The sequence below is a fragment of the Scyliorhinus torazame genome, chromosome 3 (genome assembly GCF_047496885.1).
Source record: "Scyliorhinus torazame isolate Kashiwa2021f chromosome 3, sScyTor2.1, whole genome shotgun sequence".
NCBI lineage: Eukaryota > Metazoa > Chordata > Chondrichthyes > Carcharhiniformes > Scyliorhinidae > Scyliorhinus > Scyliorhinus torazame.
In genome coordinates, this window is record NC_092709.1 from 199,245,800 (window position 1) to 199,389,978 (window position 144,179).

Here is a 144,179-nt window from a genome sequence, read left to right on the forward strand (position 1 = left end):
GTACTGGCACTGGAGGGTGTGCAGAGGAGATTCACTAGATTAATCCCAGAGCTGAAGGGGTTGGATTTCGAGGAGAGGTTGAGTAGACTGGGACTGTACTCGTTGGAATTTAGAAGGATGAGGGGGGATCATATAGAAACATATAAAATTATGAAGGGAATAGATAGGATAGATGCGGGCAGGTTGTTTCCACTGGCGGGTGAAAGCAGAACTAGGGGGCATAGCCTCAAAATAAAGGGAAGTAGATTTAGGACTGAGTTTAGGAGGAACTTCTTCACCCAAAGGGTTGTGAATCTATAGAATTCCTTGCCCAGTGAAGCAGTAGAGGCTCAAAGAACAACAAAGAACAAAGAAATGTACAGCACAGGAACAGGCCCTTCGGCCCTCCAAGCCCGTGCCGACCATACTGCCCGACTAAACTACAATCTTCTACACTTCCTGGGTCCGTATCCTTCTATTCCCATCCTATTCATATATTTGTCAAGATGCCCCTTAAATGTCCCTATCGTCCCTGCTTCCACTACCTCCTCCGGTAGTGAGTTCCAGGCACCCACTACCCTCTGCGTAAAAAACTTGCCTCGTACATCTACTCTAAACTTTGCCCCTCTCACCTTAAACCTATGCCCCCTAGTAATTGACCCCTCTACCCTGGGGAAAAGCCTCTGACTATCCACTCTGTCTATGCCCCTCATAATTTTGTATACCTCTATCAGGTCGCCCCTCAACCTCCTTCGTTCCAGTGAGAACAAACCGAGTTTATTCAATCGCTCCTTCATTAAATGTTTTTAAGATAAAGATAGATAGCTTTTTGAAGAATAAAGGGATTAAGGGTTATGGTGTTCGGTCCGGAAAGTGGAGCTGAGTCCACAAAAGATCAGCCGTGATCTCATTGAATGGTGGAGCAGGCTCGAGGGGCCAGATGGCCTACTCCTGCTCCTAATTCTTATGTTCTTATGTTCTTATCTCTCTCCTATAAGGGCGACGCATAATTTTAAAACAGCTCGCCCTAGTTCTGGACTCACTCATAAGAAACACACTTTCAATGTCCACTTTGTCAATACTACACAGGACCTTATAGATTTCAATCAAGTCACCCCTCACTCTTCTAAACTCTAATGAAAACAAGCTCAGCCTTTCCAACCCAACCTCATACGATAACCCACTATTCCAGATATTAATTTAGTGAACTTCCTCTGAACTGCCTCCAACGCATTTACATTCTTCCTTAAATAAGGACTCCTTTTCAGACATGCAGAAAATTTAGAAAAATGTAAGACACAAAAGGAGGCCCACCTGCCTATTGTTTCTGTGCCATCTGCAAAACGAGCCCCACAGTCTAATTCCATTTTCCAGCACTTGGCCGTGGAGGTTATGGGACTTCAGGTGCATTTCCAGACATGTTTTAGATGTGTTAAGGCATTCTGCCTCCATTGCACTTTCCATTGCAGTGAGCTCCAGACCCCCACAACCCTCTGACTGCAAAGAAAAATCCTCATCTTCCCTCTAGTCTTTCTACCAATCACTTTAAATTCATGCCCCGTTATCACTGACTACCTTGCCATGGTAAATCAGTCCTTTCCACCCCCTCTATCGAGGCCCTTCACAACCTTGGACAATCACATTCTCCTCAGCCTCCTCTGTTCAAAGGAAAGCATCCACAGCTATCCAATCTTTTCTCACAGCTGTAATTTTACAATCCTTTTGTTTTAGCAGGAAAGGTTGATAATGTAGTTAAGAAGGCGCATGGAATATTTTTTTTTTTAGCCAAGGCTTACAATATAAGAGAAAGGTTGTTATATTAGAGCTATATAAACCAGCACTTAGTCCACAACTTAAGAACTGCGTGCATATGAACATACAAGTTAGGAGCAGGAGTAGTCAACTCGGCCATTCAAACCTGCTCTGTCATTCAATGAGATTATGGATGATCTGATTGTAACCACAGCTCCATATTCCTGCTTACCTACAATAACCTTTCATCCACTTACTTATCAAGAACTTATCTAGTTCTTCTTTAAAAATATTCAGAGACTCTGCTTCCACCGCCTTCTGAGGAAGAGAGTTCCAAAGAATCAGAACCCTCTGGGAGAAAAAAAGTTCTCGTCATCTCTGGCCTAACTGGGCAACCCTTTATTTTTAAACAATGACCCCAGGTACTAGATTCTCCCATGGGTGGAAACATCCTTTCCACATTGAACTTGTCAAGACAAAATACTCCATATGTGGTCTCACCAATGCCCTGTGTGACTGAAGCATAACCTCATTACTTTAGTAATCAATTCCCTTCACAATAAATGATATTAGAATCCCTACAGGGCATAAGGAGCCATTCAGCCCATCGAGTCTGCACTGACCCTCTGAAAGAGTACTCCACGCATGCTCACTCCCCCACCTTATCCCAATAACCCCTTAACCTAACTGACATATGTTTTTTGGCCACTAAGGAACAATTTAGCATAGCCAATCCACAAAACCTGCACATCTTTTACTTTCGGCAGAAGCCAGCACCTGGAAAAAACCCATGCAGACACGGGGAGAAAGTAAAAACCCCACACAGACAGTGACCCAAGGCTGGAATTGAACCCGGGTCCTTGGCGCTGTGAGGCAGCAATGCTAAACACTGTGCCACCTAGCTTTCCTAATTACTTATTGTACCCGTTTACTAGCTTTTTGTGATTTATACATCAGGAACCCTAGATCCTTTGGTATTTCAGAGCTCTGTGATCTCTCACCATTCAGCTAATATTCTTCTTTTTTTATTTTTCTTGCCAAAATGGACAATTTCCGAACAGGCGCCGGAATGTGGCGACTGGGGGCTTTTCACAGTAACTTCATTTGAAGCCTACTTGTGACAATAAGCGATTTTCATTTCATTTCATTTCAATTTCACCCTTCCCACATTATACTCCATTTGCCAGGTCTTTGTCCACTTATTTAATCTTTCTATATCCCAACGTAGCCTGCTTGTGCTCTTTTCACATATAACATTCCTATCTGCCTTTGTGTCATCAGCAAATTTAGCAACCATGAGTGAGATTTTCCGGCTGCTCCTACTGGTGGGATCCTCCGGTCCCGCTGACGGCACATCCCCGATGAGGATTTTCCAGCAGCGTGGGGTGGATTCAATGGAAAATTGAATTGAAAGCATCGGGAAAAGAAGATCCCACCACTGCCGATGGTGGGCCACCTCCCGCTGCCACCAAACACGGCGCGGGGAGACCAGAGAACCTCGCCCCATACTATTGGTCCCTTCATCCAAACCATTTAAATAATTTGTAAAAGGATGAGACCCCAGCACTGATCCCTGTGATACATCATGCAAACATGAAAAAAAACATTTATGCCCACCCTCTGTTGCTGTTATCTAGCCACTCTTCTAACCACACCAATATGCCACCCCCTCTCTAAGAGCTTTTATTTTTCGTAATAATCTTTGATATGGCACTGTAGCAAATGTTTTCTGGAAATCTAAATGTAGTACTTACACCAGTTACCCTTTATCCATAGCATATATTACTTGCTCAAAGAACTCCAGTAAATAGGTTAAACAAGATCTCCCTTTCACAAAACCATGTTGACTCAACCTTGATTACTTTGATTTATACCAAGTGCCCTGCTATAACATCTTTAATAATAGCTTTTAATGCGTTCCTGTCAACAGATGTTTAGCAAACTGGTCTGTAGTTTCCAAGTTTCTCCCTCCCTTTTTGAATAAAGGAGTTACATTTGCTATTTTCCAATTTAATTGATTCTTCTTGAATATAGTGAATTTTGGAAAATTAAATCCAATGCATCAACTATTTCACTGGCCGCTTCTTTTAAGACCCCAGGACGAAATCTATCAGAACTTGTCTCCCTGCAGCTCCAACACTTTACTCAATACCACTTCCCTGGTGATTGTAATTTTCCCCAGTTCCTCCATCCCCCCATTTCCTGATTTACAGCTATTTCTGGGATGTTACCTGTATCCTCTGCACTAAAGATCGATGCAAAACATTGGTTCAGTTCATCTGCTATCTCCTTATTTTCCATTATTAATTCCCCAGACTCACTTTCTATTGGACCAATGGTCATTTTGTTAACTTTTATTTTTTAACTACATATTAAAACTCTGTCTTTATATTTCTAGTTATTTTTCTCTCATGGTGTAACTTTCCTTCCCTGTCAATATTTTGGTCATTCTTCGCTTTTTAAAATATTCTGTCCAGTTTTCTGACCTGTCACCAATCTATGTGCAATTATATACTTTTTCTTTAAGTTTGATACTATCTTTATTTTTTTCAGTTAATCATGGGGACTGATGGGTCCGCCCCTTGGAATTTGTATTCTCATGAATGTATCTATTCTGTTTATTTCTCAAATATTTCCTTAAATGTTTGCCGCTGCATCTCTGTTTACCGATCCCTTAACATAATTTGCCAGTTCACTTTAGCTAGCTGTCTTTTCATACCCTCACAACTGCCCTTATTTAGGTTTAAAATACTAGCCTTGGCTCCACTCTTCATTCCCTCAAACTGAAGTACAGTTCTGGTCATTTTGTTACAGGAAGGATTTCTTCTACATCAGTTCAATCAAATATGACATTAACATAATTTCAAATCCAGTATAATGGAATTAACACTCTTAAGTTGTATTGTACAGCATATCTAAAATTTAGCTTATATATGTACAATGTATTATTCCATATAAATGTATTATTCCGTATATTGGGCCAGATCCTCCGTTTCTGACCCCAATGGAGAATCCATGGACTTTCAGAAAAATCGGGGCCACACCTGCACCGATTCTGCTATCAGTGAGGGGCTAGCACCAGCGCCGCGTGGAGCACCGGCGCCACGTGGAGCACCATCGAAACTTATGAAAAACGAAGTGGGAATCGCCGGGTCCGATGTGGACACTCGCAGGGCTGGCAAGCTGCAGCCGCGCTTAAATTATACACCCCCCACACACACACTGGTCGCGGCCAAAAAAATGGGATAGATTGTGCTGGAGCGCCCACACAGCTGATGGGTCAGCTGGGGCCAGAAGGTACCCAGGGAGTACCCCGGGAGGGGGGGGGTAACCTATATATCCCAGGGCACCTGGTTTAAGTGGGCTGTCAGCGGCATGTGCAGCTAAATGGCTGCCCTGCCAGCTGCGGTAATGGTGTTGCGTACCCTTCCATCTCAACCCCACAGCTCACCTCCTGGTCAAACCCCACTACTCCCCCAACCCTGGCAGAAGCCACCCCGGTCAGCGGATGACCATCGGCGAAATATGGCGGTGCTGGACACTGTCCGAATGCCCCCTCTCTCTCAGCAGCCACCAGGCCAGGCTCATGATTTGTGAGGACCGTCGGGAACTCGGCCCATCGGAGGCAGAGAATCGCGGGTGGGCCCACTAATAATATGCGAATGGTGTTTCAACTACACGCGGCATGCGTCGCATTGACGCCGTTTTCAGGGAGGCGGAGTATCGCGATTCGGCATCAAACCGGCGCTCTGCTGCAAATTCAGCATCAGGCGCTATTCTCTGCCCAATCGCACGCCCTGATTTTGGCGTCGGCCAATGGACAATTCCGCCCACGATGTTTTCTAGGTTCAAATAGTATATATTCACCTTGTCACATCAGTCTAAATGTTAAAATAAATGGACTCTGCCTTCTCAGTCAAGTCTCCCTAGTTCGTATTTTAAATTTGTTGGTCAGAGGTAGTCAAAGAATATATACTTTGTGAAAAATCACTCTGCTCCCGCACTCTCCAGTGACCTATTTAATGCATGCCAAAAATCTGCATTTCCCATTAGAGTAGAACCAAGATATAACTGAAGCTAAGAATTCCCACAATGTTTCTATTTCCAGATTGTAACTTATCCAGTTGTAAAGAGAAATATTGATTATTACTCGTGCCTTTTAGTTGTATTTGCATTTTATGTCCATATAACATTTTAGAATGTGTGGTAATTGAGACGTACAGTTTTCATTTAAAACATGTTGTTTCACAATTAACAATTTGTTACTGACTCATAGACCCTGAAACCTGTAGGGGTCTACCATTGTCCTGCTGTAACTGTAGCATGAGAAGAACAAATCTCCAGGGAAATGACAGAGAGACCCAGTTACGCTGACCTCCCATTTCAAGAAGTTCTGTTTACTCGTTATAAAATGAATGGCAGGTTGGGCATTGATTCAGTGGCAATAACTCCCTTAGTTCCCAATCCTGTTTCTGAGCAAGTGTTCCAAATTGCAATATTCCCAAACTTATGTGTGGGGGGAGCCTGTGTAATCCTCACAAAAGTCACAAGATTGTGAGGCTGATAAATATCAGAGATGCACTTGACGCGGCCCCTTGTAAATGAGATGCACTCTTGCCCCATTCCGATCTAGTGTCTCTGCAAACTCCATCTGATTTAAAACTGTTGAGTGTGAACCTGACTGTGATATCAGGGTAATAACCCAAGAAATTGCACAGCTATAGCTACAAAAACAAATACTTTTTCATAATGCATATTTTTTAACACAGTTATTTACAACACAACATAATGCCCGCATAACAATAGTGATTGCTCTTTGACAATAATCCATTTTGGAACATCCCAGGGACATGTTAAAATGCTATGTAAATATAATTTTTTTCTTTCTTCTTACTATGAGTTTAAGCAAAGAGCATTGCTGACATTTTTACTTAACACTGTAGTTTTAATTTTGAGCACTGGAAAAACCGTTCTACCCTGACAGCAAAGACTTGCTAATAATTGTAATTAAATTCCCAAGTCAGTTTTCAGTTATATTTCTTCAATATTTGTAAATTCCATGTGTAAAACATACTTTGAAAACTATGATTTAACTGTAATTATAACAGTTTGCCAATGTTTAAAGGGATTTTCTTCCTGAGATATGACTCTTCAGTGTGTCCAGTAAGGTAAAAAACGATTAGTGTTGCAATATTAATGTGCATGTTTATTATTTTTTACTTTCTTCAGCTACAGCTGCTGCTTCAATATCTGTCAGTTCTGAATATTCAAACTGTATCCCTGATCGTTTAATTTTGTTCTCAATCCTTGTCACTCTTTCTTTTAGTTTCTGTTGTGTAGAATTGTACTCTGCCAGAAGTCGAGCAAATTTAGTCTGTAAAAGGTCAATTGCCATGTCCAGTCTCGTTATTTTCTCTTCCATGTCCTTTGGGTCAGCCCCAAGCTGGGAAATCTCTAGATCCAGAAGGCCATCCTTCATTAGAATTTGTTTTCCCTTTTCTTCCAGCATTGCTTTTGCATCTGGGTACTCGGTGAGGGCTTCCATTAGATCATCTTTGGAGAGGCAGAACAAATCTGAGTAGCCTATGCTCTTAATGTTTGCCGTTCTTCGATTCCCAGCTTTACTACCTTTGATATTCAGAATACTAATTTCACCAAAGTAGCTGCCATCACTTAGAACCACAAACTGAGTGATTCCATCATCAGCAACAACAGCAAGTTTCCCTTCTTTGATTATGTACATTTCTCTACCAATGTCTCCTTTGCGGCAGATATAATCTCCAGGGCTGTACACCTGGGGCCTTAGTTTCAACACCAACTCAACTAGCAGGCCAGCTTCACAATCTGCAAAGATACGAACTTTCTTCAGCGTATCGAGATGGACATTGATGGCAATCTCTGCTCTTAGCTTATCTGGAAGATACTTCAAGACCTCTCTTTCATCTACAGCCTTTTTGTTTGTCCACAAGTAGTCAAACCATTTGATAACTCTTTTCTCCAATTCTTTGCTCACTTTTCGGAAGTGCATGTACTGTTTGATGGCATCGATCCTTGACTGAAACTCTGCACGAGCTGCATTCATGTTAGAAATCATGGAACCGACGTTACCAACAATGGTGGCAAAAATCAACACTCCAACCAGGAAATCGGCTACGACAAAGAAGTATTCCGGATCTGTGACTGGAGGAGGCGTTTCCCCAATGGTGGTGAGTGTCAGTGTTGACCAGTAGAGACTGTACACATACTTCCGGGAAAGCTGGGAAAATTCTGGAATATTTACATCTGGATATACCCATGTGTCTGCCCCAAACCCTATAGCTTTGGAAATTGAAAAGTACATACATGCATTCCAATGGATAATGATCACGATGTACATGACAAGGTTGGAAATCCTGAAGATGTTTGGATAGTTTGTCCGAGTTTCGGTTCTTGAAAAGAACTCAAACATTCGACTAATCCTAGTCAAACGATTTAATCTAATTTCTGGGTATTCTAGTCCCACGAGAAAGAAAAGAAAGTCAGTTGGTATGAGCGACACGACATCCAATTTGAATTGGACCGTGCAAAAGTATCTTTCTCTGAGTTTCTTCATGTCACTGACCAACAGACCTTGTTCCAGATAACCTGTGGGGAAAGAAAAAAACAACAATAATTAATTATAGGACAATTCTGAAAGGGTCTTTGGAATCGGATGTGGCACTGGATTTATTATTTTTTTCATCTTTTTATTCTCCTAATTTTCAACATTTTCATCAAATAAACAACAAAACAAAAAACAAACAAAAAACAAATACAATAACAAACAGAACATTACCCCCTCAATATACAGACCAGAACATCCGCCCGTGCGTTCCAGGTAAACAAATTAACAGTCAACCAGTAAACAGTGTAATCCAAAACCTCAACCATCCCACCGCATCCCCCTGCCCAATGTTCAATGGAAACCAATTCTCGAAAGTGCATAATAAACAGTCCCCATGAATTGTAGAACCTTCCTTCATCCCCCTCAACTCAAACTTCACCTTCTCAAGAGTCAGAAATTCCAGCAAATCCCCCCCACCAGGGTGGAGAAGCACAGGGTGGAGAAGCTGACCTCCACCCCAACAGGATCTGCGAGGTGAAGGCTAATCATCTGCCATTGCACCCGTCAGCAGCCCTAGCCGGTCCGACACCCCAAAAATGGCTTCTAGGGTCTCTGGTTCCAAGTTCATGTGCACTGCCCCCGAGATGACACTGAAAACCTCCCTCCAATACTCCTCCAGCTTCAGACAGGACCGCAATGTAGATGATTTACGGGACACCTCCCAACTTGCTCACATACGTCCTCCATTCCCTCAAAAAGTCGGCTCATCCTTGCCCTCGTGAGGTGCGCCCTATACACTACCTTCAGCTGTATCAGCCCCAACCTCATGCATGAGGTTGAGGCGTTCGCCCTCCAGAGGACCTCACACCACAAACTGTCTTCCATTACCTCCCCCCCAACTCTTCCTCCCAATTGGCTTTGATCCCCTCCATAGACACCCCATTCTCCCCCAAAATCCTCCCATAGATCGCCGACATCACCCCCTTCCCCCTTCCATTGATACCTCTTCCAATAATGAGGGTTTAGCGCTATCGGAGAGCTCTGAACCTCCTTCCTAACAAAGTCTCGGAGCTGCAGGTATCTAAACCCTTCCCCTTGCCCCAGTCCATATTTCTCCTCCAACTCTTCCAACCTCACAAAACATTCCCCCAGGGACAGGTCTTTTAATACCCTGATCCCCTTCTCCTCCCATTTACGAAAACGTCCGTCCAGCTTCCCTGGCTCAAATCTATGGTTCCCCCTAATCGGCATCTCCCCGGGGCCATCGGGAGCGATGCCATTGCCAGCACCCCCAACCCTGACCAGACTAGCCTCCATTCTAACCCACGGGACCCCCCCCCCCCCCCCCCCCCCCCCCTCCCACCCAACCCATCTCCTCACCTTTACGGTATTCGCCAATAGTAATACAATAAATTTGGGAGGCCCAACCATCCCCCCCCCCGCCTGCCATCCTCTTTGCAGGACCATTTTCCTGACCCTGGCTACCTTCTCCCCCAGATGAACAAAGTGACCAACTTATCCGCTTCCTTAAAAAATGCCTTTGGCAAAAAGACCGGCAGGCACTGAAATAGAAACATATATCGCGGCAACACATTGATTTTAATCGCCTGCACCCGGCCTGCCAGTGACAGAGGGAAGCTATCTCATCTTGCTGTCATAATATACATCAGTACATTATGGTGCAATCACATACATACACTGATGGACATGCACTAGGACCAACCAGCATACATAACACCGCAGCCAATCACCAGTGAGAGCACAAGCACTATAAAGACAGGGGACAAGTGAGTTCCCGCCCATTCTAGCAGCAGCCAGCTCAGAGCACAGAGCTCACAGCCTGCATCACAGACATTCACCATGTGCTGAGTGCCTCACCATAGCCAGTGATAGGAAAGGGTCCACAGTTAAGCTGGTATTGCTTATACCCACGTTTACAGCATGTTAGCATAGTTGAACAGTTAATAAAATAGCGTAACACCACTTCCAGCATGGTTGGCTTGTTTGTGAACCAGAACACCCAACACGACATGGTACAAGGAGTGGCCACAATCTAGCACTTGTGAGACCTACCTGCAACTTCTCAGCATTCCGGCATCCTACAGCATGGAGAACATCAACCCGCCGCCGCCGCTCCGCATCGCTGGCAATCTCGGGGTAAATTGGAAGATATTTAAACAGCGCTTCCAGCTCTTCCTCGAGGCCACGGACAGGGAGAATGCATCGGACACCAGGAAGATAGCCCTTCTTCTCTCCCAGCTGGGCAACATGCCATCCACATTTTTAACTCGCTGACATTCGCAGACGACGGGGACAAGACCAAGTACAAGACGGTGCTCCTCAAATTCGACACACACTTCAGTGTTGAAGTCAATGAAAGCTTCGAAGGGTACCTGTTCCAGCAGCGCTTTCAGAGTAAGGACGAGCCTTTCCAATCCTATTTAACACACCTCCGCATCCTCGCGCTATCCTGCGGCTACGGGCCCACCTCCGACTCCATGATACGCGACCAGATTGTTTTTGGGGTCATGTCGGACACCCTGCGTCAGCAGCTCCTTAAAGTTAAGCAACTAACCCTAGCGACTGCCATCGAGACCCGTGTCCTGCATGAGAATGCCACCAGCCGGTACTCCTACATACAGGCAGCTGAAAAGGCGTGGCAAGGGCCCCATGAGGCGGAACAGGTCCAAACGATCGAACACCTCCTGGGCCGCAGTCTGGAGGAGGGCGGCCATTTTGCATTCTTTCAGAGGCCTCCTGCGCTTGTACGCGCCAAACGAGGGGACGGTGACGTGGAGGAACGCGATGCGCAGGCCCACACCACGCAAGACCGTACCACGCATGCACTGTGGTGCAACGAACGCACTGACGTCATGACGTGCGGCAACTGTGGCTCCGCCCACATAAAGCGGCAATGTCCTGCAAAATCGCGACAGTGCCTATGCTGTGGCAGGCTTGGCCACTATGCTGCCTGCTGTCGAGCAGCCCAGCCTGCCAACTCGCAATGATTTAACCAGCCTCACAGGAATGTTCGGGCAATCCAACCCACCTTCATTGAGTCCGATCCTGACTTCATGCAGACCAGTGACACTGAGGACAGGGAGACTTTTCGAGTCGTTGTCACAACCAAGAACAGGCTGACCCCGAATCGAAAGCATCAGCCGCTGTTGGTGCACAGCATTGATCTGGACGACGAGTGGTGTGCCACCCTGACGGTCAACCGATCCCAGATCAGATTCCGTCTGGACACTGGTGCTTCCGCCAATCTCCTCGCATGGTCAGCATTTCAAACCCGGGGGGGGTCAAACCAATAATTCTTCCATCCAATTGCCAACTGGTCGATTATAATGGTAACGTCATCCCCGCCACCGGGTCATGCCAACTCGAGATGACACACAACTCGCGAAAAGTTACCCTACCCTTCGAGATCGTGGGCTCCTCAAAGGACTCCCTGCTAGGCGCACAGGCGTGCAAGCTCCTCAACCTCGTGCAGCGCGTACATTCCCTCTCTCCAGAGGACACGTCTGACTTCCAAGATGCGGACTTCAGGGCGCAACTAAGTGCCATCATCAGTCAACACCGAGATGTCTTCGAAGGCATGGGCACACTTCCCTACACATACAAAATCCTGCTCAAACAGGACGCCACGCCTGTGGTTCATGCACCTCGCAGAGTCCCAGCACCCCTCAAGGACTGCCTCAAGCAGCAGCTGCAGGGCCTCCAGGACCAAGGAGTGCTTTCCAGAGTGACGGAACCAACCGATTGGGTCAGTTCCATGGTGTGCGTCAAGAAGCCTTCCGGCGAGCTCCGGATCTGTATCGACCCGAAGGATTTAAATCGTAACATCATGCGGGAGCATTACCCAATCCCCAAGCGTGAGGAGATCACGTGCGAGATGGCTCGAGCCAACATATTCACCAAGCTGGATGCATCAAAGGGCTTCTGGCAGATTCAATTGGACAAGTCCAGCAGAAAGCTGTGTACTTTCAACACCCCATTTGGCAGGTACTGCTACAATAGAATGTCATTTGGAATCATATCAGCATCTGAAGTGTTCCACCGCATCATGGAGCAGATGATGGAGGGCATCGAGGGTGTGCGCGTGTATGTGGACGACATCATCATCTGGTCCACCACCCCACAGGAGCATATCAGTCACCTCCAACGCGTTTTTAAGTGAATACGGGACCAAGGCCTGCGCCTCAACAGAGCCAAATGTTCTTTCGGCCAGACCGAACTCAAGTTTTTAGGAGACCACATCTCCCGGTTGGGTGTGCGGCCGGATGCGGACAAGGTGGCAGCCATCACGGCCATGCAGAAGCCGCCGGATAAGAAGGCGGTGCTCCGGTTCTTAGGAATGGTCAACTTCCTAGGAAAGTTCATCCCTAACCTCGCTTCCCACACCATGGCTCTCCACAACCTAGTTAGGAAGACGACGGACTTCCAGTGGCTTCCCGCCCACCAGCGTGAATGGGAGGAGCTCAAGGTCAAGCTGACCACCGCCCCGGTATTGGCGTTTTTCGATCCTGCAAGGGAGGTGAAAATATCAACGGACGCTAGCCGATCTGGCATAGGGGCGGTGCTCCTGCAATGGGATGACGCCTTGTCATGGGCCCCTGTTGCCTTTGCGTCACGGGCCATGACTCCCACAGAGCAGCGCTATGCGCAAATCGAGAAGGAGTGCCTAGGCCTGTTGACCGGTGTCGACAAGTTCCATGACTACGTGTATGGCCTTCCCCAGTTCACTGTGGAGACCGACCATCGCCCGCTGGTCGGCATCATCCAAAAAGACCCTCGCCTACACCGCACTCTGCTCAAGCTCTGGAGATACGATTTCCAGCTCGTGTACGCACCGGGTAAGGACCTGATCATAGCCGACGCTCTGTCCAGGGCAGTCACCACTCCGTCCGACCCAGAGGGGTTAGTTTGCCAAGTCGACGCCCATGTGGCCTTCACGGCCGCCAATCTGCCGGCCACGGATGAACGCCTAACCCACATTTGCCTTGAGACTGCGGCTGACCCCCTGCTACAACGTGTGATGTGCCACATGACTGACGGATGGCTCAAGGGACAATGCCCGCAGTTCTATAATATTCAAGACGACCTGGCAGTCGTTGATGGCTTCCTCCTGAAGCTGGACCGCATCGTGATCCCACACAGCATGCATCACCTGGTTTTAGAGCAGCTGCATGAGGGCCATCTCGGCATAGAGAAGTGCCAACGGAGGGCCCGAGAGGCTGTGCCAACACTGTGCTCAATTGCCCCACCTGTCAGCGGTTCCAGCCGGTCCAACCACGGGAGACCCTTCAGCCCCATGAGTTGGTCACGTCCCCTTGGTCTAAGATAGGCGTGGACCTGTTCCATAGTTTTCATAGTTGATTATTTTTCCAGCTATCCCGAGGTTGTACACCTGCACGACATCACGTCATCGGCTGTTATCCATGCCTGCAAAGAGACCAATGCTCGTCACGGCATCCCACTCACTGTGATGTCGGACAATGGCCATGCAGCTGAAGGTGGTGACAAGGAGGCCCTCATACTGGCTCAATTCATCTAGGACATGGCCTGGTGTATCATCGCATTCTTACCCACCCGCCACCCCTATTTCCGACCCTCCCAGGGTATGTGTCACATCACTCTAGGGTGCCGGGACTGTGTCGGCACTGTCCGCTGGTCACTGTTGTGGTGATGTGCATCACTGTAAATACATGTAAGCTAGGTAGACACTAGAGGGAGCACCAGAAACATCACACACACACACGCTCAACCAATAGATAAGTTAGATAGGAGGCGACCAATGGACATTCACGATACACAAGGAGGTGACACGACCACAGGGGGGCATTACACCGACCCATACATAAAGGACACCACACACATGATCTGCCCCTTCAGCCAGTGGAGACAGTCAGTGAGGAGAGGCACAGGGTTGATTCATTATCACACCCACCACGTGGAAGACAGCAGCTGGTCAGTCAGTTAGGTAGCTATAATAGGATTAGCAGTAGTTCGAACTCAAGTTATAAACGTGTACATAGTGTAAATAAATGAGTTGAAGTTATTTACACATCTCGACCTTCCTTGACAAATGCAACACAAGGAAGCCGCTTATGTTACAAAGGAAACATAACAAAACAACTGTCAAGGACAGGGAGGTGATCATAACCTGCAGAGAGCTTGGCGCTGGAGCTCCTCAATCTATGCCATAGTCTGGCCCCTGCCTGTCTGCTGAGTGCTTGCTCACACCCATCACCTGCACACGGCAATGCATTGTGGAGGAAAGTGACAAGAGATTGTGTACAAGGATGTTTATTGTTCAATATATTCCCCCACTCTCCCGATGATGCATCTCCACCCATCTTCCACCCCCTCACCCCCCACCAACCTCTCACCCCCTATCTACCCCATCCCACCCCTGGTGCCCTCAGTGATCCTCAATGTGCTTTATCCTCCTAGCTGTACCGTTACATCTAGATGTGTCCCCAGGATGCACATTAGAGACGGAGGCAGCCAGCTGGCTACCTCGTCCCAGGCAGCACTGGCTGCCTTGTGGCTCACCCTCTGGGACCCTCGGAGGAACAAGACATCCCTCCTGGCCTCCCCAGGTCAGCATTCCTAAATCTTGGGGCTGGTCTCCTGGGCACCATTGTTGCGAGCTGGAAGGGGTTGGCTGAACAAGTGCAGCCTAAGTGCTGTTCGACGTTGTTAGCGGGGGGGGGGGGCTGGCGAGCGCAGTCCCGGCAAATCAGCTGGCGAGCCGGCATTTGGGATGGGAAGCCCGTGAGGCCTCATTAAGAGGACCAATTAATATTGAATAGTAGGGAGGCATGCGGTGCACTGGTAAGCACTGGGACTGAGGCGCTGAGGACCCGGGTTCGAATCCCAGCCCTGGATCACTGTCCGTGTGGAGTTTGCACATTCTCCCCATGTCTGCGTGGGTTTCACCTCCACAACCCAAAGATGTTCAGGTTAGGTGGATTGCTCATGCTAAATTACCCCTTAATTGGAAAAGAAAAAAATGATTGGCTCCTCTAAATTTAAACAAAAAAAAATATTGAATAGTGTTGCCGGCATCGTTGGGCCAAGCGGCGGGAAACTCACTGCAATTCCCGCTCGCTGCAGCACTTGGAAAATATTTCCGGAGAATCGCGCCCATGTCCCATAGCGAGCGTGTTCAGCCAAGTGTTTTCCGGCGCTCACAGCGGCTAGAAACCCAACGCAATCCAACGCGGCTCTGGCTAGATACGTGGCCACAATTAGTCCCGTGTCCAATTTTCAATTTTTACAGAGTAACAACTTAACAAATAGTGCACCTGATATTTACATGTTGTACAGTTTCTTATTTACATTCTTTTTAAGATACTTTCTCCCCGTCCATCCTTGCCCCCTCCCTGCCCCCTTCCCCCATTCCCCCGGTTGGTAGTCCCCTCTTGCTCACTGGGTGTCATACTACTGAGTTCCGCTCCTCTCTTCTGCGGCTTTTGTTGTCCTTGGGGTTTGGGGTCTTTCTGCCCCCTCCTTTTCCTCCCTTTTCCCCCATGTTTCTCTCTGTGACTCCCTTGGATTCCCTCCTTATCTCCTCCCTCCTTCCCCCTTTGCTCCTCCTCGTTGCATGCATTCTTGTCTGCTGTCCCCCATCTCCCCTCTCTCCCTAGTCACTGTTTGCCTCAAACAAGTCTTGAAACAGGCTGATGATGGGCTCCCATGCTTTGTGGAAGCCCCCGTCCGACCTTCAGATGGTGTACTTGATCTTCTCCAGCTGGAGAAATTCTGACAGGTCTGCCAGCCAGTCTGCAGCTGTGGGTGGTGTTGCTGATCACCAGCCGAGCAGGATTCTCTCCAGCGTGCTATTAAGGAAGCAAAAGCCAGGGCGTCGGTCCTCTTTCCCATATGTAGTTCTGGCTGGTCTGATACCCTGAAGTTGGGTATTGCAGGTGTGGGGGGGGGGGGGGGGGGGGGGGAGCAGGGACCTATCCATAGTGTGTTCAGGCTTGGGGGGGGCGGGTGGAGGGGAGGGAGTCGAGGATCGCTTCAGGGGCCTTGGAGGTCGGGCTCCATTTACAATTGGCGTTCCGATCTCTTGCTACACTGGGGAGTTCTGGCGAGCAGAGCTCCCAGTGTACAAAATGGGGCTATATGTGTCCTCGACCGCGCGTTCCTCACTGAGGCCCTTATGCAACGCATGTCGTGTTATATAGCCATGTGTGAGCACCGGGAAACGCGCGGCTAAATGTGCTCGCTATAGATCATTGCTCCCATTCAGTTGAATCAAGCTCATTGAAACTTTTCCCATAGTGAACTCTATTCATTTTCAAAACTTCACCTTTATAAATGAAGCGTTCATATTCCTTAGGGCCTCGAAACAATGAATGAATGAAAATGCTTTTTCGAAGCAAGCCCTCCTAGTTGAGCTGTTCAACATCTGGTACCAGTGGATGGAGTGTGTATGATGCATCCACTTAAACATATATTATTGGTACTTCCTGTGTATGTCATAGGACCTCAACCTCAATTAACCTAGTGGAAGGAGGCTATTGCCTGAAGCATGCAGGTTCCTGGATCAAGCATGCCAAGACATGGCAATGGTGGAGGAAAGAAGTGGGAATGGGAAAATTAGAAAAGCACTAAGATTTTTGGGCTGCCGATTCACTGTTGCAGCCGAGCAGAACAAATAAAAGTGGACACAGATGGAAAATAACCCCAAAACCCCTTGGGCAAAGTGACAAAAAGTGCACTTACCTGTTTTTGTCCTTAAATACATGTCAAGTATGTAAATAAAATCTGATACATAATCAAGGATGAACCATGTGTTCAAATAATCTGACTGAAGTTCCTCAAAACATGCTCTAAAAGGGGAAGCAAATGAAAAAAATCAATTCAGCATCAATTCAATTAATCGTGTCTATAGGGATCAGCAATGATTTTCTTGCAGCTATGAGGTTCCATTCTGAGATTACAGTAACTTCCTAGGTCCCCTTTGCAATCCTAGCACAGGCAGAATTATATAGCCCTGTATCCCAGCTATGCTTTCAGAGCGAGTCAATTAAAGCACAGGAGGATGACATTCGGCCTATCGAATCCATGCTTGCTCCTTATGGAACAAACTAGTCAGTCCCACTCTGCCACTCGACCCCTGTAGCCCTGCAAGTTTATTTTCTTTAAGTGCCCATCCAATTTCCTTATGGCATAATTGATCATTTCCAGCATCCTCCATCCTCGTGGGCAGTAGGTTCACTGTGTAAAAAAGGTTGTCCATGCATCTCTTGCCCATTTGTGCCCCCTATCCCTTGTACCATTAGCTAATGAGAAAAGATTTTCTTACTTAAGCCTATCATAATCTTGTACACTTCTATCAAATCTCTCCTCAATCTCCTTTGCTCCAAGAAGTACAATGCTAGCCTTTCCAATTTAATCTTGTATAACCCCCCCCCCCTTCCATTTTTACATTGTGATATGTTTTGTATTTTGTCAATCACTTACTCCTTCTATTTGGTCTGATTGTTCGCAGTAATAAAGTAACTCCGAGGTCACTCATTTTTCTCCACAGCGAGATTTCTGAAAGCTCTTCCTAATCCATACCTTTATCACCTTGAGGTTGGAGTGCTCAAATGTTCCGCTAGCCAGCCACTGTGCTTGCACCAACAAAACGCCTACACCCCCACCAAGCTCTGAAATCACATCAATTCTCTTGTGGTCAAAATCCACTAGTTATCGTGATTTTTATTTAAGATCCTCGCTCTCCTTTTCAAATCTCTCTGTGACCTTCAACACCAATTTCAATAATCACCTCCAGCTATATTTCCTTGTATATACCCAGCACTCAACTGAAGTTAGTTTACCCCTCAATGCTTCCTCCCTCTGCTCAATCATCATACTGTGCCCTTCAGAAGTCTCTAAATGCCTTCCCCTCTCTGCAGCTAGGTGTCTCCTTTGACTGCATTTTAAGCCCCCAGTTCTTGACTGCCTTTTCAGATTTCACTTTTCCCTTTGCTCTGTAAAGTGTGATGAATGTTTTTCTGCATGCAAGGAATTGTGAAAAATGTAACCTGTAGTTGATACTGTTCTGTACATTTTTTCAATATTGTTCTCTTATTCCACTGTTGATATTTTTTTCTTATCTAATGCATTATCCTCATTTGACAAAGTAATCCATTGACCTAAGGCACGACCTAACGGTAAAGTATCTGAGCGATATTTATCGGCCGTGTGTGGCCGAGAAGCAGCGCGGCCAGCAGATGCCAGGACATTCCACTTCCGGGCTCGTCTCGCCTCGCGAGATCTAACCCGATTTTTCGAGACATTGCAATGCAAATCCCGACCATTGTGGGTGGGATCACTTTCTGGCAGATCAGCATATTAGAGTGAGACAGCTAGTCTCATTCTAATACATGGTCCTGAGATCTAACCAAGGCCTGCGATCTAATCCCCTCGCTTTCGAGACCTTGGGAGAGTGCTGTTCAGCACAAACAGGTGGAATGGCACACATGGGTGTCTCCCAGGAGATTAGAGGTCCCTGGTTGCTTGCCCTCTGGGCAGGGTGACACTCTGGCACTGCTGATGTCACCTTGGCACCCAGCACGGCCAGTCTGGCACTGCCAAGGTGCCCAGATGGCACTGCCAGCTGGCAGGGGCACTGCCAGGATGCCAAGCTGGCATTTTTCACACATTAAGGATCGGGCCTGGGGTGCTGTGAGGAGGAGTGCGGGGAGGGGGCAAGGACCCCCTTATAGGTGAGTTGGGGCTCGGGGGCGGTTTGGGGATCAAGAAATCGTGGCGTCCCGATCTCTCCCTGCACTGAGGAGTTCTGATGGGCGGAGCTCCTCAGTGCAGAAAACAGGACTAAGTGCAGCCTAGGCTGCACGCTCCCCGCTGAGGTCTCTGATCTACCCGAATGGCTGTTTGATAGCGTGGTGTTTCTTGATGTTCCGAGTGCTGGGAAATACCCTGCTAATTGTGTGCGCTATGGATCTCTGTTCCCTTTCGGGTAGATCATGCCCTCTAAGTCCCGGGCTTTATTAGGAGTTTACCGCCGGCGCTGTCGGCAAGTTCCACACCTCTATCTAATCACACTTAGTCACATTCTTGCGCCCTAAGGAGTTTCTCCCTGGTCAAGATCACATTTAGAATTGTTTTCATCACTGGGGAACTGAACTCGCTGGCTAGACTGGCTCCTCAGAGATCAGACCACCATTCTGAAATGGTGCCCCGATTTCTAAGATGATTTGTGGATCCCCATGCCCTCCACCCATGGGCAATGTATCCCCCCCCCCCCACACACACACGCATGGCCAATACCCCACACCATGAGGCAGCAATGCTAACCACTGCACTGCCCCAGCAGTGTCACCCTGGCATCAGGATACCCTGACACTGCCACCCTGGCACCTTGGCAGTGCTGATGCCTGCAGTGCCAGGGTGGCAGTGCCAAGGTGTCAGCCTGGCAGTGCCAAGGTGCCCACATTCCACTCACCTGATGAAAGAACTGCGCTCCAAAAGCTAGTGACTCCATATAAACCTGTTGGACTTTAGCCTGGAATTGTAAAACTTCTTACTGTGCCCACCCCAATCCAAAGCTGGCATCTCCACATCATGCACCATCGAAATGTATACAGACAGCCACTGGAGGGAGCTAGTCCTCCAAGTATATAAGAGATGACGCTAAGCCTGGTGGGGCAGATGACAGAGAAGATGGTAGCAGAAGTAGTGAGGAGTTAGCTAGAGACAGACTGAAGGAAGATAGTGAGAGTGAGCAGGTAGTAGCTTAAACTGGTAGTGAGTTTAGATATAGATGAGAGTAGTTTATGTGTTATTTATCAACTGTATGTTTCTGTGGGATAAGTGTCGTATCCAGTTAGTAGTGTTAAATAAAGTAGTTTTGTTTGTCAACAAAGTTTGTCGTTCTTTGATCAACACTACGCATCAAAGCCACCCGGGTAAAGTAAAGCGGAGAACAACACACTCACCTCCCAGCATCTCACTGTATCCCCAAGGATAAGGCGGCCCATAATAGGTGCAAGCACTGGAAGGCAAGGAGGGGGTCATCTCTCTCCCACAGAGCAGTCATTCCCAGGGTCACACCCCGTGCCTTTTATCTTGCAGAATATCCATCAGATGAGGCAGGGCCGTCTGGGGTCGCTGTCCCTTAGCCAGATCCCCAGCATACCCCAGAGCACCTCTCGAGGGAGCCACCAACATTTTGACACTGCTTCACCTGCACCATCCACCATCACAGAAAGCATCACCTCGGTGGAAAATATTAGTGATCAGGCTCCTGGGTCACTTCTGGTGCGCACGTCACACTTGCTGCAGCACATCAGGTGGAGGTAGGGACGCCTGAGATAGCGGATGGTCGAAGAGCTGTCCCATCCCAGGGAACAGCTGTCATCCAGACAGGTGTTGAGCTTCTGAAAAGCATGATAGCATCACTGGTGCGTATGCAGACGCAGAGCCGGAATGTACAGGGGAAGAGGGGTGTCAGCAATTTTCGTTCGGTAAAGCTGGAGGAGTCCAACCGCCTTCAGGCGCAGGAGATGTTGCCGACAATGCGTGGTACCCAGGCCAACACCGAAAAGGTTGTGTCCATGGTGGAAGTCCTGGGGCAAGACATTAGAGCCAAGTGTCCTGACCTCCAGCGGGACACACTGTGCTGCTGATGGCTGAGGTGCAGTACAAGAGAGCCCAGTCACAGGGAATGTCCTGGCATAGATGGACATTGCAGTGACGCCCTAGAGCTTGACCCAGTCTCAAAGGGTCATAGGGTCATGGCTGATGACATCATGAGCATTGACTGACCGTAGCATATCACAGAGGGACATGGCCGAGGTAGTGAGGGGCATGTCTCACTCACTGAGGAATATGTCCCAGTCTCAGTGCACCATGGCTGAGGTCATCAACAGCATGGTTCAGACGAGGGTAGGACTCCAGGACTGGCAGTGCCAGGTGACGGTGGCACCTCTGGGGCTCACTCCTGCCTCCCTTCTACCTCATGGAGTAACCCCGAGCCCAGCAAGCCGAGGGAGGAGGAGGTGACGGTGCCCATGTCAGTGCCTGTTGCAGGGGAGGTGCTGGAACACCACAGCCCTTCCGAATTCCCCCCACCTGACACTGCCGCATCTCATGAGCAGGGGACAGAACAGACTGACACATCGTCACGTGTGACACCTGACAGTCGGCTGAGCCTATCCAGGGCCTGGGCCTCCAGAGGATGGTCACCAAGGGCTTCACAGGGGAGAGGGCGCGCCATGCAGCGGCTGCCTCCAGTTCTGATGTGCTGTCTGGAGAAACACTTAGAATGAGTGGTAGGCCATGCAAGTTAAGGAAGATAGATGACACTTAAGTTAGCGTGGATGCAGCACATAGAAGATAGTTAGGGGACAGGGCACACAATTGTACACCGTCACCATTAAACATGTTAGCACACCAGTCCGACCTGCCTCTAAACTCTGTCTGACAGGTGCGAAAGATGGGGTGGGGGTGGATATTGTGCATCTGCTGGGTGGGAAGGGGGTGTAGTGTAGACATTGGGTCAGGGCAGGGTTCCCTTGACACATGAGCGTCCCACATGGTTACGCCCTCACCGAGAGGTGGCAGGGCATGTGGGCAGCATTGTGAGCCCGCCTCGTTTGACAGCATCCCCAGCGAGTGAGTCATAACTGTTCACCATGTCCTGCAACCCCACACCCCTTCTCATGGATTCATGAGAAGGATTTGCCAGCACGTATGCAGGCACCACCCGGCCTGACAATGTTATCCTGAAGGCTGGCGTCAGAGTTTGTCAAACGATGAGGAGCACCAGAGCTAATCTCACAGCGAGTCACCATCATCCTCCATCCCGTGGACAAGACCCGCTGAAACTGCCAACCCAGGGCCCACATCCTGTGGTGATGCTGGCATGACCTTTGGAGAGGGGAGGGGGTGCTGAGGTATTGGGAAAGAGTGGAAGGCTGGGGGGAAGGTGGAGTGAAGGACCGAGGGAGATGGAAAGGCATGGAAGGACCAAGAGAGAGGGAAGGGGTGGAAGGACTGAGGGACATGGAAGGACTGAGGGAGAAGGAAGGGGTAAGAGGTTTCGGGAAAGGGGATTCTGTGTGGGGGGGGGGTGAATGAAGTTGGGGGGTGGGTTGAGGGGGGATGGGACAGGGCAGCTGAGTGGGTAAATTGGGAGGTGATGAGGTTGTGATGAGGTTATCCCATGTGCGGCAGCCCTGTCACTTCCGGCTCCTGGCCCAGATCCTCCTGGACACCATCCTCATCCTTCCCATTTTTGATTCTCCATCAGCATGTTGCATGATGTTATGAAGCATGCAGCAGGCCATCACAATGCTGGAGACACCAGACAGGCATCATCAGCCAAGACCTCAGCGAGTAACCCTTGTTGCCCAATAGCCAAGCCCTCACCTGAGAGAGCGCTGCAAATGCGCTGGGAACATCTGAGTGTGCCAGGATGTATGCATCGTGTGCGCTGCCAGGGTATCGGGTGCAGTCGTGCATGATGTACAGCTGTGGTCGCACAACAACTGCACATTCAGTGAGTGGAAGTCCTTCCTATTGATGAAGGGCACCCCCTGTCGAATTCGTGTTGGACACCATGCGTGCCATCGATCACACTTTGTACCTGGGGCATGCCAGCGAAGGTGGCAAATCCCACTGCCTGGGCATCTTGTTGGGCCTGTTCCAGGTTGACGGTGGCGTACGTAGATACGCTGCACACCTGCCCTGATGCGGTTCCTCCTTCGCACATCCTCCTAGGCCTGTTGGACAGCCGGCACTTGAGCCTCACCAGCTGGCCCTGCTCTGCTGGGGCAGGCTCCTCTTGTGTAGGTTCTAGCCTGGGCTGGCCTCTGTGCACCCACAACGGCATCAGCGGACAGGTAGATAGCTGGCAGCAGTCCAATATCCATGTGTCTGCAGTGCGGGGAGAGATGAATTCACGACTGAAAATGGTGGCAAGATCAGGATTCCCTTGATCACCTAAAGCCCCCATGGTCACCTTGTGTTGTATTGCTGCCCCACCCTCAGTATGTCACAGCCCCCCCCCCCCATCCCATGCCAGCCACTTCGGTATGTTGTCACCCGCATTGCACCCCTGTCCTCATCAGTGCCCGCCACCTGGCCTGTGGTGTAGGTAACTTCTATCCTCACCACCCATCCCTGTTAACAGGGATACCAGTGGCTACCACAACTGGTTCGGTGGCACCTATCCTGTTTCTCCTAGTGGGGTCTACTGTGGGTTTCCTCACTGGTGGGCCATGTGTTATCCCAGCAGCAAGGTGGCAAATGGTTGTTTGGGGAGATGGTCAAACTGTGCTGCCAGTCGCCTCCTTGATAAGAGGCTTGTGTGTGGGCAGGTCCTACAGATGGGGGTGAGTGAGGGATGTGTGCATTTGCCGGGAGCTTAGCTGCAGTGTGATATGGAGCCGGGGTATGACTCACGGGTTGTGACAGAGAGCTGGTCAGATTTCTTTTCCAGAGGCGGGATAGCTGATAGTAGGGACATGCAATGCTTGGAGACAGCTTGTGGTTTTGAGGAGTGGGCTATCTGATAGTGTCACTGGTGAGGCTTTTACTCTGTGAGGGGCTGTGTGCCAGGGAGAGTTGTAACGGCAATGGTGCATGTGTCCTTTGTTTGGCATAAGTTTTGCTCCCTCTGGTGTGGGGGTGTGCTTCTGAGGAGTGCACTGAGGAGTGCCAACACCTGATGGGTCAATGACTGAGCATGGCCACACACATCCCGTTGCTGGGGTCTGTGGATTTCTGAGGGGGCGGTCTGGATGACCAGAGGCTCTCTGAGCATATACAGGATACAATGAGCAGTCAGCAGTCTATAAGTGAACAGCCAGGAGTCTGTAAGTTGCAGCAGAGGGGGTGGTTTTCAGTGACACACTGCAGCACCTGGGGTGTGAGCCAGGCCACCCCGATCCCAAGGAGGTACCTCAAATGCATGGACTTACCTGAGAAAGGACATATGGGCACTGGAGGGAGTGCAGAGGAGATTCACTAGGTTGATTCCAGAGTTGAGGGGATTAGATTATGATGAGAGGTTGAGTAGACTGGGACTGTACTCATTGGAGTTTAGAAGGATGCGGGGGGATCTTATTGAAACATATAAAATTATGAAGGGAATAGATAGGATAGATGCGGGCAGGTTGTTTCCACTGGTCGGGGAAAGCAGAACTAGGGGGCATAGCCTCAAAATAAGGGGAAGTAGATTTAGGACCGAGTTTAGGAGGAACTTCTTCACCCAAAGGGTTGTGAATCTCTGGAATTCCTTGCCCAGTGAAGCAGTTGAGGCTCCTTCTTTAAACGTTTTTAAGAAAAAGATAGATACCTTTCTAAAGAATAAAGGGATTCGGGGATATGGTGTACGGGCCGGAGAGTGGACCTGAGTCCACAAAGATCAGCCATGATCTCATTGAATGGCGGAGCAGGCTCGAGGGGCCTGATGGCCTACTCCTGTTCCTAGTTCTTATGTTCTTATGCAGCAAGTTGTTCCCTGCCATTCCCTGTGGTCCAGGCAGACACCCCCCACCAAGCCTGTTGCTCTTTTTAACCTTAGTCTATTTGCTCTGTTTAGGTCACCTTTGCTCATGAGTCGCCAGGTATCTTTATGATACCGCCACGTGGTTCAAGTTCAGGTTATGATTAATAACACAGCACACCGCTTAGTAAGGATTAAAACAATGGTCATTTATTATATACAACACGCAATATTAACACCCTAATACTACTTTCTATATAATAAACCTATCACTACTGGCCAATACTTAACTTAGGAAGAGCCCACCAGGTCAGGGAAACGAATGGCTTGTCCAATCAAATCTGGCCCGCGGGATTCAAAAGGCTGCTACAGGTCAGTGGCTAGGTGTCTCTACCGGATAGCGATCGTTGGATCCAAACTTACACTGGCCGGTGGCTGGTCTTGCGAAGGTCTCGAGCAGGCGAAGATGAGAGAGAGAGATCTGAACTTGGACCTTCACTTTTATAGGGCCCAGGGGCTTCCCGCCTCCCGGGGCGGCCCTTGACCCTGAGTCCCAAGTGATTGGATTCTGTCCCCAATCTCTGGGGTCGATGTGCCCAATGGTGAGGCGATTCCTCGATCGGGGGGTGGTCGCTCACCTGCCTTTGTTTCGGCCACTGCAGGCACCGACAGGTCTGGCCCGGTATTCAATTGCTAATATGTTGCAATTGTTCCCGGGGATAGCCGATTTAGCTGTGGATGTCTGAGTAGATTAGGTGTAAACAGTCCTGAATGCAACTGCGGATACCTGGGTTGATGGGCTGTTGATAGCCCTGAGTATCGATCTGGGCTACGTTCCCCGAGCTGTAGCTGAAAACCTGTCTGCAGCTGCCTGCTTGTGCCTTCTTGGCTGCTTTTCCCAGCAGTCTTTCGGGTTAGCCATTTTAAACTGGGTTTTGGCCAGATTAATCGGAACGCAGCCATTTTACATGGCTACAAGCCCAACAAGTGTTAAGGATTTCCTTACCTTCTTGCTCACTTTCAAAAGCCTAGAATTTACAGTGCAGAAGGAGGCCATTCGGCCCATCGAGTCTGCACCGGCTCTTGGAAAGAGCACCCTACCCAAGGTCAACACCTCCACCCTATCCCCATAACCCAGTAACCCCACCCAACACTAAGGGCAATTTTGGACACTAAGGGCAATTTATCATGTCCAATCCACCTAACCCGCACATCTTTGGACTGTGGGAGGAAACCGGAGCACCCGGAGAAAACCCACGCACACACGGGGAGGATGTGCAGACTCACACAGACAGTGACCCAAGCCGGAATCGAACCAGAGACCCTGGAGCTGTGAAGCAATTGTGCTATCCACAATGCTACCGTGCTGCCCTTGGCACCCGTGCCCCGCTCGTAAATGTTTGCACCAATTCACTCCTGGGTGCCTCCCACCTGAGAGGGGTGGAACATCGTGGCGGGGTGGAGAATCCGGTGTCCAACCTGTTAATCATAGGCAGATCCATGCAAATGCCGGTGCCGCCGGTGCTGTGCGAAGCTCAGTGCCACTGCTAGCGGGTACTGGGGCATTGCATCAGAATCGATGCTGGGCGCCAATCCCGTTTTTTGTTCCACACAACATTCTCCGCCCGATCGCGAATCTCGCTGCTGGCATCGGGCAGCGGAGAATCCCCCCTATCATAGAATCAAAGTTTCCCTCACGGTCTGAACAATAATATAACTTGCTCCAAAGGAATTATTAAAGGTAACTTGTTTATTTAAAGCTAATTTGTAAAACTAATTAGCTTATTAAAGCTAATTTGTTTATTTATATATGTGTTACTCAGTTCGAGGTTAGAAACCCTTTTTGTTTTCTCCCGAATTTTAAAATCCACACACTAACATGAAGTTATGACAACCCTTTTTACGATCCTTGTGCATGAAACATAAACCAAATTTACCAATGCCCGGCAAATGAAGAAATTACCAACAAGGTACCACTTTTTGTCATTTTTATTGTAATGCAAATCAGAGCTAACACAAATTAACCATGAATTAACAGATAAATGATACTTCAGAAATAGTTGATACAAGAAAAATACGTCTTGTACAAACCCCGCATCACGCCCCACAGACATGTAGCACTGTGTAGATACACAGTTCCACAGTATGCTGGCCTTCATTCATGCAAGATAGGCCAGGAGTCCCATCAGACAGCAACTTTCACCTCCAAGTTTCAACGGTACCATTATCATCACTTCTATGAACGCTTTCTTCCTCTGGTCACGACATCCTAATCTTTCCAGATTTTCCTTTCAACTGACCAAACAGTAATACCCCAGTTCATGGTTTGACCAGTTCTGGGATACACCCAACTTTTCAGCATCTGAGCTATTCAACACAGCTTTCCAGGCTTTAGGCCTTTGAAGCCAGCCTGCACATTGCCCTCAAAAGCTCTTTTCTCTTAATCTGTCAAACAGAAAATCCTCTTTCTGTCTCTGTCCATTTTCTCTTTGAGCTTACAACTGTGCACTAATCACCTTCTCCATTTTGCTCTCATATATATTTATAGTGGTAGCTTCTTTATCTTTTTCTTTGTGTGACAGCCACATAGTGTCCATATCTTAACTTCCTTCCTGTTGGCAATGCTTTCAGTTCAAGGGATGCAAGGTCACATGGACCAGAATTTCTTCTTATCCAAGAAATCTAAAATTCATCCTTTACCATTGATGGAAGCTCTTAAAGGTCCTTTTCAAATATTCGTAAAAACAAATACAGATTCCACTGATTATTTAAGGAAATAAAAATTACTGTACTGCTTCCCACCCCTTGGATAAAACAAACAACGGTGTTTGACATACATCATGGGCTGGATTCTCCATCAGCGGGATCCTCTGTTTCACCGGCAGCGCACACACACCCGGGGTGCCCACAATGGGAAACCCCAATGACTGGCTGCCAGGACGGAGAATCCCGCTGCTGGCCGGGGTGCGCCGCACCAGAAAACAGGTGTAGTGGGACGGAAAATCCCACCCCATATTCTTACCAACATAAGCACTCTGAACAGGTGAGAACAACAATGCATTGCATTTACAAGACAAGCTTGGTTACATACATACAGTATTCTTTTACAATCCCATAAATCCTATAATCTGGCTTTAATGTGATTTGGATTTATTGCCACGTGTACCAAGGTACAGTAAAGTATTGTTCTGCGCATAGTTAAAATCGTTTCATACATGAAAACATAGGGCAGACGTAAATACACAATGTAAACACATAGTCACAGACATCAGAAGAAGCATACGGAGTGTAGTACCACCCATTAGAGAAGATGTGTGGAGAGATCAGTTCAGCCCATAAGAGGGTCATTCAGAACTCTGGTAATAGCGGGGAAGAAGCTGTTTTTGAAACTGTTAGTCAGTGTTCTCTGACTATTATATCTCCTGCCCGATGGAAGAGGTTGGAAGAGAGAATAACCTGGGAGTGGTCTTTGGTTATGCTGCCTACTTTCCCGAGGCAACGTGAGGTGTAGACAGAAACAATGGATGGGAGGCAGATTCGCATAATGGACTGGGCTCTGTTCATGACTCTCTGTAGTTTCTTATGGTCTTGGGCCGAACAGTTGCCATACCAGGCTGTGACGCAACCAGATAGGAAGCTTTCTATGGTGCATCTCTAAAAATTGGCAAGAGTCAATGTGGACATGCCAAATTTCCTTAGTTTCCTGAGGACGTATCGGCACTGTTGTGCTTTCTTGGTCGTTGGATTGACATGGATGGACCAGGACAGATTGTTGGTGTAGGAATTTGAAGCTGCCAACCATCTCCACCTCGGCACCATTGATGCAGACAGGGGCATGGATGACACTTCACTTCCTGAAGTCAATGACCAGCTCCTTAGCTTTGCTGACGTTGAGGGAGAGATTGTTGTTGTTACACCACGCCACTAGGTTCTCTAACTCCCTCCTGTATTCTGGCTCATCGGTGTTCGAGATTCGACCCACTATGGTTGTGTCATCAGCAAACCTGTAGTTGGAGTTGGAGCCAAATTTTGCCACGCAGTCGTGTGTGCATAGGGAGTATAGTAGGGGGCTAAGAACGCAGCCTTGCGGGGCCCCTGTATTGAGGACTATCATGGAGGAGGTGTTGTTGTTTATCCTCACTGATTGTGGTCCAAGGGTCAGGAAGTCAAGGATCCAGTTGCAGAAGTTCTAGGTTTTGGAGCTTGAAGATGTTACAGCCCCTTGTTCTTAAACTCTCAACAGAACGTCTACAATCAAATTATTTTGATGACCATTATGAACAATTTTCAGTGTAATTGCTGCAGCATCAGACTCCATGACAACAGCCTTTGAGTCTTGGTTTCACATTTTTCTCGGAACACCAGGCTTATGGTTTGTATAATCTAGCACCTGGGTTTTGCACTCTTCACGTTGCTTTTAAAACTTGTCTTGGACTTTTTCAGTCAGAACCCTGGATTAGCATTCATGAGGGATCCAAAGGTTTTACCATTTGTTTGGTCAGATGGCAAACTTTGTCAAGAACAACATTGCTGGTTGTCGGAAGACCATATGACTTCTGGATACTGGTGGCTGTTAATTGGGATTCGAGGAGAAATCCCATGACATATTGCTTCTTGCCTTCTGCATTCAGCAATTTCCTTTGTTCTTCCTGAAAGCCAGACAATAAATTGTCTTCAGGATTTTCACTTTTTACAACAAACTCGGAACCACTATGTTCAGTTTTTAACTCCTGATCTCCATTTTCTTCCCTGCATGTCTTTTAATGTCCAAGTCTTTGAAAAATATTACAATCAGCCAAACACTGAATCATCCTTCATGACAATAGAATTCACCTGTTCATGTTTAATTTCAGGATACTTTTCAACTTTAATTTCTTTGCATGATTTCACCCTTTAGTTTTCTTTTACAGGCAATGCAGATTTAACACAGCTTCAATTTGTGTAGGCAGTTCATTCTTCTGCCGAGTAAAATCCTCTTTGGATGCATTAAAAATTTAATTCAGGTTATACCAATGTTCGGCTTAGAAAGCTTCATACTCCTTTTTATTTAATTGACAAATTGTGGTAAACCACTGTTGCCCCTATATTAGATGATGTATGGTAGGACCTGTACTACAGGCACGATGGTAGTCCCTGCCTGCTGGCTCCGCCCAGTAGGTGGAGTATAAATATGTGTGTCCTCCGTGCAGCAGCCATTTTGCCAGCTGCTGTGGGAGGCCACACATCTTAGAGCAATAAAGCCTCAGTTGTATTCAACTCTCATCTTTGTGCAATTGATCGTGCATCAATTTATTGCTCTAAGATTTTCAGAAGATGGACCTCTGTATCAAGCCAGATCGCCTGCAGCTGGATCCGCAATCAAGCGACGCCAAAACGGACTTTCAGCACTGGCTAGCTTGTTTCGAGGCGTACATCAACTCGGTGCCAAGCCCTGTTCCGGAGCCTCAGAAAATACAGATACTGTACTTGAGGTTGACCTCCAATGTCTTTCCGCTAATCCAGGACGTGTCAAACTACGCCGAAGCTATGACGCTACTCAAAGAAAATTACGCCAAGAAAACGAACACGCTCTTCGCCAGGCACGTACTCGCCACTCGCTCTCAACTCCCTGGTGAGTCCATAGAAGACTTCTGTCGGGCCCTAATCCCACTAGTCCGGGACTGTGACTGTCAGGCCATTACGGCCATGGAACATTCAAACCTCCTTATGCGGGACGCTTTTGTTACGGGGATTGGGTCGGACCTCATACGCCAGCGACTTCTAGAGGGGGCCATGCTCGATCTCACAGAGACAAAGAAGCTAGCGCTCTCTATAATGGTTGCCTCGCGCAATAGCCAGGCCTACACCCCAGCCGCGCGGCCCACCCTTCCTACGCATCGTGGACCTCACAGACGGCCGCCACAGCGGGGCCTTACCAAGCCAATACACCTGCGCCACGCACCAGCCAGTGAACCCTGATGTTACTTTTGCGGCCAGCAGCAACACCCCCGCCAACGCAGCTCGGCCAGCACTGCCCTTTGTAAGGCTTGCGGTAAGAAGGGGCACTTCGCCGCGGTTTGCCAGGCTTGCGCAGTCGCTGCTATTGCCCCCACCCCCTCGTTTACGGACAATGGGCACCAAAATCTTCACCTCCCCGGACCACGTGTAGCCAGTGGGCACCGCCATCTACTCCTCCTCAAACCACGCGCGGCCAGTGGGCACCGCCATCTTCCCCTCCGTGCAACACATGCGGCCCATGGGCGCTGCCATCTTTTTCAACCCCCGCCACGTGCGGCCCATGGTCGCCGCCATTTTGTCCTCCCCAAGATCTTTAGGTGCCGCCATCTTGTCTCCCTCATGGGCACATGGGCACCACCAGCGTTCCAGGACCCGTGCCCCCCGGGCACCCCATCATCCGACACCAGCGACGACCAACCACGACTCGCCTCAGTGACCATTGACCAGTCTTGTCCGCACAACCTGGCAACCGCATCGACCAGTGTTAAAATCGACTGACACGTGACCTCTTGCCTGCTGGACTTCGGGAGCACCGGGATACGGTAAGGCGCTGCTCCCTTGCGGTACACCCCGCCAATCAAAGAATTTCCCTGACCTCCGGATCCCATTCCGTGGTGATCCGGGGGTACTGTACGGTCACACTCACTGTCCAGGGTGTAGAATTCAGCGGCTTCCTCCTCTACGCCCTCCCTAATCTCTGCGCTGCCCTACTACTCGGCCTGGACTTCCAGTGTAACCTTCAGAGCCTAACCCTGAAATTCGGCGGACCCCCTACCACCCCTTACTGTGTGCGGCCTCGCGACCCTAAAGATCGATCCACCTTCCCTATTCGCAAATCGAATTGCAAACCCGTCGCCACCAGGAGCAGACGGTACAGCACCCAGGACAGGACCTTCATCAGGTCCGAGGTCCAGCGGCTGCATCAGGAAGGCATCAGCGAGGCCAGCAACAGCCCCTGGAGAGCCCAAGTGGTAGTAGTTAAAACTGGGGAGAAACACAGAATAGTCGTGGACTACAGCCAGACCATCAATCGGTACACACAGCTCGAGGCGTACCCCCTCCCACGCATATCTGATTTGGTCAATCAGATTGCACAATACCGGGTCTTCTCAACAGTAGACCTCAAATCCGCCTACCACCAGCTCCCCATCCGTAAAGCGGACCGTCCATACACTGCCTTTGAGGCAGACGGTCACCTCTACCACTTCCTCAGGGTTCCCTTCGGCGTCACCAACGGGGTCTCGGTCTTCCAAAGGGAGATGGACTGAATGGTCGACCGGTACGGTTTTCGGGCCACCTTTCCGTGCCTATCACCATCAACATCACCATCTGCGGCCATGATCAGCAGGACCACGATGCCAACCTTGCCAAATTTCTCCACACCGCCACTCTCCTAAACCTCACCTACAACAAGGAGAAGTGCGTGTTCAGCATGAACCGCTTAGCCATCCTCGGTTATGTGGTCCAGAACGGAGTTCTGGGGCCCGATCCCGACCGCATGTGCCCCCTTATGGAGCTCCCCCTCCCCCACTGCCGCAAGGCCCTCAAACGCTGCCTGGGGTTCTTTTCATACTACGTCCAGCGGGTCCCAAACTATGCGGACAAGGCCCGCCCACTCATATAGTCCACCCATTGGAGGCTACACATCTTAGAGCAATAAAGCCTCAGTTGTATTCAACTCTCGTCTTTGTGCAATTGATTGTGCATCACAAATGTTCTGAATTTGTTTCTTGTACTCCCAATGCAGTAGAGCTGTGTTTAACTCCACTATATCAAAAGCGATTACTTTTTCATTTTGAGGTCTTAAAGAACATGTATGCTTCCTCACAATGCTATATTGTCCGCTGGATTCAGATTTTCCACTCTCTTTGCAATCATGTTTTCCCTCGGTTTCATCATTAATTTTGAATACTGTTGCCAGTTGCTTTGTCTCACCTTGTTCACGCTTTTCCTGCTTGTAAAATTCAGGCAGCTTTAATTTGTCTCTTACTTCCATTGACATTTACTTTTCAGCCTTATGTTCCAAGGTCAATTTTGAATTAGCAAGCTTAGTTTCTGACTCCTTGAACACAGTTTTATTAAAAATCTTGGGCGACATTCTCTGTTAGCCGAAATCGAGGCGTGCAATCGGACGGAGAATAGGTCCTGATGCCAAAATGGCGGAAGGCGGCAGTTGGATGTTGAATTGCGATGCTCCGTCACCTCGCAAACACCGTCAATGCGATGCATGCCTCGCGTACTCTGATCACCGTTTGCATATCATTAGTGGGCCCACCCGCGATTCTCCACCTCCAATGAGCCGAGTTCCTGACGGCGTGGTCCACATCGGCTCTCAACAATCGTGAACCTGACGTGGTGACTGCTGAGAGAGAGGGGGGGGCATACGGTCAGTGTCCAGCACCGCCATACTTTGCCGATAGTCATGCCGCTGGCCGGTGGGCTTCTGTCAAGGAAGGGGAGAGTAGTGGGGGGTAGCCATGAGGTGGGCTGTGGGCCGCATGCCGCTGACAGCCTGCTTTAAACCTAGTGCCCCCTGGATGCCCTCTGGCCCCAGCCGACCCATCAGTTGTATGGGCGCTCCAACACTTTTCAGCTTTGATAAATATGTGTCTGGGGAGTGTATGTTTATGCGCGGCTGAAGCTTGTCAACCCTGCAAGTGTCCATCACGGACCCGGTGAATCCTGCACCGTTTGTCATGGGATTCGATGGTGTTCCACGTGGTGCAGGTGCTGGCCGCTCACCAGTAGCGGAAACGGTGCAGGTGCCGATTTTCCTGTCGTAGAATTCCACGGATTCTCTGCTGCCGTCAACATTTAGTCGCAGAAACGGACAATCCGGCCCATTATTTCTAACTGCAGGTTTACAGAACGTCGGGTGCTCTTTCATGTCACCCAGCTTTCCCTGTACAGTTTCAATTTCAACACCCTCAATGGGCTTTCCCCAAACCACTGGAGATAGCAATATCTTATCCCCAGAGAAGTTATTTCCTAATAAGAAACCTACGCTGTCAATCGGCAAATTAGAAATAACACCGACAATTACAGGACCGCCACCTAAGACACATATTAAAATAACTTTATATAGAGGCAGGGTAAATAGCTCCATCAATCCCTAGGACTAATAACTTAGTTTGGGGGGAAGGTCAAGTAATTGGCTATCATCCATGACTGTGTCACCCCTGTATCCCTAAGGATAACAATTGAGTTGTCTGCCTCAGTGAACAAAAGCCGGATCATTTTGTCCTCAAATAGAAAACACCTATAATTTCCTGCACTCTCATTCACTGTATCAGAAAGCCCGACTTGGTGATGCGACAAGGCCATTGAAATTCGTGAGAGGCCTCTCGCAATATTTACAACACTCGAAACTCGTGAGATTCCGTTGAATCCCAGGCCATGCCTGGGAGACATCGCAGGGCGCTGTTTAGTACTGGTCTACAGAAACGTGGACCAGGTATAACAGCACCTAGGGGGTGGTCACCCAAACCACTGGAGACCCCCGGTATCGGGCTCTGGGCAGGCTGGTACCCTGGTGCCAGGCTGGGAGGGTCATTGTCAGGGTGTCAGGCTGGCAGTGCCATGGTGCCTGGCTGTCAGGTTGCCCATGCCAGGGGCCAGGCCCAGGGTGCCTTGCTCATAAGAGGTAGGATGAGGGGGGCTGAGGAGATAAGTTGGATGTAGTGATGGGGGAGGTGGGGGAATTCCATAATGCATTATTCTTTATTAATGCAGAGTAGGTCAGGAGTCCTATCTAACACCACGTTTCCTCTCAGAGTTTTACAAGTGCGATTATCATTCGTAAGGCACACTTCTACAAATTCTAACTCCCTTGTGTCATAGCGTCCTAATGGTGTAGCTTTATAGAGTTTCTTTTCAACTGATCAACCGTTAAAATGGTTCATGGTTTGGCTATTTCCAGTTCTTTCACATCTCTAAGCTATTTCTTGGATTTGCAGGTTTTTGACCATTTTAGCCAGCTCACACATTACCTCCAACAACTCCTGTGCCCTTTTCTGCCAAACAGAAACTCTGGCCTGTTCCTGAAAGTTACATCTCACAAGATTTAACGTGTTCTTTCTGTCTCTGACCACTTTCTCTTTGTGTCTGCATCTGTGTGCTGATCATCATCTCCTTCAAGTTCTTTAATCTTTACAGCAGCAGCTTCTTTGTCTGTCTTCTGTGTCTACCAGTGACATGGAACCTGTATCTTATCTTCATCCTTTCAGTACTGCTCCCAGTTCACGGTGTCGCAGATCACATGGGCCCGTATTTCTTATTCCCCAAGAAAATTATAATTGATCCCTTTACCATTGATACAAATGGTTAAAAATCAAATTCAAACATTCATAAAAACAATTACAGATTCCACAAACATTTTAAAGAATTAACATTTTTTTCTCACTGTATTGTTTCCAGGTCAAAGGTCATCACAGGTTATAGACAACTGTGCCCTGAGTCAGATCCTAAAAGATGCCTTGAAGCATTCTAGAAATAATTAATACTCCATTCCACCTTGTTCCCCAGGCCAACATATGTCACCTCCCATAGTGATGCGACTTAGATGGGAGGATTACATAAAGTCAGAATCGGGACGGGAATCTCCATCACCGGGCGAACCCGGCCGAAGATTCCCGCCCGAGGTCAATGGATTTTTCCATTGTCGGCGTCTCGCCCAAGATCTTCTTATGGTGGGTAAGTCGGGAGAATTCAGCCCACAATCACCATTAAATACTCCACCATGTCACCATAACATTTATACTATGCCATTTGACAATTTATTTTGATCATCCTACCTAGCTATGACCATTGTCCAGTTGTACATTACAGGCATTGTAATTATCAGGAGCCAGTTGTAGTATATGTTCCCTGCTGGGTCAAGAATGGGAACCATCTTCTCGAACCTGAACACAAAATGTACAGAACAGAAATAAAGACAATCTCATTAGCATAATATGCATGAACATACATGACCATATAAAAATGATGTGATTTGAAAGAGGAAAGCTACATTGAACTTAGTATTTCCTAAAAAAAAATACATTTTCGTGGCAGCACTCTCAAGTGACAACTGTCCAACAATTCCAATGTTTGTATTTGTCAACCATATGCATCAAAATGAACGGACAGTTCATACTTCAGATTGCTTTAATATCTTCTGTTTGCAATGGAAGTGAGAATCTTAATTATCTGAAAATCTCCAAAATTACTATTTCAGTGAAAATATATTCATGGACAGATCAAATCCGTGGGCCTGAAATGTTAAAATGGCAGGACTTGGCCAACTCTAGTTGACGCTCTAATATTTTACGCTCAAATGAGCATTGATTGGCAGTAGGAGGGACTTCTCCCTCTTACTCATGCGGGGGCCCCACCTTGGAGAGCTACCGGTCAACCTGATTGGCCAGCAGTTATCCAGTCGCTGCAGCAACAGTACTGTGCTGGCCGGACAAAGAACTTCACCAGAAGGCCTGAGACCAAGTCCAGAATGCAAGGAAAACTTAAGTGTCAGGGTCCCAGGGCAGGTCGCGTAGGGAGGACCTGGGGATGTGTGAGGGGGGGATGGGTGTTCCGTGTGGGAGGGAGGTCTGGAGGTCACTTGGTGTTCAGGTGGGGGCACCCCCAGTCAGAAAGGGACTTCTGATGGAGGCAGACCTTACCGCCCAGGATTTAACCTGGATTATTTCTGGCCTTGCTCCATGGATCTTCAATTCGCTCGCTAGTCTCAAAATTGAGGCTGGGTGGGAAATGGTCCTTAATTGACCATTAATTGGACACTCTTAAGGGTCTCAATAGGGGCAAGTGTAACTTCCCATCTGAGGGCTAGCCTGCCTCAGCATAAAAATCACTGCGAGGGCTAGGAGGGTGGGCTTGCCCCTGCAATTTCACGCTCTGTCTAAAACCCGCCAGGTGTTGGGGTGGGGAGGAGCGTGAAATTCTGGCCATGGTTTTCTTTTACGGGGTTTGGTAAAAGTTGTCAGTAAATTATGCTTCACTGTTACTATAACAATCAGTAAAACAATTATTAGAAATATGTGAGTAAGGGCAGCACGGTGGTGCAGTGGTTAGCCCTGCAGCCTCACGGTGCCGAGGTCCCAGGTTTGATCCCGGCTCTGGGTCACTGTCCGTGTGGAGTTTGAACATTCTCCCCGTGTTTGCATGGGTTTCACCCCCATAACCCAAAGATGTGAAGGGTAGGTGCATTGGCCACGCTAAATTGTCCCTTAATTGGAAAAAATGAATTGGGTACCCTAAATTTATTTTTAAAATAGAAATATATGAGTAGTTATGATAACCCTTAACAAGCCATAATATAGATTACATTTTTCCTCGTTCATGCGTTGATCCTAAAAGAATAACAGAAAAGGCACAGAAGAAACATAATAAGAAAAGGGGCGTAATTCTCCGGTATCGGCGCGATGTCCGCCGACTGGCGCCCAAAACGGCGCAAATGCATCGCGCCGCCCCAAAGGCGCGGAATGCTCCGCATTGTGGGGGGCCGAGCCCCAACCTTAAGGGGCTAGGCCCGCGCCGGATGAATTTCCGCCCCGCCAGCTGGCGGAAAAGGCCTTTGGTGCCCCGCCAGCTGGCGCGGAAATGACATCTCCGGGCGGCGCATGCGCGGGAGCGTTAGCGGCCGCTGACGGCATTCCCGCGCATGCACAGTGGAGGAAGTCTCTTCCGCCTCGGCCATGGTGGAGACCGTGGCGAAGGCGGAAGGAAAAGAGTGCCCCCACGGCACAGGCCCGCCCGCGGATCGGTGGGCCCCAATCGGGGGCCAGGCCACCGTGAGGGCACCCCCCCCCGGGGTGCGATTCCCGCCCCCGCCGAATATCCGGTGCCGGAGAATTCGGCAACTGGCGGGGACGGGATTCACGCCAGCCCCCGGCGATTCTCCGACCCGGCGGGGGGGTCGGAGAATCTCGCCCAAGGTCAGAAAATCTAAAAATATAACAGCAAGGAGAAGCATGGGAAATTCATGCTAAATTATAAATGTACACGGGGAACTTAATTTGTTTGAAAAAATCCTGCAGGCACAAGTGGAAAATGCAAAGTTTAATCATTCCAATACAACAGAATTGCAGGCAAAACGGTGAAGCGATTGTTAGAAACCTCTGACGCAGTTCCTGCCAAATTAGGTTGGCCAATGAGAAAGGTTGCCAAATTAGGTTGGCCATTAGAGGCCCGAGGCAGGAGCAGGCAAGATAGGAGACTGGATTTTCACTATCACGGTGGGAAGCTCAAGCTGGGAACTGTTCTGATTGGCAAACCCACCAAATGGCCCGTCACATGTAATTTTCACTTCAGAAAGGCAGTGGCCAGGTCCAGTCAGGCCCAGCAATCCCAGAAGCAGATTGATGGTGGCCAGCGTGGGTGGGCGAGTGTTTATTTGGGCTAGTTAGAAAGCCCTCATTGTCCCCATTGTTCTAAATACTGTTAGGTCCTCTAGACTACAGTCTTCACACCCCCTCATTCTCCCACCAATCTACATTCCCCATCCCTGCAATCCAACCACATTGACAGTGGGGGATTTAGAGATGGTAATGCTATTGAGGGCAGGATTTACCAGCTGTTTATGCCGGTGGGAAATTACGCTACCACACCGGCATACGGGTTTCCTGGCGGCGAGGGGTGCTGTAAACTGGAAATCGCGTTGACAGCAGCGAGACCGGTAGATCCCGCTGGCGCGCCGCCGCCCCCGCCAAAAAACATGAGGTGGACTGGGCGGTGAATCCTGTCCTGAATGTCAGGAGGAGATGGTTAACTTTTCTCTTGCCGCAGATGGGTCATTTTATAAATGTTACTTGCCAATTCTCAGCAATTGGAGTCTTTTTTCATGTTTAAATGGTTAGGGATTTAATTAACTTCGGATCCTGGCACTTAAACTGACACCCTTCAAGAGCATTTACTTCATAAATGTGTGACTCTGCAGTCACAAACAGTACAGGTTAAGGCATTTGGAACTGCAAAAATTGAGTCATTTGAATTCAGCACTAGTTTCAAATGGTCCTGCTGAGTTTGAGTTTCCCACCTGTGTGATTCATGCCCACCTCCTTTCCCTGCTGCTAGAAACTGGATCTGTTGGAAATGGAGTCAAGTTTCCGCATCTGGGTCCCATCTGCCATCTTTAAAGAACTCTGACATTGCCCCAACGCCACCTAAATCTGGCCCCGAGCCTCTGATGTTGAGATTTCTGCCTCATCAAGCCATTTGCTGCCGAGGAGCTCAGTCAGTATTTGGAAACCTGAAAGGTCCACCACTAGCCAAAGCTGTGGTGCTGTGAACCAGGTTGGTTCACAGGTGTCTCCCTGTGCACCCTGCCCCCAGACTCTCTGGGAGCAGCAGGAGATTCTCCTCCAGTGAGATGGCAAGAGACAAGCTCCCCAATTTGCCAAGAAGGCCTAGATGGAAATGGTGGTCATGGTCAGCAGCTGTGCGGTCGAAAGTTCTGACTACATAAGCAGACGAGATTGAATGATTTTTTACATTCTGTAAGAGTGAGTAAGGAAGACACCTGGTAATTGGAGCAACATCTATGGCAGGCTATACATTAGATAGTGCTGGAAGGTGTCTGTCTGGTGTGTCAAAGTTTGGTACACTAATGGCTGTAGTGCCAAATGCAGTCCTGACACACAGCTGGGGTGTGTAAAATGGTAAGGGTAGATAGAGGGGAACCAATGGTGCCATGCGCATTTCATAAATACTATTCGTAAGTGTCAAAGGTTATTGGGTACAGGAAGAATGTGGATTTGAAGCCACAATCAGATCAGCCATGATCCTATTGAATGGCGAAGCAGACCAAAGGGCCTGAATGGCCTTCTCCGGCTCCTAATTCATCTGGTGCTATGTATGTATGTGACTGCGTCTTCTCCACCCCTCTGTCAGTTCCACTAGTGCCTCAGCATTCTGCAGCGATGGAGGAGGCTCCTGTCACTGTGCAGGAGTCTGGACCCTCATGCCCTCGGGTAATCAGAGGTCGACCGACAGAGGCATCCACACCAATGGGGTATCAGAGCCAGCAGCCTGCTTTCAGCACAACTGGCAGCAATAGGGGACTACCAAGGCGCAGCAGTCAGGAATAAAATGAGAAAATATTCATTAGCACTAAAAGGCCACCACAGGTGATATATATTTGTGTAACATGAGTGTGCTGTTGAATAAATACACTTTTTTGAATTGTTGCTTCCCACTAGATGTTGGTGTCATGCCGGCCTGCAACTGACTGAAATTCTCTCCCTGAATCTTTGAATGATTATGATGGGAAAGCGGTAGGGCACCAGAGGATGCAATGAGGTGTTGGTTAATGCTCTTGCTTGCCTCTGTAGGGATTTTCCATGAGGCCTGTGGCACCCTACTGGAAATTTCTCTGGATCAGTGCTTCCCTGGTACCCATTGCTCCAAGAAACCTTTGCCTTGCCAGCTCCTCCAAATGGGCCTGTGGCTCTTCAGGTTCATCATCAGAATTGGTATTGGACTCCTCCTTTGACGTTTCACAGTGTTCTTCCAAGTTATCTTCCTTCAAATTCTCACCCCGAGGAAGAGCAAGAAAACAACAACAATTATGGGACACTCAAACTGGTGAATACTGCAGAGAACCTGCAGACCAGTCCAGATACCAAAGCTCGTCTTTAATCATCCTTTTGATGGTAGCCCTTGCAGAGGCATGGTTGGCTTTCCTCAGCAGGGGTTTGGTTTGAGGATGTCTAATTGGCGTCATCAGTCACATTTTAAATGGATATTGTATATCCTCCACTGCCATCCAGTCTTGCGGAGGCTGGGGTGGAGGTGGTGGTGTGGGGTAAAATGCCTTGGCACCTGGGAATTCTAGAATATGTAGGAACCTTGACAACTTTCAGAATTCCGTCACAAATCTTGAAAGCCTGTTTCTGATAATTCACATAAGCTGTACATTAAATAGGTGATAGCTCTTCCGTTTCACAAAAGCCCCGAGATGCCCCACAGGTGCCTTTATTGCCACATATACAATCAATAGTACCATATTTGGAAAGCCAGGGATTACCCCAAAGCTTCTTGCTCACTTGCTTGGCTCTCCTAGTAAACTTGATGAAGGTCTCATCCCTCCGAATAATTCATCGGTCACAAGTTTTATGCATTGGCAGGCAACAGATTATAACACTCCATAGAGATTCGCCGTACGACCCTGGAATGACCCAGAAGTGTAAAGGTTCAGGATTAGCGGTCACTTTTAAAGCGACATGTATCAGGTGTCCCCCACAGCATTTTGAGGCAATATCTGCGCCAACCATTTTGCGAAAGAAAACGTCTGGCACCCTTGAAAGGTGAAGCCTTCTTCTAAATTGTGCCTCAGTCATGTGCAGGCAATTGGAGCACTCTCTGTAGATTCTGCCAGCAGGGGAGTGACACCTACACTGTCCTATTCTTCCATGCAACCTTCAATGCCATTCAACCCTTTCATCAGTTGCTGCTCTTTCTTGGTGGCTAAATATGTTGCTGCTGCTACGACTAACTGGCCTCCTCTCCCTCCACCACAATCCCCATTTACGTGAGTGAGGATGTCAGAGGTGCAATCATACTGTTTTAAAGCACACTCTGTCGGAGATTTCATGAAGCGATAAACCTCTGGAGATGTGCGGATCATGTGACAATGGACAACACTACTCTTGATAACAGCCACCGAAGAACAAAATCCAAGTTGGATCATCTGATCACATGGTGTTTGATCACATGACATCTGATCATGTACTATCTGGTCACATGATACTTTCTCACAGGTTTGCAAACATTATTACATTTACCTTATAAAGGTTGGGATCCTAACTTGCTTGCAGCTTCGTGTGAGAAGTTCTGGGAACCAGAAAGCTGCTTGTGAGTGGGCAAAGGAAGTGCTGAGACATAAGCCAGAGACTAAAATCTCAACTTTTCCCTATTGCTAGCAGCATTGCTCAGGAGATAAGTCTACTCATTCTTGTTTCTCTGATGCTTTTCTGCTTTAAATGAGTTGATGTTTCAACTTACAGTAGTTCCTAAGCTTGCTTACTGATTTTGTGATTGTGAGATTTAAAGGGATGCCTTATTGAAAAAAACTGCACTATTAAGTATTTTGGTAATTAATCACCATTGTTTTTCTTGCAGTGTCTGTCTTAAGTTTTATGACAAACAGGTGGTTGCTATGAATTATGTTTCCATATCCATACAAATACTGCCAAACTCTAATGAGCTAAAAGTTAAACACACTTACTTTTCCAAAATATCCTTTACATCATCTTTCTTGTCATCTTTCTTTTCATCTTTCTTCTCGTCTTTCTTCTCATCTTTCTTCTCATCCTTATCTTTTTCCCCTGCCTTTGCCTTACTCTTGTCTTTATCTTTTTTCTTTTCTTTATCCTTTTTCTTTTCTCCTTTTTTGCCATCAGATTTACTGTAAAACAGATTGAAATTAAGCACTTGTATAGGAAGGAGGGAAATAAAGGTTGTTTAAATAAATAAAAAGGAAATGAGTTATTTTCCACTTACCCCTTTTTTTCTTTTTTGCTCTTTTTGGATTCTTTATTTTTTTCTTTCTCGCTAAGAAAGAAGATGTTTTTATCATTCATCCTGTCATAATCTCATGTAAAATTATATCAAGAGTTTATCTGTGCCCAAATTCACAAAGCTGCAATGTTTCTCATTTTTCTTTAAATGTTAATATTGTCTGAAGTTTATAAGAAAAACTTACATTTATAAAGGCTCTTTCCTGATTTCAAGACATTTCTAAGCATTTTACAGCCAATTATGTATTTCTGGACTGTAGTCACCATTGAAATGTCAATTTGTGTACAGCTAGCTCCCACAGTAAGTAATGAAAATTACCAGATCGTTTGTTAGAGGTGTTGGTTGAGGGATAATTATTGGCCATAGCACCAGAAGAAACTTTCCTACTCTTCTGCAAATAGTGCCGTAGAATCGGAGGCACGGTGGTTAGCACTGCTGCCTCACAGGGCATTATCAACCACATTGCTGTGGGTCTGGAGTCACTTGTAGGCCTAAAGGATATTAGTGAACCAGATGGGTTTTTATGACTATTGACAATGGTTTCATGGTCATCATTAGACGTTTAATTCCAGATTCTTATTGAATTTAAATTCCACCAACTGCCCTGGCGGGATTCGAACCCAGGTCCCCAGAGCATTACCCTGAATCTCTGGATCAATAGTTAAGGGACAGTACCACTACACCAACAACTCCCCAGGGGTAGGAAGTGGGCCTAGGTAGTATGCTCTTTCAGAGGGTCGGTGCAGACTCGATGGGCCAAAAGGCCTCCTTCTTCACTGTAGGAATTCTATGTCAAGTTACCATGTACATCGATGATAAGTTACTTCTATGATCTTGCATGTATGTGAGAGGGCAGACAGGGTTAATATATTATCCAAAAGACCTCTGATAATGCAGCCCTCGCTAAGTACTGAACCAAAGTTTTGGTATAGGTTACATACTGAAGTATCTGAAATGGAGTTTGGGATCAAAACCTTTTATCTCAGAGACAAGAGAGCCAAATCTGACATTCATGTATTTTCGTAAACTGTATTAAATGCACAATGGCAAAACTGTTATCCTGATTTAGAAATCCAACTTTATACTTACTCATCATTGTTATTGCTGTTGTTAATGTTAGACATCTGCATGTCATCAGCAAGGGTCTGGTTCCTAAGCAACAGCATAATGGTTAGAAATAAAGTTAATTTAAAACAAACTTTACAATTCGGTAATGGAGAACATTCTCTTGAGTATGTTGATCTGAAACAACCTAATCTGTATGTATGAATATTGGGTAGCCCACAACAAGATAATTTGAAGCGAGTGATTATGTTAGGAATGTAAATTAAGTTTTGTATGGCAGAGATCATAATTTGGTAAGGTTGACTGTGACCTTTAGCTTTCTGTGCTGTTGCTCAATGAAATTCAGGACAAATTGGATTCCCAATAGACAAATATAATATATAGTGTACGCTGGAAATCTGAAATAAATCCAATAGGGTGTATTTATAATGCTCTTGGTCTGGGAATGACCATTCGCAGCATCAAGAGCTCATGAAACTGCATGGGCTGGATTTTATGTGCCACCCATGAGCAGGGAAACAGGTGGCGGACAGGTAAATTAAGGCACCATGTCATCAGGGGTGTGCCCACTGCTGGCCCACATACTCAAGCCCACCACAATTTTGCAGGAGGTGGGTGAGGCGTCACGTGGGCTGCCGACTCATGGCCCATCTGAGGTCTTTAAGTGGGCAATTAATTCCCAATAAAGGGCCTCATCCCTCTGACGTTCCAATTTAATGGGTGGAGGGAGAGATCTGTGTCCAGCATGTAACCTCCTGCAATATTGGCAGTGGCCACCGAGCCAGGTGTGATGCAAAGCCGATGGCCTCTCCGATTGGCCAGCAGCTATTTCCGGTGGGATTTCCCCCTGGAACAGGATAGAAGTCTCACCTTACACTGATTCAAGGACCAGCATCCAAAGATTTAAAGTGGGTCAAGCTGGCCAAGCAAAGGTGAACTCATCTCTGACATTTACACTGGGGATGGATCCCACCCTGAGCATATAATCCAGCCCCATGTAACAGCGGAGAGTACAACAGCAGGTGTGATTGTATATCAGAGAATGGTGATGCCCAAATAAGAAGTGAGTACCATACATAGAAAATGTAATACTTTACAGATGTTCAGCTAATCTATTAGTGTGACACATACTATTATAAAAGAGTAATACATGTCCTTAGTGGCCATTATATAAAGCTAGTGGTTTTATTCACCACACAATTTATCTTAAAAATTAAATACATTTAGACAAACAGTCAGATGTACACATTGATTACCAGACTGATTATGTATTCAACTGCAAAATCCTGTACTTAGTTATTTAGAATGGATGTATTTCATGCTTTTCCCCAACACATCTTATAGCTTATGACTAGCTATCAGTTTCTAAAAACGGACCAATATCTCCCAGGAACTGAAAATCTGAGTCCAGATTTATACTGTATACAGTCACTTCATTGCAGTGTTAATGTAAGCCTACTTGTGACACTAATAAAGATTATTATTATCTGTCCAGCTGTCATTAAACCTAATTGCAGCTGACCATTTACATGAACGGCCATGTTTTTTCACAGCTTCTGAAGGCAGAAATTGAAACATATTTGATAAACTCCTTGGGCAGGTTTATTTGCTGGTTAAACAATATCTAAATCTAAAGAGCACAGGCTCTGTATATACACAGACGACTGCTTCAGTGGCTGGATTCTCCCCATTCGAACCCTTCAGTGCTCATGCTCAGCAGATCATGCATGGGAGGGCATCTTATTTATATGGAGTAGGGTCGTAAATCATTATTGATGCATTTTGGTGGATTCAAGATCCATGCGGCATTGCCCCCAGAAATAATAGATTACCCACCCAATAACCAATCAGATTGGCCATCAGGCTCCTTTGAGTTCGAGCAGTTGGTGAGCGGATGCTGACATCACAGAGAGAAGGGTGGGGGGGGGGGGGGGCAAAAAGGACACCATTGGGTAGGGGAGTCCAGCACTGCAAGGATGCCCCATCACAGGGTGTTCAAATTGTACGCTTGCTGGCCTGCAAAGTACTCCTATTATTACTGGCCCTAGAAAAGTGAAATGAAGGCACTTCCCACTTCCTTTCACCAGCTTGGAATTTTCAAGATCTAGGAATCCTGGTTTGTAGGTGTTAACAATAAAATTTGAGTTAAAATGCTGACTCATGGGCCAAGACTTTCACCTCTCTGTTGTGACAAACATAGCAGGACTGCCCCAAAATTTCACCCGATTTCAGCATTTCCCATTTTTCAGGGGGCATTTCACGGATGCAGGGTTTATGGAGGCAGCTATCCAGTTAAATCATCAGTTGCCTCCACTGAAGTGGGATTCTGATAGGCCAGGAATATTGAGACCTGAAGTGTACAGATTAGGCAGTAAGAATAGGTCTGAACTCCATGGATTTGTTTGGATACCTCTTTGAAGAGGGAAGTACCCCTTAGGATCCAGTTCTGGTATTTTTCTGATGGAGATAAAGTGCTCTTTGGAATTATTAAAAATAGGAAACAAATAGTGCATAAACCCACTACTGTCAAGCTCATTGAAACTGTCAAAGATCTGACAAAATCAACTGTCAAAACTGTTAGAAGCACCAGTCAAGAAGTCCTATCAAAGGAAGATGTCAAGAGGAACTGTCAAAAGCACCTGCCAAAAAGAGCTATCAAGCTGTCAAGGCATTTAAAAGTCCTACCCTTTAAATCTTTGAAAAAAATGTTTGAATGTTAAAAAACAGATTGCTTACTATTTTACTCCATTGACATAAACCTGAGGGTTTCGATTACTAGATTGATGCTGCATGGCTGGTTCCATACCATTCTTTATTACAGTAGGGTGGCTTTCAGGGTTTGAGTGCCAACTACAAGTGGTTGATTTTCACAGTAAGTTAATTGCAGTGTTAATGTAAGCCTTATGTGACAATAATAAAAATTATTATTATTATAGACACTTTGATATGGGACTATAACTTATAGTGCTTGTTGTCATCAGGAATTGTGCACTTGAATGAGATGTTTGGTTTTATATGGCTTCATTTAGTTGGAGGAGTAAATGTTTTTTTTGTGAAAGTGTTTTCTGTATAGTGAAGCCTGCAATAGACACTTAGAACTGTTTTTTTATCTAATCTCTGCATGGGTTCTGACGTCTTCCAATGGTGGATGCTGAGTGAAGGTCTGTAAAGAGCTATTGAGGTGGATGGGGGTCATGGCTTAGCATGGGGGTAATAGGTAATAGGCTGTTGGATGGGGGGGGGCAAAGCTTGAATATGGGCATGTGTGCCATGGGGATTGACTTGGGCATAACTTTGCATGGTACATGAGGTGCCAAGGAGTAGATGGGGGCCAGGAGGTTCCATGGATGGGGCATGGGGAGTGTGTGGGAGGGTGATGGGAATGTGGGCTGGAGGTTTGTTTCTTGTTTATTTTTATATTTTGGACAGCGTGCTGGAGTGCCAAGTCATGCTTTCCGATCAGCCCACCTCTGCAAGCAGCTTCTTCCTCGATTCTTCCGGGGTCATCAGCACCGTCTTCTAATTCAATCCGCCCCCACCTGACGAAAATCCAACATCAGGGCAGCCATTTTTAAAGGGTGGGTTTGCGGAGCTGGAAATTCCCCCACCTCTACCCATCTAGCCCGGAATGAAAACCTGGGCTACGGGGTTCGATTCGCCATTTGGGAGACTATTCTCCAGGTGGAACTGAATCACATGCAATTCACGTTCACGCTGGGAGCACTTTTCTGGCCCCAGTCAGATCCCAGCATACCCCGGAGTACCACTCTGGGGAAAACACCAACGCTTCAACACTGCTGTAACCTGCACCATCCATCATCGCAGAGACTTTCACCTCGGTGGGAAATGTTAGTGATGAGGCTCCTGGATCACCTTTTGATGCGCACGTCACACATGTTGCAGCACATCAGGTGGAAGTAGGGATGCCCTAGGGAGGGGACAGTTGGAGGGCTGCCCAATCCCAGGAAATAGCTGTAGTCTAGACAGGTATCGCGTTTCTGGAACGTTTGATCTCATCACTGATGGAGATGCAGAGCCAGAATCTACAGGAGGGGATGTCAGCAGCTTTCCAGGGCCAGGTATAGCTGGAGGAGTCTAACCGCCTTCAGGCACAGGAAATGTTGCCGACAATGTGTGGGACCCAGGCCAACACTGAAAGGGTGGCATCCGTGGTGGAAAACCATGGGCAAGAAGTCAGAGCCAAGTGTCATGGCGTCCAAGGCTTGGGGCGCACTGTGCCTCTGATGGCTGAGGCGCAGGACAGGAAAGCCCAGTCACAGGGGGACATGTCCCGGGCACAGACGGGCATTGCAACAGCACTCCAGAGCTTGGCCCTGTCACAATGGTTCATGGCTAAGGGCATCAAGAACATTGGCTGGATGCTGACTGACCTTGGCCAGCCACAGAGGGGCATGTCACATGCACAGGGGGCATGACCAAAGCAGTGAAGGACGTAACAGAGGGACATGTGTCACTCACTGAGATACCTGACCCAGTCTCAGTGCGACACCTTTGTGGACATCGAGACAATGGCTCAGACGAGGGTGGGCCTCCAAGAATGGCAGTGCCAGGTGATGGTGGCAACTCCAGAGCTCAGCCCGGCATCACCCCGTCCCATGGAGTAGCCCAAGTGCCAGCAGGCATCCCGAGGGTGGAAAAAGTGATGGGGCCCATGCCAGTGCCTTCATCAGGGCAGGTGCTGGAAAACCTCAGCACTTCCGAATCCATCTCCCCTCCCTACCTGACACTGGCATTGACACGTCATCACCTGTGACACCCAGAAGTCATCCGAGTCCATCCAGGCCCATGCCCTTCAGAGGACGGCTGCATAGGGCATCAGAGAGCAGAGGGTGAGACATGCAGCAAGCTGCCTCTACTTCTGATGAGCTGTCTGGGGTAAAACTAGGAGGAGCTGTAGGCCATGCAAGATAAGGAAGGTAGATGACACTTAAGTTGGCACGGATGTAGTAGATAGACGATAGTTAGGCGTTAGGGCACACCATTGTACAGAGTAAACATTAAACACTTTTGCACCACCAGTCCAACCTGCATCTAACCTCTGTCTGATGGGTGTGAAGCATGGGCTGAGCCTGGGTGTAGAACATCTGCCGGGTGGGAAGGAAGTGGTGTGGAGGTTGGGGTGGGGCAGGGCACCCATTTATACATGAATGTCCCAGATGGTGTCATCCTCAGCAAGAAGTGGCAGGACATGAGGCAGCAGCATGAACCACCTTGTATGACAGCAGCCCAGTGAGTGAAACCCCAATTTTTTGCTCCACACAACATTCTCTGCCCGATCACGATTCTCGCTGCCGGAGGAGAATCCACCACATGGTATTAGTGAACAATCCATCTCTTGAGAGCCAATCGTTTCCACAACTCCACTGACCTGCTCCTGTTAGAACCTGGCTTCCGGTAGAGTGGGATGTAGTTTCCTGCATTTTTATTTTTAACCACTGCTCCCCCCCCCCCACCGCCATGAGCCTTCTCCCCGCCCACGCTGGGGAGATACTCCCAATGTTTCTTACAGTCTTTGGAAACAAATAACTGTTTTATGAACACTTAAGTTTATCTGAGAAAGTAAACTGTCAGATACTCCACATTAAAGCTGTTGGCAGTTTGCACATAAGAGTTCAGATGCTTTATTCCAAAATTAAAGATTAAAGACCACAACTCGAGCTACAGACTGGTTTCCTGGTACAACTATTAACTTTCACATTAAAAATAAATTAACTGAGATTTTAACAAATGGAGCGAATTACATTCAGGTAATCTCCACGTCTATTTGTCAAGCTATATGCATAATGTTAACTTGGCAGCACGGTAGCACAGTGGTTAGCACTATGGCTTCACAGCACCAGGGTCCCAGGTTCAATTCCCGGCTTGGGTCACTGTCTGTGCGGAGTCTGCACGTTCTCCCTGGGTTTGCATGGGTTTCCTCCGGTGCTCCGGTTTCCTCCCACAAGTCCCGAAAGACGTGCTCGGTAGGTGAATTGGACATTCTGAATTCTCCCTCAGTGTACCCAAACAGGTGCCGGAATGTGGTGACTAGGGGCTTTTCACAGTAACTACATTGCAGTGTAAATGTAAGCCTACTTGTGACTATAAAGATTATTTATTTAACTCATCTCTCAGCCTTGGAGGAAGATATTATATGATTAACTAAGGAACAAAGACTTTGTGCGTCTTTGGCCCAGGAACACACGGATAGATTTTACAAGGTCTGCTGGTTCTATGTGGTTGGCATGTGTGCAAAACCTGCAGACAATCTCGGGTGTCAGATGTATTTTCCAGGCAAGAGTTCTTACTTCATTTTTCACTTTTCAATGATAGATGGACAGACAATAAAGACTTTAAAGAAACATACTTTCATCATGCTTTTAACACTTACAGATAATGCTTGAAAAGGATATCAAAATAATGTATTGTACAAAATTAGTGGAAGTGTGCATTTTTCTTCAGAATTGCATACAGTCAAGTGTATAAAAAGAGTCATTCTTTCACTTGACAGAACCTTTTATGTAATGTATGTTTCATAATGAAACTTCTCTGAAATAACAATATTCCTGATACAAGAAGATACCTCAACTTTCAATATTCAGTCGTACCTGCTTTGTCCATTCTCCATCTGCTCCATCTCGTCTTCTGCAGGATGGATAGCTACTCGGGGAATCCGTAGGTAGCTCTGGTGTGTATTAATCAGAGCTGCCATCTTGATGACTAAGGTGGTTCCCAACCCTGGAAAGGAACAAGGCAAATTAAGAGATAGTTACAGCTTCAAAATGTATCTTTTACAATTGGCACATATGTTATTGTTGCACAAACTAGAGTTCTTCATTCAAATTTTTCTACAATGCAAGTGAATCATTTTCAGAAAATAGGATAATCTTTTTTTATTCATTTAGGAGACGTGAGCACCAATTGTTGCCCATCCCTAGTTTTCTTTGAGAAGGTGGTGGTGAGCTGCTTTCTTGAAGCACTGCCGTCCATGTGATGTAGGTACACTCACAGGGCTGGGGTAGCACAGCAGCACAGTGGTTAGCACTGTTGCTTCACAGCACCTGGAACCCGGGTTCGATTCCCGGCTTGGGTCACTGTGTGTGGAGTCTGCACGTTCTCCCCGTGTCTGCGTGAGTTTCTTCCGGGTGCTCCGGTTTCCTCCCACAAATCCCAAAAGACGTGCTGTTAGGTGAATTGGACAGTCTGAATTCTCCATCTGTGTACCCGAACCGGCGCCGGAATTTGGCGACTAGAGGATTGTCAAGTAACTTCATTGAAGTGTTAATGTAAACCTACTTGTGACAATAATAATGATTATTATTATGATTAGGGAGAAAGTTCTAGAATTTTGACCCAGCAATATATTTCTAAGCCAAGATGGTTAGTATGTGAGTATCTTGGAAAGGAATCTCCAGGTGGTATTGCTCTTGTACTTCAAGATGATAATGATTGCAGGTTTGAAAGGTGCTGCCTAAGGCATCTTAGGCATCTGGTAGAACACTGCTGCCACTGTTAATCATTGGTGGAGGGAGTGAACGTTTGTGGAAGGGGTACCAATCAGTTGGGTTGCTTTGTCCTGGATGGGGTTGAGCTTTTGAGTGTTTAGTATTCAATTACACTCTTGAATTGTGCCTTGTAGATGGTAAACAGCCTTTGCGGAGTCAGGAGGTGAATTACTTGCCACATAATTCCTAGCCTTTGACCTGCTCTTCTAGCCACAGTATATACATGGCTAGTCCAGTTCAGTTTCTGGCCAATGGTAACCTCCAGGATGTTTCTAGTGGGGTCATTGAGATGATTAGATTCTCTCTTTGTTGGAGATGGCCATTGCCTGGCACTTGTGTGGTGCAAAAATTACTTGCCACTTTTCAGCCCAAGCCTGGATATTGTCCAGGTCTTGCTGCATTTAGACATGGACTGCTTCATTATCTGTGGAGTTGCAATGGGTACTGAACATTGTGCAGTCATAAGCAAACATCCCCACTCTGACGTTGTGATGGAAGGAAGGTCATTGTCATTGTTGAAGCAGCTGAAGATGGTTGGGCCTAGGACACTACCTGGAGAACTCATGCAGTGATGCCCTGGAATTGAGACAATTGACCTTCAACCACCACAACCATCTTCCTTTGTGCCAGGTAAGACTCCAACCAGTAGAGAGTTTCCCCACTGATTCCCATTGACTCTCGTTTAGCTAGGGCTCCTTGATGCCCCAGTCGGTCAAATGCTGCCTTGATGTCAATGGCTGTCATTCTCGCCTCACTTCTGGAATTTAGTTCTTTTGTCCATGTTTGTACAAGGCTGAAATGAAGTCAGAGGCTGAGTGACCCTGGCAGAACCTAAAACTGAGCATCAATGCGAGTTATTGCAAAGAAAGTGCCACTTGATAGGCTTGTTGATGACCTCTTCCATCACTCTACTGATGATAGAGAGTAGATTGATGGGACGGTAATTGGCCGGGTTGGATTTGTCCTGCTTTTTATGTACAAGATATACTTGGGCAGTTCTCCACATTGTCAGGCAGATGCCAATGCTGTAGCTGTATTGGAACAGCTTGGCTAGGGGGGCAGCATGTTCTGGAGCACATGTCTTAAGTACTATTGCCAGAATATTGTTAGAGCCCATAGCCTTTGCAGTATCCAGTGTCTTCAGCCGTTTCTTCATATCACATGGAGTGAATTGAATTGATTGAAGACTGACATCTGTGATGCTGGGGACCCCAGAAGAGGCCGAGATGGATCATCTACTTGGCAATTCTGGCTGAAGGTGCTTACAAGTGCTTCAGCTTTATCTTTTACACTGATGTGCTGGGCCCTCCATCATTGAGCATGGGGATAGTCATGGAGCGTTCTTCTCCAGTGAATTGTTTAATTGCCCACCACCATTCACGACTGGATATGGCAGGACTGCAGACCTTAGATCTGATCTATTGGTTGTGGAATTTTCTTAATTCTGCCTATTACTTGCTGCTTATGCTTTTCGGCAGACGAGTAGTCCGGACACCTCAGGCGGGATTCTCCGACCCCGATCCGCCGGGGATGGCGCGATTCACGCGACGCCGCTCTGACGCCGGTCCGCCCATTCTCCGGTGACCGAAGAATCGGCACCATTGGCGCCGGCGGGGTCGGCGCATCGCCTGTCGGGGGCCTCTCTATGCGTCCCCCCCCGGCAATTCTCCGCGCGCAGTGCGCCGAGTGGCCGCCGAGATAGGCCGAGTCCCACCTGCTCCGTTCACGTGTGGTCCTACCCAGCGGGTCCTCGGCGTTCATCCTGCGGGGGGTGGCCTTGGTGGGGAGGGGGGATCCAACCCCGCGCGGGGCCTCTACCGTGGCCTGGCCCGCCTTCGGGGCCTACCGATCGGCGGGTTGGCTTCTCGTGTTGGGGGCCTATTTTACTCCGTGCCGGGTCCCTGTAGCTCTCCGCCATGTTGTGTCAGGGCCAGCGCGGAGAAGGCAACTAGTGCGCATGCGCGAGTTCGCGCCAGTCATAACAGGCATGCGTGAAATCGGGCCGGCCGCAGGCGCCTGCACAGACCCGCAGCGCCCGTTTGACACCTGTATCAAAGAAGAAAGAACAAAGAACAAAGAAAAATACAGCACAGGAACAGGCCCTTCGGCCCTCCAAGCCAGCGCCGACTATGCTGCCCGTCTAAACTAAAATCTTCTACACCTCCGGGGTCCATATCCCTCTATTCCCATCCTATTCATGTATTTGTCAAGATGCCCCTTAAACGTCACTGTCGTCCCTGCTTCCACCACCTCCTCCGGCAGCGAGTTCCAGGCACCCACTATCCTCAGTGTAAAAAACCTGCCATGGCACATCTCCTCTAAATCTTGCCCCTCGCACCTTAAACCTATACCCCCTAGTAATTGACCCCTCTACCCTGGGAAAAAGTCTCTGACTGTCCACTCTGTCTATGCCCCTCATACGTTTGTAGACCTCTATCAGGTCGCCCCTCAACCTCCTTTGTTCCAGTGAGAACAAACCAAGTTTATTCAACCTCTCCTCATAGCTAATGCCCTCCATACCAGGCAACATCCTGGTAAATCTCTTCTGCACCCTCTCTAAAGCCTCCACATCCTTTTGGTAGTGTGGCGACCAGAATTGAACACTATACTCCAAGTGTGGCCTAACTAAGATTCTATACAGCTGCAACATGACTTGCCAATTTTTATACTAAATGCCCGGCCAATGAAGGCAAGCATGCCATATGCCTTCTTGACTACCTTCTCTACCTGTGTTGCCCCTTTCAGTGACCTGTGGACCTGTACACCAGGATCTCTCTGACTGTCAATACTCTTGAGGGTTCTACCATTCACTGTATATTCCCTACCTACATTAGACCTTCCAAAATGCATTACCTCACATTAGTCCAGATTAAACTCCATCTGCCATCTCGCCGCCCAAGTCTCCAAACGATCTAAATCCTGCTGTATCCTCTGATAGTCCTCATCGCTATCCGCAATTCCATCAACCTTTGTGTCATCCGCAAACTTACTAATCAGACCAGTTACATTTTCCTCCAAATCATTTATATATACAACGAACAGCAAAGGTCTCAGCACTGATCCCTGCGGAACACCACTAGTCACAGCCCTCCAATCAGAAAAGCACCCTTCCATTGCTACTCTCTGCCTTCTATGACCTAGCCAGTTCTGTATCCATCTTGCCAGCTCATCCCTGATCCTGTGTGACTTCACCTTTTGTACCAGTCTGCCATGAGGGACCTTGTCAAAGGCCTTACTGAAGTCCATACAGACAACATCCACTGCCCTACCTGCATCAATCATCTTTGTGACCTCCTTGAAAAACTCTATCAAGTTAGTGAGACACGACCTCCCCTTCACAAAACCATGCTGCCTCTCGCTAATACTTCCACTTGCTTCCAAATGGGAGTAGATCCTGTCTCGAAGAATTCTCTCTAGTAATTTTCCTACCACTAATGTAAGGCCTGTAGTTCCCTGGATTATCCTTGCTACCCTTTTTAAACAAAGGAACAACATTGGCTATTTGCCAGTCCACCGGGACATCACCTGAAGACAGCGAGGATCCAAAGATTTCTGTCAAGGCCTCAACAATTTCCTCTCTTGCCTCCTTCAGTATTCTGGGGTAGATCCCATCAGGCCCTGGGGACTTATCCACCTTAATATTTTTCAAGATGCCCAACACCTCGTCTTTTTGGATCTCATGTGACCCACGCTATCTACACACCCTTCTCCAGACTCAACATCCACCAATTCCTACTCTTTGGTGAATACTGATGCAAAGTATTCATTTAGTACCTCGCCCATTTCCTCTGGCTCCACACATAGATCCCCTCCCCTGTCCTTCGGTGAGCCAACCCTTTCCCTGGCTACCCTCTTGCTTTTTATGTACGTGTAAAAAGCCTTGGGACTTTCCTTACCCTATTTGACAATGAATTGTTGTGAACCCTTTTAGCCCTCCTGACTCCTTGCTTAAGTTCCTCCCTACTTTCCTTATATTCCACACAGGCTTCGTATGTTCCCAACCTTCTAGCCTTGACAAATACCTCCTTTTTCTTTTTGACGAGGCCTACAATATCTCTCGTTATCCAAGGTTCCCGAAATTTGCCATATTTATCCTTCTTCCTCTCAGGAACATGCCGGTTCAGAATTCCTTTCAACTGACATTTGAAAGCCTCCCACATGTCAGATGTTGATTTACCCTCAAACATCCGCCCCCAATCTATGTTCTTCAGTTCCCACCTAACATTGTTATAATTAGCCTTCCCCCAATTTGGCACATTCACCCGAGGATCACTCTTGTCCAGAAGCACTTTAAAACTTACTGAATTGTGGTCACTGTTCCTGAAATCCTCCCATACTGAAACTTCTACCATCTGGCCAGGCTCATTCCCCAATACCAGATCCAGTATAGCCCCTTTCCTAGTTGGACTATCTACATATTGCTTTAAGAAGCCCTCCTGGATGCACCTTACAAACTCTGCCCCATCCAAGCCCCTAGTACTGAGTCCCAGTCAATATTAGGGAAGTTAAAGTCTCCCATTACAATAACCCTGTTGCTTTTATTCCTTTCCAAAATCTGTATCAGTAGCTGGAGCTGCGTGAGTCGCTCCAGTGCCGTGCTGGCCCCCTGTGAGGCGCAGGTTCGCTGATCCTGGGGGCCTGTTCACCCCCTCGTAAAACGGCCTCTCATGGTTAAGTATGCCTGGCATGCCCTCCTGCACTCTTCATTGAACTAGGGTCGATTCCCTGGCTTGGTAGTAAAGATAGAGTGGGGGATATGCTGGCCAAAAGATTACAGATCGTGGTTGAGTTCAATTCCACTGCTGTTGATGGCCCCCAGCACCTCATGGAAACCTAGGCCCTCATGGATGCTCATTGAGTTGCTAGATCTGGTTGAAGCCTCTCCCAATTAGCATGGCACAATGGAGGGCTTCCTCAATTTGACGACGAGACTGTGCTGTGATCACTTTATGGGTGGCACGGTAGCACAGTGATTAGCACTGTTGCTTCTTAGCTCCAGGGTCCCAGGTTTGATTCCTGGCTGGGTCACTGGCTGTGCGGAGTCTGCATGTTCTCTCTGTGTCTGCGTGTGTTTCCTCCGCGTGCTCCAGTTTCTTCCCACAGTCCAAAGGTGTGCAGGTTAGGCAGGTTGGCCATGCTAAATTGCTCTTAGTGTCCAAAACAATGTTGGGTGGGGTTACTGGGTTACGGAGATAGGGTGGAGGTGTGGGCTTAAGTAGGGTGCTCTTTCCAAGGGCCGTGCAGGCTCGATGGGCCGAATGACCTCCTTCTGCACTGTAAATTCTATGAAATCTATGAAATCACTCATACCGATACTATCATGGGCAAATGCATCTGCAGCAGGCAGGTTGAGGAGGACGAGGTCAAGTATGAATTTCCCTCTTATTGGTTCCCTCACCACCAGCTGCAGACCCAGTCGAGCAGCTATGTCCTTCAGGCCCAGCCAGCTGTCTGTGGTGGTAATATCGAGCCACTCTTGATGATGGTCATTAACGTTTCCCATTCTTTTGCCAACTTCAGTACTTCTCCCAAGTGGTGTTCAACCCAGGGCAACTTCCTCCTGACTGTGCCGCCCCCTCAGAGATAGTGATGGTGATGTCTGGACCATTATCTGTAAGGTATGATTCTGCAAATATGACAATGTCAGGCTGTTGCTTTTCTAGCCTGTGGGACAGCTCTCCCAATTCTAACCCAGTTCTTAATGAGGAGGACTTTGCAGGCTTGATGGGGTTGTGTGTTTTTTTTTTAATGACAACCGACAATGGTTTCATGGTCATCATTAGCTTCCACTGCAGTCAGTGCCCAGGGCCACCAGCAAAGGACTGCCCTGCAATGCCAAAAAAGGATGAATGACCTTACGCGTGCGCAGGGTAAGTCAACTGCTCACACTCACCTTAATGAATGGTACAGGGCCATGAGCCTCAGTTGAACCATGATAATGTGATGCCTCATAGCCCCACTGCAGTCCATCTACCCTGCAAGTGGGGAGGCCAGTGTGGGTCCCTCACCCTTCCACTCAGAGAGCTCATATGTTGTCTGGGGGTGGGGGTGCCATGGGCATTGAGGACATCAGAGCGCACCGCTAATGACCTGCCTCTCTGAGCCTTATCTTTCTATCTGCATGGTCTCACTGCTCTGGAGGGTGCTGCCCCAGAACTTGTAGTCATCAATCAAATGGCACACAATCCATTGGGTAACTTGTAAGACTGGAAACATGCGAAAGTTGGCTGAAACCCATTGCTGTCAACGTCATCTTCTCTCTGCACAGGAGTAGTTAAACAATAATAGAAGAGAGAGAGGGAAGGCGGGAGGCAGCCGGTTACATTTAAAAGAACTGACTGATTTCAAGGAGCGGGAAGCCCTGCTGGCAGGGGTGGAGCGTGACAGAGCCTGTGGAGATGGAGAGATTGGTTTGTGGCCTCTATCCAGTAAGGATACATACATGCCATAGAAACCTAGGTGTCAAGGGTGTCTCCATGTTGAGGCAATTGATGCAGTCATTCCCTCTCCTCACTCACTTTTAGGTGCCACCAGGAAAAGGTCAAGGCCCGAGACAGAAGAAGCCCTACCCAACACGCACACAAGTCCATAGAGGGATAAGAACATTGCTGATGTGCAGGTTAGGTGGATTGGCCATGATAAATTGCCTTTAGTGTGCAAAAACGGTAGGTGTGGTTACTGGGTTATGGGGATAGGGTAGAGGTGTGGGCTTAAGTAGGGAGCTCTTTCCAAGGGCTGGTGCAGACCCGATGGGCCGAATGGCCCCCTTCTGCACTGTACATTCTATGTTGAAGAAGTTGCTGGACCGGCAGTAAGACATGAGGGAACATCTCTCACAGGTGTCAGAGACCCTGGATCAAGTGGTACACAGGTGGAGGAGTCCATCTGCCTACTGGCTGGTGAAGTGACGCTGACCTGTAGACACATGGATATCTCCATGGGGAGGGTGGAAAACTCGATGGAGAACCTAGCCGCGCAGATTCTGCTGCAGATATGCACTGAGATACACTCCACCACTGTAGCCATGGGTCTGCTTCTGCATTGGCTATGCGAGAGGGGGACAGGGACCTTCAAACTCCCTTCCCCTCAAAGAATAGAGCAGAGACAAGAAAGGGACAGAGGCTGGCAGTTGGACACCCCTGGGACCTCCACTCAGGACTCTCTGTAGGTGGTCCGGCCCTTCCAAATCCCATTTACCTATAATCCCCTCAGCTCATTCTCTGTGACTACAAAAGGGGCAGGACAAACAAAATAAGCTGGGTCCTCCAGGCCTCAGGTCTCCAGAGGACAGCTGCCAAAGTCATCCAAGGAAACAAGGCCAGCTGGTGAGCAGGCTTCTGCGGATGTCAGGGGAGCACTTAGAGGAAATGATGGGAAGGAAAAATTAAGATGTTTTGAATGGGCACTATGATTGTTAAACATATTACACTTTTGTAAAGATAGTTCACACGCACTTTAATTATGTCTAATGTGACATAGTTGAGATAGTTCTGAAGCCTGTGTGTTCAGTTCTCCAGTTGAGATTACCTGCCCACCCCAATAATCCAACTCCCATGCAGCATCGCGAGACCTCCACCACAAGGTTCCACGTAGTTGCAAAACGTCATAGTGCAAACAATACTTTTTCTCCTTCCCTATAACCCACACCCTCCCCCGATAATCATTGCCCCCCCTCCAGGAATCACTTTCGACCTTTTCCCCCATCACCTCCATCTCATACAGGTAAATGTTGAAGACCCCTACCGACCTGAACAGCTGATTCGCATTACGACAGACATTGCCCACCTTAATCTTGCAGAAACTCCCCACCACCCAGAATCCACGTAATCTTCCACATCCCCACCAACAACCTTTCATTCAAAATCGTCACACCATCACCCTCCAATCCTATTGGCTCCCATTGCTCCCTTTAACGGTCAACATCCCGTGCTATCACCAGTACCCTCCGTATGTCCCTGAGGATCCTCTGTTGATTCCACTGACCCCGCCTTCTGAACCCGTTTACCCTCTACACCTCTCCAATGGCTATCCACATCTCTAAACCTCCCATGCCCTTCACATCTGCACAACACCCCTCCCTGCCCACACTCCAATTATCCCACTCCATATTCCAGGTTCCACTGAAAATAGATTTTACAAAGGCAGCAGATTGGAAATTATCTAATGAAAGGACATCTAGTCAATTGATTTGAAAATTAATGGCAGATTAGACAATAGATCAGTAGTCAAACATATTAAACTAAGCGGTTCATACATTGCAGCTTGTGGTGGTATGTATTAGGGGGTCATGTGGGACTGTGAAGCCGAGATGCTATTGGCTGACAGATCCCGGGTCCTGGTTGGCTGCCGACTCCTGGCTCCGCCCTGAAGGCGGAGTATAAGAACCCGAGCTTCTCCCCGCAGCTTCATTCTGTTGCTGAGCTACTGGGGACAAGCATCGCTTAATAAAGCCTGGATCGACTTCATCAATTCTCGTCTCTCGTAAGTCATTGTGCGCTCAAGTCCATTTTGATTAGAATTAAAGTGATACATTGAAGATTAAGGTTTCAATAATAAACAAAATTCCATAAGTTAGAGAAATGAAGTCAGGACAAAAAGGCATATGATAAATATAGGATAATAGAGAAAAATAACCTAGTAAGTAGGATATTTAGCCCTTCACCCTAATCTATTATCAAGTTAGATCTTGGCTGATCTTCACTTCATTACCATTTAATTTGTTTAACTAATAAAAATCAATTAATCTCGGTTTTGAAAATCTCAGTTGACCCAACATCTGCAGCCTCTGCGAGGAGACAGTCCCAAATTTCCATTTTCCTTTGTGTGAAAAAATGTTTGTTGACTGCACTAAATGGCCTCTCTCTCACTTTAGCTACCCTATCGAAACCTTTATCATTTTAAAGGCTTCGGTCCGGTTATCCTTCAAACGCAAGGAATTACAAACAAGTAAATGCAACGTGTCCTCACAATTCAATCCTCTAAGTCCTGATATCATTCTGCATTGACTCCCTCCAACACCAGTATCTCCACCCAGAAGTTTGGTGTCCAAAGTTCAAGGTGGAGTCTGACTAAGGCTACACAACAGAAATACCACATCCTGTCCGTTAAATCTCTCCTCGAGATCATATGAAGAAACCTCCGTATTTTAGATGTGAGTTAACTAGCTGCATCACAAACTGGCACATTTCTCATTAATTGCTGCTTTACATGTATTTACCAAGCAAAATACCGAGTCTGTGCACTAACATCTGTTACTCCCAGTGCAACATTTTGGGTAAAAGTATTGATGAATGGATAAATGACTGCATATTACATACAATGAGCAAATGTCTTCCCCTAACAAAGAGTGGAAATACTTTGCAATACAAAGGGAGAAAATTCATCTTTTATGTACTTCTATGTTATCTGGAGAATGGTCATTTGGATTGTTAGCTGGTAAAGATTTTTGTAGGTTATTCACATAAATTGCACACACAATAAATTAAATTTTCTGACATAAAAGTAATTAAACACAACCAATTCTGTGCTAAAAACCTTGCTTCAGAAATTATGCTGCATTAAACACAGAAAAAGATAACCTTGCAAAATAAATTTTTCACACTTCTTGAGGCGAACTATATGTCAGTCAATAAAGCTGCCATAGTCTCAGATGACCATAGCCTGCTTTCCCCTTTGAGGGGGCGAGCTGACTGGTGGTGATTTAGCTTGAGGATCACCACACCTCAGGCTATGGGCATGGTTGAGAAGACCGAGCCTTCATGAATAACCCTAACCGGTACAGGAATTGAACCAATGCTGCTGGCGTCACTCTGGATCACAAACCACGGCCTTCCAAACCATCGCGTTCTCCCTCTCTACCGGTCTGTTTCCCCGGGGGTTATAGCTGGTCGTCCTGCTGGAGGTGATGCCTTTGCTGAGCAGGAACTGACGCAACTCGTCGCTCATAAAGGAGGAGCCCCGATCACTGTGGATGTAGGCGGGGAACCCAAACAGGTTGAAAAAGAACAAAAGAACAAAGAACAAAGAAATGTACAGCACAGGAACAGGCCCTTCGGCCCTCCAAGCCCGTGCCGACCATACTGCCCGACTAAACTACAATCTTCTACACTTCCTGGGTCCGTATCCTTCTATTCCCATCCTATTCATATATTTGTCAAGATGCCCCTTAAATGTCCCTATCGTCCCTGCTTCCACTACCTCCTCCGGTAGCGAGTTCCAGGCACCCACTACCCTCTGCGTAAAAAACTTGCCTCGTACATCTACTCTAAACCTTGCCCCTCTCACCTTAAACCTATGCCCCCTAGTAATTGACCCCTCTACCCTGGGGAAAAGCCTCTGACTATCCACTCTGTCTATGCCCCTCATAATTTTGTATACCTCTATCAGGTCGCCCCTCAACCTCCTTCGTTCCAGTGAGAACAAACCGAGTTTATTCAATCGCTCCTCATAGCTTATGCCCTCCATACCAGGCAACATTCTGGTAAATCTCTTCTGCACCCTCTCTAAAGCCTCCACATCCTTCTGGTAGTGTGGCGACCAGAATTGAACACTATACTCCAAGTGTGGCCTAACTAAGGTTCTATACAGCTGCAACATGACTTGCCAATTCTTATACTCAATGCCCCGGCCAATGAAGGCAAGCATGCCGTATGCCTTCTTGACTACCTTCTCCACCTGTGTTGCCCCTTTCAATGACCTGTGGACCTGTACTCCTAGATCTCTTTGACTTTCAATACTCTTGAGGGTTCTACCATTCACTGTATATTCCCTAACTGCATTAGACCTTCCAAAATGCATTACCTCACATTTGTAATGCATTACCTCACATTTGTAATGCATTACCTCACATTTGTAAGCTGTGCAGGGCCTTGATAATGGAGACAGAGGTCATGTCAGAGCAGGGAATGGCGAAGGGGAATCTGGAGTACTCGTCAACAATGTTGAGGAAGTACACGTTACGGTCAGTGGAGGGGAGGGGCTCTTTGAAGTCCATGCTGAGGCGCTCAAAGGGGTGGGAGGCCTTTACCAGATGTGCTCTGTCTGGCTGATAGAAGTGCGGTTTGCATTCCGTGCACACCTGGCAGTCCCTGGTCACGGACCGGACCTCCTCGATGAAGCAAGGCAGGTTGTGAGCCTTGATGAAGTGGAAAAAACGGGTGACCCCCGGATGACAGAGGTCGTTGTGGAGGGCCCGGAGTCGGGTCTACTTGTGCGCTGGCACATGTACCATGGGATAGGACATCTGGGGGCTCATTGAGCTTCTCAGGTCGATACAAGATATCATAGCTGTCGGTGGAGAGCTCGATCCTCCACCTCAGAATCTTGTCATTCTTGATCTTGCCCCGCTGTGTGTTATTGAACATGAAGGCAACCGACCCATTGGTCAGTGAGGAGAGTGAATCGCCTGCCGGCCAGGTAATGCCTCCAATGTCTCACACTTCTACAATGGCTTGGGCTTCCTTTTCGACGGAGGTGTGTTGGATTTCGGAGGTATGGAGGGTGCGGGAGAAGAAAGCCAAGGGCCTGCCCGTCTGGTTGAGTGTAGCGGCCAGAGCAAAGTCCGACGCATCGTTCTCCACTTGGAATACGATGGACTCACCCACAGCGCGCATCGCGGCTTTGGCAATATCTGCCTTGATGTGATTGAACGCCAGGCGGGCCTCAGCCGTCAGGGGAAAAATGGTGGATTTGATCAGTGGACGGGTGTTGTCCGCATAGTTGGGGACCCACTGGGCATAGTAAGAGAAGAACCCCAGGCATCGCTTCAGGGCCTTGGGGCAGTGGGGAAGGGGGAGTTCCAGGAGGGGGCGCATGCGGTTGGGGTCGGGCCCTAGGACTCTGTGATCCACGACGTAGCCAAGGATGGCTAGGCAGGTTGTGCGGAAGATTGGGAGCTGGTGGTACGCGGACTTCAAGTCGACTGTAGAGAAGACTCGATACTGCGCAATCTGGTTGACCATGTCAGATATGCGGGGGAGGGGGTACGCATCGAGCTGCGTGTACCGGTTAATGGTCTGGTTGTAATGGATGACCATCCGGTGCTTCTCCCCAGTCTTGAAGGCAACCACTTGGTCTCTCCAGGGGCTGTTACTAGCCTCAATGATCCCCTCTCGCAGGAGTCACTGGACCTCCAACCTGATGAAGGCCCTGCCCTGGGCACTGTAGCGTCTGCTTCTGGTAACGACGGGCTTATAGTCCGGGGTGAGGTTTGCGAAGAGGGAGGGTGGGCGACCTTAAGGGTCGCGAGGCTACAGACGGTGAGGGGGGGCAGGGGTCCGTCGAACATTAGGGTAAGGCTCTGAAAATGTCACTGGAAGTCGAGTAAGGGTCGCGACACAGTACCCCCGGATTTCTACAGCGTGGGATCCGGAAGCCAGGGAGATTTTCTGGGTCGCGGGTAGGATGGGGAGGGAGCAGCGCCTTACCGTATCTGGGTGTATGAAGCTGTCTGTGCTCCCGGAGTCGAAAAGGCAGGCCGTCTCGTGCCCGTTGATTCAGACGGTCATTGTGGACTTCGCGAGGTGGTGCGGCCGGGACTGGTCGAGTGTGACGGAGGCGAGAGTCGGAAGATGATCGGTAGGCCGGTCGGAGGAAGCGGAGGCCAGCGTACGGTCGGGTGAGCAGGGCTCCCGGGAGGCTGCAGAGTGGTCCCAAGATGGCAGCCCCCATGAGTCGCGCGTGGCGTCTGTGATGGCGTCCCCCGTGGGTCGCACGTGTCGGCCGAAGTTAAAGATGGCAGCGCCCACTGGTCGCACATGGCGGGTGGCGCGGCAGCTGGGGGTGGCCCCGACAGGCAGCGCTGCTGGGTCTAGAAGATTTAGAGAGGATCGGGCCTGGCAGGCATTTGCTAAGTGGCTCTTCTTCCCACAGCCGTTACAAGTTGCGTTCCGGGCAGCGTTGTCTGGGGTGATTACCCTAGCTGCAGAAGTAGCGCCTCGGGCCTCCGGCATTGGCAGGCCGCTGCGTGGCGCAGGCTTGTGTCGCACCCGGGTCGGTTGATGGCTGTGCCCACGAAGCTCACAAGGGTGCCGCGCGGTCAGAGGTGTAGGCCCCCATGTTCTGGGAGGCCACCTCCAGCGAGTTGGAGAGTTGTACTGTCTCTGGGAGGCCAAATGTCCCCCCTTCTAGTAATCGCTGGCGGATATACTTAGAGTTCATGCCTGCGGCATAAGCGTCCCTGATCAGCAGCTCTGCATGCTGGGTAGCCGATATCGCCCGGCAGTCACAGTTCCGGCAGAGGATGCGCAAGGCACGCAGGAATTATGCGGTGATTCCCCAGGGCGCTGCCGTCTCGTGGCGAGGAGGTGCCGAGCATATACCTGGTTAACGGATTTTAAGTATTGTCCTTTTAGCAGCGTTATTGCTTCCGCTTATGAGGGGACGTCCCTGATGAGGTTAAAGACTCTTGGGCTCACCCATGCGTGGAGGACCTGCTTCTTCTGGAGGTCTGTGAAGTCTTCATTGAAGGATGCGAGGTACGCCTCAAAGCAGCTTAGCCAGTCTTCAAACGTTTCTGTAGCGTCAGCTGCTTTTGGGCCCAGCTCCAAGCGATCAGGCTTGAATGATGAGTTCATCTTTAGGAGTTTAGTGTATCAAATTGATACACCATCAATAACACACGTAACTGAGGCTTTAATACACTAAACAGCAAACCTCGTGCCTCTGGACCCGAACTGGGTCCGGAGGCGGAGACTTGCCACCTTTATACAGAAGCCCGAGGGGAGGAGCCACAGGAAGAGCCAGCCTGGACAAGCCCAGGCATACACAATACAATACAGTACATATAATGCAATAACGTGGTTTACCACACAATGCTGCTGGCCTCACACATGCATATTGACTTGATTAATCAAATTGGTAAGGGTAGCCTCGAGGGAGATTTCAGGGAGTGCATGAGGGATTGTTTCTTGGAGCAATATGTTATGGAGCCACCCAGGGGTGGCTCCATAATGAAGAAGGATTGATAAATAGCCTTATTGTTCCTCTTGGAAAGAGTCAGCACAGCATGCTAGAATTTCAAATTCAGATTGAGCGACAGATTGCCAAACTAGAGCTTTAGTGTTCGACAGAGGTAATTAAATAGGTGTGAGGAAAGAGTTGGCCCAAGTAGACTGGGCACAAATAATTGAGGGTGGGATAGTTGAGGAACAATGGTGGATGTTCAGGGAGGGAGGTATTAAACTCCTCTCAATTAAAGTATATTCCTGAGAGAAAGAGGAATTGTAAAAGGGAGGAAAGCGTTTCATGGCTAAACAAGGAAGTCAAGGAGGACATAAAGGCAAAAACCAAGGCATACCAGGCTGCAAAAGCTAGTGGTAAACTGGAGGATTGGGAGAACTTTAGCAAAAAGCTACTAAAAGTAGAATCAAAAAAGCTAAGATGAGCTACTAAAGGAAACGAGCAGAAAACATAAACACTGATACCAAGAGCTTCTGTAAGTATATAAAGAGGGAGAGAATAGCTAAAGTAAATGTGGCCCTTTAGAGGCTGATACTGGTGAGGTAATAATGGGGAACACAGATGATGGAGGCACTGAACCAATATTTTGCCTGTCTTCACGGTAGAGGATAATAAACATTTTCCAAGAATTGCAGTTAATGCAGAGGAATTTAGTGCAATAACTATCACTAGGGAGAAGGTATTGAATACTCTAATGGGACTAAAGGCAGATAAATCTCCGGGAGATGTCTGCATCCTAGGGTATTAAGACCATAAGACATAGGAGCGGAAGTAAGGCCATTCGGCCCATCGAGTCCACTCCGCCATTCAATCGTGGCTGATTTCAACTCAATTTACCCGCTCTCTCCATAGCTCTTAATTCCTCGAGAAATCAAGAATTTATCAACTTCTGTCTTAAAGACACTCAATGTCCCGGCCTCCACCGCCCTCTGTGGCAATGAATTCCACAGACCCACCACTCTCTGGCTGAAGAAATTACTCCTCATCTCTGTTCTAAAGTGACTCCCTTTTATTCTAAGGCTGTGCCCCCGGGTCCTAGTCTCCCCTGCTAATGGAAACAACTTCCCTACATCCACCCTATCTAAGCCATTCATTATCTTGTACGTTTCTATTAGATCTCCCCTCAACCTCCTAAACTCCAATGAATATAATCCCAGGATCCTCAGACGTTCATCGTATGTTAGGCCTACCATTCCTGGGATCATCCGTGTGAATCTCCGCTGGACCCGCTCCAGTGCCAGTATGTCCTTCCTGAGGTGTGGGGCCCAAAATTGCTCACAGTATTCTAAATGGGGCCTAACTAATGCTTTATAAAGCTTCAGAAGTACATCCCTGCTTTTATATTCCAAGCCTCTTGAGATAAATGACAACATTGCATTTGCTTTCTTAATTACGGACTCAACCTGCAAGTTTACCTTTAGAGAATCCTGGACTAGGACTCCCAAGTCCCTTTGCACTTCAGCATTATGAATTTTGTCACCGTTTAGAAAATAGTCCATGCCTCTATTCTTTTTTCCAAAGTGCAAGACCTCGCACTTGCCCACGTTGAATTTCATCAGCCATTTCTTGGACCACTCTCCTAAACTGTCTAAATCTTTCTGCAGCCTCCCCACCTCCTCCATACTACCTGCCCCTCCACCTATCTTTGTATCATCGGCAAAGTTAGCCAGAATGCCCCCAGTCCCGTCATCTAGATCGTTAATATATAAAGAGAACAGCTGTGGCCCCAACACTGAACCCTGCGGGACACCACTCGTCACCGGTTGCCATTCCGAAAAAGAACCTTTTATCCCAACTCTCTGCCTTCTGCCTGACAGCCAATCGTCAATCCATGTTAGCACCTTGCCTCGAATACCATGGGCCCTTATTTTACTCAGCAGTCTCCCGTGAGGCACCTTATCAAAGGCCTTTTGGAAGTCAAGATAGATAACATCCATTGGCTCTCCTTGGTCTAACCTATTTGTTATCTCTTCAAAGAACTCTAACAGGTTTGTCAGGCACGATCTCCCCTTACTAAATCCATGCTGACTTGTCCTAATCCGACCCTGCACTTCCAAGAATTTAGAAATCTCATCCTTAACAATGGATTCTAGAGTCTTGCCAACAACCGAGGTTAGGCTAATTGGCCTATAATTTTCCATCTTTTTCCTTGTTCCCTTCTTGAACAGGGGGGTTACAACAGCGATTTTCCAATCCTCTGGGACTTTCCCGGACTCCAGTGACTTTTGAAAGATCATAACTAACGCCTCCACTATTTCTTCAGCTATCTCCTTTAGAACTCTAGGATGTAGCCCATCTGGGCCTGGAAATTTATCAATTTTTAGACCTCTTAGTTTCTCTAGCACTTTCTCCTTTGTGATGGCTACCATATTCAACTCTGCCCCCTGACTCTCCGGAATTGGTGGGATATTACTCATGTCTTCTACTGTGAAGACTGACGCAAAGTACTTATTTAGTTCCTCAGCTATTTCCTTGTCTCCCATCACAAAATTACCAGCGTCATTTTGGAGCGGCCCAATGTCAACTTTTGCCTCCCATTTGTTTTTAATGTAATTAAAGGAGGTGACAGCAGAGATAGTGGATACATTGGTTATGATATTTCAAAATTCCCTGGATTCTGGAAAGGTCCTGGTGGATTGGAAACATGTTAATATATCTCTCCTATTCAAAAAGGGGGGGGGGGGAGACAAAAAGTAAGAAACTATAGACCGGTTAGCTTGAACTCTGTGGTGGGGAAGTTGCTGGAATCAATCATTAAGGATGAGATCACTGAACATTTGGAAAGACAAAGCTCAATCCACCATTGTCAGTATGGTTTTATGAAGGGTAAGTCACGCTTGACAAACTTGCTTGAGTTCTTTGAGGACGTAACCAGCAAGGTGGATAATGGGGGACCTGTGGATGTGGTATATCTAGACTTCCAGAAGACTTTTGACAAGGTGCCTCATAAAAAAACGATTTAGAAGGTGAGATCACAGGGGGTTGGGGATAGAATACTAGATTGGACTGAGGATTGGCTGACTGACAGAAAGCAGAGGGTCGGGTTAAATGGGTCCTTCTTTGGCTGGCGAACTGGGGTGCCGGGTTCAGTCCTCGGACCTCAACTGTTTACAATCTATACAAATGATCTGCAAGCAGGGACAGAGTGTAACATAGCAAAATTTGCGGATGATACTAAAATAGGTGGGAAAGCAGGCAGTGAAGAGGAATTACAGATTTTACAGACGGATATAGATCGTCCCGGAGATTGGGCCAAAATTTGACTGATAGATTTCAAGGTGGATAGGTGGGAGGTTATCCATTTTGGCTGCAAAAATAGTCAAGCAAATTATTATCTAAATGGAAAACAGACTCAAAAAGCATCTGGACAGAGGGATCTGGGGTCTTTGTTCATGAATCACAGAAAGTCTGGCTGCAGGTATTAAATGTAATAAGAAAGGCAAATTGAATGTTACAAAAGGACTGGAGTATAAAAGTAGAGAAGTATTGTTGCACTTGTACAGGCTGTTGGTGAGACCCCATTGTGTCCAGTTTTGGCCTCCTAATTTGAGGAAGGATGCGGTGGCATTGGAAGCAGTTCAAAGGAGGTTCACCCGATCGAGTCCGGTGATGAAGGGATTGAGGATGAGAGGGGATCTGATCGAGGTATATAAAATACTAAATAGAATTGATAAAGTAAATGTAGACCAAATGTTCCCCCGTGTGGGGCAATCTAGAACGAGGTCACAGATATAGGTTGAGAGGTGGTAGATTTAAAACTGAGATGAGGAGGCACTACTTCTCGCAGAGGGTGGTGAATTTGTGTAACTCGCTGCCCCATAGTGCGGTGGAGTCTGAATCATTAGATGGTTTGAAGAGGAAGATAGATATATTTCTCATTTTAAAAATTGGCTAAAGGGATATGGAGAACAGGTAGGGAGGTGGATTTGAGACCAGGAAGAGATCAGCCATGATCTGATTGAATGACGGAGCAGGCTCGAAGGGCTGAATATCCCTACTTCTGCTCCTAATTCCTATGTTCCTATGTTTGTTATCCCTAGAATCATTCTTGTGAATCTCCTCTGTACTCGTACCAATGCCTTTGCATCCTTCCTCAAGTATGGCACCCAGAGCTGGATGTAGTTCCCCAGAAGAGGTCTAGCAAATGTCTTATACAAGTTCTTTTTAAAATAAATTTAAAGTACCCAATTATATATTTTCCAATTAAAAGGAAATTTAGCATTGTGGTGTTATGTACTCTGGGATAACACAGGCTGCAACTGGATGCAGCTTTAACCAAAAGATACTCCAGACCTTGAAGTTAGTTCAATCTGATTTATTGAACCAGTAGCACTGTTAGCACAGTTCTCTATGAGTTTGACTGTTTGCTAACCTAAGTGTGGTTATTCTGTCTGACTGAACCAGACTAGCTCTTAGCCACGTGCTGGAGGTGTTATACTGTACATACACCCTGACTCACTCTGTAGATGTTCATCAGTAGAAAGAGGTGGAGTGTGAGTGCTTTGTGCCTTTTATAGCGAGATACCACCAGAGTGTCCTGCCTGCTCATTGGTCATGTCCTGGTCTCTGTGTTCATTAGCTGCCTGTCTGTGCCTGTCTGTATATCACTATCTGCATGTCTGCATATCATGACATCTCCCCTTTTTTAAATGTTTTGTTGGCACATGGGAACGTACTTACATGTGGTGGCATATACGAACATATTTACAAGCGGTGGTATATGTGAACGTATTTACATGTGAAGACAGCCGTCTAATGTGAGAAAACAGAACATAGCAAACAAAACAAATGTTCATAAGTCCAGTCTCTGGGGCTTGCGTCTGATCCTTGTCGACCGCCGGAGAGGTGGTGGTGGGGACGACGGCGCCTTAACAGGCGGGATGGAAGCCTGACTGGTGGCCTCGTAGTTCAAGGTATCAGAAGGTGGCAAAACAACGGATGGAAACGGAGAAGAAAGCAGTTGCGGGCAGGCAACTTTGCGCAGTGCCCGTCTGTTTTGTCGCACAACAGAACCATTAGCCATACGTACAACATATGAGCGGGGCGCAGCCTGTCGAACAATGACAGCTGGAACAGACCAGCCACCATCCGGTACCTTGATCCTGACAGTGTCTGCCGGGGATAACATGGGCAAATCGGTGGCATGAGCATCACAGCCCTGCTTTTGCTGGTTTCGGAGCTGCTGCACCTTCTGCAGCACCGGGAGGTGATCCAGGTTGGGCAAGTGTATGGCTGGAAGTGTCGTCCGCAGGTCCCTGTTCATCAGGAGTTGAGCCAGTGACATGCCAGTGGACAGTGGGGTCACCCTGTACGCAAGCAGTGTGAGCTAGATGTCAGAAGCAGAATCCGCGGCCTTGCAGATGAGCTGTTCCACAATGTGCACCCCTTTTTCAACCTTCCCAACCTGGACTGCGGACAGTGTGGGCTGGAAGTGACATGTTTGAAATGGTATGACTTGGCAAACAGAGACCATTCATGGCTGCTGAAGCACGGCCCATTGTCACTCATGACAGTGAGTGGGATACCATGCCTGGAGAACGTCTCCTTACAGGCCTTGATGACGGTCCGAGATGTGAGGTCTGAGAGCTTCACGACGCCAGGGTGATTGGAGAAACAGTCAATAACTAACACGTAGTCACGACCATTCGCACGAAAGAGGTCGATGCCAACCTTAGACCATGGGGAGGTCTCGATTTCATGCTGCTGGAGCGTCTCCTTGTTCTGCGCTGGCTGGAAGCGTTGACAGGTCGCACAGTTGAAGACCATGTTCGAGATGTCCTGGCTAATACCGGGCCAGTGGACAGCCTGCCTGGCTCTGCGTCTGCACTTCTCGACGCCCAGGTGTCCCTCGTGGATCTGGCGGAGCACCAAGCTCTGGAGACCAAGTGGAATGACAATCCGGTCCAGCTTGAGGAGGATACCATCAATCACCGTCAGGTCGTCCTTTACATTGTAAAATTGAGAGGACTGCCCTTTCTGCCAGCCATTGGCGAGATCGTGCATGACACGCTGCAAGAGGGGGTCTTTGGCTGTCTCCTCGCGGATATGAAACACCTTCTCATCAGACGCCGGGAGGGTGCTAGCACACAGCTGCATCGGTGATTCAATCTGCCGGATGATTTCCAGCGGTTCACTAGGCAATGTGATGGAGCGGGACAATGCATCAGCAATGATGGGCTCCTTGCCAGGCATGTACACTAAGTCAAAGTCGTACCTTCTGAGTTTGAGGAGGATGCTCTGCAACCGAGGTGTCATGTCGTTCAGGTCCTTGTGGATAATGTGGACCAGAGGCCTGTGATCCGTCTCGACAGTGAATATCGGCAGGCCGTTGACATAGTCATGAAACTTGAGAATGCCAGTGAGAAGACCCAGGCATTCCTTCTCTATTTGCACATAGCTTGTTTCGGTGGGCGTCATGGCCCTCGATGCGTAGGCTACCGGTGCCCAGGATGAAGTGTCATCGCGTTGAAGCAGCACCGCACCGATGCCATCCTGGCTCGCATCTGTTGAGATCTTCGTCTCTCTGTCTGGGTCGAAAAATGCCAAGACGGGTGCAGTGGTGAGCTTGGCTTTCAGCTCCAACCACTCTGCCTGATGTGCTCTAAGGCAGTGGACTTTCATAGGGCCGTGGTGTGTGAGGCCAGGTTTGGGATGAACTTGCCCAGAAAATTGACTATGCCCAGGAAGTGCAACACTGACTTCTCGTCTTCAGGGACCTTCATGGCTTTGATGGCCTTGACCTTGTCTGTGTCCGGACGCATGCACTGCTGAGAGATCTGGTCACCTAAGAACTTGAGTGTCGACATGCCAAAGCAACATTTGGACCTGTTCAGCTTCAGGCCATTGGCATGGACACGGCGGAATACCTGCTGGAGACGGGAAACATGCTCTTCAGGGGTCGTGGACCATATGATGATGTCGTCCATGTACACACGAACCTCTTCAATGCCCTGCATCATCTGCTCCATGATGCGATGGAAGATCTCCGATGCTGAGACAATGCCAAACAGCATGCGATTATAGCAGTATCTGCCAAACGGTGTGTTGAAGTTGCAGAGCCTTCTGCTGGACTCATCCAGCTGGATTTGCCAAAATCCATGTGACGCATCTAACTTGGTGAAAAAACGTGCGTGTGCCATCTCACTGGTGAGTACATCACGCTTCGGGATGGGGTAGTGTTCACGCATTATATTCTTATTGAGATCCTTGGGATCAATGCAGATGCGCAGGTCCCCCGAAGGCTTTCTAACACATTCCATCAAGCTGACCCAGTCAGTCGGTTCGGTTATCTTGGAAATGATGCCCTGTTGCTGAAGATCCTGGAGCTGTTCCTTCAGGCGCTCCCTCAGCGGAGATGGGATCCGGCGTGGTGCGTGGACCACTGGCTTGGCATCAGGTCGCAGCAGAATCTTGTATCGATATGGCAGCGTGCCCATCCTGTCGAACACATCCGGATACTGAGCGAGGATGTCGTCAATGCCAGCCTGATGATCCACATTGGAGGATGTCGTTGTGTAAACCCGCTGCACGAGGTTCAGCTGCTTGCAGGCATCCGCGCCAAGTAGGGATGCCCTGTCTGGCTTGACAATTTCAAAACGTAACCGTGCATGGGTGCTCCGGTTGGAGACGAGTAGATGGCAGGATTCCAGTACCGTGATGGCATTTCCGTTGTAGTCCAGGAGCCTGCAAGCTGCTGGAAGGACCTTGGGGGGGGCTTCTTGATGCGTTTGAAATCTGCCTGTGAGAGGAGGTTGGCAGAAGCACCTGTGTCCAGCTTAAACTGGATGGAGCAGTGGTTGACCTGCATCACCGCACACCATTCGTCCGCAGAATCCACAGCGAGGATGGATTGAATTTGTGATGAGTTGGATGTGGCATATTCACATTTGGTAGTGGTGCCCACACAGTAGGCGGAGTCCAGGCATTCTTCCTCTGGATCCGTGGTGCTGCCAGGATCAGAATCCTATAATCATTGTTGCACACTCTGAACGCGCCGTCGTCGGAATTGGGAACACTGGCCCCTGACTGGTAGTGCAGACCTGCACAAGGCTGCATAGTGTCCAGGCTTCCCACAGTTTAAACATCGCCTGTCTCGTGCAGGGCGGTGTTTCTTTAAGTGGGCGTTGCCGCAGTTCGGGCACGTCATGATGTCGGCGTTCTGCCGCGCCGCGCGTCGTCGCACATGCACAGTGCGGCTGTCGGCCGCTTTGTTATCCCGTTCGCATCGTGCATGCGTGGGGCCCCGGGAAAAGCACGCAAAATGGCCGCTTTCATCAATGCTGAGGTGCTGCATCCGGGAGATGGCCTGCACACTCTCTGCCTCGTGGGAGGCAAGTTTCTCATTTTCAACCGATTTGTGTTGGGCATAGTGATTTTTGGCATGCTCATGCACTATGCATGTGTCAATCGAGACTGGCAGGGTCATATGCTTTATTTTCAGGAGCTGCTCCCTCAGAGGATCAGAGTGAACTCCAAAAACAATTTGGTCTCTGATCATGGAGTCAGTAATATCACCAAAGTTGCAGGACAGCGCTAGCAGGCGGAGGTTAGTTAAGAAGGAGTTGAAAGATTCATCTTTACCTTGTAGACGCTGTTTGAATATGTAGCGCTCGAAGATTTCATTGGTGTCCACTTCACACTGACTGTCAAACTTGTCCAGGATGGTCTGAAACTTTGTCTTGTCCTGGCCTTCAGTGAGGTGAGAAGAGTTGAAGAGTTTGATGGCTTGATCACCCGCTGTTGAGAGGAGAAGTGCGATCTTCCATGCATCAGACGCACCCATGAGGTCTGAAGCTTCGATGTACAGCAGAAACTTTTGCTTGAATGTCCGCCAGTTGACACTGAGATTGCCGGAGGTCCTGAGCTGGTGAGGAGGATGAATCTTCTCCATGATGCCGGGATACATTCGCTGGTCGTCAAGGAACGGATGGAGGTAAACCACCTAGATTAAGCAGTCTCCTGGTAGCATGCTGTGTTATGTACTCTGGGATAACACAGGCTGCAACTGGATGCAGCTTTAACCAAAAGATACTCCAGACCTTAAAGTTAGTTCAATCTGATTTCTTGAACCAGTAGCACAGTTAGCACAGTTCTCTATGAGTTCGACTCTCTGCTAACCTAAGTGTGGTTACTCTGTCTGACTGAACCAGACTAGCTCTTAGCCACGTGCTGGAGGTATGATACTGTAAATACACCCTGACTCACTCTGTAGATGTTCATCATTGGAAAGAGGCGGAGTGTGAGTGCCTCGTGCCTTTCATACTGAGATACCACACCGGAGTGTGCTGCCTGCTCATTGGTCATGTCCTGTTCTCTGTGTTCATTAGCTGCCTGTCTGTGTCTGTCTGTATATCATTATCTGCATGTCTGCATATCATGACAAGCATGGCCAGTCCACCTACGCTGCACATCTTTTGGGTTGTGGGGGTGAGACTCACGCAGGCATGGGAAGAATGTGCAAACTCCACATGGACTGTAACCCGGGGCCAGGATCGAACCCAGGTCCTTGGTGCTCAGTCTTATACAAGTTCAACATGACCTCCTTGCACTCAAAGCCCTTATTAATTGATGCGACCATCAATTCACTCGAAGACACGTGGAGAAGTAAACCGTGGTTTTAATCAGCTTAGAACTGAGCCTGCCTGTGACCGGTACAACACTGAAGGCGGACCCGCAGGTCGGCAGCTTTTATACTTCCTGTAAAGGGGGTGGAGCCATGGGCGGAGCTCGTACATGCCCCAACATATCCCCTGTGGGTGAAGCTACATAATGGCCCATAGGTAGAGCCCACAGGGTTAATAACATAACAGTGCACTGGTGAATTATCAGTAATTATACATTCACCATATTAATAAAGTCTAAGATACTATATGCTTTATTAACTGCTCTCTCAACCTATCCTGCCACCTTCAATGACTTGTGTACAGATACACCGCAGTCCCGCTGTTCCTGCACCTCCTTTGGTGATTCGTCCTTTATTTTACACTGTCTCTCCACATTTTCCTGCCAAAATCAATCACCTCCTACTTCCCTGTATTGAACATCATCTGCCACTTGTCTGTCCAATTTACCAATATGTCTACGTCCTTTTGAAGTTCAAGACTATTTTCATCACAGTTGACAACACTTCCAACCTTTGTATCATCCGCTAATTTTGAAATCATGCCCTGCACGCCATAGCCTAGATCATTAATATATATCAGGAAGAGCAAGGGCCCCAATACTGATCCCTTGGGGAACTCCATTCTAAACCATCCTCCAGTCTGAAAAACAACCATTCGTCACTACTCCCAGTTTCCTGTTACTCAGTCAATTTCTTATTCAAGTGCCTACTTTCCCTTTTATTCAATGGGTGGTCGGGGGCAGGGCAGGGCGGCACTTTGGCATTGCCAGCCTACACCCTGACAGTGCCACCCGGGCACCCTGGCAGGGGAACTGCCAGGGTTGCAGGCTGATTGTGTCAGGATGCCCTGGTGCAGGGATCCCACCCGGGGTCCTTACGAACTGGAGGGGGGTGGGGGAGGGGATTCCTGGGGGCCTCCCCAAGTTTGGGGGTGTCAAAAATGGGGGGGGAAATCGAGGTAGTCAGACATAATGGCACCCCGAATAGCGAGAAGCCTTTCCTGCTAACGAGATTCAGCTCACCAGCAGGAGATTTCTCGGAGCATGGCCTTGGCAGGGAGTAACTCCCTGAGGCCCAATTAAAACAGCAAAGTGCCGTTGGATAGTGAGATGTTTCTTGGCACTGCAACCAAAACCAATTTGGAAATTTTTCGGGTGAATCGCGCCCCTAATGTTTATAACCTACAGTCACTGATAGCTTTGCAAACAAATAACAAAATAAAGTGCAACAAATGGCAATTGATATGGAGGAAATATTACAACTTCATCTTTTTGACAGGAATCTCACCAGGGCACACATTGGAAACTCCAATACGTCAAAAGTAATAAAATGATATGCAGTCGGCACCCGGAGTCCGATGTATATTCTCATACCTCACTTTCAGCACAGAGCATAAAGAACCATCATCATGCATATTATAAAGATGCAGAGACTGTGTATCATGGATTGATAAATCTTCTTCAACAGAACTTCTGGGTTAGCTCAAGTTCTATACATTTGACATACAAAGTTTCTCCTATTACATTGCGACTTTACATTATCTCCACTCCAACACAAGCTTCTTGAAGAAAAGAGATTTTCAATCTCTACAGACCTACAGCTTCTGGAAGATCTTCCCACTTCCCACAAGCCCCGAGCTCCTTTTATTTCTATGGGGTAAAAATTGGATAATGCTGGTTCTGGGGTATGGCGACCTTGATACGCAATGGGCGAGATTCTCCGTTTCTGAGACGAAGTGCTGACGCTGGCGTGGAAACAGTGGTGTTTTACAACAGCAAAAACACGCAACAGGTGCACCGATTCAGCAACTCTAAACGGGCCAGCACCATCGCCACGTGGAACGCAACTGGTTCCAAGCAAAACTGCGCCTGATTTGCTGGGTCCGTGATTGCCGCACATGAGGCTCATACGCCACAGCCGCACTTAAACAATCCATCCCCCCAGGCGCACCGTTCCGGTTAACAAGGTGGCTGGAAGGAGAGCAGCGCCACGGTTCAGGGATGCTGAGCTGGAGACCCCCCTGGACACCGTGGAGGAGAGGTGGATGATCCTGTACCCCGGCCCAAGAGGAAGGCCGCCAGGTGCTGCCGTTCGCTGTGCCTGGGAGCAGGTGGCAGACGCGGTCAGAGCCGTTGGCTACATCATCCGGACTGGCATTCAGTGCAGGAAGAAACTGCACGACCTCCTCAGGGCGGCCAGGGTGAATAGGTAGCACTGTGCCCCTGGCACTAACCCCTCCACCCCCCACCCCCCGGTGGACAGCCGAACTGCCAACTAGCCCCACATGCCAGCTGCCATCGCCGGGGTGCTCTGGGTCCAGGGGCAATAGACGAGATGCATGTTGCCCTACGGGCGTCTGCGGTTAACGGGCTGCTCTACACTAACTGAAGGGGATACCACCCAATGGACATAATCTGGTGTGTGACCATCAGCTGTGCATTGTGGACCTCAGCGCCCGATATCTAGGCAGTATGCATGACTTCTTCATCCTGGCATACTCGGTGATTCCTGACATGTTCAAGTGGTACACCCCCGGCTGAGGGGTTGGCTCCTGGGTGACAGGGGTTACCCGCTGCTGCCATAGCTCATGACACCTATCTGGAGACCACAGACCGACACGGAGACCCGCTAAAACGACACCCATACAGCAACCAGGAGTGTGATCGAACGGTACTTCGGCATCCTGAAAATGAGCTTCAGGTGCCTGGACTGCTCTGGAGGGGCCCTCGAGTATGATGCTGAGAGGGTCGTCTGCATCGTGATAGTCTGCTGCATCCTCCACAACATCGCACAGCAGAGGGGCGATGCGCTGGAGGAGGCGGATAAGGAGGAAGGGCAGGCATTGTCCGATGAGGAGGATGCAAGGGAGGGGAAGATGAGTAGGACATGGGACCCGGGCAGGCAGGGGAGGCCGCATGACGTTATCACCAGGACCAACGCGCATGGGACACTCTGATCGCCTCCACGTTCACCGACTGAAGGGAGGGGATGGAGGAGTGTGGAGCTGGACACCACATCCCAGACCCACACCACCAGACCGTGACAACGGGTCTGGTCCATGGGATGGAGGATGATGACAACCCGCTCTGTGATGAGCTCTTGTTCTCCACATTGTTAGACAACATCTGACTCATGCCCACAGTAGCACCTTCCACCTGGGTCAACCCTGCATGCGAGCTGGCCAGTCCATCACACGGACCCATCGAATCCCTGGGGGTGGGGGTGCTGGGGACAGTCGGGGCACCGGGGGGGGGGGGGTGGGGAGCATGGTCCTCCCGCAGAGCCTGCACTGGTCCCCCCACCCCCACCCCACCCTGGCCAGCCTGGACCAGCCCACACCCAGCAGACAGAGCACTGAGGCAGGTTTTAATGCTCCGAGTGCAGGGGATGATCGATGAGATGCATGTCCCTCTCCGAGCACCTGCAGATGACAGGTCGCTGTACACCAACCAAAATGGGTTCCACTTGATCCCCGTCTGCGGGTGTCTTCTGGGCGACCAGGACTGGATGGGCCCGGCTGCTGCCGGTGGAGGATCCGAGGTATGCTTCGAAGCAGCTTAGCCAGTGCTCAAATGTTGCAGTGGCGTCGGCTGCCTGTGGGTCCAGCTCCAGGCGATCAGGCTTGAGCGATGAATTCATCTTAGAAGTTTAGTTTATTAAATTGATGTACCATCAATGACCACAAGACGAGTAGTGGACGTAACTGAGGCTTTAATAAACTAAACAGAAAGCCTCCTGGCCTCTGATCCCAAATTGGGTCGGAGGCGGAGACCAGCCACCTTTATACCGAGTCCGAGGGGAGGCGGAGCCATCGGGCAGTTGTTTACCACATTACATGTAATGCAGTAGCCATTTACCACAATACACATATTATATAATACAGTGGTTTACCACAGAGGAGAAGGCAGGAAGATGGGTATGAGAAACATATCAGACACCATTCGATGCACCAAATGGCCTAATTCTGCTCCTATGTTTATGGTCTTCTGGTTCCTCATGCATCTGAGTGTGTTTAAGACCCGTAAAGTCCAGGCTGGCAGGTTTGTTGCCAAATCAGTGTTAGACACTGGGTGATGTCACGATTATCCCACTCTGCATACACCTGGTGCGTGCACAGCAGGCCCACACTAGCACCCTTACAAATATGGCATGTAAGGCAGTCCATGTCTGGATTGGCTGGAAATGAATCAGTCACCATTTTTAGTCTCCAGGCTTCCATATTACTAACACTTTGGTACTACAGAGCTGAACTTTATGGCCGGTATGAGTTACAAAACCAGCATAAGTAGAATAACTCACAGATGGTCTCTCCCCTATTTCAAATAAATTAATCTCTCATCCAACTTCTTGATTTTACTAACAAGTTGCTACACCTATCATATTTTGTATTGAACATAATGATGCATAGTAAATAGATTTCACTACATATAAGAAGATATATTATTTTGTCTGCTGAGATACATAAATAGGTGGCTTGCCAATAGGTTTCTTAGTTAAGTGACTCAATGTCTTTGCAGTTCAATAAACGAGGACCCTTAAATTCCATAGAATTGTACTGGTTTCCTGCTGTAACTCTGGTAGAAGACTAGAAGAACTTTCAGAAAAATGGTGGAAGTTGTCATTTTCAGCATTTATGGTGTTTCTCAGGCAACTCCAATTGTCTCTTGTTCTTTATATCATGAGATTAGCTTGGATGAAGAACTTCAATTTGGTCCATTTGATTCTGCAGTCCCGAATTACCTGAGGAGGTCTGTGGGAAGATTGGAGGCAGGGTAAAGCAGAACTTTCACATTCTCATAGATATTAGGCAAGATCTAGCAGCCCGTTGGCCATGGATGCAAATCCCGTTATGGCCGCTGAATCTCGAGAGAGGGTCAAAAAGGAATTTGCTCCGGCGAGATCATGGTTTGTGACCTTCCACGATCCCGCCAGCAACATGATCAGTTCATGCCCAGAAATGGCATCAACCCAATTTACATTAATTTAAATGCACTTAAACAGTTTACACCGTAACATCCACCCGCGATGGATTCTTACGTCTGACATCACACCATGCAAATCACTAATGTTTTCAAAAGCGAAATGATCCATTTATCTGTCTATATAACTATCTATCTATATATATATGTATCTATGTTACTATCTATCTATCTATCTATCTACGTATCTATCCATCTATCTATCTAACTATCTATCTGTCAATCTAACGACGTATATATCTATCTATATACCTCTCTATCTCTCTATTGATCTATCTATCTAATTATCTATCTATCTATCTTTCTATCTAACTATCTATCTATCTATCCTGAGGCCGTCCCGACGGTGTGCGGTGTACTCGTGGAGTACGCCGTTTTGGAGGGGTGGGGGGGGTGGGGGAGAGCATCTCAAAAGCAGCGCCGCCCCCAATTTCGGTACCAACATGGATTCTCCGGCCGATCGCCGAACACAATTTCGGCATCGGAGACCGGAGAATCCGCCCATGATTTTCTTTACTCCACCATCAGCTGCTTAGACCCTAAGCTTTGGAAATCTCCCTCTTTATAGCTCTTCCTCCTTCTTTAAGACATACCCTAAAATTTCCCTTCTGACCAAGCATTTGGTCTTAATATTTCCTGATGGAATACATAATGATGGGACTTGTTTGGAAATATGGATGAAACATCGCTGAACTTTGAAATACCAGCAAACATGATCATTTCCAAGATTGCTGAAGAAAAAAGTAAAGACTGCGCGAAGATACAGTTCACAGTGGTTCCATCTTGTTTGGCAAATGGCATAACATTTGTGATGATGGTGATAATCAAGACCAAAGCTCTCCCCAAAGAGGAATTTCAGAAGGACATTGTCATCCATGTTTATGAGAAAGGCTGGATGGATGAAGGAGGTTACAAGAAATGGAGCAGGAAGTGTGGAATTTGAGACACAAAAGAAAAGTTTGCTCATTTGAGACATATTCAAATCCCACCTAGTGACAATGGAGACCATGGTCTTATTTATAAATAAACTTCTCAAGATCAATATCCAAAATGTGTGGAACAATTGGATGTTGAAAGGTGAAAAAATATTCACTAAAGGCACAATAATGCCAACACCCTCACTTGCAACATTGTGTCAATGGGCTATAGTCGTGTAGAAATCTGCACCGATCCTCTGAAAGAGCAGTCACTCAAGCCCACTTCCCCGCCCACTCTCAGTAACTCCATAACCTAACTTACACACCCCTGGACACTTAGGGCAATTTAGCATGGCCAATCCACCTAACCTGCATGTCTTTCAGCTCTGGGAGGAAACCCGAGCACCCCCAGAGGAAACCCACGCAGACACGGGGAGAACGTGCAAACTGTAGACAGTGACCCAAGCCAGAATTGAAGCCGTGTCACTGGTGCTGTGAGGCAGCAGTGCTAACTAACCACTGTGCCACCACAATAATCACAATATTGTCAAAAGATTATTTCGAAAATGTGGAATATCGAATGCGCATAACAGTACCAAAGACAATTACTTGTCGAATGATGATGCTGAAGTTATCAGTGCTACCAATGTTGATTTTGAAGAAGAAGATCTATATGATAATGTTATACAACCAGACTTGTGTCAAACTGTTTGGTGACCCAGATAGTGATCAGACTCACTTGGAAGGATTTTAATGGGAGGTGTAGCTAATTCACATGTTCAATTAAAAAATATATTTTAATTGAAGAATTTTTCAATTTTACAACATACAAAAAAAGTCAAACAGATTTATACAATTTTTATAAAACTACCCCCACATCCAGCCCCACCTTTCCCATATTCATCCAGAATCCTCCCCCCAGCCTCCTTCTCTCCCCCCCGCCCCCCGCCCCCATCCCATTTGCTTATGATAATGAACAACATTGACCTTGAGTAGGACCTCTCTTCCGTTCCTCTGATGGTATACTTTTCTAAATGCAGGAATTCCGACAAATCCCCCAGCCATGCTGATGCCTCAGGCAGCGCAGATGACCTCCATCTGCGTAAAATCCACTTCTGGGCTATCAGAGAGACAGAGGCCAACACATCAGCCTTCCTCTCCTCCTGCAGGCCCGGCATGTCCGACACTCCAAAGATCAACACCATTAGGCATGGCTCTACTCTAACTCCTAGAATCTCAGATATTGTTTCGAAGAACGAAGCCCAGAACTTAACCAACTTAGGGCAGGACCAAAATATATGTGAGTGCTTCACCGGCCCCTTGAACAGCGCTCACGTCTATCCTCCACACCTGGAAAGATCCCACTCATACTTGCCCTGGTCACGTGTGCCCTATGTTCCACTTTAAGCTGAATCAAACTCAGTCTTACACACAAGAAGGTAGAACTAACCCTGTGCAGAACCTCGCTCCATGCTCTCCTCAAAAGCACACCCTAACTCTTCTTTCTATTTTCCTTTACTTCATCCTTGAAGCCCTCTACTTCTCCATCAACTGCTCATATATATCTGATATCCTCCCTTCCCCTATCTCGTCAAAAGACAGCACCTTATCCATAAAAGTGGGTGCCGGCAACCGAGGCAATGAATAGAGTTCCTTCACACAAGGGGGGCGATTCTCCAATATGGAGCCTAAGTGTTCGCGCCGTCGGGACTTCAGGGGGCCAGCACGGCGCTGGAGCGGTTCATGTTGCTCCAGCCTCCTTTCACGGCGCCAAATGGGCACCGCGCAACCCACGCATTCGTAGTTGGGCCGCGCCAACCTGTGCATGCGCGGGGGACTTCTTTCGCGCGCCGGCCCCTACTGAACATGGCGTCGGTGTTCAGGGCCGGCCGCGCCAGAAAGAAGGCCCGGGGAGAGGCCGGCCCGCCGATCGGTGGGCCCCGATCACGGGCCAGACCCCATCGGAGGTCCCCCCTGGTGAAGGTCCCCCCTGGTGAAGGCCCCCCCCCAGGCCACCCCCCCCCGACTGTTCGTGCAGAGTTCCCGCCGGCAGTGACCTGGGGGGGGAACGTCGCCGGCGGGACTCTGTCATATCACCGCGGCAGCTCGGCCCACCCAGGCCGGAGAATCGGCGACCCCGCCGATTCCAGCAGCCCACAGCCGGCGCCGCGCCAAATGCACCGGTGCAAATGGCGCTGATTCTCTGCACCTCGGAGAACGCGCGCCAGAGTCGGGTCGTCATGGGGCGGTTGTGGCGATTCTCCGGCCCAGCGCGGGGCTCGGAGAATCGCCCCCAAAGCACCTGCAAATACCTAAAAAACATTCCCTCCCAGAAGTTGGAACTTCTTCACCAACTCTTACCAGCCCAGCAGTGCTGTCTGCATTGGTTCCATATTCTCAGAGAGGGTATTACCTCTGGGTTCGAAGAGTATTTGGCTAGAGAGAACTGAACAGGAGCAGTAACTAGTGCCCTCAAACTCGAACCTATACAAGAAGCATCCTCCATCAGACCCAAACCAACCCCGAGTCCTCAACCCACCCCTGCACTTTTTCGATGTTCACCGCACAGTAATAATACATCAAAATAATTAATGCCAACCCCCTCCCCCCACCCGACTGTCTATCCTTCTCTAGGAGTGCCCTCCAAACCAGGGGTGGGGGGGGGGGTCTTACCTGCCCACACAAAGGTCAAAATTAGCTTGTTAATCCTACTAAAAAATGACTTAGGCAGAAAACTTAGAAGATACTGAAACACAAACAAGAACCTTGGAAGAATGTTCATGTTAACCGTCTGAACGCTTCCCGCCAAGGACAACGCGGGGGGCACCCCATCCCTTCAAGTCCGCCTTCACTCCCTCTACCAGACTGGCCATGTTCAACTTGTGTAACGAGGCCCAGTCATGAGCCACCCGTATTCCCAGGTAACTAAAACTAATCCTGGCCAGCCGAAATGGCGATATCTCCAGATCGGCTCCCTTCCCCAGAGGGTTCAATGGAAAAACCTCACTCTTGCCCACATTCAATCTATATCCTGAGAAGGAACCAAACTTTCTTAACACTGCCACATTAGCAAGAAGGTCCGTGATATATAACAATAAGTCGCCTGCTGCAGGAACACCCTATGCTCCCTACATCCCCTCTCTATGCCCTTCCACCTGGCCGACAACCCAAGTGCGATAGCCAATAGCTAACGTTGGATGACAACTGCCGGCCCTTAAAAAATCCCGTCTGATCCTCAGAAATTACCCCCGGCAGGCATCCCTCCAAAAGAGTTGCCAACACCTTCGCCAACAGCTTTGCATCAGCCTTCAACAGAGAAATGGGCCGAAATGACCTACAATCCACAGGATCTTTATCCCTTTTCAAGATTAAGGAGATTGACGCCTGCGCCAGTGTGGTTGGCAACACCCCCTGCGACAGAACCATTAAACATGTCCAACTGGTGTGGACCCAACATGGTCGCAAATCTTTTATAAAATTCCACAGGGAATCCGTCCGGGCCTGGTGTCTTCCCTGACTGCAATGAACAAATGCCCCAAGTGGCGCCTCCAGTCCTCTCTCCCTTTCCACCGTCTGGAAGACCAACCCATCCAGGAACCATACCATAGTTGAGTCTTCCTCCAGTTGACCTTTTCTGGAGGTGTTAAGAAACTAACCCTCCCCCAAGTCTTTAACTTTTGCTATCTCCCAAGAGGCCACCTGCCACCTCAGCTGATGAACCAATAAACGGCAGGCCTTCTCCCCATACTCGTAAAATGTCCCTCTCGCATGACGAGGCTGGCTCACCGCCTTCCCCGTAGACACCAACACACACTTCATCTGAAGGTTCTTCCTCTCTGCTACAGCTCTGCCGTTGGGGCAGCAGAGTATTGACGGCCCACCTCTCGGATGGAATCCACCAACCTCTGCCTCTCCACCCTACCAGACCTATCTCTATGAGCTTTAATTGAAATTAACTCCCCCCTCCTGATAGCCGCCTTCGGTGCTTTCCAGAATGTGGAAGGTTCTCCTCGTTCTTATTAAATTCCGTATAAGTTCCAATTGCGGAAACTAACCTCTCATAAATCCTCTAGTCTGCAACACCATATCCAACCTCCGCAGAGGTCGCTGAGTGCCATCCGTCCCAAACACATATCCACATAATGTGGAACGTGGTCAGATATGACAGCCGGCGAATACCCCCGTCCCCACAACCCCGGGGAGTATTGACTTACCCATCACAAAGAAATCAATACGGGGGGTAGACCCAATGTACATGTGAAAAGAAGGACAACTCCTTCTCCCACGGGTATCTGAATCTCCACAGGTCCACACACACCACCGCCCCCCTACCCCCCATCTGCTCCATAAACACGAGCAGCTTCATTGCCACCCCAATGTCGTAAAGGACTTGGGGCACAACCTAACCAGTCTGGGACCAAGCACACAATTAAAGTCCCCCCAATGATTAACTGATGTGAGCCCGGGTCAGGGAAGGCTGCCAGTACCCTCTTGATAAAATCCATATCCTCCCAGTTTAGCACGTATACATTCACCAAGACCACCGGAGCACCCACTAGCACCCACTGTCACATATCTACCCAGTAAATCCGCCAAAATATTAGCCACCCTCCTATTGATCAGCACCGTGATCCCTCTCATCCTCCCGTCAAAGTTCGAGTGGAACATTTGCCCCACCCACCCCTCCCTCAGGCTTGCCTGATCTCAAACTCTCAGATGTGTCTCCTGCAAGGAAACCACATCCGCTCTTTAAATGTTTCAGATGGGCAAACACCCGGGATCTTTTAACTGATCCATTTAACACCCTTACGTCTGATTTGGCTTCCGGCGGGGAAAGAGAGCGGTTGCGGGTGGAGGAGCTCCTGGGGGGGGGGGGGGACAAAGTTGCGTCCCGCTCCTCGCCGGGAACATGCAGCCAAGCGCGCAAATTCACCTGTTTGGGACCCCCGCAACAAGAGAGTGGGGACGAAGGAAAATCCGGACTCCAAAGCTCATTAGAACGGGAGAACTGGGCGTTCGGGAGCGGAGCGATCCGACGGCAAGCTCCCCACGCACGGCAACAGAGCGCAGGGCAGGACGAGCAGTGGCCCAGGCCAAAGCGGGAAACGAGCCAGCAGGAATGGCCGACGACCCCCCCCCCTCCCCCACCCCGGCAGGAGAGCGCAGGGTAAGACGAACAGCGGCCTCCGGACCGAGCCAGCAGCAGGGACCGAGCCAGCAGCAAGGACCAAATGTGGTGGTTTGCAATAGGGGTATTAAGGTACCCTGTGATGCCGAGAGGCTATTGGTGGATAGAAGCTGGGTCCCGATTGGATCAGCCACCTGCTGGCTCCACCCAGTAAGGCGGAGTATAAGAGCCCGGGTTCTCCCAGCAGCCGCATTCTGTAACAGCGCTGCCTGACATGCTGGTTCTGGCCACCGAAATAGCAGGGCAGCGCCCCGGGTTGGGCAGGCAGCCGCGCGGCACAGGCCTGGGACACCCTCTGGTCGGGTGTCCACGAGGGAATCGCGTGGTCGGAGGGGAAAGCATTGAGGCTCTGGAAAGCTACTTCTAAGGAGTTGGATAGTTTTACCGTCTCTTCTAGGTCGAGGGCGCCCTTTTCGAGCAGGTGCTGTCTGACATAGTTGGACCGGACTCCAGCTACATAGGTGTCCCGGATGGCGAGCTCCATATGCTGCGAGACTGTGATGTCCTTGTAATTGCAGTTTCGAGCGAGTACCCTCAGGTCGCGTAGGTATTCCTCCAGCGATTCACCGGGGCGTTGACGACGAGTGGTGAGGAGATGCCGCGTGAACACTTCGTTCACTGGCCCCACGTAGTGTCTTTTCAGGATCGCGACCGCGTCTGCGTACGTGGTCGCTTCCTTGATAAATACAGAGATTCGGTGGCTCACCCGGGCATGGATGAGACTCAGTTTCTGTGCCTCTGTGATGGCGGGTGAGGAGGAGGCGGTGAGGTAAGGCTCAAAACAGCAGAGCCAGTGTGAAAAGATTCCTTGGCTTCAGCTGCCTGTGGGTCGAGTTCCAGTCGATCAGGTTTAAGGGCGGCTTCCATAGCGATATCTTAGCTTATTCAATTGATGCGACCATCAATTCACACGAGATGAAGAGTTGAAGTGAACAGTGGTTTTAAGCAGCTAGATCTGTGCCTGCGACTGCTCTGTACTGAGTGCCGCCTACAGGCTGCAGATTTATATACCACCCCCGAGGGGGCGGTGCCATAGGCGGAGCCCACAAGGGCATCAACATAATACAATACAATGTAATGCAATACAATGGTGAATGGTAGCAGTAACACATTCACCACAACACCAGAATTGACTTCTTTGTGGTGGGGAAAACAGTGCTTCCGGGGATAGACAAAGTGGCATACTCCGCAATTGTGGTATCAGACCACGCTCCACACTACATGGACGTGAGGCTGGAGACGCGCAGGGCCCAACACCCCACATGGAGGTTGGACGTCGCCCTACTCGCGGACAAGGCCTTCAACGAAAAGATATCATGGGCCATAGCAGAGAACACAGAGAACAACGAGAACGGGGAGGTCTCACCCTCCACGTTCTGGGAAGCACTAAAGGCCGTACTAAGAGGGGAAATCATCGCTTTCAAAGCGCGAAGAGATAGGGAGGAAAGGGCGGCTAGGCAGCAGCTGGTCGACTCCATACTGGAGGTAAACCGTAAATACTCCGAGGCCCCGACCGTAGAGGTCTTGACAGAGAGGAAAGGAAGTTTGATCTGCCCTCCACCAGGAAAGCAGTGCACCAACTCCGCCAGGCAAGTGGGACCCTATACGAGCACGGAGACAAAGCCAGCCGCCTGTTGGCACACCAGCTGAGAAAGCAGGCAGCCACCGGAGAAATTGCACAAATCAGGGGTACTAGAGGCACATTAGAAACAGAACCAGAAAAGATTAACAAAACCTTCAAGGCCTTCTACCAAGGGCTGTACACCTCAGAGCCCCCAATGGGGGAGTCTGGGATGAAAAGGTTCCTTGATGGACTGGACATACCAGTCATGGGGGAGGGCAGAAAACGGGGCCTGGAAGCACCACTAGCACTGGGAAAGATCATGGACAGCATTAGCTCCATGCAGACAGGGAAGGCGCCGGGACCAGATGGGTTCCCGGTGGACTTCTACAAAACATTTGCGACAGCACTGGCCCCGCACCTGTGGGAGATGTTCACAGATTCGCTAGCGAGGAGCACACTGCCACCCACGCTAGCACAGGCCTTAATCTCGCTGATACCTAAGAAAGACAAAGACCCAACGGAATGTGGGTCATACAGACCCATCTCACTGCTGAATGCAGAAGCCAAAATACTGGCCAAGATTCTAGCCAAAAGGCTAGAAGACCGTGTACCAGAGGTGGTTGCAGAGGACCAGACGGGCTTTGTCAAAGGTAGACAGCTTACCTCGAACATCAGGCGCCTGCTGAACATGATAATGATCCCTTTGGGGAGAGACGCAGAAAAGGCCTTCGACAGAGTCAAATGGAAATACCTCACAGAGGTACTGGAGCGGTTCAGGCTTGGAACAGGGTTCACCTCCTGGGTAAAACCCCTATACAACACTCCCATGGCGAGCGTACAGACCAACAACACCAACTCCCGATACTTCCAGCTGCACAGGGGCACCAGACAAGGATGCCCACTGTCCCCGCAGCTGTTCGCTCTAGCGATCGAAACATGAGCAATTGCTCTCAGAGTGGCAAAAAGTTGGAGGGGGATCCAAAGGGGCAGCAGAGAGCACAGAGTCTCACTCTATGCCGATGACCTGCTCTTCTACATTTCGGATCCACAGAGCAGCATGGACGGAATCATCGCTCTCCTGAAAGGGTTTGGTGCCTTCACGGGCTACAAACTTAACATCAGCAAAAGCGAGATCTTCCCGGTACACCCACAAGTAGGGTGGGCAGCGCGAACGGGACTGACGTTTAAACAAGCCCGACACACATTCCGCCATCTGGGGATCCAAATAGCCCATGACTAAAAAGAGACCCACAAATGGAACCTCACCAGTCTGACAGAGGAAGTCAAAAAGGACCTTCAAAGATGGAACACTCCCACTCTCCCTCGAGGGGAGAGTCCAGACGATCAAAATGAATGTGCTGCCCAGGTACCTCTTCCTACTTAGATCCATTCCGATATACATCCCCAAGGCCTTTTTCAATTCACTGAACAAACTAATCATGGTGTTCGTTTGGGGGGGGGGGGGGGGGGGAGGAGAATGCTAGGATCCCAAAGAAGGTCCTACAAAAAACGAAATCCAGGAGGGACTTGCCCTCCCAAACCTACAATTCTACCACTGGGCGGCGACGGCCGAGCGAATAAGGGGATGGATCAAGGGGCCAGAAGCCGAGTGGGTGCGCGCGGAAGAGGCCTCCTACAAGGGGACCTCCCGAGGCCCTCGTCACGGCAGCACTCCCATCCCCACCCACAAAACACTCCAGCAGCCCGGTGATGATAGCCACCCTCCAGACCTGGAACCAACTACGGCAGCAATTTGGCCTGACCAAAATGTCGGACAAAGCTCCCCTGCACTAACTATAGGTTCACACCAGCGCTGACTGACGCCACCTTCAAAAGGTGGGGGTAGGACGGAGGGACACTGACAGTCAGGGACCTATACACGGATGGCAGGATCGCAACACTGGTGGAACTGACAGGGAAATTCCAGCTAGCCAGGGGGAACGAGCTAAGGTATCTACAACTCAAAAACTTCCTACGAAAGGAGACAAGGCCTTACCCACAACTGCCACGACAGACATTACTAGAAGAGTTACTGGACACAAGCATACTCGATAAAGGAAACTGTAGTGACATGTATCACCGACTGGTAGAAGGGGCCGACACCGTACTGGACGCAACAAGAAAGAAATGGGAGGAGGACCTGGGGATTGAAATAGGGTGGGGACTCTGGAGCGAAGCACTGCATAGGGCCAACTCCACCTCCACGTGTGCAATGCTCAGCCTGACGCAGCTAAGTGCTACATAGAGCCCACTTAACAAGAACCCGTATGAGTAGGTTCTTCCCGGAGGTGGAGGACAGATGTGAACGGTGCCAAGGAGGCTCGGCCAACCACGGCCACATGTTCTGGTCTTGCCCCAGACTTGCTGGGTACTGGACAGCCTTCTTCGAGGCAATGTCCAAAGTGGTGGGAGTGAGGGTGGAGCCATGCCCGAAAGTGGCGGTCTTCGGGGTATCAGACCAGCCAGATCTATTCCTGGGGAGGAGGGCGGACGCCCTTGCCTTTGCCTCCCTGATCGCCCGCCGTAGAATCCTGTTCGGCTGGCGGTCAGCAGCACCACCCAAAGCTGCAGACTGGCTGTCCGACCTCTCAGAATCTCTCCAAATGGAGAAAATCAAATTCGCCATCCGAGGGTCAGACGACGGCTTCCACAGAACGTGGGAGCCATTCACCCAATTGTTCCGGGACCTGTTTGTGGCCAACGAACAAGCAGAAGAATAGCCAGGTAGCCAAGAATCAGGGGAAGGTAGCCAAAGCATGAGGGGGAGATAGACTGGGAGAGGGGGGGGGGGGGGTGGAACAGCTAAACCTAAGAGGAAAGAAAGGCGAACCACAGGAGGGGGCAGAAGCAGCGGGGGGGGGGGGGGGAGAGGGAAGAGACAGGGAACAAGAGAGGAGAACCAGGGAGGTGGGGGGGGTGGCAGGGAAATGACAGCCGGAAGGAGGGCACGGGATCCGATAACAAACTTGGCATCTCCAGGAACAGAGAACAAGGCGAATACAGGCGAAAGACGGGAGGAACGGCTGAAGCAGAGGTGAGCGCGAGACGACAACGGCAGCAAGATCTTTCCGGGAGAAGCAAGTGACAAAAGCAACACCAAACCCATTTGAATATTGCCCACTGTAATTGTTTCTGTGGCAACCAAATGTCCCCCCCCCCCCCCCACAAACAGTCGTCTATTTATGTGTTGTAAATAATTTTGCCAGTTGTACAGAGTTGCTGCTGTTGAGCTGGTGCACAATACCCTACCAGTATGTTTGGGTGTGCCCTTCTCATCTAAATATAGATATATATATATATTTCTTATTTTGTGTACGTAACGGTAAATATACTTTGTTCAAAAACCCAATAAAAAAACATTTATAAAAAATATATAAAACACCCTTATGTCTCCCCCCACTCTCTCTCTCTCCCCCCCCCCCCCCCCCCCCCCCCCCAGACCCACTATGATCAGCCATATCTCACCCACAAGGTTGTCAATCCGATAGGGCCCCAAATCAACTCGCCTCCAGGTCCACCCAAGATGGATGCCGCCACCCCTCTCAAACCAGTATCTCAATAAAGAAACTGTTGTAACTTGCACAGATTTTATTGGGTAGGGACAATTAGTTACCCCATGGATCTGTGCAGGTTACAACAGAAATGTTAAACGTCAGTAGTCAGTCCCTCCCCCCAAACTCCTCCCCCTCCTCTCTGCCCCATCGCCCCCCCCCAGCACCAACAAACAACCCACCCTACTCCCACCAACCCCCACCCTTCCCCTCCTCCATCCCAAACAAAGAAAACCCAACCACCTAATAATAATAATCTTTATTGTCACAAGCAGGCTTAAATTAACACTGCAATGAAGTTACTGTGAAAAGCCCCTAGTCGCCACATTCCGGCGCCTGTTTGGGTACTCAGAGGGAGAATTCAGAATGTCCAAATCACCTAACAGTATAACGGGACTTGTGGGAGGAAACCGGAGCACCCGGAGAAAACCCACGCACACACGGGGAGGACGTGCAGACTCCACACAGACAGTGACCCAAGCCGGAATCGAACCTGGGACCCTGAGACCCTGGGACCCTGGCACTGTGAAGCAACAGTGCTAACCACTGCTACCGTGCCACCTTAGGCTCATTACCTTAACAAACACAAGAACCCCCCCCCCCTCCCCCCCCCCTCCCCTCCCGAGCCAGGATGCGAACGCTGCTCTCGCATCCACTTTGCTCCTGCGAACTAACATTTCTGCTGCAGGGTGACCCCCACATGTGGAAAAATAATAATTATAACCTTTATTATTGTCACAAGTAGGCTAAAATTAACACTGCAATGAAGTTACTGCGAAAAGCCCTCGTCACCACACTCCGGCGCCTGTTCGGGTACACTGAGGGAGAATCCGGAATGTCCAATCCACCGATGAGGACGTCTTACAGGGGAAACCCACGCAGACACAGGGAGAACGTGCAGACTCCACACAGACAGTGACCCAAGCCGGGAATCAAACCCAGGACTCTGGCGCTATGATGCAACAGTGCTAACCACCGTGCTAACATGCCGCCCATAACCTATAGGTCTATGGGCCAAGAGATAGTTGTGAGATTAGGCTAGATAGCTCTTTCAGCCAGCGCAGAAATAATTGGCCAAATTACTTCTATTGATGTTGCAAATCATTTTATTATTCTTATTTATTTTACTGCACTATTGAGTTTGCTGGTCTATGCAATAATTAAATGCAAGATACACACAATAAATCAGCAAACTGCCCCCCTACCCGAACCCAAGTTTAATGTTGAACATTGTACAAACACATCCCCGAACCCACTTCCTCATACCCCAACATTTCCAAAAATTTCCAACAATACTATGACAAAGGTGGAAACAAAATCCAGATACAAGATAAAGAACATATCAGAAGCATGAGAGATACAAAGTCATTCGCCAAATGAAGTAATGGTCCCTGTATCCGAATGTGACCCGCAGGCGAGCCGGGTACATCACTCCAAACCTCACTTTTCTCTTATCAAAAGCCACCTTGGCTTTATTGAACCCTATATGCCTATTTGCCTGTTCTGCCCCAACATCCTGTTAAAGTCTGACGGGATCCCATCTTCATTCTCGAGGTGTCCTTCGCCCACCACAGAATCTTTTCTTTATCCAAATACCTGTGAAGTCGGACTATGATAGCCCATGGCAACTCCTCGGATCTGGGCCCCTGTCGCAATGACCAGTGGGCCCAGTGCACTTTGGGTGGGTTTGCGATGACCCTTCCACTGCCAGCTTCCAAAACAGCTTTGTCATTTAGTCCGTGGCATTCACACTTCTATCCCTTCCAACAGCCCAACAATCCTCAAATGTTGACGTCTGGAGCGATTCTTCAATATTACTCGTGCAAAAGTTGCCACATGACTCTTAGCCTAAAGAAGTGGTCGAAAAGATTTAGCTTTTACACAACTATATATGGTAGATGTCGTTGAGAGTAATCAACTTGAAAATGAGAGAACTGACAAACTGAAATGTATGAAATAAATGTACCTGAAAGAGATAGATGCTGCTCTTCTGGGTTAACTACAATCTCCTTCATGGAAAGTCACTGGCATTTTTAACACAGTATTTTCCAGCAGCCCTATTTATTTTCTGCAATTTTAAAATTGCGATATTTTTATGTTTTAGTGCAACACAACGAATTTCGGACACTAACTTTTCTGGTGCAGTGTAAATTAATATGACATTCACCGGAATAGTCCGCAAAGTGTAGTTTCTTGCATAAATAAAAATACTGTTTGTGTTCTGAACACTGATTGAGAAACTAATGATATAGACTTTCCATTTAGGTTTATATTATGAATAGGCACTTTTTCAATGGATTTTCAGGATCTGGAGACAGAGAAACGAGAAGGACATAAGAAATACCTGTATTTGTTTTCAGATTAGATTGTTTCTGTTTGTCAGAGGAGCGCAAGCAATTAAATAAAATTCTTTTTTTTTAGAAAATATTTTATTGAGGTATTTATAATTTTAACACTTTTAACATTTCAAACAACAGAGAGATCACAACACACACAAAAAACCCACAATAACACCCCCAACTCCCCCAGCCGAAACCCTAACTACACATACATAATTCCCTGCCCTTATTCGTCACTTCCATGCCTCCCCCCTCCCCCTCCTCCCCCTGCTGACAGTCAATTCGCCTTGAAGAAGTCGATGAACACCTGCCACCTCCGAGCGAAACCCTGTAAAGAACCCCTTAAGGCAAACTTAATTTTCTCTAGCCTGAGAAACCCTGCCATGTCATTGACCCAAACCCCCAACTTTGGCGGACTCAGAGTCTCTCCATCACAGCAAAATCCATCTCCGGGCTACCAGCGAGGCAAAGGGCAAAAACGTTGGCCTCTTTCCCTCCCCCCACCCCCCCCCCCACCCCCCCCCCCCCCCCCCCCCCCCCCCCCGAGCTCCCGGATCTTCCAACACTCCAAATATTGTCACCTCTGGATTCGGGAGTCACCCTCCCTTTCCAGGAACTCTGACATGACATCTGAAAATCCCTGCCAAATCCCCTCAGCCTCAGACACGCCAAAACATATGTACATGGTTCGCAGGACTTCCTCCACACCCGCCCACACCTGTCCGCCACCTTCTCAAAACAACGGCTCATCCGAGTCACAGTCATATGAGCCCTGGATTAGGCCAAGCCTGGCACACGATGAGGATGCATCGACTCTCCTCACGGCCTTCTCCCATACCCAGACTTCCAACTCTCCTCCCAGCTCTTCCTCCCACTTCCTCTTCACCTCCCCAATTGGAACCGCTTCCCACTCCATCAGTTCCTTATTTATTTCCAAGAACCTCCCCTCCCCAACCCCTGTTTTTGACATCACCTTATCCTGTAGTCCCCTTAGTGGGAGGCAAGGAAAACCCGGAACCTGCCTCCAAAATCCCGCACTTGTAAGTACCGGAACCCATTCCCCCCTGGCAACTCAAACTCCTCCTCTAACTCCTCCAGGCAAATAAATAAAATTCGAAGAAGAACATAGGAACATAAGATACAACGGCAGCATTGGCCATATGACCTCTCAGTACCCACCATTCAATAAGTTCATGGCTGAATGTCTATATCAATTTGACTTTCTCACCCTCTCACCATAACCCCTTGATTCCCTTAAAGCCCAAAGACAAATTCAGAATGATCTATTGAATATACTCAATGTCTGCGATACCACAGCTCTCTGGAGTCACGAATTCTAAAGATTCCCAAACCCCCGAGTGAAGAAATCTCTTCTAAGCTCAGTGATAAATAGCCAATCCTCTATTGAGGATAGTTCTAGACCCTTCAGCTGGGCAAACAGCCTCTCAGTGTCCAGCCTCAAAGAATTTTATGTTTCCTTGGGATCACTTCTCATTCTTCTGAACCACAGAGAATAAAGGCCCATACTACTCAAGCTCTCTGCAAAGCATAGTGCTCTTATCCCAAGAATATATTTGCTGAAACTTCATTGCACCTCCTCTGAAACAATCGACTTCCTAATTTTTTGCTGTACCTGCATGTTAACTTTACGCAAGGCGACTTCCGGTTGTGCGGGAAGGTGCAGGAAAAAAACACGGAGAACGAGGATGAGATCTTCGGCCTGGCGGTGAAGATGGAGACACACGAGGCGCTGCACAAGACGTGGGCGGAAAGATTGGAGGACCTGGAGAACAGGTCGAGGAGGAAGAATCTTCGGATTCTGGGTCTCCCTGAAGGAGTGGAGGGGGCCGATGCCGGGGCATATGTGAGCACGATGCTCAATTCGCTGATGGGTGCGGGGCCTTTCCGAGTCCCCTGGAGCTAGATGGGGCTCATCGGGTCCTGGCGAGGAGACCCAAGGCCAACGAGCCGCCAAGGGCGGTAGTGGTGAGGTTTCACCGTTTTGTGGATAGAGAATGTGTCTTGAGATGGGCCAAGAAAGAGCGGAGCAGCAGGTGGGAGAACACAGAGATCCGAACTATCAGACTGGAGTGCAGAGGTGGCAAAGAAGAGAGCTGGTTTTAATCGGGCCAAGGCAATGCTCCATATGAAGGGGGTGAGGTTCGGAATGCTGCAGCCAGCGCGATTGTGGGTCACGTTTCAGGATCGGCACCAGTACTTCGAAACGCCCGAGGAGGCTTGGACCTTTATACAAACTGAAAAGTTGGACTCACACTGAGGGTTTGTGGTTGTGGGGGGGATGTCGGTTGTATATAGGGTATTAACTATGCGTAGGGAATGTTCCACGAGTTGGGTGATGGATGGGGATGGTGGAAGAGATCTGATGGGGAGACTGTGAGAGAATGTGGGCGCCAGTGCTGGAGGGAGGGGAGGCCCGGGGATGGGGGAATTGAGATAAGGCCGCAACAGGAGTGGCGCCAGAGGGGGCGGGGCCAGCTCAGGAAAGCGCGGGCTTTTTCCCGCGCTAGGGAAGGACGGAGGGGGGGGGGTGGGTAGAGGAGCGCACACTGATTGCTGGGAGGGGGGATTCCCACACGGGGGGGGGGGTCAATGGGACGGCGGGGGAGGCTGGGGTCAGCAGGAGTCAACTGACTTACGGGAGTGTTATGGGGGAGCAAAAGAGCTAGATACAGATCTAGCGGGGGGGGAGAGGGGGGGGGGAATAGGGTTGCTGCTGCATTGGCCGATGGGGAACTGGAAACAGAAGAGGGGGTCGGGGCCCCCGTCTGGGGACTGGAGAGTGCAGGGGGCGCGGGCACGGGACTGGCCTAGAAAAAGGAGCTGGCTAGTCGGGAGGGGGGGGGTGGGGTGCGAAGCCCCCCAATCCGGCTGATAACTTGGAATGTGAGGGGCCTGAATGGGCCGGTTAAGAGGGCCTGAGTGTTCGCGCACTTAAAGGGACTGAAAGCAGACATGGTCATGCTTCAAGAGACACATTTGAAGGTGGCAGACCAGGTCAGGTTAAGAAAGGGATGGGTAGGACAGGTATTCCATTCGGGGCTGGATGCGAAGAACAGAGGGGTGGCAATACTGGTGGGGAAGCGGGTGTCGTTTGAGGCCAAGAATATTGGAGTGGACAATGGAGGTCGATACGTGATGGTGAGCGGTAGGTTGCAGGGGGCGTGGGTGGTATTGGTAAACGTATACGCCTCGAACTGGGATGCTGGATTTATGAAGCGCATGTAGGGGCGGATTCCGGATCTGGAGGCAGGAAGCTTGATAATGGGGGGGGATTTCAACATGGTGTTGGACCCAGCATTAGATCGCTCCAGATCCAGGATGGGGAAGAGGCCGGCTGCGGCCAAGGTGCTTAGGGGGTTTATGGACCAGGTGGGGGGAGTAGACCCGTGGAGATTTGCTTGGCCCCTGGCCAGGGAATTTTCATTTTTCTCTCACGTACACAGAGCCTACTCCCGGATAGATTTTTTTGTCTTGAGTAGGGCGCTGATCCCGAAAGTGGAGGGAACGGAGTACTCGGCCATAGCCATCTCAGACCACGCCCCGCACTGGGTGGAGCTGGAGCTAGGAGAGGAGAGGGACCAACGCCCGCTGTGGCGTCTGGATGTGGGATTACTGGCGGATGAGGAGGTGTGTGGAAGGGTGTGGGGGTGCATTGAAAGGTATTTGGAGGCCAACGACAATGGGGAGGTGCAGGTGGGGGTAGTATGGGAGGCGCTGAAGGCGGTGGTCAGGGGAGAGTTAATCTCCATCAGGGCTCACAGGGAGAAGAGAGAGGGCAGGGAAAGGGAGAGGTTAGTGGGGGAGATCCTAAGGGTAGACAGGAGATATGCAGAGGCCCTCGAGGAGGGACTACTGAGGGAGCGGCAAAGTCTCCAGATGGAATTCGACCTGTTGACCACAGGGAACATAAGAACATAAGAACTAGGAGCAGGAGTAGGCCATCTGGCCCCTCGAGCCTGCTCCACCATTCAATGAGATCATGGCTGATCTTTTGTGGACTCAGCTCTACTTTCCGGCCCGAACACCATAACCCTTAATCCCTTTATTCTTCAAAAAACTATCTATCTTTATCTTAAAAACATTTAATGAAGGAGCCTCTACTGCTTCACTGGGCAAGGAATTCCATAGATTCACAACCCTTTTGGTGAAGAAGTTCCTCCTAAACTCAGTCCTAAATCTACTTCCCCTTATTTTGAGGCTATGCCCCCCTAGTTCTGCTTTCACCCGCCAGTGGAAACAACCTGCCCGCATCTATCCTATCTATTCCCTTCATAATCTTGTACGTTTCTATAAGATCCCCCCTCATCCTTCTAAATTCCAACGAGTACAGTCCCAGTCTACTCAACCTCTCCTTGTAATCCAACCCCTTCAGCTCTGGGATTAACCCAGTGAATCTCCTCTGCACACCTTCCAGTGCCAGTAAGGAGACCAAAACTGAACACAATACTCCAGGTGTGGCCTCACTAACACCTTATACAATTGCAGCAGAACCTCCCTAGTCTTAAACTCCATCCCTCTAGCAATGAAGGACAAATCTCAATTTGCCTTCTTAATCACCTGTTGCACCTGTAAACCAACATTTTGCGACTCGTGCACTAGCACACCCAGGTCTCTCTGACAGCAGCAGGTTTTAATATTTTATCATTTAAATAATAATCCCTTTTGCTGTTATTCCTACCAAAATGGATAACCTCACATTTGTCAACATTGAATTCCATCTGCCAGACCCTAGCCCATTCACTTAGCCTATCCAAATCACTCTGCAGACTTCCAGTATCCTCTGCACTTGTTGCTTTACCACTTACCTTAGTGTCGTCTGCAAACGTGGACACATTGCCCTTGGTCCCCAACTCCAAATCATCTATGTAAATTGTGAACAGTTGTGGGCCCAACACTGATCCCTGAGGGACACTACTAGCTACTGATTGCCAACCAGAGAAACACCCATTAATTCCTAACTCTTTGCTTTCTATTAAGTAATCAATCCTCTATCCATGCTACTACTTTCTCCTTAATGCCGTGCATCTTTATCTTATGCAGCAACCTTTTGTGTGGCACCTTGTCAAAGGCTTTCTGGAAATCCAGATATACCACATCCATTGGCTCCCCGTTATCTACCGCACTGTTAATGTCCTCAAAAAATTCCACTAAATTAGTTAGGCACGACCTGCCCTTTATGAACCCATGCTGCGTCTGCCCAATGGGACAATTTCCATCCTGATGCCTCGCTATTTCTTCCTTGATGATAGATTCTAGCATCTTCCCTACTACCGAAGTTAAGCTCACTGGCCTATAATTACTCGCTTTCTGCCTACCTCCTTTTTAAAACAGTGGTGTCACATTTGCTAATTTCCAATCCGCCGGGACCACCCCAGAGTCTAGTAAATTTTGGTAAATTATCACTAGTGCATTTGCAATTTCCCTAGCCATCTCTTTTAGCACTCTGGGATGCATTCCATCAGGTCCAGGAGACTTGCCTACCTTTAGCCCCATTAGCTTGCCCATCACTACCTCCTTGGTGATAACAATCCTCTCAAGGTCCTCACCTGTCATAGCCTCATTTCCATCAGCCACTGACATGTTATTTGTGTCTTCCACTGTGAAGACCGACTCAAAAAACCTGTTCAGTTCCTCAGCCATTTCCTCATCTCCCATTATTAAATCCCCCTTCTCATTCTCTAAAGGACCAATGTTTACCTTAGCCACTCTTTTTTGTATTTGTAGAAACTTTTACTATCTGTTTTTATATTCTGAGCAAGTTTACTCTCATAATCTATCTTACTCTTCTTTATAGCTTTTTTAGTAGCTTTCTGTTGCCCCTAAAGATTTCCCAGTCCTCTAGTCTCCCACTGATCTTTGCTACTTTGTATGTTTTTTCCTTCAATTTGATACTCTCCCTTATTTCCTTAGATATTTACGGTCGATTTTCCCTCTTTTTACCGTCCTTCCTTTTTGTTGGTATAGACCTTTGCTGAGCACTGTGAAAAATTACTTGGAAGGTTCTCCACTGTTCCTCAACTGTTTCACCATAAAGTCTTTGCTCACAGTCTATCTTAGCTAGTTCTTCTCTCATCCCATTGTAATCTCCTTTGTTTAAGCACAAAACACTAGTACTTGATTTTGCCTTCTCACCCTCCATCCGTATTTTAAATTCCACCATATTATGATCGCTCCTTCCGAGAGGATCCCTAACTATGAGATGCTGAATCAATCGTGTCTCATTCCACAGGACCAGATCTAGGACCGCTTGTTCCCTCGTAGGTTCCATTACATACTGTTCTAGGAAACTATCGCGGATACATTCTATAAACTCCTCCTCAAGGCTGCCTTGACCGACCTGGTTAAACCAATCGACATGTAGATTAAAATCCCCCATGATAACTGCTGTACCATTTCTACAAGCATCAGTTATTTCTTTGTTTATTGCCTGCCACACCATAATGTTACTATCAGTGACTTTTTCGCCTTACTATTCCTGATTTCCACCCAAATGGATTCAACCTTATCCTTTATAGCACCGATGTCATCCCTTACTGTTGCCCGGATGTCATCCTGAAATAATAGAGCTACACCACCTCCCTTACCATCCACTCTGTCCTTCCAAAAAGTTTGATACCCTCAGATATTTAACTCCCAGTCGTGACCGTCCTTTAACCATGTTTCAGTAATGGCCACTTAATCATAGTCATTCATGATGATTTGTGCCATCAACTCATTTACCTTCTTCCGAATACTACGAGCATTCAGGTAAAGTACACTTATGTTGGCTTTTTTACCTCTGTTCTGAATCTTAGCACCTCGATCAGTAACCTCTCCATAGTTATATTTCCTCTTAACCTTTCTCCTAATTTTCCTTGTCGTTGAACCCATATCTTCATGTAACAACCTGCCGCGTCGCTTACCATTTATGTTTTATTCCTTTTAGTATTCCTGGTCCTATTCACTGAGCTCCCCTCAGTCACTGTACCTTGTACTGTCGCCCTTTTTGATTTTTGGCTATGGCTTCTCTGCCTTACACTTTCCCCCTTACTGCCTTTTATTTCTGTCCCTGTTTTACTACCTTCCAACATCCTGCATCGGTTTCTATCCCCCTGCCACATTAGTTTAAACTCTCCCCAACAGCTCTAGCAAACACCCCCCCTAGGACATCGGTTCCAGTCCTGCCCAGGTGCAGACCGTCCGGTTTGTACTGGTCCCACCTCCCCCAGAACCGGTTCCAATGTCCCAGGAATTTGAATCCCTCCCTCTTGCACCATCTCTCGAGCCACGCATTCATCCTCTCTATCCTGACATTCCTACTCTGACTAGCTCGTGGCACTGGTAGCAATCCTGAGATTACTACCTTTGAGGTCCTACTTTTTAGTTTAACTCCTAACTCCCTAAATTCAGCTTGTAGGACCTCGTCCCATTTTTTACCTATATCGTTGGTGCCTATGTGCACCATGACAGCTGGCTATTCACTCCCCCAGAATGTCCTGCAGCCGCTCCGAGACATCCTTGACCCTTGCACCAGGGAGGCAACATACCATCCTGGAGTCTCGATTGCGTCCGCAGAACCGCCTGTCTATTATCCTTACAATTGAGTCCCCTTTCACTTTAGCCCTGCCATTCTTCTTCCTGCCCAGGCAGAGGCATAGTGGAGGAAAGCACAGGGGCGACGTACGAGTATGGAGAGAAGGCGAGCCGGATGCTGGCACATCAGCTCCGAAAGAGGATGGCAGCGAGGGAGATAGGTGGAGTTAAGGATAGCAGGGGAACTACGGTGCGGAGTGCGGTGAAAGTAAATGAGGCATTTAAGGACTTTTAGGAGGAGCTGTACAGATCTCAGCCCCCAGCGGGGGAAGAGAGGATGCGACGATTTCTCGATCAACTGAGGTTCCCGAGGGTGGAGGAGCAGGAGGTGGCTGGTTTGGGGGCGCCAATTGGGTTGGAGGAGCTGGTTAAAGGACTGGGGAGCATGCAGGCGGGGAAGGCCCCGGGGCTAGATGGGTTCCCGATTGTGTTTTACAGGAAGTATACGGACCGGTTAGCCCCGTTGCTAGTGAGGACTTTCAATGAGGTGAGGGAGGGGGGACCCTGCCACCGACAATGTCCAGGGCGCTGATCTCTCTGATCCTGAAGCGAGACAAGGACCCACTGCAATGTGGGTCGTATAGACCGATCTCGCTCCTCAATGTTGACGCTAAGTTGCTGGCAAAAGTGCTGGCTATGAGAATTGAGGACTGTGTCCCGGGGGTGATTCATGAGGACCAGACGGGATTTGTAAAGGGCAGGCAGCTAAACACCAATGTGCGGAGGCTCCTAAACGTGATAATGATGCCATCGGTGGAGGGAGAGGCGGAGATAGTGGCGGCTATGGACGTGGAGAAGGCCTTTGACCGGGTGGAGTGGGAGTATCTCTGGGAAGTGTTGCGGAGGTTTGGGTTTGGGGAGGGGTTTATCAGGTGGGTTAAGCTCCTATATAGAGCCTCGGTGGCGAGTGTGGCTACGAATCGACGGAGGTCGGAGTATTTTCAGCTGTATCGAGGGACGAGACAGGGGTGCCCGCTGTCCCCCCTGTTGTTTGCATTAGCAATTGAGCCTTTGGCTATGGCATTAAGGGAGTCCAGGAAATGGAGGGGGGGTGGTCCGAGGGGGAGAGGAGCATTGGGTGTCGCTGTATGCCGACGACCTGTTGCTGTATGTGGCAGATCCAGTGGAGGGGATGGTGGAGGTCATGCAGATCCTAAGGGAGTTTGGGGACTTCTCGGGCTTTAAGTTCAATGTAGGGAAAAGTGAGCTCTTTGTGGTGCATCCAGGGGACCAGGGAAGAGGGATAGGCGACCTACCGTTGAGGAGGGCAGAAAGGAGCTTTCGGTACTTGGGGATCCAGGTAGCTAGGAGCTGGGGGGCCCTGCACAAACTTAATTTGACGCGGCTGGTGGAGCAGATGGAGGAGGACTTTAAAAGGTGGTATGTGCTGCCACTCTCGCTAGCGGGCAGGGTACAGTCGATTAAAATGATAGTCCTCCCGAGGTTTCTTTTTGTGTTCCAGTGCCTTCCTATTATAATTACCAAGGCCTTTTTTAAGCGGGTAGGTAGAAGCATCATGGGTTTTGTGTGGGCAAACAAGACCCCGAGGGTAAGGAGGGGGTTTCTGGAGCGTCGTAGGGACATGGAGGGCTGGCGTTACCAAATCTGGGTGGCTATTATTGGGCAGCCAACGTGGTGGTGATCTGTAAGTGGGTAATAGAGGGAGAGGGGGCGGCATGGAAGAGGCTGGAGATGGCGTCCTGCAAAGGAACGAGCCCGAGGGCGCTGGTGACGGCACCGCTGCCGCTCTCGCCGACAAGGTACACCACGAGTCCGGTGGTGGCGGCAACGCTAAAGATCTGGGGGCAGTGCAGATGACATAGGGGTGAGATGGGAGCCTCGGTGTGGATCCATGAGAACCATCGGTTCGTCCCAGGACGGATGGACGGGGGCTTTCAGAGCTGGCATCGGGCAGGGATCAGAAGTATGGGGGACCTGTTTATAGATGGGACGTTTGCGAGCCTAGGGGCGCTGGAGGAGAAGTTTGGGTTACCCCCGGGAAATGCGTTGAGGTATATGCAAGTGAGGGCGTTTGTGAGGCGTTTGTGAGGGGATTCCCGTTGCTCCCGGCACAGGGGATTCAGGACAGGGTGATTTTGGGTGTATGGGTCGGAGAGGGCAAGGTTTCGGCGATATGTCAGGAGATGAAGGAAGAGGAGGAGCCTTCGGTAGAGGAGCTGAAGGGCAAGTGGGAGGAGGAGTTGGGGAAGGTGATCGAAGAGGGTCTGTGGGCTGATGCCCTGAGTAGGGTTAATTCCTCTTCCTCATGTGCCAGGCTCAGCCTGATACAGTTTAAGGTTATTCACAGAGCGCATATGACAGGGGCGAGGCTGAGGAGGTTCTTTGGGATGGAGGACAGATGCGGGAGGTGCTCGGGAAGCCCGGCGAATCACGGCCACATGTTCTGGTCGTGCCCGGCACTGGATGGGTATCGCGAAGACTATGTCCAAGGTGGTGAAAGTCCAGGTCAAGCCAAGTTGGGGGCTGGCACTATTTGGGGTGGAGGACGAGCCCGGAGTGCAGGAGGCGAAAGAGGCCGGTATTCTGGCCTTTGCGTCCCTGGTAGCCCGGCGGAGGATCTTGCTCATGTGGAAGGGAGTGAAGCCCCCCAGTGTGGAAGCCTGGATAAATGACATGGCAGGGTTCATTAAGCTGGAGAGGATAAGGTTTGCCTTGAGGGTCTGCCCAGGGGTACTTCAGGCGGTGGCAACTGTTCCTAGACTATCTCGCGGAGCGTTAGAATGAGGTCGGTCAGCAGCAGCAGCAACCCAGGGAGGGAGGGGGAAGGGGAGAGGGGGTCTCTTTCGAGGGGGGGGGTGGGGTAGTTGGGCGGGCAGGGGAGGTTTTTTTCCCCTAGGGGTACTTGTAACAAGCATATGGGAGGGTTATTATGTGCGGGAGAAACCCAATGTATAGGTTCTGTAGTATGTTTGATTGATATGTTTATGTTTTGTTCTGTTCTTTTCTCTTTCTCTTTCCTGTTACGGGGTGGGGGGGGGGGGGGGGGGTGGCGTTTAATTGGTTTAAACTTTTTGTTGGAAAAACTTTGAATAAACATTTTTTTAAAACTTTACGCAAGGCAGCATGGTGGTGCAGTGGTTAGCACTGCTGCCTCACGACGCTGAGCACCAGCCCCGGGTCACTGTCTGTGTGGAGTTTGCACATTCTCCCCATGTCTGCGTGGGTCTCACCCCACAACCCAAAGATGCGCAGGGTAGGTGGATTGGCTACATTAAATTGCCCCTTAATTGGAAAAAAAGAATTGGGTACTTAAATTTATTTTTAAAAACTTACTGTAATTCATAGAAAAAAGATCCCATTTCCCTTTTAATATCAATATTTACTAGTTTCTCACCTTCCGAAACATAGGGCTGAATTTTACATTTCTTGGGCGGGCACGAGCCCGACCTCGAAGAGCGTGAAATAGTGCATGATCATGTTGGGTGTGCATCCCAATATCATCCCGCACTCCCATCATATTTTGGTTGGCAGACGCAGGCGTGCATCGGCAACACGCCTGTTGAGAATTATGGAACCATGTGAAGGGATTATCTGCCCTATTTCCCGGAATATTATGTTGCCCATACAATGTTTAGGTCATTGCATGGTAGACGGGCAATCCTTCAAAGGCTTCTTCAGATTACAAATGGCCTCCCTTCCGGGACGTGGGAGCTCCAGCACGCCCAACCCCCTCCCCCCGGCCTGCCCACTGATGCCGCAGTTGTACCACCGCCCCCAACTAATAAGGGCATCCCCAGCCACACCGCCCCCAGGAACCCTGGGATGGGTAGCACAGTTCCAGGGCCCCAGGTTCAATTCCCGGCTTGGGTCATTGTCTGTGCGGAGTCTGCACATTCTCCCCGTGTCTGTGTGGGTTTCCTCCGGGTGCTCCGGTTTCCTCCCACAGTCCAAAGATGTGCAGGTTACATGGATTGGCCATGCTAAATCGCCCCTTAGTGTCCAAAAATGGTTAGGTGGGGTTACTGGGTTGTGGGGATAGGGTGGAGGTGTGGGCTTAATTAAGGTGCCTTTCCAAGAGCCTTTGCAGACTCGATGAGCCGAATGGCCTCCTTCTGCTCTGTAAATTCTATGATTCTATGATTCCATGTACCTTCAGGGATCCTGGGTCTTAGTTCCAAGCAGATCGCTGCGTTATCTCTTCCGGCTACTGCAGCACTGTGCCTGGAGGGGCTGGAGAGCTGTCAGCCAATCGGATTGACCGACAGCTCTCCAAGGCAGGACTCCCTTCCAAGGCCAGATGGAAGTCCTGCAACTGCGAACCAGCACTCAATTGAGCGTTAAATGGCAATGGCCGTCTGAGAGTTGGTGGGAGCGTGTTATGTGCCAACTCTCAGGATAGTGAGTGATCTCCATAATCTGTTTTTCCATTCTTCTTATCAAAGTAGATAAGTACACACTTTCCCATATAATAATCCATCTGATGCAGTCTCAACAATAATATGACCAGTCTGCATTCCTTTGAGTTCTCCCGGTGAGCCAGAGAAGACACACCCAGAGTGAGACAGAACCAAGAGTGAGTTTGGGAATTTGAATCTAGGTGGGAATTGAATCAAATCAGTAAGGCAGCTCCCTTTAAATTTCAGGAGTTTAAATTAATTTAAATTAAGCTAGAATTGTGCAGTGTAGGTTAACAAGGGCTGCCCCACCCACTCACATAACTGGTTGGCAGTTAAGTGTCAGTCACTTAAATCTACCTTGATCTAAAAGCAGGTGGGGGAGGGGAGTCAATTCAGGACAGTTTAAAAAGAGCAACTTGTAAACTCACTCCCAGTGAGTTCTCCCAGTGAGCCAGAACCAAGAGTGAGTTTGGGAATTTGAATCTAGGTGGGAATTCGAAGCTGGGTGGGGAGGAAGTACTTTTTATCCCTGGTAAGTGACTGGTAAGTAGTGTTTCTGTTTCTTTTCATTGGTATATTTATTTATTTTTTTCTTCGCTGTTTATTTATTTATTTAATTTGGGGGGGGGGGGGGATTGTAATTGTTGAAGTTAACCGAAGGTTTAAGACATGGCAGGAGATCTCAGACCCGTGTCATGCTGCTCGTGTGCGATGTGTGAGCTCAGGGACACATCCACTGTCCCTGGCTCCTTCACGTGCTAGAACTGTGTCCAGTTGCAGCTCCTGTTAGACCGCTTGACGGCTCTGGAGCTGCGGATGGACTCACTTTGGAGCATCCGCGATGCTGAGGATGTCGTGGATAGCACGTTTAGCGTGTTGGTCACACCGCAGGTGAAAGGTACTGAGGGAGATCGAAAATGGGTGACCAAAAGACAGACCAAGAGTAGGAAGGCAGTGCAGGTGTCCTCAGCGGTCATCTCCCTGCAAAACAGATACTGTTGAGGGAGATGGCTCACCAGGGGAAGGCAGCAGCAGCCAGGTTCATGGCACCGTGGCTGGCTCTGCTGCGCAGCTGGGCAGGAAGAAGAATAGCAGGGCAATAGTGATAGGGGACTCAATTGAAAGGGGAATAGACAGGCCGTTCTGCGGACGCAATCGAGACTCCAGGATGGTATGTTGCCCCCCCTGGTGCCACGGTCAAGGATGTCTCGGAGTGACTGCAGGACATTCTGGGGCGGGAGGGTGAACAGCCAGCTGCCGTGGTGCACATAGGCAGCAACGATATAGGTACAAAATGGGACGAGGTCCTACAAGCTGAATTTAGGGAGTTAGGAGTTAAACTAAAAAGTAGGACCTCAAAGGTAGTAATCTCAGGATTGCTACCAGTGCCACGAGCTAGTCAGAGTAGGAATGTCAGGATAGAGAGGATGAATGCGTGGCTCGCAAGATGGTGCAAGAGGGAGGGATTCAAATTCCTGGGACATTGGAACCGGTTCTGGGGGAGGTGGGACCAGTACAAACCGGACAGTCTGCACCTGGGCAGGACTGGAACCAATGTCCTAGGGGGTGTGTTTGCTAGAGCTGTTGGGGAGAGTTTAAACTAATGTGGCAGGGGGATGGGAACCGATGCAGGAAGTTGGAAGGTAGTAAAACAGGGACAAAAACAAAAGGCAGTAAGGGGGAAAGTGTAAGGCAGAGAAGCCATAGTCAAAAATCAAAACGGGCGACAGTACAAGCTACAGTGACTGAGAGGAGCTCAGTGAATAGGACCATGAATACTAAAAGGAATAAAACGGGAAGTGAAAACATGAATGGTAAGCGACGCGGCAGGTTGTTACATGAAGATATGGGTTCAACGACAAGGAAAATTAGGAGAAAGGTTAAGTGGAAATAAAACTTAGGATTGGTTACTGATCGAGGTGTTAAGATCCAGAACAGAGGTAAAAAAGCCAACATAAGTACTTTACCTGAATGCTCATAGTATTCGGAATAAGGTAAATGAGTTGATGGTGCAAATCATCGTGAATGACTATGATTTAGTGGCCATTACTGAAACATGGTTAAAGGATGGTCACGACTGGGAGTTAAATATCTGAGGGTATCAAACTTTTTGGAAGGACAGAGTGGATGGTAAGGGAGGTGGTGTAGCTCTATTATTTCAGGATGACATCCGGGCAACAGTAAGGGATGACATCGGTGCTATAAAGGATAAGGTTGAATCCATTTGTGTGGAAATCAGGAATAGTAAGGCGAAAAAGTCACTGATAGGAGTAGTCTATAGGCCACCAAATAGTAACATTATGGTGGGGCAGGCAATAAACAAAGAAATAACTGATGCATGTAGAAATGGTACAGCAGTTATCATGGGGGATTTTAATCTACATGTCGATTGGTTTAACCAGGTCGGTCAAGGCAGCCTTGAGGAGGAGTTTATAGAATGTATCCGTGATAGTTTCCTAGAACAGTATGTAATGGAACCTACGAGGGAACAAGCGGTCCTAGATCTGGTCCTGTGGAATGAGACACGATTGATTCAGCATCTCATAGTTAGGGATCCTCTCGGCAGGAGCGATCATAATATGGTGGAATTTAAAATACAGATGGAGGGTGAGAAGGTAAAATCAAGCACTAGTGTTTTGTGCTTAAACAAAGGAGATTGCAATGGGATGAGAGAAGAACTAGCTAAGGTAGACTGTGAGCAAAGACTTTATGGTGAAACAGTTGAGGAACAGTGGAGAACCTTCCAAGTAATTTTTCACAGTGCTCAGCAAAGGTTTATACCAACAAGGAAGGAAGGACGGTAAAAAGAGGGAAAATCGACCGTGGATATCTAAGGAAATAAGGGAGAGTATCAAATTGAAGGAAAAAACATACAAAAGTAGCAAAGATCAGTGGGAGACTAGAGGACTGGGAAATCTTTGGGGGGCAACAGAAAGCTACTAAAAAAGCTATAAAGAAGAGTAAAATAGATTATGAGAGTAAGCTTGCTCAGAATATAAAAACAGATAGTAAAAGTTTCTACAAATACATAAAACAAAAAAGAGTGGCTCAGGTAAATATTGGTCCTTTAGAGAATGAGAAGGGGGATTTAATAATGGGAGATGAGGAAATGGCTGAGGAACTGAACAGGTTTTTTGGGTTGGTCTTCACAGTGGAAGACACAAATAACATGCCAGTGACTGATGGAAATGAGGCTGTGAAAGGTGAGGACCTTGAGAGGATTGTTATCACCAAGGAGGTAGTGATGGGCAAGCTAATGGGGCTAAAGGTAGACAAGTCTCCTGGACCTGATGGAATGCATCCCAGAGTGCTAAAAGAGATGGCTAGGGAAATTGCAAATGCATTAGTGATAATTTATCAAAATTCTCTAGACTCTGGGGTGGTCCCGGCGGATTGGAAATTAGCAAACGTGACACCACTGTTTAAAAAAGGAGGTAGGCAGAAAGCGGGTAATTATAGGCCAGTGAGCTTAACTTCATTAGTAGGGAAGATGCTGGAATCTATCATCAAGGAAGAAATAGTGAGGCATCTGGATGGAAATTGGCCCATTGGGCAGATGCATCATGGGTTCATAAAGGGCAGGTCGTGCCTAACTAATTTAGTGGAATTGTTTGAGGACATTAACAGTGCGATAGATAACGGGGGGCCAATGGATGTGGTATATCTGGATTTCCAGAAAGCCTTTGACAAGGTGCCACACAAAAGGTTGCTGCATAAGATAAAGATGCATGGCATTAAGGGGAAAGTAGTAGCATGGATAAAGGATTGGTTAATTAATAGAAAGCGAAGAGTGGGGATTAATGGGTGTTTCTCTGGTTGGCAACCAGTAGCTAGTGGTGTCCTCCAGGGGTTAGTGTTGGGCCCACAACTGTTCACAATTTACATAGATGATTTGGAGTTGGGGACCAAGGGCAATGTGTCCAAGTTTGCAGATGACACTAAGATAAGTGGTAAAGCAACAAGTGCAGAGGATACTGGAAGTCTGCAGAGGGATTTGGATAGGCTAAGTGAATGGGCTAGGGTCTGGCAGATGGAATTCAATGTTGACAAATGTGAGGTGATCCATTTTGGTAGGTATAACAGCAAAAGGGATTATTATTTAAATGATAAAATATTAAAACATGCTGCTGTGCAGAGAGACCTGGATGTGCTAGTGCATGAGTCGCAAAAAGTTGGTTTACAGGCGATTAGGAAGGCAAATGGAATTTTGTCCTTCATTGCTAGAGGGATGGAGTTTAAGACTAGGGAGGTTATGCTGCAATTGTATAAGATGTTAGTGAGGCCACACGTGGAGGATGGTGTTCAGTTTTGGTCTCCTTACTTGAGAAAGGACGTACTGGCACTGGAGGGTGTGCAGAGGAGATTCACTAGGTTAATCCCAGAGCTGAAGGGGTTGGATTACGAGGAGAGGTTGAGTAGACTGGGATTGTACTCGTTGGAATTTAGAAGGATGAGGGGGGGATCTTATAGAAACATACAAGATTACGAAGGGAATAGATAGGATAGACGCGGGCAGGTTGTTTCCATTGGTGGGTGAAAGCAGAACTAGGGGGCATAGCCTCAAAATAAGGGGAAGTAGATTTAGGGCTGAGTTTAGGAGGAACTTCTTCACCCAAAGGGTTGTGAATCTATGGAATTCCTTGCCCAGTGAAGCAGTAGAGGCTCCTTCATTAAATGTTTTTAAGATAAAGATAGATAGTTTTTTGAAGAATAAAGGGATTAAGGGTTATGGTGTTCGGGACGGAAAGTGGAGCTGAGTCCACAAAAGATCAGCCATGATCTCATTGAATGGTAGAGCAGGCTCGAGGGGCCAGATGGCCTACTCCTGCTCCTAGTTCTTATGTTCTTTGCTGCCTCATTGAATCCTCCTCACAGCTTACCGCCCCACCTGGATTGGTATTGTAAGCAAATTGAGATGTATTACACACAGCCTCCTCATTTTATGTAGGATGCCTCCACCGAAAGTTGCGCCTAGTTTCAATATTCACCTGTGGTGGAGTTTTGCTAAATTATATTTCCTTACAATTGTGCTAATGCGAACTGGGAATCCAGAGCTACAAAGCAATAGGGAGTACATAGATTTCTATTTAAAAGACTTGACAATGACAATATTACCGGTACCTCAATTGTACTTCATTTTTCCTCAGCTATTTTGTGAACTATCATGTGCCATCACACCAATTTCTGCACCTGTTTTGCCTCAATAGCTTTCCCCTGGAGATGAGAGGTAAGAATGACTGCCTTTGACAACAAGACTTAATTCAACAGAGCGTGGCATCAAGGAACCCTAGAAATATTGAAGCCAATGGGAACCATGGGGAGTCACTGGCTGGGGTCATACCTAGCACAAAGGAAGGTGTTTGTGGCTGATGAAGGCCAATCTTCTTAGCCCCAGGACATCACTGCAGGAGATCTTCAGGATTGTGCCCTAGGACCAACCGTCTTCAGCTGCTTCATCGATCATTTTCTTTCCATCATAAGGTTTGAAGTAGGGATGTTTGCTGGTGACTGCTCAATATTCAGCACCATTCATGACTCCTCATTTACTAAAGCAGTCCATAGCTGCATGCAGCAAGACCTGGACCACATTCAGGCTTGGGGTGATAAGCGGCAAGTAACATTTGCATCACACATGCCAGGCTATGACCATTTCCAACAAGAAAGAGCCTAACCTTCTCTACTTGGCACTAAGTGGCATTACTATTGCCAAACACCGACCATTAACATCCTGGAGGTTGCCATTGACCAGAAACTAAATTGAACCAGCCATATAAATACAGTGACTACAAGAAGTCAGAGACCAGGAATTTGTGGTGAATAACTCACTTCCTGACTTCCCAAAGCTTGTCCACCATCTACAAGGCTCATGTCAGGAGTGTGATGGAATACTCTCCATTTGCCTAGATGAGTGCAGCTCAACAAAAACAAAAAAACCAAAGAAAATTACAGCACAGGAACAGGCCCTTCGGCCCTCCCAGCCTGCGCCGATCCAGATCCTTTATCTAAACCGGTCTTCTATTTTCCAAGGATCTACTTCCGTCTGTTCCCCGCCCGTTCATATATCTGTCTAGATGTATCTTAAATGATGCTATCGTGCCCTCCTCTACCACTTCTGCTGGCAAAGCGTTCCCGGCACCCACCACCCTCTGCGTAAAACAATTTCCACGCCCATCTCCCTTAAACTTTCCCCCTCTCACCTTGAAATCGTGACCCCTTGTAATTGACACCCCCACTCTTGGAAAAAGCTTGTTGCTATCCACCCTGTCCATACCTCTCAATTTTGTAGACCTCAATCAGGTCCCCCCTCAACCTCAGTCTTTCCAACGAAAACAATCCTAATCTAAACCTTTCTTCATAGCTAGCACCCTCCATACCAGGCAACATCCTGGTGAACCTCCTCTGCACCCTCTCCAAAGCATCCACATCCTTCTGGTAATGTGGCGACCAGAACTGCACGCAGTATTCCAAATGTGGCCTAACCAAAGTCCTATACAACTGTAACATGACCTGCCGACTCTTGTACTCAATACCTAGTCCGATGAAGGCAAGCATGCTGTATGCTTTCTTGACCACTCTATCGACCTGCATTGCCACCTTCAGGGTACAATGGACCTGAACTCCTAGATCTCTCTGTACATCAATTTTCCCCAGGATTCTTCCATTGACTGTATAGTCCGCTCTTGAATTAAATCTTCCAAAATGCATCACCTCGCATTTGCCTGGATTGAACTCCATCTGCCATTTCTCTGCCCAACTCTCCAATCTATCTATATTTTGCTGTATTCTCTGACAGTCCTCCTCGCTATCTGCAACTCCACCAATCTTAGTATCATCTGCAAACTTGCTAATCAGATCACCTATACCTTCGTCCAGATCATTTATCTATATCACAAACATCCGAACACGGATCCCTGTGGAACACCACTAGTCACCTTTCTCCATTTTGAGACAGTCCCTTCCACCACTACTCTCTGTCTCCTGTTGCCCAGCCAGTTCTTTATCCATCTAGCTAGTACACCCTGAACCCCATACGACTTCACTTTTTCCATCAACCTGCCATGGAAAACTTTATCAAACAACTCTCAAGAAGCTCGACACCATCCAGGACAAAGCAGCTGCTTGATTGACACCCCATCCGCCACCTTATATATTCACCCGTCCACCACCATCACATAGTGTGCATCAGGATGCACTGCAGGAACTCACCAAGGCTCTTTCAAAAGCACCTTCCAAACCTGCAACCTCTATGACCTAGAAGGGCAAGGGCAGCAGACACATGGGAACACTACTTGTCTGCAAGCTCCCCTTCAAGCCACACACCATCCTGACTTGGAACTATAACACTGTCCCTTCACTGTCACTGGGTCAATATCCTGAAGCTCCCTTCCTAACAGCACTGTTAATGTACTTTCTCCACAAAGACTCAATCTGGATGAAAGGCGTTCTGTGCAAATCCATCATTATCTCCCTGTTCACATCAGTAGAAAGAGGTCAGCTTGTCTCAGTTTAAAAGGCCATCATTATCTGTGAGTCCTCCTCCCAGTCCCACAAACCAGGCAGTGCAACAACGCCAAAGAGCTTTCTGGCCTCCTGCTTTTAACTATTCAGGTCTATACAGCACCTAGTTTAGAATAGTGTGATTCTTTCAAACAGGTGATAATTACATGTCCGAGCAACAGCACAGATACATTTAACACTTGGTATGATCCGTCTAATCTTCACACTGAGAGGCAGGTCACTCCAATGATGATCTACTTTCATAACTGACTCTCATTACCATCCATAACAACTAATGCAATGTGACAACAAGAACTTGGACTTGTTCTGTTTTAGCTGTTAAAATCACAGGTTGCACAATGTGATGATTATTTTGGCAGTCACATCAGCCCTTATCTAGCCTAAATATATGCCCAGGGGTAGTGGGAATTAATTAACTATCAATATTATCCTAAAACATTGTTGAACATTCATGAACTCCACAAAGATATAAGAATTCATTAATCCTATTAAACCTCTGGCATTTCACATAATCGGCTGTGTCCAGATAGATAGGAAAACAGATTAATAACTAAATTCCATTGATAGCACAAAGGCATCAAACAGAGACAAGAGTAATGAAACAATGAAACCCCGGCCACAGGTTCCCAGCGTCAGTCTGAGCACTCTCTTATGTAAACTTATGCGGACTTTTAGTGACATAATCATGAAGTTAACCCAGCTAAAGCAAATTCTCTGACCTTGAATTGCATTCATACTATACTCTTGAATGCTGCGTATGGCCAGGTTCTCAGAAACATGCAAACCTAAAAGAACACATATGAACACAATAACATGTTCATTCTTTTACTCAAAGTGGCCAACATCGGCAGTGTAATAGGCATGGGTCATGTTTCCTATCAAGTATTTTTACTTATATATTTTAATTGTTTATTTTTGTGGTATTTCATGATCTTCAAAGTGAGAAATGTGGGTTTTAGGAAATGGGATTGTTTTCCATATTTAGCATTCACCATCGGCATCAACTATTCCAGACAGCTATAGTCAGGATTAGGTCCAGAGTAAACGTCTCAGTTATGCTCCAAAACGCATCTTTGTTCTAGCCTGTACAGCATGTCCCATGCTGCACAACTTAACATTTCCCATACCAGCCAATATCATTGCATTTGCAAATGAAATTGCTAATTTAATGTTGTATTCCAAATTGTAAGTAGTTTTGTTCAGAGTATTTTACATCCACCAGGAACACAAAATAAAGGGCACAAAAGGACATGCTTTCAAATAATCATTTTGAACTGTATTTCGACCCAAATAATACAACTGAAAAGACTGTTTTAATCCACTTCTCTTAACTCCTTTCCTCCTCATCAACAAAGTTATGTTCCTTATTTTTATCTGCAGAAATCTGGGTAATTTCCAAAGCATACTGCATGCGTAACAACATAAACATAATTGTCCTAATTTTAGAATGAATTACAGAATTTCTTTTCAAAATCTTTCTTGCCAACTAATTAATGTTGGAGTACAAAACAACAGGCTGCTTATAAAACAATGGCACTAAAGTTATCAAATGAACTGAACCAGACATAATCTCTGGAAAGGATTATGCTCTATCTTTACCCACTGTCTAACCTTTTGCATATCTTAATTTGATTTACTATCCTCTGTGAAGCAACTTTGGTTTTCTTGTCCCCTCCCATTAAAATAATCCAGATATATCCTGTAATAAGTGAAGTAATGAAATGCTTAACAAGTAATTATAACAACAGTAAAATAATCTTTGCAAAATTTATTGCAATAATGTACTTCTCCCTTTTGCTTTTTGTTCAGTTTCCATACTAATATAAAAAGTAAACATGACACAACACTGCCGCCAACTGAATGCCAATGGAACGGCAGAATTGAATTATGTACATACAGCAATAAGTGCGGGAACAAAAATGTACTGTCGTTCTCTCAGTGGCATATGTTTGGAGAAACCAATATCTTGCCTTGAGAGAATCTAGAAGACTACGTGGAACAACCAAACAGTGTTTCACCTTGGAAATCAATGACTGAGGGAAATAATTTTAAGGGTTCATCATGTCTCCACAAAATAAAACAGAAAATCACTTACAAGTTAATCAGTTAAGCTTTGCAATGCTGAGTAGGTACCAGTGCACTGAATATATCCAACCCAATCATATTCAACAAACCAGGTAAACAAATGTAAAAAGAAAATACCAAAGCAACCAGTATCCCAACACACCTCCTTATGGCACAGAACTAAATAGAACTTACCACACAGGAATGGAGCTCTTGACACAAGTCCTGAACACCCACAAATTGTCTACATTTATGTTGGATCCACGTAAAGAGACCAGGCTGTCAACAGTTTATGCAAAACACTGCCTTCATTCAACTGCAGCAGCGAACCTCAGCCAAGTCAAAATTGAAAATTCACACATTGTGAAAAATAACACAAAAATGAAGCAAATATTTACAGTTACAGCAAAAGGTCAGTAAATCTGCAGAGCTGTAACTTCAGCAACATTGTCTTTGCTGTCCACCTTGAACCAGTTCGAACCACCTCAGGTGATTACCAGAGCCAGCCCACTAACTAATGCTGAATATTATGACTTAATCTCTACTTATATTAGCATCACCAATCCCAACTCAGAGTTTGATTTTAATTTCCCAGTGTATGGGAGAAAATACAAATATCAAATAGATGATATCGGTCCCAGGCAGCAGCTAAAACATTGATGGGTAAACTAAAATCAAACGGCTGTGTATAATAAAATAATATGCAAGGTAACACAGGAAGATTTAATTGCAACCTAGTCACTGCTGTAATATAGAGAAACATGGCAGTTAATGTGTGTGCAGTGCTGTGTTGTTATAAAGGCACCAGTCACTCATAAGGGACTGGATCAACACACGGTAGGCTCATCAATTTAGTCCAGGCACTTGTAAACATTCATGCATGAATAGAAAGTTTAAAGACATCAGCAGCAGAGCTGTGTTCTGTACTCTGCTCAAGTGCAAAAGTGAAATTAAGGACGCGATTTTAAGGCTGTGTTGTGCTTGAGCGAGAGCGTGACGTGGCTGTTCGATCACGGGAGAGGCCAAAATTGGGAACTGTGTCGATTGATTTGCGATCAAACCAGCCCGCTCCCGTTGGCGAGATCCCGCCATGACGTGGTGTGAAACCAATAATCACCACTTAAAGCCAATCTCCATACAATTAACGGGAACGACCCCCTATCTAACGGCGCCCCGTGATCTAACCATCTCCTCAGCAAGTGGTCAGGCGGATGCCGATTAGTACTCCTTTATAAAAACATGAAGCTGGTGGAATGGATGCTGTGGGGATCCGAGGGGGTGAGTACCCATCTTCGCTCCTGGGCAATTAGCCTGGGACGCATATGTGTCCCCAACTAAACCCAGCCTCCAGTGGTGCCGCCCCCCCCTTACTCACCCCTCCCAACCCTTCCCCCATCCCTTTTCCCCCTCATCCCACCTTAGCTCCTTACACCCTCACCCCCTTACCCACCAAGTGCTCACTCATTGATTCTCAAGCTGCTTAGCCCACTATGCTCTGCCGCTAGATCTAGGTATGTCCCCAGGATGCACATCAGAGACGGAGGCAGCCTGCTGCATACCGCGACACATGGCCTTCAATGCCCCTAGGGGCCCTAGGGCTGGAGCCCACTTGCTGGCAGGACATGCCTCATCGTTCCACCCTGTTGCAGGGGTTGACTCCAAGACATGGCATTGTCAGGGGGCAACTCGGGGTAGCTGGTGGCCGCCGTCGCCAATCCTTAGGGTGGCTCCAGCAACCCCTCGACTGTCCGGCCCTGGGGCTCACCTTGGGAAGGAGGGGCAGCTGCCCTTCCGTCAACTGAATCTGCCAGCCCTGGTGGCTCCCCGATTTCTGCACCATGGTGTCGATAACCTCCGAGATGCTCCTCATTGTCTGGGGCATGCTCTGGAGTGCCCCGGCAAGGTTCACCTGAGACTGGGACATGCTCCGCAACACCTCAGAAAGGTCCACCTGGGACTGGGACACGGTCCCCAAGCTAGTTGGACACGTTACCGAGGTATCAGCCATGGCCATCACTGACTGAGATACACTTTGGCGCTACCACTCAATGCTGCCGACGTCGTGCACCAGGCTCTGCACGGCAATCACCACCCGAGTAGTGTTGGTCTCGCTGCCACGTATTGCCGATGCTATCTCCTGCGCCCGTAGTCTCTGGGGCTCCTCCAATCGGCTATTGAGTTGCTGGAGTGTTGCTGACACACCCCTCTGAATATCATGCCTGAACCCTATCGACTGCATCAGCTCCGGTTATACCAGAGGCTCAGCATCTGATTGGGACCAAGCTGGTCCTGGGATCTAGCAGGCCTCTGACTGCTGTCTCCCCTGGGCATTCCTGCCTCCATCTGATGTGCAGCAGCAACTGTGTGGTGCTCACCAGAATTTGTCGCAGAGGCCTGACCACTACAGTCGCTCACCGAGGTGTGTGTTTCTGCGCTGGTGGAGAGTGGGGATGACAGCTGTGCTGTGAATACAATGGACTCCTTGGAGCTCCCCTCTGAGGTGTTCTCTTGGGTGATGGGAGGGGACAATCCCGGATGGGCCAGCACCATCGGATGGAAATCCTGCGGGGAAATGGACATGTGGAGCTGGATTCTCCGATCCCCCGCCGGGCTGGAGAATCGCCGGGGTGGGGGGGGGGGGGCGGCGGCGGTGTTAATCCCGCCCCCGCCGGCCGATGAATTCTCCGCTGCCGGGGATTTGGTGGGGGCGGGAATCGCGCCGCGCCGGTCGGGGGCCATTGGCAGCGGCCCCCCCAGCGATTCTCCAGCCCGCGATGGGCCAAGTGGCTGCCCGTTTTAGGCCGGTCCCGCCGGCGTAAATTACAACAGGTACTTACCGGCGGGACCTGGCTCTGCAGGCGGCCTCCAGGGTCCTCGGGGAGTGCGGGGGGGGAATCGGGCCCCGGGGGGTGCCCCCATGGTGGCCTGGCCCGCGATCAGGGCCCACCGATCCACGGGCGGGCCTGTGCCGTGGGGGCACTCTATTCCTCCGCACCAGCCGCTGTAACAGTCCGCGATGGCCGGCGTGGAGATGAACCCCCCCTGCGCATGCGCTGGGATTGCGCCAGCACATGCTGGTGCTCCCGCGCATGCACCAACTTGCGCTTCGGCGCCGGTTGGTGTGGCGCCAAGCCCCTTCCGCGCCGGCTGGCGTGGTGCAAACCACGCCGGCACCGGCCTAGCCCCTGAAGGTGTGGAGGATTCCGCATCTTTGTGGCGGCCCGACGCCAGAGTGGTTCACTCCACTCCTTTGCGCCGGAGTTTCCCGCCCCGCCGGTTCGCTGAGAATCCCGCCCCCTGTCAGTGGAAGGATCATTCTGTACGGCATTAACAACACTTGGAGAGGTGGTGACGTAGTGGTATCGTCACAGGGTGCTGCTCTGGGGTCCCAGGTTCAAATCCTGCTTCTGCAGATGGTGAAATTTGAATTCAATAAAAATCTGGAATTAAAAATAAGTGATGACCATGAAACCATTGCTGATTGTCGTAAAAACCCATCTGGTTCACTAATGTCCTTCAGGGAAGGAAATCTGCCATCCTTACCTGATCTGGCCTACATGTGACTCCAGACCCACAGCAATGAGGTTGACTCTTAACTGCTCCTCAAGCGCAATTAGGGATGGGCAATAAATGCTGCCACAGCCTGCGTTGCCCACATGCCATGAACGAATAAAAGAAACTCACAGGGTAGCATATCGGCGCAGTGGTTAGCATTGCTGCCTCACAGCTCCGGGGTCCCAGGTCCGATCCCGGCTCTGGGTCACTGTCCGTGTGGAGTTTGCACATTCTCCCGTGTTTGCATGGGTTTCGCCCCCACAACCAAATCCGGTAGGCGGATTGGCCACGCTAAATTGCCCCTTAATTGGAAAAATGAATTGGGTACTCTACATTTATTTAAAAAAAAGAAACTCACGTGTGACAGGTCATCTGGATGGTGGCCGGTAGATTCTTACCTCTGCGCCGTATGCCAACCTCTACATCGGTGACTGATCTGTTCCCGGTCACACCCCGGACCTCCAGGGCCCATTTCTCGTAGGGAGTGAGGACTCTGATCCCCGGCACCCCGCCGTCCGTCTGGGCCCTCTTCCATCTGTTTTGAGCCAACTTCTCCTGCGAGGACACAGAGGGTTTTGTGAGCTGCACGCACCGTTTATTGCGGGGGGGAAGGGCGGGGCAGGTGTGGGCAATACTGCTGGATATGAGTGGGCTGGGGCACAGTATGGTGCTAGGCAGTGTTGGTGCCAGGCACATGGTCATTGCGGGGTAGGTTACGGGTGGGTCGGTGTCAGAGGGCTGGTGCCAACTCGCCTATGGGGCCCGGTGGAGGCCGTTGACTTTCTTACGGCACCCGGTGCCGGTCCTCTTGGTGACGCTCCCCGAGCAGACAGCCGCTGCCACTTCCTCCCAGGTAACATTGGCTGCCCTGTGGCTGACCCTCCGAGCCTCTCAGGGAACAGGGCAGCCCCTCTGCAGTCAACCACGTCAACAACCTGGTCAGGTTGGCTTCCCAGAATTGTGGGGCTGGTCTTCTCGGTGGCATGGCTGTCAGCTGTGTGGGGTTTGCTCTGCGGGATCGGTTTAAGTGCTGCTCCCCCTAGTTGGCAGGGGGCTGGTGGACACAGTCCTGGCGAATCAGCCGGCAGGGCCATTATTTGCGGCGTGAAACCTGTGGGGCCTCGTTAAGTGGACCAATTAATATTTGATACTGGTGACGGGCTCGCCAAGTCGTGGGTCAGGAAACTTGCGGCAGTTCCCGCTCGCTACTGCACTCAGGACGAGATCCAACAGCCACGCTGCTACCGAAAAGCAACTCGCCGTGGCGCAGTGTTGCGGTTGAAAGCCGGGACACCCCACTCCAGAGATCTACCTGGCTTGCCATACCTCGCGAGAGTCAATGCGAACTCATGAGATGTTGTGATGTGAATCCCGCCCGCAATGGGGGGAGGGGGGGGATCACTTTTTGGCAAATCTGCATATTAGAGCGAGGCAGTAAGCCTCACTTTAATGTGCAGATTCCCGAGGTACCTAAAGCTTTGGGATTCAATCCCTTTGCCTCGGAGACCTCGGGTGAGTGCTGTTCAGCATTGGCTCCTACAAACGGGGACCAGACAGAACTGCACTTGTGGGGGGTCTCCCAGGGAATCGGAGGCCCCCAGCTGCATGTCCTTTTAGCAGGATGGTGCCCTGGCACTGCTGGTGTCATCTGGGAACCCTGGCAGTGCCAGCCTGACACCTTGGCAGTTCCACCTGCATGTGAACCTGGCACTGCCAAGCTGCCATTTTCTGCACGTGCGCAATCGGGTCGGAGTTGCCTGGCATATGGGTGTCGAAGGGCGGGGGGAATTGTTTCGGGAGCCTCGGCGATCGAGACGCAATTTTTAAATGGTGTCCCGATATCTTGCTACAGTGGGGAGTTCCGGCGAACGGAGCTCCCCACTGTACAAAACGGGGCTATGTGCGGCCTCAGCCACGCATTCTCCGTTCGGGCCCCTTATTCAACGTGAGTCACGTTGACTAGGCATGTGTTTCTCGGCACTGCGAGGGGACATTGTCCCCTTTTAGGAGAATCGTGCCCATGGACTCTATTCCATTAACTCGTGCCCTAAGACTTGATCACATGACACACTGTCCTTCTGGTGATGTCATGTTGCTATCCCTTAAAGATATATTACAACAGGTCCCACAATTAACAATGAGATAAGTAACAATCAGTTTTGGTGATGTTGCTTTAGGGTTAATTATTGGGCAGTACAGCTGGTTAAAAATCCTTGTGCGCAATGGCAAAGATAATAATGAAATCAAAATCAGGATTCTGGAGTCCTTAAATATTTTGACAATTTATCTATTTTATTCACATTAATTAAGTTGTTAATATTTGTTGAATATTCACATCCACACAAAATCACCTCTGATAAATTTGAAGCTACTGAAAACATTTCCATGGCAAATTGCATCAAAATGTTTGTGGTTAGATATTTAAATTAGATTTATTTTATGTTTAAAGTTATTATTACATTTTTATTCTTCATACATATGGATAAATAAATATATATTTAGAAATGGTTGAGAGAATCCCGCCCATTAGTATATTTAGAAGTAAACTGGAATCCAACTGGAGATTAGTGAATTCAAATTAAATGTTTACTTCCCAGATAATAACAAAGACTTTCATCCATAATGGTGGCATGGTAGCACAGTGGCTAGCACTGCTGCCTCACAGCTCGAAGGACCTGGGTCCAATTCCGGCCTCGGGTGACTGTCTGTGGAGATTGCACTCCTTCGTCATGTCTGCGTGGGTTTCCTCCGGGTGCTCCGGTTTCCCCTCACAGTACAAAGATGTGCACGTTAGGTGGGTTGGCCATACTAAATTGCCCCTTAGTGTCAAAAATGTTAGGTACGGTTACTAGGTTACGGGGATAGGGTGAAGATGTGGACTTAAGTAGGGTGCTCTTTCCAAGGGCCGGTGCAGACACGATGGACCGAAAGGCCTTCCTCTGTACTGTAAGTTCTAATGGTCTGTGATAACTTATGGCACATTCCAAAAATGTAGCAAGAAGCTACAAGCATACTCAAGCATACACTCAGCAGGAGGATAACATGTGAACGCTAATCCAATGGTGTAATTCCAGCAATTTGACGAAACTTTATGACTGAAAATGAATCATTTGTTAAATACAACACAAATAGTAAAATATGAATATGTGCACATAATGGGTGGGATTCTGTGATCCTGAGGCTAAGTGTTGACACTGTCGGAAACGCCGTTGCATTTCTCGACGGCATCAACAAGGCCTCAGAATCAGCAATTCTGGCCCCTAGAGGGGGCTAGCACGGCACTGGAGCGGTTCACACTGCTCCAGCTGCTGAACCCGGTGTCAAGTGGGCGCCTCGGGATCCGCGCATGCGCAGTGGCACCGGTGCCAACGCGCGCATGCGCAGTGGCTTCCTTCAACGCGCCAGCCCCGACGCAACATGGTGCAGGACTACAGGGGCCGGCACGGAAGAAAGGAGGCCGCCAGCCAGAGAGGCTGGCCTGCCGATCGGTGGATCCCGATCGTGGGCCAGGCCACATCGGAGGCTCCCCCGGGGTCGGACCCCCCTCCCACCCACAGGTCGCACCCCCCCGACCCTTCCATGCCGAGTTCCCGCCGGCTGAGAGCAGGTGTGGATAGCGCCGGCTGGACTCGGCATTTGTACGACGGGCCGAGAATCCACTCTGCGGAGAATCGCGTGTCGGGGTGGCGTGGCGCGATTCGCACCGGGTACAGGAATTCTCTGGCCCGGCCCCGGGCTGAGAGAATCCCGCCCATTAGATTTGCTAGCATGACTGAAGTCCAGGTCTTGAACGGTAGTGTGGAAAAGAAATTGCCTCAAGGGCAGAATTCAGACAGGTACTGCATGCTTGTTTATCATCTTAGAGGGATGGGTGCAGTTGTGGCCCTGAGGTGTCAGTATAAGGCCTTATGCTCTTTTTGATATATACTAATGGCTTGGACTTGGGTATATAGGACATAATTTCAATCTTTGCAGATGCCACAAAACTAACAAATGCAGTAAACAGTAAGGAGGACAGTAGCAGATGTTCAAGATGACATAGATTGGTGAAATATGAAGACAAATGGCAGAAATTTAATCAGAGAACTGTGACATAATGCATTTTGAGAAGAACATTGGGAAGAATCAATATAAACCTAATGGAACAATATTAAAATGGGCACAGGGTCAGAAACCTAAAGGTTTAAGTATAGAAATCTTGAAGGCAATAGGACAAGTTGATTTCTAAAAATAAAATATGATAAGCTTGGCTTTTAAATAGATGTGTTAAGTACAAAACCCACAAAGAAATGCGGTAAATCTTGTTTCACAATACTGTGAAGCATCTCGGAAAGACTGTATATAAATGCAAGCTGTTGTTGCAAACTTTTATAAATCAGTGGTTAGTCCTCAGCTGGAGTTTTTTTTTCCAATTTTGCCACCTTACAGTAGGAAGGATGTCAAAAAGGGCACAAGTTTTAGAAAGATATTAGTGGTAAGGGGCCTCAGTTATGGTGCGAGACCATAGAGGCAAAAATCCTTCTTACAGCAGAGAACCAAAAGGGGAGATTTAGTGTAGGTGTCAAAATTTTGAAAATAAATAAGGAGGAATTGTTTCCAGTGGCAGAAGAGTTGGAACCAGGGTACTCAGATGAAAGGTAATTGCCAAATGAGAATCTTTTTTCATGCAGATAGTTGTTTGGCATTTCCTGAAAGGATGGAGGAAGCAGATTCAATAATAACTTTCATTGGATAAATACTTGATTTAGTGCAAAGCCTGTCAAAAAGTTTCAAGGAGCATGGAGCAATGACTTGGGAAAGAGCTTGGAGCCCATTCTCTCCAGCTCGGAAGTGGCCACCAACTCCATTAGAACACTTGTGTGTCTCATCTCAGGATGTCAACATTCATCCTCCAACCCCCACTCTTCCAGTGGCCTTATTATTGCCTGTCAGCCCACCAGCCAAGACTTGCCACTTAGTCTGGCGCTGGGCCTCCTAAAGACAGAGCTGCATAGGTTTGTCCACTTTCATCTGCAACCTCATTCGCTGAAAGTCAGCAGTCTATTACCATCCATACTGCAGTCACTTGGAGCACCAGGATAGATGCATTGTATTCAAAGGGCAAAGAATACCCCTTTAGTCCTTATCTTCTAGTGCTCCTACCCAGTATTTCAGTAATTGTTGGTAAAAGGCTGCTGACTTTCAGTGATGGAAACCGCAACGTGCCATGGTTTCATTTATAATTTTGGTTTGGAATAATTATTTTGTGGTGTCTTTTATTTTTGCATTGCATTTAAGCAGACACTGATGGCCATTGCGACGGGAAGGGAAGGCTTGGGACGATTGAGAATGTGAATACTGGTATTTCATTTGAATTATTCCTACAGACCAGCAGAGCAGTAGGTGGCTGCATATGTTTCCTCCTTTTCTTTTGAGCTTCTCTTCCTCCTCTTGCTCCTGCTCTTCAGCTGGTTGCTGTATAGCTTGTGTCAAGGTCTGTCCCCTCATGATATTGAGATTGTGCAAGAATGCAACAGACTACCATGAATCTTGATACCTGCTCTGTCAAGTACTGCAGATTTCCTCTGGGGTCATCCAGACAGCAGAAACATGGGGCTGGATTTTCAGGGCACCATTTAAAAATTCATTTGTGAGATGTGGGCATCGCTGGCTAGACCAGCATTTGTTGCCCATGAAAAGGTGGTGATGAGCTGTTTTCTTGAACCGCTTCGGTCCCTGAGGTGTAGGTACACACACAGTGCTACTAGAGAGGAAATTCCAGGATTTTGACCCAGCAACAGTGAAGGAACGGTGATATATTTCCAAATCAGGATGGTGAGTGACTTGGAGGGGGACCTCCAGGTGGTGTGGTCCCCAGGTATCTGCTGCTCTTGTGCTTCTAGATGGTAGTTGTTGTGGGTTTGGAAGGTGCTGTCTCAGGAACCTTGGTGAGTTACTGCAGCGCATCTTGAAGATGGTACACACGGCTGCCACTGTTCATCGGTGGTGGAGGGATTAAATGTTTGTGGAAGGGAGAGCAATCAAGCCATGATGTAGACATAGTATATGGACAAGTGGATAGATCTATGACAAAACATGCCTCTTTGCTTAGCTCCAGTGTCATAACATAATAACCAAAACTAGCTTGTACTAATGCCAAAATTAAACCTCTGCTTAAAATTAAACCAGATATGGTAACAAAAAAAATCCAATTTTCTAGTGATATCACTTCCTAACTCTATTGGGAAAGTACTCTAAACGAGCTGAATTGACATGTTAAGAAAACATCCTAATTATCGTTCAGTTGAAGTCTGTTTGATAAGAACTTGGTTCCATAGATACCAGTTTAGCACCAGTATAAAACATCTTAGTGAGTGAATGAATAGATTAAAAACTAAAATTTATCAAGGTTAAAAGACAAATAAAGTTGTTTCCTGACAGGCTGGTACAGTTGCTGTTTACAAGCTAAAGCAAGTGGCTTTGAGGAGGAGGTTTAAGAACGAGGGATGGCACGGTGGCACAGTGGTTAGCACTGCTGCCTCACAGCTCCAAGGACCCAGGTTCAATTCCGGCGTCAGGTGACTGCCTGCATGGAGTCTGCACTTCCTCCCATGTCTGCATGGGTTTCTTCCGGGTCCTCCGGTTTCCTCCCACAGTCCAAAGATGTGCAGGTTAGGTGGATTGGCCATGCTAAATTGCCCTTAATGTCCAAAAAGGTTAGGTGAGGTTGCGGGGATAGGGTGGAGGCATGAGCTTATGTAGGGTTCTCTTTCCAAGGGCCGGTGCAGACTCGGTGGGCCGAATCCTTAAACAAAATCAACTTTACTTAAACAAATGAAATGAATTTTGCTGTGGGGCACCTTACATTCAGTACCTCCCCGCAAATGGACTGTTGCTAAAGCTAAAGCCATAGTTGTACATTGCTACTAAAATATCCTTTTCACTAATATTACGGATGTCTACTGACAGTAATAATGAATGTGCATCTTTATCTGCTCCCTCTCCCATACTCATGTAAAGTTCCGTTATGCATTCTTTCAATTAGTTAACCTTGAACAATGAGTGACGTTGCATTGGGATTTTTCTTTTACTTGGCTAGGTTTAATCCCATATCAAATGCTGCTTGGTCAGCTTTGTGTAATTCTTCCAAATCCTATTAGAACTAGCCCCATCTATAAGATCTAATCAGTATATCATTTTAAAAATAGATCGCCTGCAGTGGGTCAAAACATAAGAAATAGGGGCAGATAATACAATGGTGGGAACCTAATACCCTAAAATGCACCTGGCACCCACTCTCTGTATTATTGGATGCAGATACATGAGGCCTATGATAACCTTAAAGTGGATGGTGATGCAAAAGCAGCTGGGAGCTTGTACACAGCTTACTAACTAGGACTATAAGACCCTCGACTTTGATACAAGTTAAAGTGACCACACTATAATGCTGGTGGGGACACCCAGACAGTGCTGTAGCTCAATATATACTGAAGGGGAGATTAAAGCCAAAAGTTTTTAAAACAGTTATGATCTTCACCTCGTAACACCTAGGCATCCTGACTCTGGGAAGCCTGTCTTGTTTGACAAGTGTCATCACATATTAAATGTCTTGCCCCACATCCTGAAATACTACTCAGCACTCCTCACTGACCACTGGCACACCATAATTAGTGGCCTCATGTGCGGTGTAAATGACCAGCCGCATAGCTCATCTTGTGCTCCTCACCAGGAACTGTGCTTCAGAGAGCATGGATTGCACAATGGAGGCAACTGTGTTAAAACCCTATGATGTGGAGATGCCAGCGTTGGACTGGGATGGGCACAGTCCTGCAAAGACTGACATTCAAAGTAACATCTTGCATCATTGAATTTGTCTATATATGTGCTTGTGGAACCCACCTCTTCATTCACCTGAGGAAGGAGCTGCGCTCCGAAAGCTAGTGATTCAAAACAAACCTGTTGGACTTTAACCTGGTTATTAAAACCCTATGTATACTCTTTTTTCTGGACAACCTTGTGGTAAATTAGACAGCAACCTGGATTTTAGGCCCGATAAAATCAGACACTTTAAATTAACAATTGGATGTTTTAAATCAAACCACAGTCAGCTCCAGGACCAGCCTGATGGAATTTGAACTTGGCCAAGATCGGAGACAATAAACACAGACAAACTGCCAGGACGTGTCAGGACCTGCCCTGTCAAATCAACTGTCAGGAGATAATCGGCCTTATTCATATGGGTCTATTGTTTTGGGTTACCCAGATAAAACCACCGCTACCATATATGGAGAGGGGTTAGGTGCAAACAATACACCTAAGAATGGGCCCCTGGAGTTGGGTTCCTGGTGTCTTGCAGAGTTTCAATCGGCAACACCACTGGGTATCGCGACCCCCGTCCTGAGACCTCATCAGCTGAGGGTCAGAGAATTTTCTGACAAGGCATGAAGAAGGGTATAAAGAACAATGTGGTGAACCACTGTACACCTGTATTAGGGGATGTAAGGTAGGACCTGTACTACAGGTTCGCCGGTAGCCCCTGCCGGCTGGCTCCGCCCAGTAGGAGGAGTATAAATATGCGTGTCCTTCATTCAGCTGCCATTTCGCCAGCTGCAGCAGGGGGCCACGCATCTGACTGCATAAAGCCACAGTTGTACCCAACCTTAGTCTTTGTGCAATTGATCGGGCATCAAACAACGACCCAGGACCCTCCCCAGTGAAGACTGTGCAGTGGGCAGTGGTAGCAAGAGAAGATTCAACGGCAGACCAGAGACAGAAGGTAGCAGCGTGCGAGACCCACCTCCGCGAACGAAGGCCCTGAGGCAACTGAGACTCAGAGAATTGGACTCGCAGCTCGGTTGAGTTCATTGGCACGGGTAGTATTAAGGACCTTGAAATTATTATTATTTGGGATAACTTAAGGGGAGGGTGACTGTTTTACTGTGTTTAATAATAAATTTGGTTGAATCGTATTGTCCTTTGTTCATCTCGCAAACAAAGGCACCTGGGTAAAACATTTGAGCAATAAACTGGTCGAAGTGTATGATGTTTTACAGACAACACTTGACAATTGTGAACATCATGGACGGGATTCTCCAGTTGTGCCTGCCCGGCGACCTGGGAATTCCTACCCGAGGTCAATGGACCTTTACATAGTCTGCATCCTGCCTGTGGCGATCTTGCGGCGGGAGGGGCGAAAGAATCCAGCCCAATGTGGTTGAAATTCCATCTAAATGGGGATGCAAAGCGAACATTTTCTGAACAGCTTGGGACCTACCACAAACGTTATGCAGGTCATTTTACATTTCCACTGCCCCTATATCAGGAATTACCCAGAGCTGCAATTCCTGGTATTGGTACTCCCCACATGTACCCACCCTCCTAGTTGGGGCTGGCAGAGACTTAGATTCCAACAAGGCCTGTGGGAACCTCAGCTTTGGGCCATGACCTGGATAGACCCGATTTCAGCCTAATTTAAATTTTGAAGACCTCTATTGGATTTCACTACTCCCAGGGCAGCGTCTCATCCTTCTGGGATTGCATATTGAGAAATTATGTGCGCGGCCTAAAATATTTTGCCATTCGTTTCATTTTGATGCTCAAAATGGGAAGTTATTTCCCAAATGCACTGCTGCTGTGTGAATTTTACAGATGAAGACTAAAGGGTGAGATTGCTTACGTTAGAAATATAGTGCATTGAGCAAGTTACATTTTGATGATTTTGTTATGCATATGGGTTGAAAATACTTTATGGTCAATGTGAAACATATTGTAAAACCTTTCTTAAAATAACAGCATTTAATCCCAGTTTGTTTTATACTATCTCCAAGTCTAAACAACCTCATTCTTTCCTCCTTTAAGACACTCCTATAAAGCTGTAAACTGGGGTTTACAAAGGTGCATTCAAATTACTTATAGCTGAATGTCCAATGGAAAAGCTCCTCAATCAATATCATCCAAATAGCTAGAGACACTGAACCAACATGAAACATGCACCCTAGACCATCGCAATTGTGAGATGTGCAATTCCTGCAATAACTGGAGTCAAATACGAAAGGCCTAAAGCAAAGGTTGCAGATGAAAGTTTACAACAACAACTTGTATTTACATAATGGTTTTTACGTGGAAAAATGTCCCACATTACTGCATTGGGCCATTATCAAGCATAATTTTTAATTGAGCTACATGGGAGATATCAGGGCTGATGACGAAAAGCTTGACTAAAGATGTAGGTTTTAAGGAATGTACTAAAGAATGATAATGGCAACTCAAGGCATGGAATTCCTAAGTGCAGAAGGAGGCCATTCGGCCCATCAAGTCTGCACAGACCCTCTGAAAGAGCACCCTACCTATCCCTCAAACCCCATAACCCCACCTAATCTTCACATCCCGGGACACTAAGGGACAATTTAGCGTGGCCAATCTACCGAACCTGCATTTCTTTTGACTGTGGAAGGAAATCAGAGCACCTCGAGGAAACCCACACAGACAAGGGGAGAATGTACAAACTCCACACAGACAGTCACCGAAGGCTGGAATTGAACCCGGGTCAATGCATGACAACTAAAATTGGGTGTCCTCAAGAGGCGAGAATTGGTGGAGCACAGATATCTCGATTGGTTATAGGGCTGAAGGTGATTACAGAGTGTGGTGAACCACTGTAATAGGAGATGCAAGGTAGGACCTGCACTACAGGTTCGCCGGTAGTTACTGCCGGCTGGCTCCGCCCACAGAGAACTGTATAAATATGCATGACCTCCAGTGCCCTGCCATTTCGCCAGCTGCAGCAGGAGGCCATGCATCTGACTGTAATCAAGCCACAGTTGTACCCAATCTGCGTCTTTGTGCAATTGATCGCGCATCAATTTATTACAGTCAGATTTTCCACAGAATGGATATCAGAATTAAGCCGGATCTCCTGCAGCTGGATCTGCACTTGCCCAACGCCAGAAAAGACTTAACTCACTGGCTAGCATGTTTTGAGGCCTACATCAAGGCTGCGGACCCCGAGCCAACGGAGGCTCAGAAGATAAACGTCCTGTACTCCAGACTGAGCTCCAGCGTGTTCCCGTTGATCCAAGATGCCACAAATTACACAAAAGCAATGGAACTCCTTAAGGAACACTACGCGCAGAAGGCGAACACGCTCTTCGCCAGGCATGTACTCACCACCCGCTCGCAACTACCTGGTGAGTCCATCAAAGACTTCTGGCGAGCCCTAATTCCACTCGTCCGGGACTGTGACTGTCAGGCTGTTACGGCCGCCGAACACGCGAATCTCCTCATGCGCGATGCCTTCGTGACGGGGATTGCGTCGGACCGCATCAGAGAACGATTACTGGAAGGGGCCACGCTCGAACTGGCGGAGACGAAAACCTTGGCGCTCTCCATGACAGTCGCATCCCGTAACGTACAATCGTACCCCTCCCGCCGCGCTACCCACCCTTCTACTCCTTCCTACCCCTCCTGGACCCCGCCGACGACCTCCTCAGCCGGGGCCCTGCCTTCCCAATATGCCCGCACCGCACGCTGATCCACGCACCCTGGGGGTCCCCGCTGCTACTTCTGCGGTCAGCAGAAGCACCCCCGCCAACACTGCTCGGCCCGCACTGCAGTTTGTAAAGCCTGCAGTAAAAAGGGCCACATCGTGGCTGTGTACCAGGCCCATGCAGTCACTGCGATCGCACCCGCTATCGCCCCCTCCCCCACGCCAGACGCACAATGGGAGCCGCCATCTTCTCCTCCCGGGTCCATGTGCGACCAATGGGCGCCGCCACCTTGTCCCCCTTCAGCCACATGCACCCCATGGGCACCGCCATCTTGTCCCTGCCCCGCAATGTGCGCCGCCATCTTGTCCCCCACAGGGTCTCCGGACATCCCGACATCGGAACCGCATATACTCACCACCCGAAGCATCCGATGGCTACCTGCAGCTCGCTTCGATGACACTGGACCAATCTCGCCCGCATAACCTGGCCACCGCGTCGACGACGGTTAAAATCAACAGACACGCGGCCTCTATGTAACTTCCGCCTCCATGTCCTTCCTAATCTCTGCGCTGCACTCCTGTTGAGCCTGGACTTCCAATGCAACCTCCAGAGCCTCGCCCTCAAATTCGGCGGGCCCTTACCCCCCCTTACCGTTTGCGGCCTCGCGACCCTCAAGGTCGATCCCCCCTGCCTTTTTGTCAATCTAACTGTGGATTGCAAGCCCGTTGCCACTAGGAGCAGACGGTACAGCACCCAGGACAAGACCTTCATCAGGTCCAAAGTCCAGCGGCTGCTTAAGGAGGGGATTATCGAGGCCAGCAATAGCCCCTGGAGAGCCCAAGTGGTAGTGGTTAAAACTGGGGAGAAACACAGGATGGTCGTGGACTACAGCCAGACCATCAATCGGCACACGCAGCTCAACGCGTACCCCCTCCCACGCATATCTGATATGGTCAATCAGATTGCACAGTACCGGGTCTTCTCAACAATTGACCTAAGATCCGCCTACCACCAGCTCCCCTTCCGGAAGTCGGACCGGCCATACACTGCCTTTGAGGCAGACGGTTGCCTCTACCACTTACTTAGGGTCCCTTTCGGTGTCACAAATGGGGTCTCGGTCTTCCAAAGAGAGATGGACCGAATGGTCGACCAGTACGGTTTGCGGGCCACCTTTCCGTACTTAGATAATGTCTCCATCTGTGGCCATGACTAGCAGGACCATGATGCCAAACTCGATAAATTCCTCCGCACTGCCACTCTTCTCAACCTGACCTATAACAAAGAGAAGTGTGTGTTCAGCACAACCCGGTTAGCCATTCTTGGCTTTATAGTCCAAAACGGATTTCTCGGGCCCGACCCCGACCGCATGCGCCCCCTCATGGAACTTCCCCTCTCCCACTGCCCCAAGGCCCTCAAACGCTGCCTGGGGTTCTTTTCCTACCACGCTCAGTGTGTCCCAACCTATGCGTACAAGGCCCACCCACTCATTCAGTCCACCCCATTCCCCCTCGTGGCCGAGGCACAACACGCTTTCGCCCGCATCAGAGCAGACATCGCTAAGGCCGGGATGCGCGCAGTGGACGAGTCACTGTCTTTTCAAGAAGAAAGCGACGCTTCAGACGTCGCCCTTGCTGCCACTCTAAACCAGGCAGGCAGACCCGTGGCATTCTTTTCCTGCACCCTTCATGCCTCGGAAATTCGACACTCATCCCTCGAAAAGGAGGCCCAAGCTATCGTTGAAGCTGTGCGGCATTGGAGGCATTACCTGGCTGGTAAGAGATTCACTCTCCTTACGGACCAACGGTCGGTAGCCTTCATGTTCAATAACACAGCGGGGCAAGATCAAAAATGATAAAATCTTGCGGTGGAGAATCGAGCTCTCCACCTATAATTACGAGATCTTGTATCGCCCCGGTAAACTCAACGAGCCTCCAGACGCCCTCTCCCGAGGTACATGTGCCAGCGCACAAGTGGACCAACTCCGGACCCTACACGACAGCCTTTGTCACCCGGGGGTCACTTGATTGTACCATCTGGTCAAAGCTCGCAATCTGCCCTACTCCGTCGAGGAAGTAAGGACAGTCACCAGGGACTGCCAGGTCTGTGCGGAGTGCAAGCCGCACTTCTACCGGCCAGACCGTGCGCGCCTGGTGGTTTCCCGCCCCTTTGAACGCCTCAGCGTGGATTTCAAAGGGCCCCTCCTCTCCACCAACCGTAACACGTACATTCTCAGTGTGGTAGATGAGTACTCCAGATTCCCTTTCGCCATCCCATGCCCCGATCTGACGTCTGCCACCGTCATCAAGGCCCTCAGCACCATCTTCGCTCTGTTCGGTTTCCCGGCCTACATCCACAGTGACAGGGGATCCTCATTCATGAGCAATGAGCTGCGTCAGTTCCTGCTCAGCAGGGTATAGCCTCCAGCAGGACAACCAGCTACAACCCCCGGGGAAACAGGCAAGTAGAACGGGAGAATGGAACGGTTTGGAGGGCCATCCAGCTGGCCCTACAGTCCAGGGACCTCCCAGCCTCTCGCTGGCAGGAGGTCCTCCCTGACGCTCTACACTCCATCCGGTCACTATTGTGCACCGCTACTAATAACACAACGCATGAACGTGTTTTTACCTTCCCCAGGAAGTCCACATCTGGGGTGTCGCTCCCGACTTGGCTCGCAGCTCCAGGACCGGTCCTTCTCCGTAGGCACGTCCAACTCCCCAAGGCGGACCCTTTGGTGGACAGTGTTCACCTGCTCCACGCCAACCCTCAATATGCCTACGTTGAGTTCCCTGACGGTCGCCAAGATACTGTCTCACTCTGGGACCTGGCACCGTCAGGTTCCACCCCAACACACCGCCCCACCAATGCGCCCCCCCCCCCCCACCGCGCCGCCAATATTGACCCCACCAGAGCACCCCCCCCCTTTTCCGCACAAGAGGACGAAGAGGACTTCTGCACGCTCCCGGAGTTCCCCGATGACTGGCCAGCATCAGCACCGCCACCACCGGTGCCACCTCCACCACTGACTTCGCCACCACCGTTACGCCGCTCCCAACGAAGCATCAAAGCACCGGACCGGCTGAACCTTTGACAGACTTCGGACCGTCAACATGGACTTTTCTTTCCCTACCACTGTACATAATTGCACTAATTGTATATAGTTTCACGTCACCCCCGCCGGACTCATTTTTAACAGGGGGTGAATGTGGTGAACCACTGTAATAGGAGATGTAAGGTAGGACCTGCACTACAGGTTCGCCGGTAGCTCCTGCCGGCTGGCTCCACCCACGGAGAACTGTATAAATGTGCATGACCTCCATTGCCCTGCCATTTCGCCAGCTGCAGCAGGAGGCCACACATCTGACTGTAATAAAGCCACAGTTGTACCCAACTTTAGTCTTTGCGCAATTGATCGTGCATCACAGAGATAATGAAGGACGAGACAATGGAGAGATTTGAAAATAAAGTTGAGAAGGCTAAAATAAAGGCGTTACTTAATCAGAAGCCAATGTAGGTTGGTACATTCTTCTATTTGATGTGACCACACCAATCATATGACAAGGATTTATAAAACAACAATGTGTATTTTATTTGAAGATAAGACAATATTAATAGTGTGTTAACTAGGAAGCTATGGGGAACTTCCGGTGGCGGTCATGGAGTGAAAGGTTGCATATTTGCCAGCTCCCGCTCATGGTGGTCTTTGTGGCCTTTACGCTGGTTTATTGCAGGAATGTTGTAAGCAAAAGGTAGAGAAGTAGGAGCAGAAGAGAGTGACCCCTAGTTTATGGAGCTGCGGTCCAAAAGTGCCCGGAAAAAGGAACCAGTGGGTTAGACCATAAGACATAGGAGCGGAAGTAAGGCCATTCGGCCCATCGAGTCCACTCCACCATTCAATCATGGCTGATTTCAACTCCATTTACCCACGCTCTCTCCATAGCCCTTCATTCCTCGAGAAATCAAGAATTTATCAACTTCGGTCTTAAAGACACTCAACGTCCCGGCCTCCACCGCCCTCTGTGGCAATGAATTCCACAGACCCACCACTCTCTGGCTGAAGAAATTTCTCCTCATCTCTGTTCTAAAGTGACTCCCTTTTATTCTAAGGCTGTGCCCCCGGGTCCTAGTCTCCCCTCTAATGGAAACAACTTCCCTACATCCACCCTATCTAAGCCATTCATTATCTTGTAAGTTTCTATTAGATCTCCCCTCAACCTCCTAAACTCCAATGAATATAATCCCAGGATCCTCAGACGTTCATCGTATGTTAGGCCTACCATTCCTGGGATCATCCGTGTGAATCTCCGCTGGACCCGCTCCAGTGCCAGTATGTCCTTCCTGAGGTGTGGGGCCCAAAATTGCTCGCAGTATTCTAAATGGGGCCTAACTAATGCTTTATAAAGCTTCAGAAGTACATCCCTGCTTTTATATTCCAAGCCTCTTGAGATGAATGACAACATTGCATTTGTTTTCTTAATTACGGACTCAACCTGCAAGTTTACCTTTAGAGAATCCTGGACTAGGACTCCCAAGTCCCTTTGCACTTCAGCATTATGAATTTTGTCACCGTTTAGAAAATAGTCCATGCCTCTATTCTTTTTTCCAAAGTGCAAGACCTCGCACTTGCCCATGTTGAATTTCATCAGCCATTTCTTGGACCACTCGGCGGTTGAGGCGAGCGAGAAGCAGGCAACCCACGCAGAGATGGCAGATGGGCAAGGCCTGGCCCTGCCGGCTCACTGGTCGATGGACCAGTTGGTGAGCTTCCAAAATGAGAAGTTCACCCAACAGCGGAAGGAAAGTACGGAGGACCTGGCCCAGGCGGTGGACTTGATCAAGGCAGTGTTTGACCGCGTGGAGACGAGACTGGCAGCCCAGCGACAGGAGATACAGAGGCTGGAGGAGCAGTCCACCTCGATGGCAGCAGAGATTGGGCTGATGCATGATCAGCAGAAGCGACTGATGGAGAAGGTGGAGGACCTGGAGAACCGTTCTTGGAGGCAGAACATCCGGATCGTGGGTCTGTCGGAGGGAATCGAAGAATCGGATGCGGATGCGTATGTTGGGAAGATTCTGGAGAAGCTGCTTGGGGAAGGTGCATTTGACCAGCCTTTAGAGGTGCATAAGCCCCAGGGGGGGGGGGGGGGGGGGGGGGGGGGGGGGGGGCGCTGCCGAGGGTGATGGTGGTGCGATTGCAGCGGTTCCTGGACAAGGAACGCATCATGAGGTGGGCTAGGCAGATGAGGCGATGCACCTGGATGTTGAGATTCATGTGTACCAGGACCTGGGAGCAGAGCTCACAAAGAAGGGGCGCGCTTTAATAAGGTCAAGTCGGCCCTGTACAAGGGCGTAAAGTTCGGACTACTGTAACCGGCCCACCTATGGGTGACCTATGGCGGTCGGGAGTTGTACTTTGGCTCGGCGGAGGAGGCAGCGGGCTTTATGAAGGAGAATGGACTGGAAGGAGAAGGATGACCTTGAACTTTGATTGAGAAGAACTGAACTATACTGAAAAACTTTGGGTTTATGTTGTGTGGATTTCTTTTGTTTTTTCTCGGTTTTTCGGCTCTGGTTGGGTTAGGCCGCCTACTGTGCTTTCTGAAGGGAAAAGGGGTGGGCCTGTGTGTTCGGACCTAGGGAGGGATCGTTTGTTCATTTTTTACTTCTTGCCTTTGTTTCGACTGTTTGCACTAAGAGCGGGGGGGGGGAGGGGAATCAGTGGGGGGTAGGATGCTAGGCACCATGGGCGGGGGCTGCCAGGCTAGCTGGGCAGGCAAGTTCACAGAAGCAAAGTGGGGGGGGGTGAGCTGAAGATCGAAGTGGGAGGGGAGGGGTGGGTGAGGGTGGGTTATTATACTACTGGCGGGGGGGGGGGGGACTTTTGAAGTGGTGGAGGAGGAGGGTTGATGACGGTGGTTGCCTGTGGGTGGGCCAGGGGAGGTGCGGGACCTGGGCCGCAGGAGAGGTTATGGTTGATTGGCAGGGGAGGGGGCGGGGTGTCCCCCAACCAGGCTGGTCACGTGGAACATTCGGGGACTGAATGGGCCAGTCAAAAGGGTCCGTGTGTTTGTGCACTTGAGGCAACTGAAGGCAAATGTGGTTATGTTGCAGGAGACACATTTGAAGGTGGTGATCAGATTAGGTAAGGAAGGGATGGGTGGGCAGGTGTACCATTCGGGGTTAGACTTTAAAACGAGAGGGGTGGCAATCTTGGTCAATAAGCGGGTGGCATTTGAGGTGGGGAATTATAGAAGTGGACCCAGGGGGTAGTAATGTTATGGTTAGTGGGAAGCTGGAGGGAATGGCCATGGTATTGGTAAAAATATATGCCCCGAACTGGGATAACGTTGAGTTTGTTGGATGGGTATTGGGGAAAACTCCGGACCTGGATTTGCATCGACTGATTATGGGGGGAGATTTCAATACGGTCCTGGATCCAAGATTGGACCGGTCGAGTTCTAGGTCTGGGAAGGTATCAGCTATGGCAAAGGAGCTCCGGGGGTTCATGGAGCGCATGGTGGGGTTGATCCGTGGAGATTTGGGAGACTGAGGAGTAAGGAGTTCTCATTCTACTCCCGTGTGCACAAGGTGTATTCCCCGATCAACTTCTTTGTGATGGACAAAACGCTGCTGGCTGAGGTGGTAGGTGCTGAATTTCAGCAATAGGCCATGCCACACACTGGGTAGACTTGCAAGTTAGCAAAGAAAAAGCCCAGCGCCCGCAATGGAGGTTAGATGTGGGGCTGTTGGCGGAGGAGGAGGCATGTGAGCAGGTGAGGGAGGCCATTCGGGGATATATAAGGATCAATGACACGTGTGAGGTTTCGGCAGGGGTGGTTTGGGAGGCACTGAAGGCGGTTATTAGGGGGGGGATCTCATCTCAATTCAGGTCCATAAGGAGAAGGCTGAGCGGGCGGAGTTGGAGAGGCTGGTAGGCAAAATCTTGCAGGTGGACAGGAGGTATGCGGAGTCTCCGGATGATGGGCTTCTGAAGGAGCGTCAGAGACTGCAGCTGGAATTTGGGCAACTGTCCACAGGTAAGGCGGAGGGACAGCTGAGGAGGGTAAAGGGGGCATTGTATGAATATGGGGAAAAAGCCAGCAGGGTGCTGGCGCATCAGCTGAGGAAATAGGAGGCGGCGAGAGAGATTGGGAAAGAGAGAGATATGGGGGGGGGGGGGGGGGGGGTGGGGGAGGTGGTATTGGATCCTCGGGGGGGGTAAATGACCCCCCCCCCCCCCCCCAAGTCCGAGGAATTCCTGCCAGCTGGCATTCCTCTGAGCTTCTTCGTGCTCCTCATGTCCAGGTCTGTCATCTGTGTCGTCCGCCGGGTCATTCTCTGACGTGGGTGGGGTGTACCTTATAGGTGCCCATCTTTTCCTTGACGACCCCCTTGGAAGTTGTACTTCGTCCTCCTCGGGGAGAGGTGTCGCGGCGGCCTCATCGAACGTGTCCATGTCCGACTCTGACGCCCGGATGATGGGGTCTGGAGAAATTGCTCGGGGCTGGGGTGTGGGTATCTTTTCCGTCTGGGCTATCCCAGCTTGAGGCGGTCCTGCCTCTCCTGCCTCCAGGTGTGGTACCGCTGCCCTTATTTGGTCTAGGTGTTTCTTCAGCACCTTACCTCCTATCGAAACTTCATAGGATATGGGCCCTGTTTGGGACTCTACCGTGCCTTTGACCCACATTGGTCCATTCCCATAATTCTTTACCCAAACCGGTGCCCCCACTGGAAATGCCTCTGCTGCCGATTATCATGCCCCCTGCGTTGGACCTCCTTTTGGTTCTCCACTTTCCCCGTTAAATTTGGGAAAAGGAGACTCAGCCTTGTTCGCAGCCGCCTTCCCATTAAGAGTTCAGCTGGCGGTATGCCCGTTGTGGAATGCGGTTTGGTGCTGTAATCAAACAGCCAGCGGGAGAGCTTTGTGTCCATTGACGCTGCCGGCTGCTTCTGGAGTCCCGCTTTTATTGTCTGGACCGCTCTCTCTGCCAGGCCATTGGCGCTGGATGATAAGGGGCCGTTTTGATGTGGTGGCCTCCGTTTCCCTTTAGGAATTTTCCAAATTCCCCAGTTGTGAATGCCGTTCCGTTGTCCGACACCAATACCTCCGGAAGTCCATGTGTTACAAACGAGGCCCTGAGCTTTTCAATTGTCGCTGCTGTACTTGCCGCGTTTACCCGGTGGACGTCCAACCATTTGGAGTGGGCGTCCACTATCACCAAAAACATTGAGCCCATGAAAGGGCCGGCGTGGTCAATATGCAGGCGGGTCCACGATCTGCCTGGCCATTCCCACGGATGCACTGGCGCAGCTGGTGGCACTCTTTGCCCCTGTTGGCACTCCTGGCACCGATGTACCAAGGCTGCTATGTCTGTGTCCAATCCTGGCCACCAAACGTAGCTTCGAGCTAGCATCTTCATTTTAGACACCCCTGGGTGTCCGTGATGTAACTCGGTTAAGATTGCCCGACAGCCCTGAGCTGGGACTATTACCCGGGCTCCCCATAATAGGATACAGTCTTCTACGGTTATTTGTTCCCTTCTGCTCCAGTATGGATGCATCTGGGGCTCCACTGGTCTCTCCAGTTCCCCTGTTAGCAGTAAATGCTTCATCTTGGCTAAAACGGGGTCTTTTTGTATCCACAACCAAATATGTTGTGCGTCCACTGGTAGGATGTCCAAAAAATTTAGAGTCATTACCGACTCCTCTACTTTCGGTATTAGCGGTGGGGTGTCTGGGAGGGGAAGTCTGTTCAAAGCATCTGCATTTGCTATTCGCGTTCCCGGTCTATGCTCCATCGTACGCTGGAATATAGTGCAGGCTGATGACACTCCGAAAGGTAGCCTAGTATAACGAAAAAGTCCCTTCAGGGTGTTGATCGTAGTGAACTTCTGGGAGTCCTTGTCCAGTTTTAACTGCAGGTAGGCGTGGCTCATGTCCAGTTTCGTGAACAAAAGCCCACCTGCCAATTTGGCATATAGGTAGTCTATTTTCGGGATCGGGTATTTGTCCAGCAGTGCGTATTTGTTTACCATCTGTTTGAAATCTCCACAGAGACGTATCGAGCCGCCTGGCTTCAAAATTGGTACCACTGGCGCTGCCCATTCCGAGAACTGTACTGGTCTGATAATGCTGTCGTGCCGTAACCTTTCTATTTTGACATCTACTTTCTTCCTTAAATGCAAAAGGTACCGTCCTGGCCGTACAAAATGTCAGAAGGGCTTCTGGGTCCACGTGCAAAGTTGCTTTGGCGCCTATAATTTCCCCCAAACCTTCTTGGAAGACCTCCGGGTATTTTTGGAGTACTCCACTCAACTGCCCGCTTCCACTCTGGAAAATTTTCATCCAATCTAATTTTAGATCTTTCAGCCAGTTCCGTCCTATTAAGTTTGGTCCGGAGCCCTCTACTATCGTCAACGGTAATCTGAGCAATTGTTTGTCATATTCCACGGGTACCGGAGTCGTGCCTCGAACTTCCAGGGGTTCCCCCATGTAGATTTTAAGTTTCGTCGATGTTTTTGTTAGGGTTAGTGGCTGGAGTCCATCGTTGATTTTTTAAATGCTGCCACTCCCATTACTGATATGGCCGCACCCGTGTCTATTTCCATTATTGTCGGCCGACCGTTCACCCGTGGGGTAATCTTAATAGGTTCTGCTTTCTTCGTCGCAATATTATAGAACTGTCCCCCTTCGGAGGAGGATGGGGCATCCAGGTTGTGTACTTCCCTGCGTCCCCACCTGCTATTCCTCTTTTGCCACCTCCTTCTCGGGTTTCTGTCGCTGTTACCCCACTCTGTCTGGTGCCAGAAACGGTCCTTCTCTGTTGGGAGAGCCTGAGCCGGTAGTTCCCGGTCTCCAGTTAGTCCTAGCAGACTTGGGGGCAGTTCTGGGGTTTTCCTTTGGCAATACTGGTGTAGGAGGATGGGGCATCCAGGTTGTGTACTTCCCTGCGTCCTCACCTGCTATTCCTCTTTTGCCACCTCCTTCTAGGGTTTCTGTCGCTGTTACCCCACTCTGTCTGGTGCCAGAAACGGTCCTTCGCTGTTGGGGGAGCCTGAGCCGGTAGTTCCCTCTGTCTCCAGTTAGTCCTAGCAGACTTGGGGGCAGTTCTGGGGTTTTCCTTTGGCCCTCTATTCCTCAGGCTTTTCCTGAGGGCGGCTATCTGGTAGCTGGACCCGTTGTGGTAGTCCCTCTCACAAGTATCTACCTCCATTGGCGTGCCCTGTAGTTCCTGCGCCCCACTTGCTGCCTTTTCTAGGATCAGTGCGAGCTGTAACGCCCGCCTGCAGTCTAGCTGCGTTTCCACCAACAGGCGCTTCTGTATTGTGAGGTCATTTATGCTACACACTAACCGGTCCCGAAGCATTTCATTTAGTGTCGGGCCAAACTCACATTTTTCCGCCAGCCTCCTCAGGCGGGTCAAGAAATTCGTGACTGACTCTCTGTCTTCCCGCTTCGTTGTGTAGAATCTGTACCTACGCAAAATAAGGGGTGGTTTTGGGTCATAGTGCTCTTCCACCAATTTTGTTAATTTGTGGAAAGGTATCATGTCCAGCGTATTGGGATAAGTTAGACTACGTATAATGGCGAAGGCTGAGGGTCCGCACGCCGACAGCAGGATAACCTGTTTCCTTTCGTCCTTCATTATCTCATTGGCCTGGAAGAAGTAACACATTCTCTCCACATACTGGGACCAGTCCTCAATAGTCGGGTTGAATGCATCTAACTTCCCAAAAAAACGGCATTTTTGAAATAGCATGGCTTACCCCCCGAGAGCAGCAGCTGGTCTCCGCAGGTTCTTTGTTTACCTCGTCGCCACTGTAATAATCCACAGGAGGCAGGGGTACCGTCACTACACCAGTATTTATTTGCAATAACTACATCCAAGAGCAGCTCCAAACAGTGCTGCTAGCATTCCAGTCAACTTAAGACTGCCTCACAAAGCCTACACAGGTGCTTATATGGGTCCCCTCAATGAGCTATCATTGAGGGAGCTCATACTCCAATTGGCCAACCAATAATGCCAATTGAAGGTCATTACAGAAGGGATCCCAATCGGGGAGGTGAAGAGGAAGTTGGAGGAAGAGCTGGGAGGAGAGCTGGAAGTCGGGTTATGGAGGAAGGCCCTGAGGAAAGACAATGCATTCTCATTGTGCGCCAGGCTTCGCCTGATCCAGTTCAAGGTGGTCCACAGGGCTCATATGACTGTGGCTCGGATGAGTAGGTTTTTTGAGGAAATGGAGGACAGGTGTGGGAGGTGGGGGAGGTGTGGGGGAAGTCCTGCGAACCATGTACATATGTTTTGGGCGTGTCCGAGGCTGAGGGGATTTTGGCAGAGATTTTCAGATGTCATGTCAGAGTTCCTGGAAGGGAGGGTGACTCCGAGTCCAGAGATGGCAATATTTGGAGTGTCGGAAGATCCAAGACCCCAGGGATGGAAAGAGGCCGATGTTTTGGCCTTTGCCTCCCTGGTGGCCGGAGACGGATTTTGCTGGGATGGACGGACTCGGAGCATCCAAAGTCGGAGGTTTGAGTCAGTGACATGGCAGGGTTTCTTAAGCTAGAGAAAATGAAGTTCACCTTAAGGGGTTCGTTACAGGGGTTCGCTTGGAGATGACAGTCGTTCATCGACTTCTTCAAGGAAAATTGACCGTCAGCAGGAGGGGGGATGGGGGGGGGGGGAAAGGGGAGACATGGAGAGGACGGATAAGGGCAGGGAATCTAATGTATGGGTAGTTAAGGTTTAGGGATGGGGGGAGTTGGGTGGGTTATTGCATGGTTCTTGCGTGTGTTGGATCTCGCTGTTTAAAATGTTGAAAATGTCAAAGCTATAAATGCCTCAATAAAATATTTTCTGAAAATAAAATAGGAAGCAATGCATACTTGTCTTACTTCTATATTGCTGCTGTATTGTGAGTACAGAATCACGGGTTTACACATTACATCCTGTATAGAGTTGGGAAATGATTGACAGCAGTGTAAGAAAGGATCCCTTAAGGGTACATGTACAGCATATCATAACATCCCTCTTTTTTCTAAACTGTTTATCCTTAAAGGATCAAACTATTTACATGAAAACAAAAGTTCACAGAACCATCCTGTATACCACTACAGGCAAAGTCCCTGCTGAGTTGCTGATGGGTTGTTGCTTGTGAACCAGGTTGAGAAGAAACACAAAGCATATTTGTGGAGAAGGTAGCCGTCTCAAGGGCCAGTGCTACGGCCTGATCCAATTGTGCTAACAAACAGTTGCTATGTGTCCAATGAGCGAGGCAATTGATCAAACGGGGCAGGTCAAAGTGTTGCTCCCAGTGAAACTGAGGAAACAGTGGAAAGTGATGTATTACTGCCTAGAGAGAGTTCCAGTGAAACAGGTCCAACCAAAGCTACCTTTACAGCAGAAACCCAATCAGTTGAGCTACGTTGTTCCAAGAGAAAGAGAAAGCCCCCTGACAGACTGAGTTTCTGATGAACTGCGTTAATAAGATTGTTCGTTATTGTTAATGTTTTGAGAGTTTTATAATGTACTATGTAATAAGGGACTTAAAGGGAGAGGGTTATAGTAGCTCGCCCCTTTAAGAGGGCGTGCCCAGAAGGGTCATGTGACCTGACCGGCCAATTGAGAACGCGCATTGGGGTCTTGGTGCAGAGCACGGACTCTGCAGCCAGTCGTGAATGAAGTCATCGTTGATTGTGCTCTGTATATAGTTCGTTAATTAATAAACCCTTTGGTGTTCGTTAGCTGGTGGTCGCCAATCATTGCATTGACAAGATATTTCATGGATCATATTTTGATGATGTCTGTTGCCAGCCCTTAATTGATTGGAATTCTGTACCCGTTTGGCCTCTGGTTGTGACTTCTCATGATGTTTCACCATTTGTTCCGGTCTTTCCTTTCTGAGTTGGTGCTTCAATACCCTCTGGTGCAATTTGTTATTTTGTTATTTACAGCACAGAAGGAGGCCAATCGGTCCATCGTGTCTGTCCCAAAAGAGTTACCCAGTCAGTCTCATTCTCCAGCCCTATCTCCATAGCCCTCTAAATTCATCACTTTCAAATGTATATCAAGTTCTCTTTTGAAACCTCCTGTGGAATCCATCTCCACCACTCTCCCAAGCAGTGCATTCCAAACACCAACAACTCGCTGAGTAAAGAAGTTTCTCCTCATCTCATTCCTCGCTCTCTTGCTGACTATCTTGAAATTGTGACCCCGTAGTCACTGGCATATCAACTAGTGGAAACAGGGGGCGAAATTCTCCGGTATCGGCGCGATGTCCGCCGACCGGCGCCAAAAACGGCGCAAATCAGTCCGGCATCGCACCGCCCCAAAGGTGCGGAATCCTCCGCATCTTGGGGGGGCGAGCCCTAACCTGGAGGGGCTAGGCCTGCGCCGGACTGATTTCCGCCCCGCCAGCTGGCGGAAAAGGCCTTTGGTGCCCCGCCAGCTGGCGCGGAAATGATGTTGCCGGGCGGCGCATGCGCAGGAGCGTTAGCGGCCACTCACGGCATCCCCGCGCATGCGCTGTAGAGGGAGGCTCTTCCGCCTCCGCCATGGTGGAGACCGTGGCGAAGGCGGAAGGAAAAGAGTGCCCCCACGGCACAGGCACGCCCGCGGATCGGTGGGCCCCGATCGCGGGCCAGGCCACCGTGGGGGCACCCCCCGGGGCCAGATCGCCCCGCGCCCCCCCCCAGGACCCCGGAGCCCGCCCGCGCCGCCTTGTCTCGCCGGTAAGAGAGGTGGTTTAATCCACGCCGGCAGGACAGGCATTCTAGCAGCGGGACTTCGGCCCATCCGGGCCGGAGAATCGCGGGCGGGGGGGCCCGCCAACCGGCGCGGCGTGATTCCCGACCCCGCCGAATCTCCGGTGCCGGAGAATTTGGCAACCGGCGGGGGCGGGATTCACGCCAGCCCCTGGCGATTCTCCGACCAGGCGGGGGGTCGGAGAATCTCGCCCAGTATATCTTTCTTTACTCTGTCAAATTGTTCATAATTTTGAATACCTTAATAAGGTCACCTCTAAATCTTCTCTGCTCCAAGGAGAACAAGTCCAATTTCTCCAATCTTTCCTAATGCCTAAAATTCCTTATTCCTGGTATCATTCTAGTAAATCTCCTCCACTCTCTCCAGGGCTTTAAACTCCTTCCTTAAATAAGGTGCCCAGAACTCTACACAATACTCCAAATGTGGCCTGACCAATGTTTTGTAGAGGTGTAGCATTACTTCCTTGCTTGTATACTCTATGCCTCTATTTATAAACCCAAGAATCCTATAAGCCGTCTTAATAATTGTTTCAGCTTGCCTGGCCACCTTCAGAGAATTATGCACTTGGACACCAAGGTCCCTCTGTTCCTGTACTTCCCTCAAAGTTGTACCATTGAGCCTGTATTGTCGCCCCATGTTTCTTCAACCAACGTGTATTACCTCACATTTCACTGTACTGAAGTTTGTTTGCCAGATGTCTGCCCATTTGGCCAACTTGCCAATGTCCCTCTGAAGTCACTCAGAATTATCCTCACAATTCACTAATCTCCCTAGCTTTGTATGATCTGCAAATTTGGAGATTTTGCCTTCAACACTCACTCCTAAATCATTTATATAAATCAGAAAAAGCAGAGGTCCCAACACTGAGTCCTGAGGAAC

At 48.8% G+C, this 144,179-nt stretch overlaps 1 protein-coding gene across 1 annotated transcript; it reads right to left on the minus strand.

Annotated features, from left to right (window-relative positions):
• Positions 1-5,548: 5,548 nt before the first annotated feature.
• Positions 5,549-114,927, minus strand: cnga1b (cyclic nucleotide gated channel subunit alpha 1b). The gene is made up of 8 exons (XM_072497935.1): positions 114,717-114,927; positions 49,973-50,102; positions 43,389-43,451; positions 42,282-42,332; positions 42,007-42,186; positions 35,582-35,689; positions 17,054-17,160; positions 5,549-8,355 (listed from the first exon to the last, which is right to left on the minus strand). The coding sequence occupies exons 2-8, from the start codon at positions 50,074-50,076 to the stop codon at positions 6,941-6,943; spliced, it is 2,028 nt and encodes a 675-aa protein (XP_072354036.1). The 5' UTR covers positions 50,077-50,102; positions 114,717-114,927; the 3' UTR covers positions 5,549-6,940.
• Positions 114,928-144,179: the final 29,252 nt, after the last annotated feature.

Bases quoted from the DNA above. Each gene is read 5' to 3' on its own strand.
- cnga1b (XM_072497935.1), bottom strand. From the start codon at position 50,076: ATGGCAGCTCTGATTAATACACACCAGAGCTACCTACGGATTCCCCGA. The intron at 43,452-49,972 runs GTACGACTGAAT...GCTGTTGCTTAG, and splicing joins ATGGAGAATGGACAAAGCAG to GAACCAGACCCTTGCTGATG. The intron at 42,333-43,388 runs GTAAGTATAAAG...CTTCTTTCTTAG, and splicing joins AACAGCAATAACAATGATGA to CGAGAAAGAAAAAAATAAAG.